The 142,544-nt window shown below is 52.3% G+C and overlaps 2 protein-coding genes and 1 long non-coding RNA gene across 6 annotated transcripts; 2 read left to right on the forward strand and 1 right to left on the reverse strand.

The window, feature by feature from the left end:
- The first annotated feature begins 1,246 nt into the window (after positions 1-1,246).
- On the forward strand, positions 1,247-6,080 carry LOC122463675. The gene is made up of 2 exons (XR_006287255.1): positions 1,247-1,611; positions 4,933-6,080. It is a non-coding gene; the product is annotated as an uncharacterized LOC122463675 (long non-coding RNA).
- A 1,206-nt stretch (positions 6,081-7,286) lies between these two features.
- On the forward strand, positions 7,287-15,775 carry TMEM160 (transmembrane protein 160). 2 transcript variants are annotated; one of them, XR_006287199.1, is made up of 4 exons: positions 7,287-7,505; positions 11,522-11,614; positions 14,818-15,624; positions 15,701-15,775. XR_006287199.1 is itself a non-coding variant. In XM_037884549.2 (3 exons), the coding sequence occupies exons 1-3, from the start codon at positions 7,340-7,342 to the stop codon at positions 15,072-15,074; spliced, it is 516 nt and encodes a 171-aa protein (XP_037740477.1). In that variant the 5' UTR covers positions 7,287-7,339; the 3' UTR covers positions 15,075-15,775. The 2 variants fall into 2 exon arrangements, 1 of the variants encoding a protein (XP_037740477.1); XM_037884549.2 differs by having other exon boundaries at positions 14,818-15,775.
- A 3,783-nt stretch (positions 15,776-19,558) lies between these two features.
- NPAS1 (neuronal PAS domain protein 1) lies at positions 19,559-119,269 on the reverse strand. 3 transcript variants are annotated; one of them, XM_037884658.2, is made up of 12 exons: positions 119,014-119,269; positions 95,807-95,979; positions 92,708-92,955; positions 69,159-69,232; positions 50,610-50,699; positions 41,597-41,789; positions 39,826-39,941; positions 38,883-39,079; positions 38,313-38,419; positions 34,325-34,472; positions 27,635-27,741; positions 19,559-23,789 (listed from the first exon to the last, which is right to left on the reverse strand). In XM_037884658.2, exons 2-12 carry the CDS (start codon positions 95,896-95,898, stop codon positions 22,525-22,527), a joined length of 2,637 nt encoding a protein of 878 aa, XP_037740586.1. In that variant the 5' UTR covers positions 95,899-95,979; positions 119,014-119,269; the 3' UTR covers positions 19,559-22,524. The 3 variants fall into 3 exon arrangements, with proteins under 3 accessions (XP_037740586.1, XP_043390479.1, XP_037740587.1); XM_043534544.1 differs by lacking the exon at positions 119,014-119,269 and adding an exon at positions 114,397-114,791; XM_037884659.2 differs by lacking the exon at positions 50,610-50,699.
- Between the last annotated feature and the right edge of the window lie 23,275 nt (positions 119,270-142,544).

Consider the following 142,544-nt stretch of genomic DNA (forward strand, 5'->3'; position numbering starts at 1 on the left):
TCCAGCCAGCTCGCCAGCCTAGGATCCCAGAACTGTACCATCTTGCCCTGGTCAGAAGCCTGACCACTGTATGTTTATTACCCAGTCTGCCCCTCCCTCAATGTGGAGAGGACAATGCACCAGCCCATGTTCCCTCTACACTTCAGACAACACACTGTTATTTGAGTGTTTGCTTACGTCCATTCTGAGTAGCTTTTGCACGGGCGGCAGCACGTCTAATAGGCAGGGGAAGACTAAGCGTGCCCAAACAGCCCCATGTGGCCCTGCCCACACTCCGCCCGAGGCCCCCCCCCGCCCCCTTGTGGCTACTTGGCTCCAGCCCACATAGGCTGCTCCTCTTCCAGGAAGGGAATTCTGATCTGAATGAGTGCTCCAAATCTATGCGCTTGGCTCTGCAGGCTGTAACCACTAGATCACATTGTAAGCCCAGGATTCCTGATTCCTATCCTGTCTCTTCACTCCAGGAAATAGTCATGTAAGCCACTGCTGAAGTGTATGCTATGTGCCCCTGTAGTGGATGGTCTACAGAGGCAAACCGCCTAATTATGTTACTAATTGAGGAGTGTTATCCACACAGCCAGTGGATGGAATCTGGCCCACCTGACCTATGTTTCCTATTCCTGTGTGGTGACTTCCATGAGTGGTGTTGAGAGCAACACTATCGTAACCCATATGCAAAAGAAGCCTGAATGAAAGTTTAAGTCTAGACAACTTTCAGTCTGATGTTTGCTAACTTTTGAGTGCTTGACTTCACAACCTTATTTTAATGCAGCTTTTATATGTAATCTTTATATAGAGGACTGGAATGGTCCACAGAAGCTCTACTTTGAGGCCTTTAGGAAGAGAGGGCTGCATTAGTCTCATTGGGAAAATTATCTCTGCAATGAATAGGGCTAGAAATGTAATTTTTTAAAATATGAAAGCAGGAGCTGAGTAGAGGACTAGTGATCACCCAGGACATTTTTTTAATTGCAAAAATTGCAGAATCCATGGCTAAAACGACAGCATGGCAAAAGAGCAGGGGGAAAAGTGTGTGTGTGTCTGGGGGAACCAAAAGCTGGAAAATGTCAGTAAAATATTTCATCCAGCTCTATTATTTAGACATCTGTTCCATTGGGAGTGAAGGAGTTAACAAGATTGACAGGCTCCACACTGGCAATGAACCATTAGAGAAAGCTGGTGGATCCTGTTGGCTCCGCCCCACTACACCTGCAGCCAATTTCAGGCATGGAGAGAGGAGATAAAAGGAGAGGATGGTGGACCTAGATCAGCTTAGGGCTAACCAGGACAGAGCTCCGTTTCTCTTGCTGGGAAAGTAGCCTGATTGCAGCCCTGAGCCAGCTAGTTTGCCTGCTAGATCAGCCCTCCTGAGAAGGCAACCACCAGAAGCACAGACTGGGAGACTAGCCCTGAATACAAGGCTGGGGCCCTACTGAAGGTTTGTAGGCTGATGCAGGTTTTGAGTTGGGTTTGGTTTTGTTCCAGATTACCTCTGAACCTCAGATGCAAGAAAAGAAGTAGGACTGGAGGGTGCTTTGGCTGTTGGGCCAAAATACCACTTTACTGGACCTCAGTTAGGACAGAGACATACCCGTGGAGCCTAGCAGCTGGGTGAGTTGGGCCCAGAAGGGCCACAAGAGAGAGTCACTCTATATGTTACAGCCTCCAACTTCCTCTGGGCATTAACAAATTAGGGAGCTAAATGACTGACAACTAGTATTTGCATCTATTGTCCAAACACCTCCGAATTAAACTTTGTATTTTACTGTATAAAAGATATTTTCCTCTAGTCTGACTTTGCTTTTTCTTTCCTCTTAGTGACAAATGAGGCAAAAAAGACAAATGAAGATATTTGCTGTAAAGCGTTAGCTATGGCTCTGTGTTACGTTACCCCTCCAATGACAATTGGGTTGTATACTCCCTGGGGATATCGCAAAAAAATGCTCTTGGACAGAATCCAAGGTAAATATCAGGAAGGGTGATGGAACAATGATTCACACTTCAATCCAAGTAGGGTGGATTCAGTGGCTTCTACTTACCTTGACCCTTTAAGTCTCCATCTATCTAGATATTATAGGTATTTAAATGATGCCCCTTACTGTCATATCTGAGCACCTCACAACACTCCTGTGAGGTAGGGATGTGCCATTTACCTCAGTTTATAGATGGTAAACTGAGGCAGTGACTTGCCTCATCACACAGGTAGTCTGTGGAAGAGCAGGGACCTGAAGCCAGGTCTCCCAAGTCCTAGACTAGTCCCCTAACCCTTGGGTCATCCTTCCTCTCCTACTGTGCACAAAATCCTAATGCAGCTAGGCTCCCTAGTTCAGAGAATGGATACCCCCTCAAAGCATTTGCAAAATCGGTCCCTCTACCTTGCATCCCACAGGGGAACTGGAGGTGATCTACTGTTTTTCTGGGCCCCTTTGCAGCTGCATTGGGGTTGTGCAGATCTCTTCCCAATTATCCCGATCCCAACGCACTAGCGACTCCTTCAACTGTTTCTGTTTAAGCATTTCTTGTGCTGCCTCAGCTTATTAATTCATCTATTTTGTATCCTCTTCTGCATGGTTTTCTTTATACCAGTTCGAAAAACGCCACAGGCCGACGATACTGGCTACATCTTTATAAACTTCGGTGCCTGGGAGTATGTTGGTAGTGACCATACTTGGGCAGGACTGGTCACCGCACTGTGTGATGTAATTGAAAAGAGAGATAGGATACTCATGAGTGTGTTTAGGGTGTTTGGGAGTGAAGTCAAAGTTGAGACCAAAGGATCACAAAAATGGGTTATGAAAACCTATATGAAGTGCACATTTTATTCTCCTTCTAATGTCTTGAGATCTCCAGCAGGGACACAATAGTTAATATCTTAATACCTACTGGGAGTGCAATTACTACCATATATGTCACAGGATTTGCCTTCCCTGTTCTGAAAAATTTAATCTTCACCCTAAAAGGCAAGCTGGAGAAAGAAATGAGCAGGGAAGATTTCAGTTCTCAGCTGGGCTTCATGCACAAAGTTAAAACAGAGGTTGAGGTCATTACCAAGTTCCTTCAGTTTATGGCCATCTATAAGCCAAAAGAGATCTGTGTGGTGCTAAAGGTCACTAACTTGGACATATGCACCCCAGACAAAGTGGTTGGTGTTCTGGATGCAATGAACGTCCTCCTCTCAGACAAGGATGCCCCATTCATCTCCATCTTGGCCGTTGATCCAAGTATCATCACAGAATGTATAGAAAAGTCACAAAACATGTGACATTTACTCCAAAAAATTACAAGGAGCAAAGGGGAATCAGAGAGAGAGCATAATAACAGTAAAAAGAAAAGGAGTACTTGTGGCACCTTAGAGACTAAGACATTTATTTGAGCATAATAACAGTGTGAATCACCAGGAAAAGAACCCAGCAGAAGACTCTGAAAGATCTGGCACTTGCAATGAACAAGAAATCCCCTCAGAAGCTTTTCAATATCTGAAAGAAATAGGCAATGAATACATGCCAGGAGATAATATCCAGATGAAAAGGATAGTCAATACTGTGATAAACGTTATGCTAATGATCAAAATGGGACTCCAGACTGAGGTGGAGGTAGAAAAATTTTTTGAGGTGTTGTTGGTTAATTGGGTCATTCTTGCTAACAACTGGCCTTGCCGTCTGAGTTGGATTTTGCTATGTGTGGAAGATAATCGGCAAAGGAATCTGCTTAGTGACACCAATGTTGGAAGCCAAAAAGATGCTAATCACTTATTGGACATTTATGATGAGAACTCTTTTGAGCTGAATACGATTAAAACAAAGATTGAAAAGCTTCTAGAACTTGATGGTGATCAGGAAATTTCTGAAAAGATCATGAAGACAGAGAAATTCACAGTTAAAAATGTTAAACAGTTTTCCAATCTCACTGTCAACTTGGATAGTTCCCTGAAAAGGCATCTGGAACTCATACAGAACATGAATGGCATGATATCAGATAAACTCAACCAAACAATTCCCCATGAACTCTGTGGTGAATGTCAGTGAAAAAGGTGTATGCAAACCTAGGCAATATTTATAAATATCCTCTTTTCTTCTTTTTGTCCATATAATAAATATAAAATGGTCCAAGTTATGTGAAAAATGCATAAAAAACCTGGAGATCGGAGTGTAGGCGCTACAACTGTAGAGCCGTGGGTTGATCTCTTCTGCTCAGCACAAAGATCTGATCCTGTGTGAGGAAAGGGACTTTTCACCATGAAATAATTCAAATAATATTGGAAAGAAGGCCTAGAAAATTATTTAATGCATTTATAATACCACAATTATTTGAACCATGATTAGTAAAAATCAATTTCCACATCTAAAATTTGTATAGATTTGATTATGAGCTGAAATTTAATTATCCAAAATTTCAGTTATATCCAAAGGTTTTGGATGCCTCTCCAGGACCTGGATAATTTCAAAACCATTTTATAATTTAAAAATTATTTAAATTTAAATTAATATTTAAAAAAAATTAAAAATGGGAAGTCATAAGCTTTTAATACTTCATCTGAATTGATGCTTGTAATGTGAAAATGTATACAAATTTGCAATTCTCCGTTTGTTAGAGGATCTTGGCAGATAAGTATAGTACATGTAATTCAAGATACAATAAAGCTTTACAGGCCTAATGCCTGGGTAAAACTTCTCATTTATTGGGCATACATTTATATACTGTATGTGTAAACAGTAATAGTTACCATGTCATGGAGGAGAGAAGGGGAATAAATAAGAAACAAAGTCAAACAAAGTATAAGGAAATCATTAGATTCTTCTGTTATTTCTTAATCCTAACCAGTGCTTAATGGTTAATCTTAACTTTTGGTTAATTGTTGGTGGGCATGATTCCGAAGAACTTAGTTGTTCGTTTTTCCCTGGGTAAATCAATGTGGTTTTTTTCTTTTTACAGATAAAGAAGGTGCTTAAAGGAAATGGTAGTACTGGAAATATTGAAATATATAAAGAGAACATAAAGTACAATCTGAATGGAAAGGCTCTAATATTCAGCAAAAAGGAGGAACTCTGAAAAATCACAGGCATGAATCTGGCACACTGGGCCAACTTCAACTGTCCTATTCCTCGGAGTTGGCCTGGAAACTGGTTTTTCCCCATTCATCTCTGCCCAGAGCTGCTCTCTCAGAGATCCTAATAGCATGGACATTAATTCTTCCCTCAGTTAAATGGACACAATTCCTGTTAAAGCTAAAGGGTACCAAAATGCAGAACTGAAACCAAAGCTTAGCTATAAAATGGGTTTAAAAAAAAACCCTTAAAACATGCTGGCATAGTGGGTGAAGAGCTACAGCATAGATTGGACCTCAGCGAATCCCTGAGATCACTCTAGCTCTCTGGGTCTGCTCAAATGGCAGATGTTTGAAACTAAACCTACAGCAAAATGAACATGTGCTAAAAAGACCTTGTTTTCCAAAACAGAGAAGACTTTCCTGACTGGACTGAATTTGAGAGGTTCTTTTTAAGTTTATGTGCACTTTGACTGGCTGACTCAGACTTCACCATCTCATAGGTTATAGTTTATCTCAAATCTTAGTTTCCATCTGTGACGTGGTTAGGGCCAAAGCTGCAGCTGGAGTGGGGCTGCAGTCGCGGTCAGGGCCAGGAGCAGAGTTGGGGGCAGAGCATGGCTGGGTGGCACTCCCTCCCCATGGCCTGTGGGTGCTGGCCTGGGCCTTGCTGCAGCCCACTAGGGGGTCTCACCCCACAGTTTGGGGACCACTGCATTAAATGCTGTGCTATTCTCTCACTAAACTCAACATTTCCAGAAAAGTGTAATTTGATGCAAGTTTCGTTGCCAAATACTCCTGTCTTGATTATAGTTCTGAGAAAACATTAGAAGTGAAAACAGATGAATAGGTTTCCCAGACCCTCACTATCTCCCCAAATCGTGTGCACCACAGGGATACTAAGTTTAGCAAGGATAAGGAGGACCTCCCTTGTTTGTAGAAATCCCTTATTAAAATACTGGCAAAGCATAAATGGTTCATATAGTTAGTACCATTTCACTAATTGCCTATAACATACTGTATCATTTTACTGTTTTGAACGTGATTTACTGCTGGAGACAAAATGTAGAAATGTTTTTTTTGCAAATCTAGTAATCTCATGCTGATCTCTTTAGTTAGAGACAAACTAAGACCTTCACTAAACAAGAATGACCCACAAACATTGACAAATGCTGTTGGATTTTACAAATCTTGACTACAAGAGTTTTTTGTGGGTACTGAAAATCTGTAGGCCGGTACTGGATGCTGTAGAAAGAAATTGTATGGCTGCTGTTGAATATTTGTGACTGGTCCTTTTAGTCTTTTCTCTCTCTCTCTCTTTGTTGTTGTTACTTAGTTCAGTAAACATACACCAGTTATCTTACAGCCTCAAGCCAGAGATTCTGTGCTTGGTGAAGGATATCGGAAATGGGGCCTTTCACATGCATTAAGGCAACGTTGTCTCTTTTGGCCTGGTCAGTTAGACAGCATTCAGAACCTTGCAGGGTTGTTTCCCTTAGGATGAGAAATCAATTATACGTATGTTCTCAGGGTAATCTTGTTTATTTGTGTTAAGTAGACAGTGGGGTGGTGAACTGATCTTTTGGCCCTTGAAATGTTTTCATGCTTTTTCATACTGGGAATCACTTCTTAAGACTGAGATCCTCCTGGAAACACCTCGCCTCCCAATTGTGCGCTATCCCTGGTTCCCTCCAACTGCCGCGGAACCTTCGCGGCCCAACATTCCACCCCAGCTCCCTCCCACCCCCGTGCCAGCGTTCCCGCCAACTGCCGCGGAACCTTCGGGGCCCAACATTCCACCCCAGCTCCCCCCCACCCCCAGTGCCAGCGTTCCCGCCAACTGCCGCGGAACCTTCGGGGCCCAACATTCCACCCCAGCTCCCTCCCACCCCCGTGCCAGCGTTCCCTCCAACTGCCGCGGAACCTTCGGGGCCCAACACTCCAGCACAGCTACCTCCCATTCCCGGCATGCAATGCGCCACCTGCTGGGGAGACTACAAATCCCAGCATGCAATTCTCCCCCAGAGCGACGGAGTCGCCGATTCCTCCCTCGTGAGGGTGGGGCTGCGAATCCCACGACGGACGGGCTGGGCAACCTATCCTACTGGGCTCCCGTCGGAAGGGCGCGTGGTTATTACGAGTGGCAGACTCGCTGACCTATCCCCCTGGGCTCCCGCCCCTTGAGGGGCGGTGCTTCTGTGAGTGACAGCCCGAACAGCCTATCCCCGTCGGCAACCCCTTCCCGTCGGGCCTCGGCGGCCTTGGCTGGGCGGCGGGTACCGGGTAGACTCCGCCATGGGCTGGTGGGTGCGGGCGGCCGGGCGCTTCCTGCGGGGCGCGGCCGGGCGCAGGCCCCCCCGGTGCAGCTCGAGCCGGGCCTCTGCCTCCCCCCCGCCGCCACCGCCTGTCTCGGAGCTGGACAAGGCGGACGCCTGGCTGCTCAGGAAGGCGCATGAGACGGGTCCGTGCGGGGAGGCCCGGCCGGGAGCGGCTGAGGGGCCTGTAGGGAGCGGGCGGGGCCCAGGGTGGGGGGAGGCGGGCTGTGTGGAAGGGGAGGGGGCCCCATGGTGGGGGGCTGTGGGGAGGGGGCCCCATGGTGGGGGGGCAGGGTAGGGGAAGGGGAGCTGTGTGGAATGGTGGGGAGCGGAAGGGGCCCAGGGTGGGGGGGAAGGGGGGCTGTGGGGAAGGGGCCCATGGTGGGGAGGAAGGGGGGCTGTGGGGAGAGGGGCCCATGGTGGGGAGGGGGAAGGGGGCTCAGGGTCGGGAGGGGGAAGGGGAGCTGTGTGGAAGGGACCTATGGTGGGGAGCGGGAAGGGGCCCATGGTGGGGGGGCAGGGTGGGGGGGAAGAGGGGCTCTGGGGAGAGGGCCCATGGTGGGGAGGGGGAAGGGGGCTCAGGGTCGGGAGGGGGAAGGGGAGCTGTGTGGAAGGGACCTATGGTGGGGAGCAGGAAGGGGCCCATGGTGGGGGGGCAGGGTGGGGGGGAAGGGGGGCTGTGGGGAGAGGGCCCATGGTGGGGAAGGGGGCTCAGGGTGGGGAGGGGGAAGGGGAAGGGGAGCTGTGTGGAAGGGACCTATGGTGGGGAGCGGGAAGGGGCCCGTGGAGGAAGGGGGGCGGGGAGGGGGGCTGTGTGGAATGGTGGGGAGCGGGAAGGGGGCTATGGGGAAGGGGGGCAGGGTGGGGAGGAAGGGGGGCTGTGGGGAGAGGGGCCCATGGTGGGGAGGGGGAAGGGGAGCTGTGTGGAAGGGACCTATGGTGGGGAGCGGGAAGGGGCCCATGGTGGGGGGGGCAGGGTGGGGGGGAAGAGGGGCTGTGGGGAGGGGGAAGGGACCCATGGTGCAGGGGCTGTGAGGAGGGGAGCTGGAGGGGAGGAGTGGCTATGGTTGGGGGTGGGGACCCGTGGTGGGGGTGCTGTAGGGGAGGTGTGCTCTGGTCGCAGGAGGAGGTCTGTGGTGGTGGGGCTGTTGGGTTGGAAGTGGAGTATGTGGGGGAGGAAGGAAGGGAGGGAGCCTTTAGGGAGGTTCTGGGGGGCTGTAGGGGAGTGGGGCCAGGGTGGGAGATAATGGGGACTGGGCATAAGGGGCTTTGTGGCAGCACAGCATGTGGGGATGGGGGCACGGGAGGGTCCGTGTACTGTGAGGGCAGGGTGGTGGAGGGGATGGCATGGGGTGGTAGCTGGTCCATTTTTGGGTATGATGTGGCCTGAGGCGTGGGGGCTGGGCTGCTGCCACCTGAGACACGAAGTGAAGTGGGGTGGGTGACACAGGGAACAGTGAGGCTTAAGGCTTGGTGTGGTGTATCGGGGTTCAGTTGGGGATGGTGTAACGTGTGGGGTGGTGAAGATGGGAAAGCACAGAGTTGCAGGTAGTCTGATGACAGGAATGGGGTAGGGAACTCTTGGGAATAGCATGGTGGGAGAGGCACGTAAGGGTTTGTGTGGGGAGATAGTGTATGGCACATTGCAGTGATAGGGTTGTCATAAGGGCTGGAAGGGCATAATGTGGTATTCTGACAAAGCATGTGGGTCAAGGTGGTGCAGCTGTATCTAGATGTGGATGCCCAACTAGGGTTGGTACCGTGTGATGGCATCTTGACACGGTGTCTTGTTTTGGTTAAAGTGAGAGGGTGTCACTGACCAGAGTGGATAAAAATCAATGATTTTTTTGATTTAAAGCTTTTGGGAGGCTTCTGTATAGATTATTTAGGTTAATCTTTCTATCTACCCAATGGGACTCAGTGCTCAGTCGAGAAGATACCATCAGAGATGCTTAGTTTTGCAGTTCTCAAACTGTGGATTTGTGTCTCCAGAGATAACATACTTGTTAACAGAAAAAATGTTTTAAAATAAATAAAATATAGAGGTGAGAAATAACAGACCTCAACCCTATTGTCCCTCTGCAAATTTGTGTTTCCAGTCACTCCCTTACCTCTCTCTAAAAGTGTAAAGTTTCAGAAAGTTCAGTGAATAGAAGATAGTTGTGGGCGGAATAGATCTGGACGAGGAGAAAAAGTCTGGAGATAAATGTGAGAAGGGAGGGACAGGCAGTAGAAACAAAAGGGAAACTGTTTGAGCAGCATATTCCAGAAGTCTTGAGGTCTTTCTGAGTGTAGCCTTCGTTGATTTGAGATCTGCCATACCATTCTCTCACTAGAAGAGAGAACCTATAATGGCAGCAGGCTGTAAAAGAGACCCAATTTGGGAATAAGAACCATTCAAGAAATATGTTTGCTGATGATGCTTTAAAGAAAGTCATACCAGTGAACTGGTGAAAGTCACTTAAGCACTTGGATTCAGAGACTGTTGAAGAGATAATCTCACTTTTAACAGCAGTAGCTTCTTCTGCCGGTGTAGAAAGAATATTTTCTTCCTTTGGACTAATTCATTCCAAATTGAGAAATTGTTTGGGACCTGAAAAAGCAGGAATGCTTGTTTTTCTTTTCCAGATTATGAACAAATAGGAAAATGAAGGTGAAGATGACTGAGTTAGCTGCAGAAGCCAATATTTTAAGTTTGTCATGTTGACCTGGCTGACAGAGTTGATTTAATTTTTAAAAAAATTTCATTTAACGATTTTAGTTAAACAATTTTAACAAAAACAAACCTGATTTTAAAAAATTTGAATGTTTAACTAAATTCAAAAATTCATATGCTTGTTTTGTTAAAATATATGTTTGCTGTTGAAGAAAAAAATCCAGACTACATAACGTTGTTTTAGTTAAATAAAACAATTTAAATGTGTCTGGTGATGTTCTCCTCCTAATACAGCATGGCAAGAAAATCCTCCAAATATTAATGATTAACCTGTTGAATTGGAGATAGTTCACCTCCCAGTGACTTCATAAATGTCTGTTTCAGTTACCTTTGGTAAATGAAATAACCAAACAATCATTCATTTTCTGAGATAGCTGTAAAACTAGTCTGAAAAGTTTTCAGAATAAATCACTTAAAACTGTAGAGTGTGTATGTTTTAAAAATGAAACCTACATCTATCTTTGAGTTGTGAAGAATATGTATTAAGGTCATAAGAACCAACAAGAACACACTTTTATATCTACATACGGTGTCACTTCACCTTCCCACTAAAATGCACAACTTGGGACAGGAAGTGAGAGAGAATCCCTTATCCACTACAGGGGAACTAAAGGAGCATAATGTAATTATCCCAGTTGGGCTGCTCCTCCTGACGCGTGTGGAATGCAGCTTAGGAATTCTAATTGGTACAGGTAGCCAGGACCCTGGTTCTATGTTTTATCTAAAAAAATAGCACATCCCGTCGCACCATGTTGAGCCATCTACCTCAGTAATGAGACAAAGAGGAGGGCAGTCATCATTCTGTCACCATTATTCCAGTGTACAGTTTCCCCTTAACCATGCTGTGGCATTTTGATCAGTACTGATTTGAAAGGAAGAGCCACCCCCCCACTGAATCATTGGTGCGTCCCGCAGCGCATGGGCTTGGAAACTTCACACCTGAGTGCTGTCCATACTAAACCCTGCTTAAACATTGCAACCCAAGATGATGCAGCTACCTGTTAACTTGATAGGGTGATAGACTGAAAAGGGAAAGTGGGTTTTGATGGGATGAAGCCAGAACTAGAGACCCAAGGGAGATTTTAACCTGTGTTAAAGATGAGCAGTAATCACGGTTGCCCTTCTCACCTAGGTCTGGTAGATTGTCTTTGAAAGATCTCTCTCTGGAGTTTCCTACGGGTGTGACAGGTTTGAGACACTACAGGACCATGTGGAGCTTGGATGCTGTGGAGTCCTGCAGTTGCTTGTGTTCCCATGTTCCACTATAAAAGGGATAAACATGCTATAGACAAAATCCCAAGGCTGTGAGAGTTAATCTTTTAAAGAATCTGCTTCCCAGACATAATGGTGCCTCATATCCTCTCTACCACAACAGGTAGCAGTAAAAACAAAATAACAAATGGCTGAAGAGGAGGAAACACTCGCTTTCTCCTGTTCTCTACTCAGGTTTCCTGTCCTGGTTTCGCAATGGCTTGCTGGCAACCGGCGTTGGAGTAATTTCTTATGTCCAGAGCGACATGGGACGAGAGGCAGCTTATGGTAAGTAACACACGCTATAGATGAGCAAAGGGGAGATTTGAACTGGACGCTGCACCAGTGAAAAGTATTATTGTCACCAGGTGAGTTAATCCACCACTGAAATGTTGATTTTTGTAACTAAGTTCAGTTCACTTATGCCCTATCAAACAATTGCTAAGCCCAGAGGTGGCCACATGTCAATTATGGGTGAAGCAATCCAGTCCAGTATGTAGAGAATTAGTAGATTTCATAAGACACTTTGAACCACATGGCTGTAGCAGCTGCTTTCTATACGTGTAAGATCAGGGAAGGTTTATGACCTGTGGTGTGCAGGTGGTTAGACGACCAGTGGTCCCTTTTGGCCTTAGAATCTATTAATCATTTTTTATAAAGCTCCTACAAATGTATTGTCTGTATAGATCTTTAGCCAATAGACTATAATGGCTTATATGATTATAATAGTCTATACAAGAAGTTAATAGGCATCTTGAAATTGCCTTAGTGCAATTTACATGCTAGATCATGATGGCTCCAGCACTGTAGTAATGGTCTGTAAAAGGCCTCTGAATAGTGGTGATAGAATGCATACAGGTCTACGCTGGGGGGGCGGGGGAGGGGGGTGTCGATCGATCTAAGATACGCAACTTCAGCTACGAGAATAGTGTAGCTGAAGTTGACATATCTTAAATCAACTTAGAATCACTTACTTCGCGTCCTTGCGGCGCGGGATTGACGGCCGCCGCTCCCCTGTCGACTCTGCTTCCGCCTCTCGCCATGGTGAAGTTCCAGAGTTGATGGCAGAGCGATCAGGGATCGATCTATCGCGTCTACACTAGATGCGATCGATCATTACCCGTCGATCCGGCGGGTAGTGTAGACATGGCCTCAGAGTCATGCATGGATCCAATGTCCAGCTTAGCCCATGAATCCCTGAGGAATGACTTTGAACAATTTACTTAACCCCGATATCACTTAATTTCTGAGTCTGTACAATGGTGAGAATACTCCCATTGTAATGCATTTTGAGAGAGCCATTGAAAAGATGTGGTAGGTATGGATCATACATACAGGCTGCAACTGCTGTGAGTTACTGAGATTGAACTCTTGGGTTATTGAATTTCTGTGTGTGTTTAACTCTGTGCTCCAGGAAAGCTGTTATGAAATGAGGAAGGCACTAGCAGATATGCTAAAATGGCAGCAAACTGACCTTTATGTCCTAGAAAGAAGTGAACTGTAATGTGTATAAATGTGCTGGACCCTAGACCTTAGAAAAGGATATGTAGCTGCCCCCAGATGAGCTTTAGAGGGTGATGTAAAATATGGGAGTGGGGGAAGATGAATGTGTAATACAGATGTCTGTAATAGGGTGACTGTGTGAAAGTAACTTCATTGTTCCTGTTGGGCTAGAATCTTGAAGTCTGGTGCACTCATTGGAGGAAAAAATACCAGATTTGATCTTTATATCAGAGGTCATCAATCTACCCATTTACAGAAATGGTGTTTCTCTTGTGAGGCAGTTATATTGCACACAAGGCCTACCATTTGGAGAAATTAAAGTCACTAGTTTTTATGGGACTTCTGCCACAGATTTGTCAGAGGCATGTGACTGCGTGACAAGATGCAGTGTTGATAGCCATGTGTGCTAGAAGGGTGGGGCTGCTGTCTGTGTAAAACATACACATTAGGATCACAACAAAAACTAGTGATGACCTTTTGACTCAAAGCCCTTTGCCAATGACATGGTGACCTTACCTAGCACTGTGATTTGAGGATCCCAAAGCATGGTACAAGCTCAGAACTACCTACTCTGTATGGCAGGTGTTATCTCTGTCAGGCCTCTTGAGATCTGTTCTTGGTTCTGCTGTAGACTTGCTGAATGAGATCTTGGGTAGGTCACTTCCCCTCTCATTGGCTGCTTGCCCATCTTCAAAATGGGGATAATAAAGTCTCCTCCCCTGAGGATTGAGAGACCTAATGTGTGTTTTCATAAAGCACTTGAGATCCTTTTTAAAGTGCTATACAACTTCAAAGTATTTGTGCTGGTCCTCTAATCTCGTCTTGCTTCATTTGTTCATTGATGCCACATGCTAGTATTTAGCCTCCTAATTCCCCATGAAGAAAGTAATGTGATGACTTAAATAGCTGACTGGGACATAGATGAATCAGCTAGGAGGAGGACTCTCGCTGCTTTCTTCTGCACACAGACTACAGGGGAGGGAGAGGAAATGCAAGAGAAATACATGACAGTCGTAAAGAATTTTGGTTGTGTGGTTATTTTAAAGCTCACCACAGTGTGGTGCAGTGGTTCTTCAAAACTGAAGAGAGAAGAATTGTCTTTGTAAGTTGATGCACATGTTATGACGAGTTGTGGGTTTATGGTTGAGCTGTGTCCAGCTGAAGAGTTCTTGACCTTTAAGACAGGAAGTTCAGGCCAACTTTTATCTCTTGTTCTGTTTTTAAAAATTGTCTTGGTCTGTTTTATTACAATGAAAGCCATTTGGGATTTTGATTTCTTGCAGTGTTTGCAACTCAGTTGCAGCCTGGGGCTAACACAGAGGAACTCTGTGGCAGAGTTGGGAAGAAAACCCATGAATCCTGGGGCCCAGTCATGTGCTTTAACCACCCTTCCTACCTCCCAAGAAACAACTCTTAATAACGTATACAAGATTATTTTCCTTAAACCCTAACTCAAAGTGGAGAAATCATAGGGAAGACTTTCTGGCATCACCTGCCCTGGCAGAATTGTTGCCTGCAGTGTTCTAGCACATCTTGCTTGACTTGTGTGGATGTGGATTTATTAAGACAACCCCCTAAGGAGTCTGGAACAATTTTATAACACAGTCAATCTATGTCTACGCTAGTCAGGGAAACCCTGCCAGCAACGGTCATGCACAATGCCTGTCGTAACTAGCATGGCCCTGATTCCATTATAAAGAGAGAGACTGGCCTAGAAGTTAGGGCACTAGGCTAGGACTTGGGAGACCTGAGTTAAATTCCCCGTTCTGCCACAGACTTCCTATATGACCTTGGCCAAGTCATTTATTCTCTGTGTTCCTTACCCCATCATACAGGTGGGGATCTTAGCACTTCCCTACTTTCCAGGGGTGTTAGGAGAATAAATACATTAAAGACTGTGAGCTGCTCAGATATTTCCCATAGATGGATGGTTTACCACGCTCTGCTCCAGATGCATAGATGGATTTCATTCTCTGTTTCTACTCTAGGTTTCTTCATTCTCGGCGGGATTTGCGTCTCTTATGGCAGCGCCTCCTACCTTGTCAGCCTCTTCCTCCTCCGCCGCACCATGATGCTTGCTTTCTCCACGGCCCTGCTGAACGGCACAGTGGTCACAACGGTGGCGCTGTTCTGGCTGTGTGCCATCTCCCTCTACATTGGTCGCCTTGAGGTTGAGATCATACAGGAGGACAGTAGTGATGAATGCCAGAACACAAAAAAGGATGATGGGAAGTCGGATGAGTGAAGACCAAGGTCCTGGGGAATTTTGCTGCTTTCATGATGGTCATTTAGAATGTTCTCCAGCACACTCAGTGGACCGAGTTTTAATGCAATAGATACAGCGCCCACAGGCTGTCCTGCTCACTGTGTCCAAGGGCACGAAGGAAGGGCAGCTTTATTTTAAATAAGACACTGCGTTGGCTGCTTTATATTTATTTAACATTTTCCAGATTGGCAGTGGGAATTAGCATTAGAAAAATTGGATCATCGAACAGAAATATGGCTGCAGGAGACCCTGCTGTGGTAGTAAATGAATTGGTGGGACGGCTTCCCAGCTGGGAGCTTGCGTTGCTGTCAAAATGGATTGATGCTTTTAAAGAGCTGGCTGTCCACTGGGATCCTGTGCTCCTGTCTCCCACAGACATCCCATGCCTATTCTGCCAGGTATGCAGAAGCTGGAAATTTTAAGCCAAATTCAGCTGATGTTCCCTAGAAATGTTGAATCGCAACAGTATCCCATGGAGCTCGATCCTGCTGCCCCGTCTTATGTTGTAAAGTTAGCATATCACATTGAGGTTACTCACTGCACCTCTTGAGCAGCTCGATCCTGCTGCCCCAGCTTACATTGTGAAGTTAGCATATCACATTGAGGTTACTCACTGTGCCTGTTGAGACCACTTTACATCCAGATCGGTTAATGTTTGTATTAAAAACATCAAAACAAAACTCCTCTCTTCCTGTGTCTGAATGAAATGTACACTCTGGGATTACTCTGCTTTCTCACTCTCCCCATATCCACTTGCAGAAAGGGCCTGGTTACGTTGTTATGCAGGTTAAATTTCCATTCATTTCCAGGAGTTTTGTTTCCATAAAGGCTTCAGGATCAGGCCCTCATGTGTTGCCCTTTCTCTGCTATTGCCTCGAGAGATGAACAGTTGTAGGGGTTTTTTTGTTTTGTTTTGTTTTTTTTCTCTTGAACTCCACAAGCACCTACCTGGGAAGCATAAGACTGGGAGTTAGGAGAGTACAGTTCCGGTCCTACCCTTGCTACTGCTTTGCTCAGGTCACTTATTGCTCTTTGCCTCAGTTTAGTTATCTCTAAAATGGAATATAATTGCCGCCTACTTGGGTATAAGGTTTGTAGAGCATATTTGAGATCCTCCAGTGGGAGGAGTTAAGGATCGGCAGAGTGTTTATTTTTGATCTGTAAAACGGTTTACTTAGTACAGTTTAGATGCTGCCCTTTTGACGTCTGGCAAGTTGTCATGGTGACTCATGGTGTTTGAAAGCTTGGCAGGGCCCTGGAGAAGGCCCTGTTTGCAGCCCTCCACACATCAATGGGTACATGTGGGTGGAAATGACTCTGTGGATAGCTAGAAGTAAGGCCACCTATCAGTGTGAGTAAAGGGAGGGAAATAGGATGCAGCCACAACCGGGTGAGGTTTCTAATTGGTTGCATCTGTTCCCCTCCCCCAGACATTGTTACTTTCATTTCTTCTAATAGTTTGTTTTCACTGGTCTGAACAATCGTTTGCCACGTTGTTCATTTGAAACATCAGGATTTTGTGACCTGGAGGCTTGATCCATCCTGCAAGGCAGGAAACAAAATCAAGGGCCTGGATCCTTGACAGTGGAGAATACACTTTGTACTTCCTTGCCCCATGGACTGCCTGTGTGTCAGATGTAACTTATACCAGCATTCAGAGTTATGCTGGCTGTCTGCAACTCCCAAGTGCTGATGTGCTAACAAAACATCAGATTGGGAAATCCTGGCCATGCCTTCTGCACCAACGGGGTGAGGTGTGGTGTAGGAACCTCTGTGCCAGTTCTGCCCTGTTGGATGTGTGTCTGCTAGGAGGCTCTCCAAGGGGGCTGGTTATGTTGGCTTTAGGGTCAGAATCTCCGGGCACTGCGATGCAATTATTTTCCCAACACAACACTAGGGATAGCAGCTTTTACAAAGTGCTCTAAAACCCCCAGCCAAAAAATGCAAAGGATGTGCAAATAATTAGGTGTGAGGCTTTTTGTAGTGTCCTGACATCCTTCCAACAAAATCCTGTTAGTTTGTAGGAATACCAGAGGACAATATTAGTCTGTGAATTAGGAAGTCTTGCAGTTGGTATCCTAGCACCTCCTGTGCGGGGAGTAAATACTAAGAGGATCTTATGGAATTATTCCAGCTTTACACTATTTGATAGAGCAGAATTTGGCCCCGTCTCTCGGCCTCCTGGAAATGATGCTCATGAAAGCTGGGTGATAAAGACACGTTGGCTATTTTTCAAACCAGAGGTGGCAACCCATTGATTTAAAGCTCTCTGGGCAATGCATAGTTCGCAGAGGCAACGTCCCCAGGGGTTGTGCACTGGAAATGACTCCGCTCCATGCATTAGTAATTGGTGTAAATGACCTTCAGAGCATTTGGCATTACGGGCTTCTGGAAGGTGAGGAGTTGAGCAGATGGAATGTGTTAAAAGCAGTTTTCGTAACTAATGCAAAACATACCTGGACCATTTTTCCCTGCTGCAGCCTCTGTGGTGTACTTAATCTGCTTTGCACTGCTGTAGCATCTCTCCTGAGGGTTTCAGTGTCTTGCTGATATCTCCATCTGACCTGCTGCTTTTGCCTGGCCTTTCTAATGACGATTAGCTCTCTTCCCTTTCTGAGGCGTCTGCCTTTTTTCCTTATTAGTTGTCCACCTATTTAAATTATACTGTAAACTTTTTGGGGCAGGGACTTGTCTGTTAAAGCACCATGCAGGCATGTTGTGTGTGTTGTGAATAAATCATATAGGACTGTCAGTCTGGCACACTTCACTAATAGCTGTTGTGAAAACTTTTTTCTCCAGTTTATAAACTCTGTCCTATTTCCCTATGGTATCTGCTGCTTCGCTTATTGGGCGAGCACCTTTTGAAATACCCAAGAGGTACAATGCCCAAGAGACTAGATGAGCCCTATAACTACCCTGGGCTTTGCAAACGCTGCCAGTCCTCATTATTTTGAAACAATTTCTACGAGAATCTTTCTGATAACCCTCTGATAGCTGCTTTCCATGATGGATGCAGCAGCTGGCCCAGTAAAGTTTGTAGACGTTTACATTAACTTATCACGTAAAATCTCTTCTTTTCCCTTTTGAGTTTGAGTGAAACACTGATGTACTTGAGCAAGATGAAGCAATGTCGGATGGTTATTCATGAAGCCTGGTCTAGTGCCTGGAGCAAGGGATTAAGTCAAGAATCCTCGGTTATGTTTTCAGCTCTGGGAAGGAGTGTGGCCTAGTGCTAAGTGTAAGGGATGGGTTTGCTTTGGTATTCCTGGGTTTTATCCGCTGCTCGGACACTAGCTGGGTCTGTGGCCAAGTCAGTTTCCTCATCTGAAAGGGAGAATATTTACCCAGATCTAAAGAAGAAAACTGCAGTCAAATATTGAAGCTTCTAAGCATATGATTGAATGTGAAACATTACTGACTAATAATTTTATTTCTTTTAAATGCCATGTATGCATGAAAGCTAATGACAAAGGAGGGTGTAAGCAGTAAGAGATGGAGCAAGAACGGAACAGAAAATGCAAAGAGCAGTGGAAGGGTCTCCTGCTCTCTTCCCTGGACCCAAAAATAAAAGCCCCCTCATGTAACTTACCTCAGAAGAGCTGCTGAGTCCAGGGCTATGGCTCTGAATGTCTTGTTTTAATGCATTGTCCAGCGGCATTTCCTGTGAGAGGGATTAAAGTAGGGACCATCCATCTGCCCAATTCCTGTCAGTCTGAAACCTTTCCAGGTATTCTTAAGCACAGCTTTGGAAAGTCTGACAGAGTGAGTTTTGCTGTCGTGAAAATCACTTCACTTCTTTAAATCTGCTAGCAAATAGCCATCAGATCCAGTCATCATTGAAAATACACTGGGTGCTTCTTCACAGATCGTGTGCTGTTGACTGACAGCTTCTGGGCCTCTGCTAGAGAGGCAGGGATAGACGTGTGTATGAATTCACTGGTACCAAACCGAAACCTACTCCCCAATTTAAGGCATGTTTGCAAGCGAATGGCCTGATTTTCAGAAGTGCCATGCACCCACAACTCCCATTGAGACTGGCAACAGTTGTGGCTGCCAGCACCTTTGACACTCAAATCCTTGGCTGTTCACTGGGTTTCCATCCCCCCCCCACCCCCCAAGCCCTGTGTCTTGCTGGGAGCTGTTCATACTGCTCACCTGACATGTTCTGCTGCTGTTCCGTGGCATTTCATTCGTTTCATGGTTTCTTCTCATGAAACCAAAAGGGGAGAAACAAGTTGATTCCTTTTTTTTTTTTTTTAATTTTATTTTCATTGAAATCCTGGACCGCAGAAAGCAGCCGCAATGACAACATCCAGTCAACGATGGAAGCTACCTTCATCGGACGAATGGGAATGGAAAAATTAAAAAAACACACAGAGATCCTTTAGCAAAAGTTACAGAAAAAGAACATGGCATATAAGCACTACTGGTTGGGGTTGGGTTTTGTTTAACAGAATTATACAAATCTCTCTCTTTTTTTTTTAATAAGTGCTAAAAGTCATGACATCGGTTTACCTTTTTAAGTGCAGCCAATGGAGTTCTCTTTGCATCCTTTTGTTCTCCTAGCTTGCGGGAACGAAGGGGTTCAGAGGTGGCTCTGGCACCCCCCTGAGGGCTTATTTTTGTTGGATCGTTCAGTTGAAGGGCTGTGTTTGCAGAGGGAGTGGGCGGATTGCTTGGAAGAGGCTCCATCATACAATGCCAGCCTTTCAAACTAGTCACTGGTTCAAATCCAGCCCAGCGTGACCGTGAACACTGCTCACTGGTGTGCGGTGATCTGGGAAATTAGTTGATCTTAATTTAGTTCCTAGTTGGCCCCACAGCAGTTCCCCCTCTTGGCAATCTCAGCGCAAAAGCCATGGATTGAACAGACCACAGAAATGGAACTTCTCCTCATCCCTAGTGGGTGGGCTTACCATGGCAGGGGTCAGTTGGCAGGGCTGTCATTCCAACAGCTCTAAATACACATCAAGGAATAAGGGACTACAGTAAATCAGTGTCGCCACCAATGACTTTGCTGAATGACAGCCCAGATCTATAAAGGCATTTAGGCACCTAAATCTCTGATTCGGGCAGCATCCCAATCCACAACCCCCCCACCCCTGCTTGGCGTAACTGGTTAGTTGCCTAAACTTGGTGCCTAAATCTTCCCTGGGTACCCAAGTTTCTGCCTCTGGGCATATGCACAATGCCTCATTCAAGGCATCTGGGTGTCTATCTCATGCCTAGGCCCTAGCATGATCTACACACCTGAGGAAGATAGGCGTTTGCTTGCGAGTCCTGAGCCGGTGGCCATGCTCCGAGCACACCTATGTGCTTGGGTCCTATTCAAATCTGGCCAGAGAAGAAGGGGATGCTGCCACTTTATAACTTTTAACTCGGTGGTCGGAGCACTCACCGGAGGTGTGGGAGACCAGGGTTCAATTCCCCTCTCTCCCAGATGGTGAGAGAGGATTTGAACGGGGGTCTCCCACCTTTCAGGTGTGCCCTAACCAATGGGATATTCTGATGTCAGGCTCTCAGATTCTCCTGTTGAAGTTGTTCCCCTTTGGATAAAGAAATAGAGGAATCAGGGGGACTGAACTGTGGGTGGAAGCCCTAACCACAGATGACCATCGTTTTTACACACTCTGGTCGAATGACCATTTAAGCGTTTATCGAGTATCTTAAGCAACATTTGACAGAGAGGTGAGTGCAAATGCTCTTGCTGTAGCTTAAAAGCAAATGCAATTTGCGGCTGTGTGGGCTGGATTTCAGCTGAGCACAGCTAGTGTTTGAAGCCACTGGAAGCTGGGGAGAGGGCTCACTCCCTCTTAGGAAAAAGGCCCTGCCATGAAAATGATGGTAATGAGAAGAACAGGAACTCTCCAGCCAAGCTGCTAGAGCAACCTGGAAACCCTTTTCTTTGCATCCAGCTTCCATTCATCCTTCCTTGAATAGGAGAAAAACACCCAGTGGAGTTGGGGGAGAAGCCTCTTTTTTTTTTTTTTTTAACCAATTCCCCCTCCTTCTAGGGAGGAATAAAAGGAAGTTTGCTGCTGGCATAGAGCAGGGTAGCAGAAGGCCTGGCTGAAGAACATAAGAACGGCTGTACTGGGTCAGACCAAAGGTCCGTCAGACCAAAGGTCCTGTCTTCCGACAGCAGCCAGCGCCAGGTGTCCCAGAGGAAAGGAACAGAAGAGGCAATCACCAACTGATCCATCCCCTGTCGCCCACTCCCAAAGATCAAAGCACTCTCTTTATTTTGTTGTTAATCTGCAAGGAAAAGCACTTAAGCATAGTTAGCCCTTACAGAGCGCTGGGCCAAACTGCTCGGTGGTCAGAAAACAGGCATTAGTGGCCAATTAGTCTGACCTGCAGCTATATGTGGCTGGGACACGACTGAAACTTACAAGCCGAAGAGGCCAACAGGGCTGGGAGGGGTAGGAGAAGCAGCCACCTGGAGCTGGTAAGATAAAGAGGAGGTGATGAGGGATGGGCGCATTGTCTTACACATTAAAGCAGCTATGGAGAGGGTGTAAGTCACCTCATTTTGCCTTCCCTGCTGATCAGAATAAGCAACTCACTTTGCTACTCATGCCCTCCCTGCTGCATTTACCCCACAGATTTCTAAGGAAGCTGCATCCATTTGCTCCAATTTACATTGCTCTCTCGGTGTCTTGGCTTCCCCAAACCCTGTTCTGCTCTCAGTTACCATGGAATCACTCCAGATTTTACCCCCGTGTAACAGAAGAGGAACAGAATCTGGCCCCCAGTTTCAACAATGGGGATGATATTCAGCTCCATAATAAGTGTCTGGCAGTAAGGATTGATTAACGTTTATACAGCATTTTGAAGCTGGAAAAGTACGAGGGGCCAGATCCTCTACTGCTGTAAATCAGCCTTGCTCCATTTTTTGATGGAAATCGGGCCACGTCATGAGTGCAAAGCGTCCTTTCTTCCCATGCACCATTATGCAATAATGGGAGAAAAGGCAAAGAGGGGAAGGAAGCTCCTCCTGCTTTTAAAGATATAAATCAGGAAGTGGGGGAGGGGTGAGCTGATGCTTGCTGTGATTCTGGCTCTTCCACAAAGGGTAGCTGATTTTTAAAAAGTGCAGATTCTGTTCTCTGGTGTAAATCTGGAGTAACTCATGGACCTGCTTTTGATTTACACCAGCGTAATGGGAGCATCTGGCCCAGAAGGATAAAGCTATGAAGCAGGGAGCAGAATACTGATTTGTGCTGTGATTTAGTTGTGGGGCGGGGGAATGAGACACGAGGATTGATTCCAGAATAAAGATTTTTCCCTGCTGAAACATCCAGCAGCTCCTGTGGTCGCGAGCCCCCGAGATGAGTTTCAAAGGAGCACGGACTTCAGCGCAGAGCTCAGTGCAGAGTCAGTTCGGGGTGGCGTATCTAACGAGACGCCTTCAGGGCAGCTGCTTGGCTTAGTCCTCTTTGCGCTCTGCGGCTGACAGGCTGTGGATGCCGCCGCTGGCCATGGAGAAGGGCAGCGTAGAGAACAAGGATTCGGCGGCTGTGAAGACGCCCCCCGCGGCGCCCGAAATCTGCGCCAAACCGGTGGCGCTGGCTGAGTTCCCGAACGGCGCCACCATGTTGAGCCGCTGGATGTGGTGGTACATGAGTTCCATGGAGGCCTTGGACTCCACGCTGCCGATGTCCATGAGGTTGATTGCATGGGAGGCAGGCAGCACATTGCCTGGCACAGCCAGGGTCACGTCAGCTGGGGCGTATCGGATAGTGCTGGTGGTGTAGAGGCTCTGGGAGCCGGTGGTGCTGGCGATGCCGTGGTGCCCGCCGAGCTGGTGCACCAGCGGGAGGACCACGTTCCCCGCGTGGAACCGCTGGAGCGCCTCCATCTCGCCAGGATAGACCAGGGGGGCGAAGGGCGTCGACGTGGCCCTTTCCTCGCACGGTGAGCCCGAGAGCGGGGGGGAGAGCGTTTCAGCTGAGGGGGCCGGCAGCATAGCCCGGGGAGATGTGCTGAAGGGGGCCTTGGCCAGGCCTCCGCTGCTGTCCATCTCGGGAGGGGTGAGGACTGAGTCCGGGATGGAGACGTACAAGTGGGAAGTGGCTTGCCTCAGAATGGGCTTCTCCAGGCTAAGTGCTTTGCTCACAGTGTAGGGGGGTCCCTCGTGGAGGGCATCCCGGGCAGAGGGGTAGGTCCACAGGGCGGCCTTGTCGTACTTGGGAGCCTGGCTCTGCTCTGTCTTAATGCTAAGCGCTGTGCTGGTTTTCAGTGGGTAGCTCCTCTGGGTCTGGATGACGGAGGCGAACTCCGATGTGCAAGGCTGGCTCGGCCCCGCGTTCCTCCCTGCCGCCATATTGTACCCGTTCACCCTCCTCTCCAGCGCCACCGGCTGGGGCGGGAGATCAGGTTCCTCCTCGCTGCCGCTGTCTGACTCCTCAGTGCTGACGAGCGAGGCCTCCCGGGGGGGGCTCTCCGGCTGGAACTCCAGCTTGATCCGTTTGCTCCGGGGACCCCTGCGCCTGCTCTCGGCGTCGCTCACCCCAGCGCCTTCCGACACGTCCTCATCCTTGTAGCTCATTTCCGGGCTGCTGGCATCGTTCTCCGCCATGGAGCAACGGGCTCCATCATCCGGGGTGCTCCGGGAGTAACCTTTGGCCAAGGCCCCAGCCGCTTTGGGCAGAAACTGGTTCCCCTGCTTCTGTTCCGGCCCATGGTCGCTCTCTGGAAGGGAAGAAGAGAAGGTGATTTAGGAGCAGCCTACTCAGCAAGCGATCTGGACGGAGGTTGTTAAACTCCACCTAGCTGCTTTCTGCCAGCAGGCGATGGGTTTATTTTATCTAACAAAATATTTTTCCAGCGAGACACCTAATGGGAGGTTACATCCCATTTTATAGCTGCTTCCTACCTGCAGAGCAGCTAATGATCACAACCTCAGGGCATGCACAAACCGGCGATGCAAATTCAACGCGGCATGTTTCCTCTTAGACTGTCCCCCTCCTGCCAGGTTGGATCTGATTCTCAGCCTTATGGCCAAAGAGGAGAGGAAAAAGATTAGCTCCCTTAATAAGTTTGTGCTTTTCTTCCATCCGAATATTACAACTCCGGTTCAGCGCCACAGTGCTGACCACCTCTGCTATACCGACGGAGAAACCAAGATGCTGAGCAGCGCCCGAGGTCACACTGTACCAGAACCAGGAATCAAGCCCGGGCAACACAATGCACAGGGCTGTGCGCTAGTCACTAGCCCAACCTGCCTGTCTCCAGGGTTCTCTGTAGCTTCAGTGCAATAGGATTCCTTCATGCTTTGGGCTGGTTAAGGGTCCAAATTTGGATCCTCTCTATAGGGCAATACATTGGAAATGGGGAAATGCTGTTTGGGTCCCATCTATTCCATTCGTCACCAAGGGCCAGTGCTGGTTTCTTCCCTACATGTAGAGCTGGTCAGAAAATGGATATTTTCCATGGATTTTTTTTAAATTAAAAACAGCTAGATTTGGAAGGATTCGTTTTTTGTCGGTAAATGCTTATTTCACCATTTTCACATGCAAACCAATGAAATAATATTTCCATTGATAATAATAGAAATGTACAGATAGGCAAAGTAAGAAAAATGCTACCAGGGAATTTATTAGTTTGATTTAAGGCTCCTTAGCATATTTTGACAATGGGGTTTAACAGACATAACGCTTTAATTTCATTGTCTCCTGTCAATAAATAGTTGTCTGACACCCCGTAGTTTCTCGCAATGTTGAAAATTTAAATTGATAAATTTTAAAAATGCTTAAAATAAACATTAATAGGGGTTGAAATGATAAAACTTGAATTCTGCCAAGCCTAAAAACAACACAGTACATTATTTTGTCTAAGTTTTCTACAGCACATTTCATTTTTTTCCCCATCAGATTTGAACACCAAAAAAATTTCATCTGGAAAAAAAAATCTATTTGGAAATGCTGCCACTGTGCATCATAGGAATTGTACTTTGAGTGCCTCCTGCTTCTACTCTCTATTGGCCAGGCTCTCTGTTGGATGACATTTCCCACGATGCCTCAGGGTCTTGCCTCTTGCAGAAGGGAGGTTGTGCACCATGGGAGTCCTTAGCTGTGGGGCATCATGGGAGATGTGGTCTGGTCAGGGATCCCAGCCCATACAGGAGAATGGGGACACAAGACAACCAAACTACAACTCCCATGAGGCTCTGTGGTAGCATATCCAAATCAAAATACTTCCGGTTTTGGATGAACTAGTTTGTTTTTCCGATGCAAAATGTAAGTTTTCCACAGGACACAGACACTCAGCGTGAAAAATCTGGTTTCCACAAAAACCCAATTTTTCATCTGAAAACTGTTTTGACGGGAAACTTTCGACCAATTTAATACTATCTTCTGGTGCAGTCACACCCTGCCACTAGGCCGTGGGCCAACCTTCTACTCGGTCATTGTAGCTCTGCCTGCTCTGGATTTCGCATATGTAACCAGGCTTTGCAGGTTGCTGTTTGAAGTAAGATGCACAGGGTTCCGTACTCACATTAACTACAGTAACGCATGGGGAGGGAGAGAGGCTGGGCTGGATTGGAGAGATGGTTAGGTTGGGGTGTGTCTATGGTCAGCTTTTAAGGAAGCAACAGTAGGTGCTGACTAACACGGTCTCGACTGGTTCCCCGTGCTCCCCCATTCATCTGTCCCCGTCTGATGTCTCCTGTCTTATAGTGGGACCGTCAGCTCTTTGGGGCTGTCTTTGTACAGCACCTAACACAGTGGGGCCCTGGCATGTGACTGGGGCTACCATAATACACCTAATCGCAATCAGCTAGCACAATGGGGTTCTCGTCTCTGGCTGGGGCTCCTAGGCCCTACCGTCATACACCTAAGAATAATACTGGAGGATTTTAGCAACTGGTGAGCGTGAAAGGCAAGAGTTGGGTATCTTTCAAGTAGGCCAGCCGGAGGGGGGTCCTTGGTGGTTGCTGGGAGAGTGGTGATGACCGAGTAGGACCCTGGCAGACCGTACATTGGCACAGGCGTAGGGGTCTGATACACTGACCTGGCTTCCAGCGCACCATGAGGAGGAGGGTGCATGGAATTCATTATGACTAGGGCAAACCTGATGTTTCCCCCAGCTTTAGCCCTGTGATCCTTTGGGGCTCCAGACAGCCTACCACGACGCTGTCAGATTTGAAAGCTAGAAGTGCGGGCTGAGAAGAGGTAGTTAGAAAGGGATAGTGGGAGCCAGGTCTCCTGGGTTCTGGTCTCTCCTGTGGGGACAATAGATCCTTATGTCCCAGGAGGTTGCATTAATTAATGCCTGTAAAGAGCTTTGAGATCCTCAAATGAAAAGCAGTTGAGAGGGGTGAAGTATGCTCCTGTGCTGTGCATGCTGCGATCTGGGAGGTTGTCAAAGGGAGCCTGGCAAGAGACGAACGCTAATGCTGAGTGTTTGTGAGGGGCAGGAATTTACCTGCAGATCCAAAGTTTCTACCGTCCCTGGAATCCGCCTCCCCGACACACACACGATCTGACCCTCTAGCAAAGGGCTGCCACACTATGCTATCTCAGAGCATGACCCTATGATATAATTTATCATATGCCAAGAGAGGTTAATTAAGATGAGGCTGTGTCTGGAGTGAAATTAACGATGCTTTGCCCTGCTGTGGCATCCTTCTCCGGAGGATCTTAAAGCACCTTACAAGCATTCAGTCAAAAAGCCCCATGATACTTGCCCCCGCAATGGGTAGGAGAGATGACGTATTTCACCCCTCCCTGAAATGCAGCTACCTCTGGGGTGGGGTGCAGCGGCCTGTTAAAAGCCATAGAACAGGCAAGGAAGCAAACATGAACCCCGCGTGTATTTGAAATTGCAGAAGGATTAAGGGAAACTGACAGTTCTTGCCCAAACTGGAATTTGGCCAGGACACAGGGGGTTAACGTGTGTGAATCACTGGAGCTCTGCGGCAGTCAGAGCTTGGCTGATTTATGCCAGCTGAGGAGATGCCCTCAGGTTGCTGATGAAAATGATCCTTAATGATCATGAAGTCAGGGCTTCCTTTTTGCCCCTTATCTGCAAGCCCAAATCTCCCACAACCACAGCGGGATGCCCTCTGGGGTCATGACTTAGAAGAAGGGAGAGCACTCCTTTTTGAATAGCTCCCCACCCCCTGCATGACTGTACCTCCCAGAGCCGCAATGGGGCTAGAAATGGCTTAGAAAAAAGAGCCCCCCCCCCCTCCCCCCGCTCACCTAGAGAGATGGGGCTGGGACTGCCAGTCTGGGGCATTCATAGATTGTAAGGCCTGAAGGGACCACTGTGATCATCTAGGGTGACCTCCCTGTGTGACACAGGCCAGAGAACTCCCCTGAGTTAATTCCTTCATGGTGGGTATATTGGCAAAGCCAAAGCTAAAATACCCATCACAGCGCAGCAGTGAGCTGGAGGCCTGATATACTGGAGCACTGGCTCCGGCAGCAGCCACCGATCAGGGCATCGGTAACCTATGATCCCAGGAATGAGGCAGGTGCTACCAGAACATCCTGTCGCTGGCTCGGCAGCAATCTGGCCAGGGCTTTTACCTTTGAAGTCGGGTTCCAAGTCGGACACGTCGGAGGCATCGGTCTGTCGGGCTGGAATCCCAGGCAGCTGGAAGATGTCCAGGGCCGTGTTCTTACACTCGGGTTTGCTAAAAGGGTTTGGCAAAAGTAAATCAGAGAAACAACAGATCAGGTTGTTCCCTCCATGGATGGGATTTCTGTAGCAGAAGCTTAGGTGCCATGGGAGGCAGTATGGGCTAGTGATTAGAGCAGAGAACTAAGAGCCAAGACTCCTGGATTTGAATTCAAGGTCTGGAAGGGCAGTGGTTAGAGCACAGTGGGATGATTGGGACACCTGGGTTCTATCCCCAGCTCTGGGAGCAGAGTGTGGTCTAGTGGTTAGAGCAGAGAGGGGCTGGGAGTCAGGACTCCTGGGTTCTATTTCACTTCGGAAGTGAATTCAGCTAAATCGAATTAAGTCCATTTTAATTCTGGATAAGAGCATCCACAGAGGGGTTTAGTTCAGTTCAACTAATCCATTTTAAAAGTGAATTCAGACTAAACTTTCCTGAAACTATGTCTACACTAGAAACTGCACAGCGGTACACCTGTAGTAAATCCTCCTTGCCAAGAGGCGGTAGCTGGAAGAAGTCTTCCATCAATCTAGCGCTTTGGGTTTGGGTCAACTTAACTGTGTCTCTCGGGGTGTGAATTTTTCACATTCCTGAGTGATGTAGCTGAGTCGATCTAACCGTCTAGTGTAGACCAGCTCTGAGTGTCTCTGTACAGACAAGCCCGTAGGCACCTAGGAGATTTAGGTGCCCATGGGTTTAGGCGCCACCTTTGAAAATGTCAGCGGCATCTAAAGGGTGGACTTAGGTGTCTAAGTAACTTGCCAGGGTCACAGGCAGTTTGTGAGGGAGCTGAGAATTTAACCTAGGTCTCCTGTGGCCCAGTCTAGTACTCCTATCCCCCAAGCCGTCCTAGAAAGGGCCTCCCAAAGGAGACAGAGCAGTGTGTGCTGATCCTTGGTAGACTGCTAAGCCTGCTGGGAGGCCATGGAATTAAACCAACTGAGCCCTAACAAAGGAACCGAAGAAGGAAAACTTGATTTCAAGCTGACACAGCCAGCCACCTGCAGGCTGGTCTCTGCAAAACAACTCCACGAGGGCTATCGCCTTATTGTCCAAGAACAAACAAGGACAGATTGGAAATCGCAAGCTCTCTCTTTTAGAAAACAGCCAGCTTTGGGGTTTCATTGTTTATGGACGGGCAGAGTTGGATCCGATTCAAATGAGCCGTCCCCTGCAAACGGCTCTGCCAGAGCTCGGAGCGGGGAGGAAGGGGAAAAGCACCGGGCCAAGTTCTCCCCTGGTGTAACACCCATAGCGTCACGGTGCAGCAGTGTAACTCCCTTGAGGTAGATTGTGCTACACCAGGAGTGATATTGGCCCACACTCGTCCACGCCTGTATCAGCTTGACTCCAAGGATCCCAAAGCACTTTCTTAACAATAATTATGGCAGAAGCCCTACAAGGTAGCCATGACAACCCCCCATCATCTTACAGAAGGTGAAACAGGACACACACTATTCTAAGCATTAGGCTTCCCCTCGCTTTAAGCTGAGAGACGAACCCAGGAGTCCTGGTCCCCTTCTCTAGCCACTTCCTGCTATAGAGAACTAATCACTGGGTTGCACTGTCCTCCCAGGGTTAGCCATAGAACCCAGGAGTCCTGAGTCCCCCAGACCCTCTCTGTAAATCACAGTCCCATCCCATATAACAATATAGAGAGTAACCACTAGCCGGTCTTCCTTCCAATCTAGCCCAGCCAGGGCGCATGACTGGGGAGGCTGGCAGAGGCTAGCGATAGGGAGCGCCCCTGAGAGTGACCTGCTGACAGTGGGCTCGGTCTGGGTTGGGATGGGGAGGGTCCCCCTTGCCGCCCCTCATCATTCATCACGTGCTGCTTCCCAGAGAAAAGAAAGTAAATAAGTTTCCATTCCGGCAAGGCTGAGAGAAAGTTAATTAGTCTCTGTAATTACAGCACTAATTAACTAAAATACTAATCACCCTGACAAATCATACACTGGTATCTGTAATTACTTACAGGATTAGCATAATAATAGCTCCTTTTGCTTTAGCGGGGGAAAAAAAACAGCCATTAATAACCATCTGTTGTAGTCATTCATATATTAATTTATTTTAGATATAAAAAAAAAAAAACCCCTCTCCTCGCCAGAGAAAGTGTGTCATTCTGGAGTCGCTTTAATGGTGCAGGTGGGGGAGACACTCCAGACTAGTGGCGATTTTTTGCAGTGCCACACCCACCCTGCGATGTTTGCTCAGAGCCGTTCTCTGACGCTACGGAGGCCAGTGACCAAAATTCATAGACTCCAAAGCCAGAAGGGACCATTGTGATCATCTAGTCCAGGGGTTCTCAAACTGGGGGTTGGGACCCCCTCAGGGGGTCATGAGGTTATTACATGGGGGGTTGCGAGCGATCAGCCTCCACCCCAAACCCCGCTTTGCCTCCAGCATTTAGAATGGTGTTAAATATATAAAATAGTGTTTAATTGATAAGGGGGGATGTCGCACTCAGAGGTTTGCTATGTGAAAGGGGTCACCAATACAAAAGTTTGAGAACCACTGATCTAGTCTGACCCCCGATGCATAACCCAGGCCAGAGAACAGCCCCCAAATCATTCCTAGGGCAGTGCTTTTTAAAAAACATCCCGTCTTGATTTAAAAATGGTCCCTGATGGAGAATCCACCCCGACCCGGGGTGAGTTGTTCGGCTGGTTAATTGCTTTCGCTGTTAAAAATGTACATCTTCTTTTGCGCCTGAAAGTGGTCTAGCTTCAAGGTCAGGGGCCACATCCGGGTGCCTCTCGGCGCTGGAGGGACAGCCGCCTTGTGCAGTGAAATGGCACGCCAAGCTAAGCTGAGGGGCGGGCACCGATGAAGGGATATTTACGGCCAGATCCATTGCTTGGGCCTGGTGCAAAGGCCCAGGTGTCACAGCAGCCAGGGCACTAGACTGTGGCTGTATCCACACGCCAGCGGGGAGTGCTGATCAAGGTCGCACACTAAAAACAGCAGTGTGGTTGGAGCAGTTTGGGCAGTCGAGCAGGCTTGTACGAGGGTGGCTGGCCCACCCCACTGCCTGAGCCACCCTGGCTCTGCTGCTGTTTGGACTGAGCTGGCTCGTGTCTGCCCACCCGTGCGGGGAATCACAGAATCATAGAATACCAGGGTTGGAAGGGACCTCAGGAGGTATCTAGTCCAACCCCCTGCTCAAAGCAGGACCTAGTCCCCAACTAAATCATCCCAGCCAGGGCTTTGTCAAGCCTGACCTTAAAAACCTCTAAGGAAGGCGATTCCACCACCTCCCTAGGGAACCCATTCCAGTGCTTCACCACCCTCCTAGTGAAAAAGTTTTTCCTAATATCCAGCCTCCCCCACTGCAACTTTAGACCATTACTCCTCGTTCTGCCGTCTGCCACCACTGAGAACTGTCTAGATCCATCCTCTTTGGAACCCCCTGTATCCACTGTACCCCCTGTAGGTAGTAGAAAGCAGCTATCAAATCCCCCCTCATTCTTCTCTTCCGCAGACTAAATAATCCCAGTTCCCTCAGCCTCTCCTCATAAGTCATGTGTTCCAGTCCCCTAATCATTTCTGTTGCCCTCCGCTGGACTCTTTCCAATTTTTCCACATCCTTCTTGTAGTGTGGGGCCCCAAACTGAATAGAGGGGAATGATCATGTCCCTCGATCTGCTGGCAATGCTCCTACTTATACAGCCCAAAATGCCATTGGCCTTCTTCCAGCTGCTCTGTAGACATACTGTGTCAGGAGACCTAGGTTCGACTCCTAGCTCTGCAGGGTGAGCCTGGACAAGTCACTTCGTATCCTGGATCCTCCCACAGAAATCAGTGGAAATTAGGTCCCCTAAATGCCTTTGAGGATCTGGGGCTTGCCTCTGTTTCCCCCCCCCCCCCACTATCTTTTACTGTGGGTTTGTGAAGCTCTCAGCACAGGTTAGGGGCTCTGGGTGGGGAATGGGGTCTAGTGTTTAGAGCAGAGGGGGCTGGGAGCCAGGACTCCTGGATTCTAGTCCCAATGCAGGGAGGGGAGTGGTATCTAGTGGTTAGAGCAGGGAGGCTGGGCGCCAGGACTCCTGGGTTCTGTTCCCAACTCAGGGAGAGGAGTGGTGTCTAGTGGTTAGAACAGAAGGGAGTTGGGAGTCAGGACTCTTGGGTTCTAGTCCCAGGTCAAGGAGGGGAGTGATATCTAGTGGTTAGAGCAGAGGGGTCTGGGAATCAGGACTCCAGGGTTCCATGTCCTTCTCTGTTGTGGCATGGCACATGTCATTTCCTCTCCCTGTGCCTCCATTTCCCCGTGTGACCTCAACCAGGGATTCTAAGTGCTACTATAGACGACTGTATTTAGGCACCCGACTCCTTTGATTTCAATGCGAGTTAGACTCCGAAACACCTTTGAGGGCTTCTGTTCCTGTACCTGGGCAAACCGTTGCCTGGAATACATGAGCACGGGGCCCAGCAGAGACGCACAGCTCTGTGTGTGTCTATCAGAGCAGGACTGTGGGCGATGCAGATTTCCCCCTGCAGCCCTAGCAGGGAGGTGGACAATACAGATGGAAATGGCAGCTACCTGCTGGTCTCAGATCACATTTCCCAGGGTGTCTTCCACACTCTGCAGCTATAGAGAAATATTTTCTCAACAAATTACAGCCCTGCTGGAATGGGATGGGGGGCAAAGGAGGTTTTCAATCAGGTTTGCTGCTTCTCTCAACATTTAATAGTCTGTGCAGCTAAAACAGGCTGGAGCTGGATCCTTGTCTACCAGGAACTGCTGCGATGAAGAGTATTAATCACTAAAACACTTACAAAGCGATCAGCCAGCCTGGCTGGATCTGATGGGCAAAGCACTAGACTAGGAGGCAGGACTCCTGGGTTCCGTTCCCAGCTTGAGGCGGGAGCATAGTCTAGAGATTAGAGCAAGGGTGAGGGGAGTGTGGTTAGAGCAGCGAGGGGGGCCTGTGGGGCAGAACTCCTGGGTTCTATTCCCAACTCTGCCACAGTATGACTGTGGGCAAGTCACCACGCGACTCTGTGCCTCAGTTTACAATGAGGCTAGTAAATACTGTCCCCATTTCCATGGGGACTGGGAGGATAGGTCATTTACTGCCTATAGGGACCATCTCCTCCTATGTGTTTACAGAGCACCCAGCAATGTTCCCTCTAATTTTTTCCATCCATGTGGGGAATAAATGTTACGTGCACTGAGGTATGTGCGGATTTGCACCACCAGGAGAAACAAAAAAACCTAGAGACAATATATATTTTTAAAAAGTTAAATAGGGATAATTACTCTAGCCAGGACAGGTTAGGCATTTTAGAACTCCCTACTCAAAGAATTAAATGTAAGTGTAAGAGAAATACAAATGATGAAATGCATAGGCCAGTCAAAACACTAAAATAACACACTTTGAAAGAATAAAATTACAGAGAATATATGTGCATTGCAGGAAGTACCAAGAAGTACCAACAACAACAATAATACAAGTATGGGTTGGGAGGTGAGTGTGACACAGAGACAGTGTGTGCGTGACACAGTGTGTGCGACACAGTGTGTGTGTGTGTGTGTGACACAGAGACTATGTTTGTGTGTGTGTGCATGACTGTGTGTGACACAGATTGTGACACAGAGACAGTGCGTGTGTGTGCGCATGACACAGAGACAGTATGTATGACAGTGCGTGTGTGTGTGTGACACAGAGACAGTGTGTGTGTGACACAGACACAATATGTGTGAGACGGTGTGTGACACAGACAGTGTGTGTGTGTGTGTGTGTGTGTGTGTGTGTGAAACACAGAGACAGCATGAGTGCTGGCTGCTGGGAAAGTTTCTGAGATGCCCTGCGCTGTCTCTTTAAGACACTCATTGAAAGCTCTCCTGCTCTGTCCTGAGCCCTGGTGTCTCCACTCCTCCATTCTGCGGAGATGGGGGTACATGGGCAGGGGGAGGGGGAGAGAGAGAGAGAGTGTGTGTGTGTGTGTGTGTGTGTGTAACAGACAGACAGATACTGTGTGAGCTGCTGCTGGAGAAATCTCAGAAACAGTGCACTGTCTCTTTAAGAAAGGCACTCAGCCACTCACCCTTCTCCACAGTAGCTCCGAGTTCTGAGTCCAGCTGTGTCCCCTCCGCCCTGCTCTACGGAGATGGGGTACAGGGGCTGGGGGGGAGGCGGATACCCTGACACCAGCACCCCCCCGCACAGCCAGCAGGATGGTCCCGGGAGCAGCTGCAGGACGGAGCAGCACGTGGAAGGAGGGGCACCTGGCTGTGCGGCATTTAATCTCTCCTGCCCAGCGCAGCTTACAGGGAACACAGCCCCGCACTGATCCTGATTGGCTGCTCCCATAATCCAAACATTAGTTCATCACACAGTGCTTTGGGATCCTCTGACAGCCTGAGCACACAGCATTGCCCTCTCCTGGATGAACTCAGAACAGCTCACCTGGGTGTCCTAGACCCTACAAAGTCAGCAGTGAATGGGGATTGCCCCGGAGCTCAGTGGGTGGCAGCTGCCTGAGCTTTTGGAGCAGGAGGGTCTGCGAATCTGTCCCTGTGGCCACAGCATGTGGAACAGCAACGCCCCTCTTCGGTAGCTTGCTGATTTGTTACAACACAACCATGTGCTCTCACCTGAGGATGTAATTGACCCAGACCATATTCTTCTCGCTGGGGTTCTTGATATTGACCGAGATGGTGGCACACGACTGAATCCACACAAAGCCCCCGTTCTTCTGCAGCCAGCGGTAATATCGGGTCACGACCTGGCCTTTTTTCAACACTAATTGAAAAAGAAGTTTGTCAGCTGAAGGCTGCCAGGCCCCATCCCTTCCCCTCTATCATGAGCACAGCGAGCCAAGAAAGGGGCTCCCCCCCCCCCCCCGCCACAATCCCAGGAAAGGTATAGTCCCACTTATCACAGCCACGGCTTCTTAAAGGTTTATCCAGCTTGTCATCATCTCAGATGTCTCTGTGGCCCCTTTCATCTCTCTCCAGTGCTGATGTCCCCATTTCAAGCTGGAGGTTGATCAACTGGAGAGGGGTCAGAGAAGAGTCACGAGAATGATAAAAAGGATTGGAAAACCTGCCTGATAGTGAGATTCTCCAGGAGCTCAATCTGTGTAGGTTAACAAAGAGAAGGTCAAAGGGTTACTTGATCCCAGCCTATCAGTAACCATACGGGGAAAAATATGTGATCATGGACTCTTCAGTCTAGCAGAGGAATGACTAACACAATCCAATGGCTGGAAGTGGAAGCTAGACAAATTCAGACTGGAAATAAGGTGTCAGTTTTTAACAGTGAGAGTAATTAACCATTGGTGCGATTGACCAAGGGCCGTGGTGGATTCCCCATCACTGGCAAGTGTTCAGTGAAGATTGGATGTTTTTTATATAAGAGATCTGCGCTAGTTCAAACCAGAATTAATTCAGGGCATTCCTATGGCCCGTGTTAGACAGGAGGTCAGAGTAGACGACCAAATATGTTAAGGGCTGTTATAAAGAGGATGATGATCACTTGCTCTCCATGTGCACTGGAGACAGGACAAGACATAATGGGCTTAATCTGCAGTGAGGGAGATTTAGGTGAGATATCAGGACAAACGTTCGAACTCTCGGGGGAGTTAAGCTCTGGGACAGGTGTCCAAGGGAGGTTGTGGACTCCCCGTCGTTGGAGGTTTTTAAGACCAGACTGTCAGGGCTGGTCTAAGGTTACTTGGTCCTGCCTCAGTGCAGGGGGCTGGACGTGATGACCTCTTGAGGTCCCTTCCAGCCCGACATTTCTATGATCACAGTGGTCCCTTCTGGCTTTTGAAGCTATCTGACTCCACAGTACATGCCGGGGCCCGGCTCAAAGGTTTGACAGGTTAAGGGCTAGTTATGATTAATAACAGATTGCACCTTTCATCCAAAGCAGCTTTCATGCTGCATATAAAGGCCCGAGTCCAGCTGCTCCCTCTCTGAGGTGGGATGTGGCAGCTGTTTGAACATCTGCCCTGCAGTTTAGGCCAGGAAGTGTAGAAAGAATCCTGCGTCCAGTTGAAACTGGAGCGGGAGGGGAGTGGTTTAGGGAGCAGGAATTTAATCTCCAGGGTTGGGATCTCACCTGGACAAGCAGGGGTTAAATGCTCGGATTCTGACAGGGATGTTCGGAGAATCTTTAATGATCACAAGGGGTCAGGATCCAATTTGAAAGGTGGCAACGCCACCAGCAAGGCCAGCCCTGACTGCAAAGGGAGAGCACCCCCTAGTGCCATGTTGGGGTCAGCACTGACTCAGAGTAGAGAGCGCCCCCTGCTGTGTCACTCATGGCAGCCCCAGCAGCACAGCGCCCCCTAGCATCACACTGGGGCAATGGGGTCAGCGCTCTTTAAAGTTATCAACCACTTCCTACAACACTTTCCTACAGCACTGCACAGGGCATTGAGGTCAGCATCAAGTGAGAGCAGCATGCTCCCTAACTTGCCATGAGCACTATTCCCTGTAGCGTCCTGAGTGATCCTGAGAGGGCACCCATCCAAGAACTGAGCAAACCCAACACTCCTTAGCTTAGTAGGATTGTTATCAGCCCACCTGCCCAGGGGCATAACCATTGCCTTCTAGTGCATCGTTCAGACACACCACACGGATCAAATCCATCCCTGGAGACAAGGGGTTGCAATATTCCCCTAGGTCTCTTGCACCCCCTTGCTGATTCACAGCCCATTCCTGGGCGCCTGCTTGGACTTCTCCAAAGCCAGATCAGCATTGGGTAAGGAACTATCAACCCCTAGTTTAACATGGCACACGTTACATGGATTAAAAGCTGGCTAATTGATAGATCTCAAAATGTCATTGTAAACAGGAAACCCTCATCCAACAGATGTCTTTCCAGTGAGGTCCCACAGGGATCAGTTCTTGGCCCTACACTATTTCACATTTTTATCACTGACCTGGAAGAAAACATGAAAATCACCACTGAAATGACACAAAAATTGGTGGAGTGGTAAATAACGAAGAGGCCAAGTCGCTGATACAGAGCGATCTGGATCACTTGGTAAACGGGGCATCAGCAAACACTATGCGTTTTAACATGGCTAAATGTCAATGGATACACCTGGGAACAAAGACTGTTGGCCATCCTTACAGGATAGGGGAGTCTAGCCTTTGGAAGGAGTGGCTCCGAAAAACATTTGGATAATCAGCTGAACATGCAGTCGCAGTGCGACACTGGGGCCAAAAGATCTAATGCGAACCTGGGATGTATAAAAAAGGGGCATCTCAGATAGGAGCAGAGAGGTTATCTTATGTCTGTGTTTGGCACCGGTGCGTCTGCTTCTGGAATCCTGTGTCCAGTTCTGGGGCCCACAATTCAAGAAGGAGGCTGATAAATTGGAGAGGGATCAAAGAAGATCCAAGAAAATGATTAAAAGATTCGAAAACCTGCCGTATAGTGATAAGACTCAAGGAGCTAAAGCTATTTAACTTAACAAAGAGAAGGTGAAGGGGTGACTTGATTCCAGCCTATCAGTATCTACCTGGGGGCTCTTCAGTCCGGCAGAGGAAGGTCTAACATGATCCAATGGCTGGAAATTGAAGCTAGACACATTCAGACTGAAAATACGGTGTCAAGTTTTAAATGAGTACTTAGCCATTGGGACAGTTTGCAGTTTACGAAGACCCTCGAGGCTCAGCAAGACTTGCTGGGGATTCAGCACATCAGGTCTGCTGGGGAAAGGACAGGTCTGATGGCAGCTCTTGCTGGACAGACAGTGCCACACGCCCACCTGGAGGAAATCTAGCTATGGACAGAGTGCATGCAGCACGGCTGGCCCCGTCGCCAGGGAGAGCACCCCACGCAGGAGGGACAATCAGGGAGGCAGGAACAGAACCCCTCTCAAAGCAAACCTGACATAGCTAGAGTTCAACAAGCAGCCACAGAGACAACTTGGTCTTTGGAGCTGCTCCCGACACTGGAGAGAAGCAGCTTAGACCCGGATCGGGGCAGGCAGCTTTACCCAAGCAGAACAAAAAGACGCAAATGACAAAGAGGTAGAGGGCAGGGGCGTCTCCTGCAGAGGCAGTGACGGGGGAGGAGAATCCATTGGCAGAGACAATTCAGCAAGTATCCCAGGAGAGGATGGGGACACAACTTTCCTTTGCCCTAGGAACCCGGCGGCATCCTGCACGCAGGCACAACTTGCTGTGTGTCACGGTAGCACTAACTGAGAGCAGGGCACCATGTTGTGCTAGGGGCTGGACCCACACACTCAGAGAGAGACAGTCCCCACCCCGAAAAGCTGACAGTCGAAACAGACCAAGGAAGGATGAGTAACCTCATTGTACAGATGGCGGAAACTGAGGCACCGAGATTTTTTTTTAAGTGACGCATGGTAGGGGATCTGTGGCACGTCTGGGACACGAAGGCTGGTCTCCTGGGTGCCCAGTGCCTCATTCCCACAGCACTTCCTGCCTCCAGCTGATGAATTTTGCAAGCTAGGAAATCCAGCAGAGAGCCCTGCCTGCTGGGTTCTGAAACGTCCCTTTATATGCCTATCTCCACCGACATGGCATGGACCCTTCACCCCAAAGAGAGGAAGAGCTGGGGCAAACCAGAGCAGGGGACCGTAACTAGGATGCTTACAGTCCAGGTGGCTCTGCCGGATTCCTTCCACATCCTCACCATGGATAAACTGGTAACAGCTTTTCCCTACCAGCTCCGAGGGGCATAGGTCCATATAATCGCTGATCCTGTGGGCGGAGGAGAGGCAGGGAGTTATAAAGGCAGGGAGAAGCAGAGAGGGATGGGAAAGGGTGGACCAGCTGAACGCCACTGTCCCCCGTCCCGGCATAGAGACTGGCTAGGAAGGGGTGGCGACCTGGCATGCACCAGGATGCTATTGGATGGTAGGGGCCAGATCCCGAGTGTGGGTAAACTGGCCCCATCAACACCAATGGGGCGACGGTGGCTTCACACCAGTTGGGGCCTGAAATGGAACAGATCCCTTGTAGCGGGGCGAGAGAGAATCCCAGCATACAAGGCTGTATCAGGTATTAACCTGAGGCCAAAATAAAAGGCAGAGGCCAACTTTATCTCTGACACCACTGCAATGACTCTAGATTTACCCCCGGGTGGCCGTGCGCAGAATCTGGCCCTAGCACCACTGACACCAGCCGAGTCACTCCGGACCCAGCCCCCTGCCCCTGAACCCACCTGCTCTCGCAGTACACGATCTGCAGGTCCATGTTGACCCGGAACACAAACATGTGGCACTCGATGCGCACCTCGCTGAGCGTGGAAGGCGGCAACGTGTGGGCCAGGGCCACCAGCCCCAGGACTCGGCTGAGGACCGAATGGGCGTGGGAGAAGGACGGCAGGCGGGGGCGGAGACGGCCAGTGACGTGAATCACCTGTGTGTGGTGGTGGGGAGCGGGGGGTTGGAGAGAAAGAGAGAGAGTTGTGTATGGGCGGGGAACATTTATCCACTGAGACAGCATCCCCGTGCCGTACCACTGACCGAGAGTCTGGGCCCCTAACGCCAAGGCCGTGCCGGGAATGAGTCAAAGGGAGCTAGGGGTCAGAGAGCGGGATATGGGCAGTCATGCCTAGTGGTTAGAGCAGGAGTCAGCCAATCAGGCAACCTACTCCAGACCAGCTGCCCTCGGGACCGGCTCTGCTGCAGGCCTTGATTCCTGACACAAGGTGCCTCCTGCTCGTGCCGATCCAGCGGCCACGGACTCCTGGATCCCTTTGAACTTTTGCTCCATTGCAGAGCTGCCGGCCACGGGGAGGGAAGGGGAGAGAAGGAAAGGCTGGCACCAACCATTCACAGCTTGGACCCTGGGCAGCAGAGCACAGCCTCAGCTGGGAGGAAGCGTCAGGGGCAGGGCCTGCAGGGAGGTCTGAACAGGAGAAAATGACCCAGGCTCAGTAGAGGTGATTAGCTAGCGGGGAAGGAGGGAGGCTTTGGGCATTTGCATTGCAATTGATCAATCAGGTCTTTGGGAACAAGGAGCTCAGATCTGACCACCCCCACACCATCAGCCTCAGTGGGAAGACACTGGGGACGAGGTGTGTGCCCCCCCCCCAACACAAGGGTTTTGGCATTTAAGGCCACTCACTACATGCAGGAGATCACTCCCTCAGGCCCCTTTACCTTGTAGCCAGAAGTCTTCACGTGCAGCCCTCTCTTGGTCAGGGTGGATTTCATACGGACGAAGAAGGATCGTTCCAGGGCGTCATGCTTGGGGGGCGCGTGGGAGCCGGCAGGATCTGAGACAGACACGGGGCGATCAGCGTCATGGTTCAGACACCCAGCCCCCCACACAGCGCGAGGGGGGCATGGCCATCCACCCAGGGCTCCGGCGGATCACCATGAGGGGCGTGGCCTTTGTCACAGCGAGGCTGGCCCTCAAATAACTGAGGGAGGCTGGCCCTGGAGGCATGAGGCCTGAATCAAAAAGCAGGTGGCTTCCTGTGAGGATCAGGGAGGAGTCTGTTTTCCTGCTGGGGCAGGGGCTGGGTCATCTTGTACGACCTCTCAGGCGTCACTCCTGCAACCCACTCATCCCGCGCTCCCTTGTGCCCCACCTCGGTGTGGCACTTGCCCCTGGCCCCCACCCATCCCGATGACTGTCATCCACCCCACAAGGGGAGAGGCCCCAGCGTAAACCACTCCGCTGCTACATCTCTCTCCCAGCCCCCAGCCTTGGTCACCTCCTGGTTCTTATGCTGAGGACTCTTTGGTTTAACTGGCCCCATCGGATCATCTCCCCGATCTCGAAATAATCCACCAAGCCCCCAAACCCACACATGCCCAACCCCGTGGGAACAGATCCCTTCGAAACCCAATTCCGCCAGCCCCCGCCAGGACCCCTGTATGCAAACACCTGCCAATCTATTGCAATTTTGGAGCAGCAGTTTTGCTAAGACCATGCGCCCCTCAGCTCTGTGGCTTGCAATTCCCTACCCCCTTAAGAACGGCACCCATCCCCAGCAGAACCCCCTCCCCCGCAGGAACACACGTCTCTCCCCCCAACACCTGCACCGATCTGCACTCCCCCAGCAATGCAGAGGACGGGCCGCTGTCTGCTTTCCGTCTAGGGAGGCAGAGCGCGCTCCAGGCTGAGCTTTATATCTCATTCTCTTTTACGCTCCTGCTTCGTATAAATCTTTTAAAGGTTCCCCAGATAAAAGCCAAGCAGACGGATATCAAATGAGATGGAAGGCGACTGAAGATTGCCTTTCATTTCTCGCCACCCACCAGTCTCCTGGATGCCGGCTCCCCCGCAAGACCCTGGTGGTTGTGGGTGTGCAGGGCAGGGACTGGGGGGGACGGACACCGATAACCCCTGGGTGAAGGCGGGGGGCGGGGGCCAGGTGAGACTGAGGGAATAAGCAGCCAGCACAGAGTCTGGTCTCCTACCCTCCCCGGGGAAGCAGCTCACACATGAAGGTGACAAAGGGCTGGGAAATCCAAGGCTCAGGGAGCGGAGTGTGGGGAGGACAAAAGGAGGGGAAAGGGGTTGGGAAGCGAGAGAGAGAGAAGAGGAAAAGAAAGGAGGAAGAGAGAGGAAAGGGGAGAGAGGGACTGGGGAAAGGAGAAAGGAAGAGGGGGGAGGCAAAGGGAGAGAGGCTGGGGATTCCAGTGGTTAGAGCAGAGAGGGCAGGGTGTCAGGACTCCCGGGTTCCACCCCATGCTCTGGGACAGGAGCGGGGTCTAGTGGTTAGGGCAGGGTGGACTGAGAATCAGGACTCCTGGGTTCTATTCCTGGTGGGATGGGAGTGTGGTGTAGTGGTTAGAGCAGGGGGGACTAGGCATTTGGGACTGCCAGGTTCTTGTCGCAGCTCTGGGGCAGAGGCAGAGGGTTGGGGGTAGGGGATGGGTCCACAAGCTGTTTCCGGCCAAGCAAGAGAAGCTGCTTTACCGGGCTCAGAGGCCTCGTTCAGGGAGGAGGAGCAGGAGGAGGAAGAGCTGGCCCCAGTGAGGCCTGGAGGTTTCTGGCTCTCTGGCAGGGAGCCGACAGCATCGAAAGGCAGCTTGAGCCCCAGTTGCTCGGCGACCTCAGGGTGATCTCCAGGATGGATGTAGTCAAAGACGCTGCTGCCCGTCAGCTCCACCTAAAAGGCAACAGAGACGGGTGGGGGGAGTCAGAGCTGGGCTCCCCTGTTTGGGGAGAGAGAGAAGCTAGCTGGGGCCATTCCCCTCCGGGATCCCAGCATCTGGGACCACCCCCTCGCAGGACTCATGCCCGATGCACCTAACACCAAGCCAGCTGACAGACCCAACCAGCCCTTGGCCGTCACCTGGCGCCTCCCCTCCCCACCTTTCTAAGCCAGGCCCTGGTGCCGCCCTTCCAGACAGCCATCAGAGAGGAGCGAGATCAGATTGTCTCTTTGTTCTGTGTCTGTACAGCCCCTAGCACAATGGTGGCCTGGTCCATGACCGCGGCTCCTAGGCACTACCACTATCTGAATAACTAATAATGGGATCCAGCCGCAGGGGCGAGGGAGGAGGGTGAACCCCAGCAAGGTCCCCTCGATCAGAACATGCTATTGTGTCACAGGCAGGCTTCTCCTCCCCTGGGCTGAGCGCTGGAAGGCTTGCCAGGGATGTGATTAAAAGCCCCAGCTAGCTGACTTGGAGACAGCCCCCCCCCGCACCCCCCAAGAGGGGGCAAATAACCTAACTAGTTAGCACAGTTGCCACCTTTCACATGGTGAATAAGCACCCCCGACTTCCACAATAAGCCAAAAATCAAGCTCATCCTATTTCAAAACAAGCCACTCCCTAAGCACCCCAACACTCTATGTGACTAGATCCCCCCCCCGCAGCGTGCAGTCTGGGACTGTGGTGGGCCCGCTGTGCACCCCCTGACTCGCTCCCCTCCTTGCCCCTGCTTGCTGGGAGCCGATCCAAAAAAAGAAGAAGCCACAAGCTACAAGCCAAAAACTAGCCAACCAGCAACTCACAAGCCAATTAAGCCAAAAACAAGCCCAATTTCGGCATTTTTCCCGTGGGTTTGGCACGTCTGCTAGTTAGCTGATGGAGCGTGATACATTTCTGCCTGGGCTGATCAGATGGGCTGGCCTGGCCTGCGATGGCCGGGACGGGACCCGATGCTCCAGGAGATCCTGTGTTACCTAGGCGTGGATTGCTCAACACCCACGGGGGGGGAGGGGGGGTGCCCCCTTGGCGAGGGCACAAGCCCAGCAGGGCATGGACCAGGTGCCCCCTTGTGAGGCGAGAATGCCAAGCAGCAATGCCTCAGTGGTCCCAGAGAGACACAGCTGCCTGCCCCCTCTCCTGTCAACCAGGCCTCGCTCTCACCGATCACACAGGGCTGAGCCTCGGCTAATGCAATAAACCTCTGGACGGAGAGCCTGTTCTAAAAGCCCCCCTCCCCGCCGCCCCCCAGACACGCGCCCACTGCCCCAGCCGGAGCGAGGTCAGCCGGCGTGACCTCCGAGCCGCCTGCAAAGGAAGGGGCAGCGTCCTCATCACCGTGCCAGCCTGCCCGGGGGCAGCGGCGTCCCGTTGGAATACTTAAGGTCAGCGCTTCGGGTTAACGTTTCCCACCACATAATGAAGAGGGAGGATCAATAAATAATCATGCCAAGCTATTTTCTTCGCCTCCAGGGTTCAGGGGCTTTCCGAAGGGCTGAGCCTCATCAAAAGCGGAAAGGAGCAAGCCCAGGCTTCCAAGGCGGCGGCTGGAGATGGGCTAAGGACCAACGCTGCATAGGAGACCACCACCACCCTCGGGAACGGTGTGCTACACATGGGGGGGCGAGCCCACAGGCATCATGCCCTAGTAGGATAGAACAGGGTGGGGGGGAAACAGGACTCATGGGCTGGGCTAGGGGCTGCCTTTGTGTTCGTACCGCACCTAGCGCAATGGGGTCTTAGCCTGTGACTGAGGCTCCCAAGTGCTACCGCAATACACCTAATCCCACTAAAATGTACAGCGCCTAGCACAATGGGGGGGTCTTAGTCTATGACTGGGGCTTCTGGGCATGACCATAATACACCTAATAGCAATAAAAACATATGGTGCCCAGCATAATGGGGATCTTAGTCCATGACTGGGGTTCCTAGCCACTACCGTAATATATCTAATAGCAAAAAAACACGTACCGCACCTAGCACAATGTCATCTTAGTCCACAACCATGGCTTCTAGGCACTACCATGTTCTAAAATCTCATAATATTCTCCACGCTGGGAGGAGAGTGGGTCTAGTGGTTACAGCAGGGACGCCGGACACCTGGGTTCCGTCCCCAGCTCTGGGAGGGGAGTGTGCTCTAGTGGCTACAGGAGGTCACAGTGAGCTGGGATTCCTGGGTTCTGCCATGGATTTGGAGAAGGGAAGCCGGTGCATGTCACGTTGTCACTGCGTGCCTCAGTTTACCCTGAAATAGGGAAGGATAATAACTTGCCCGGGGGGGAGGGTCACAAGGATTAATTAACATCTATGAAGGGCAAAGGCTAGGCATCCTGAGCCAGTGACCATGGCTGCAGCTGGCCCCTTTGCCGTTTTGCCCCCAAGATCTCAAAGCACTTGAAGAATTCAGTCTCACGCCACCTTCGTGCCTGCAGGGAAGGGCAGGAGAGAGATCGCCGTGGTCACAGTTCCTCATCGGAGGCGCCCAGACGCCACTGGGATGGGAGCCATAGAAGAGCCTAGAGAGCGGCACGCCTAGGGGCAGCAGCCTGCTCCCGTTTTCACACTCAGGGGAGGTGAGGTGCAGGGACTCAGCCAAGGGCTCCAGGGCCTGTGTGTTAGCCACTAGCCCATGCTGTCTCCCCAGCTGGCAGCACAAGGCCTGACTACTGCAAACCCAGAGGCTTCTGCCAGCTAAAGGGGATTGGGCACAGGGCAGATGAGGAGGGGTTTATCTTTCCAGCTGGGGGCACGGGGAGAGCGTGGAGGGGAAAGAAAGAAAGGGCTGAAGACAAAGAGATCTTTCCACGGGGGAGATGGGGGGGGAGAGCAAGGGGAGCTGGACAGTGTGTGTGTTGGGGGGAGGGATGAGAGATGCCCCTCCATGAATGAGGCTGGATAATACAGCACTGGGATGAGGTCCCAGCAGCCCCGATCCAATTCCTTGCCTCAGAGCCATAAGGCACGCCCCCCCCCGGCCCCGAAAGCCTGCGGCAAGGTCCTCTCCATCAGCACTGACTGTGGTATCAAAGGCTGCCTTCTCCTTGCCTGGGGTTGGCTCCAGGTCTGCAGTGCTCGCTGGGGATGCATTAAAAGCGCCTGCGATCTGACTCAGGCACAGAGGCCCTGAGGAACCCTCAGCGAAACCCTGACATGTGCGGCTTAAACTATGCCCCAGCCAGGTTCCTTGGTGCCCTCCATGCATGGGCCAGAGACTCTCAAAGTACTTAACCCTCTTTCACTGAGCGGGGAAGGCACCTAAGGCTATGCAGTGAGTCAGTGGCAGAATCAGGCATGGAAAATCCCTGGAGTCCTGACTCCCTGCCCCCTACTTTAACCACCAGACCCCACTTCCTTCCCAGAACCAGGAGCAGAATGCAAGAGTCCTGTTGTATGACCTGGGGAAAGTCCCTTCCCTGCTCCATGCCTCAGTTTCCCCTCCTACCCTTTGGGCTGTGACCTTTTCAGGGCAGGGACTGTCTCACGCTGTGTCTATGCAGCACCCGGCACAATGGGGTCCTGATCTCAGCTGGGGTCTGTGCAGCACCATCACAACGGAGCCCTGAGCTCAGTCGGGGGCCTCTGGGCACTATCTTAATACAACTAATTATGTGTCCTCACTGTCAGTCCCCTAAACAAGGCTTTGCACCACACTCCCTCTTAGAGACAGGAGAGCCCAGGAGTCCTGCTGCCCTAACCAGTGGGCAACACTCCCCTTCTTGCAGTGGGAATAGAACCCAGGAGTCCTGACTCCCAGTCTCCCTCATGCCTGCTCTAACCATTAGGCCAGGTACAGAGCATCATGCATAATTCCCTTGTCATCTCTTCTATTTCTAATGCATACTGTATTCAAAGATCCCAAAACATCTGACAGACTGGGATGGGAATCAAATCACCCACCACTGGGGTGGAGTGTGGCAGCTGTTTATACAGGCATCGCTCACCCAGCACTGACATGCAGCCACCTCTGGGGTGGGGTGTGGCAGCTGTTTATACAGGCATCGCTCACCCAGCACTGACATGCAGCCACCTCTGGGGTGGGGTGTGGCAGCTGTTTATACAGGCATCGCTCACCCAGCACTGACATGCAGCCACATGGCAACTGCAACACCAATAACTGCATGACAGCCAAGACGAGACGAAGAGCCCAGTGTCCAGGTGGTGGTTGCTCACCGAGGCAGAATCCCACCACAGGGGCTTTCCCCCGCACACAGGTGCCCAGCTGTGCTAAACTCACCTCCAGCAGGAGCTGCCAGGGACATGGCCGGAGCTCCTCACCCGGGAGAGGAGGCGCTATCCCTGCACAGGGAACTGCTGCAAGATGCTGTCTCCTGTACCCTGGCCAGGAGCTACAATGGGTAGGTGGGTCTCCCCAACCCAGGTGCCCCCTGTTTCCCCCACCCCCATGGAGAGGGAGTGTTCCAGGGGAGACTGGGAGGAGGCCCACTGTCATGGACAGGGCAAAGCTCCTGGATCATCGGTGGCTGAGTAGGGGCCCAGGTGCGGGAGAGGCAGCAGAGGGAGAACATACTTGGGGATCTCTGGGGTTCGTTTCTCCCATGCCCCATGCACTGGACCCCAGCACGGATGGGAACAGCCCCCGGTCCCCTTGCGCGTGGCCCCTCCTGTGGTGAAGCGATCCTGGGAGAGCAGCAAATGCAATTTTAGTAGCTACTAACGAGGCAGAGCTGGCACCATGCAACCGGTCAGCTCGCCATGGCCCCCACCGTCCTTTTCCTGCAATGAGCCCCCAGCAGAACCCAGTGATGGAGCTGGGTTCTCTTGCCCGCTCCGGGATGGAAGTGAAATCTAGTGGTTAGAGTGGGGCGGGGGGTTGCTGACAGTCAGGACCGCCCGGGTTCTGTGCCCAACTCTGGGGCAGGAGTGGGGTCTCGTGGTTAGAGCAGAGGGGGGGAGAGCTGGGTTCTGTGCCCAACTCCAGAGGGTTGGGGGGAGTGTCTAGTGGTGAGAGCAAAGGGGGCTGGGCGTAAGGCTTCCTGGTTTTATTTCCAAGTCACAGCGGGGACTGTTGTCTAGTTGGTAGAACAGGAGGGACTGGCAGCCAGGACTCACAGCACCTGTAATGGTGAGAGACGAGAGAGAACTAAAGGCAAGGTGCCTGGGTCCTGTCCCTGTATGACCTTGGGTGATCGCCCCACCCCGTGCCTCAGTTTCCCCATCAGGGGCTGTTTCAACAGCTGCAATCCCTTCCTCCCCCTGACACTGAACCAAGTTAGGTTTGCTGCATCCGGGCTGGGGACTGAGCGCTCCCCGCATACTAAGGCCGGGAGGGATGTACTCTCCGGAGACCAGCAGAATGCAGTAAGTCGGGCCGGACACCGGTCTGACGGGCTCTGTCTGACAGGAGCTATTGTTCCAAAGCACAAGAAAAGAAAAGAGCTGAAGAACATCTTTGAAGTTTCTCTGTTCTTCATCTTGACAACAAGAGAACAATGGGAAAGGCACAGAGCTGGTGGGGAGGCGCCAGGGGGCAGCGGTGGGAGCCTGCAGCCCGCCCGATCGATAGATTGATCCTTTCCTTTGCTCAGCACAGGGCTCTGAGCCCAGGCTGTGCCTTTCAACTCCACGTTTCCCCTACAGCGATTAGAACGGAAAGGGAAAGAAAAACGGAGGTACGGAACACCTGCTGCATTATGGAAGGGAGGGTGAGACAGCGTGGGACCAGGGCTGAGGTGTTTGGGCTGCGCGTGGGTTGGGGGACTGGGAAGGGGGGTTGGCTTTCCAGATACTCGGCTCCAGTTGGGGTTAATGGTCAGACGTCACCGTTAAGATCTCAAAGCGCATCATGGGTATTTAACCACACAGCCAACCCGCCCAGTTATCCCATTTTATAGGAGAGGAAACTGAGGCACGCAGAAGGGGTGTCCGAGGTGTCAGCACTGGGGATAGAATCCAGGAGTTTTGACTCTCAGTTCCCCCCACTTCCCCCAGTCAAACCATTAGATCCCCACTTCCCCTCCTAGAGCTGGGATGAGAACCCAGGAGTCCTGGCTCATTTGCTGGGCTGCCCTGATGGCTCAGGGTCGACAGAGAATAGTCACAGCACAGTCCACCCCAGTCATGCTCCTGATCCATCCCCCATGGGCCCTGGGGGGCAGAAAATAGGTACAGTTCAGTGCGCTCCGGCCATGCCCCCAATCCACGCCCTACACCAGGGGGCTGGGCGCAGGGTCCTTCCACCAACCGGAGCGGCCCCCCCTGCACCACGTGGAACTCCACCACATTAAGGCCCCTTGACGCTGACCGAGCAGCCTGAGTTCACGCCGCTCATCTGGGGCAGTGCGGGGAACTGAACCCAGATCTGAGCCCCTGCCCCTTCCCCTGCAGGGCAACCTGAGAGATCAAAGTAACCGACCGATCTGAAGCATTTTCGACGCGCACGCGCGTGTGTCTCCCTGCTGGAGGGGGTGGGCCCTGCTCTCTGTGTGTGTGGCTCTTCTGCCCTTTGCTGGAAGGACTGAGCCGTGTGTGTGTGTGTGTGTGTGTACACTTGAAGTCCATCACTGAGAATTCACCAGGGCATTTACACAAAGGTGGCTCAGTTCAGTGCCCCTCTGCCCGGGTGCTCCCCTCCTCCCCCCGACGCACACCAGCCGTAGTCACTCCAGCCTTTAACGCAATCACCAGTCATAAGGCAACACGTGTAAGAGAGCCCTCATTTGTTGCCGAGATAATTACTGCTATTAATTATTCATGCTGCGAGGGCCAAGAGACGCAGCGACAGACAAGGAGAAGGGCAGGTGGCCCAAATGTTTTCTAGTGCAGGTGAAACTCAGCTAAGACAAAGCCCCGGTGTTTGCTAAGGATCCGCGCAAGGCTGTTACCATGCGTGTCCTGGCTTTGCTGGGGACGTGGTGGGGGGAAATCCTGCCTCTTTTGTGCAAAGAGACTTGGTGCTAAAATGGCATCTGCGTGGCGGAGGGCCCGGGTGGGTCGGGGGGGTGTCCTGGATGAGCCCTAAGCCCTCCAAGAGCTGATTTGCATCGTGTGGTCTGTCTCCATTGGGTTCATAGAGGGGACAGATCAAGGTGCCAGGGCGGAGTGAGTATTATCAGGTTTGGCCAGGGATAGAAGGGGGGTCTGCTTCTGGCTGCTAGGCCAGGGTCAGAGCTTGGGGAAGATCCTTACCCCTGAACGCAGAGATGGGGCTGAACCACCATGGAACTGGGACATCTGGACCTGAACATGTGCCGGGTCTAAACAGTGTAGGTTGTGCCCATCCCTGCCCAAAAGGCTTTGGGCCTGATGCTGAGTTATTCCATCTCTGTACTTGGGGACAAGGGTAGGGGGAGGTGGCTTTAAGCCCCCTTTGTGCTCCCCATATTCTGTGCCTGGCCCCCAGTGTCACCTAGAGCAGCTTCAGGGCTGCTCTAACTCATGTTCTGCTCCCCATGGACCCTGGGGGACAGAGAATAGCCAAAGCGCAGTGCACTCCAGCCACACCCCTGATCCACCCCCTACGGGACCTGGGGGGGCAGAGAAGAACCACAGGGCAATGCACTCCAGCCATGTCCCCGATCTGCCCCACGGGGGGGCTGTTTCGACAAAACAGAAATATTTTGCAAAATCATATAAAAAAACACCCGTGAAAAGTTTTGATTTTTCCTATAGAAACTGACTTGTCATTTCAAAAATTGCTTTTTTATATATATACATATAATCAAAATGAAATGCTTTGATTGGCCCAATGTGAAAGTTGGGTGGGAAGGAGGAATTTCATTTCATGAAAAATTTCAAAATTTTGGCTTTTCCTCCCGATGAGGGATGAGAAAAAAATAAACAGAAACCTCAACATTTCTCCCAGTGCAGAAAATCAACTTTCCAACCCGCTGTAGTTCCCATCAGATACTCAGACTGGTGACATGCCCCAAGGATCCCTCTGCAGGGTCGGGGAACAGGAGACGTCTGATTGCCCTGGAGGAAACCCCTCTACACCTAGGCCTCCCCTGGCTCTGACCAGTGGGAGCCCATTAGCACATCCAGCCCCCAATACAATTCAGACCTTACGCTAGTCTGACTACTCAGCACTTTCCAGCTGCAGATCTCAACGTATGTTTCAAAGGAGGTTGGTATCATTATCCCCATTTCACAGATGGGGAGACTGAGGCATAGAGCAGCCCACAGTCACCGAGAAAGTCAGCAGAAGAGTTCTGTCTCCACTACCACCTGCCCCACCACTAGACTCCACTCCCTTTTCAGCCCCAGGAATAGAACCCAGAAGTCCTGGCTATCAGCCCCAGGAATAGTACCCAGGAGTCCTGGCTATCAGGCCCAGGAATAGAACCCAGGAGTCCCGGCCACTAATCCTGTGCTCTAACCCCAACCGCAGGAATAGAACCCAGGAGTCCTGACTCCAAGCCCTGTGCTCTAACCACTAGCCCCAGGAATAGAACCCAGGGGTCCTGACTCCCAGCCCTGTGCTCTAACCACTAGACCACCTCGATCCTGTCTGTTTCCATTAGACAGTCACAATCTGGATCTTGCTCTCACTGAAGTCAACGAGAGATTTGCCATTGGCCTCAACGGGAGCCGGGTTGCTGAGCGTAACACTGTTGCTCAGCGGTGAACTGGGAGGCATCTTTCCAGCCACTGATGCACCGGGCCCGGCAGGTCGTCGCCTTGTGATTCTCACTGCAGCCCACCGGGTCACGTTGCTCATGCATTTTAAGCCGACGCACGGTCTGGCCACCTGATTGGAATTTATTTCCAGCGCGTATCCATTATTCATGTTAGTACACAGCTCGCATCGCTCCTACCTGCGAGAGCCCGAGGTAAATAGACACCGTCTCGGAGATGTAAAGAAACTTCCCCTCTTGGTTTAGTGCAAACACAAACCCGTCCAGAGACTGAGAAGAGAAGAGAGAGACAGAGAGAGAACACATTTACTATGCAGCTCACTCGGGCCGGGCACCGGCAGGACCAATGCTATCGGTGCCGATGGGATTAGCTCGCCCTCGCAATGGCTTTCTTCTACACGCTCTGTGCCCCAGCGAAGTGACTCGATTTCCAGAGCTGGCCATCGCCTGCCTGGCTTTGCAAAGACGACAACTCAATTCCGGAGGGGGGGGAAGCGGGGACAGTGGATGGGAAAGCCAAGCTGGGACCAAAGCCCCCGCCGAAAGCTGCAGCTTGGGAAATCTAACGGCGATCTCCTGTCTGTCTGTGTCCACCTGGTGTCACCCGTCTTACACTTAGAACTGACTTTTTGTTCCATATTTGTACAGCGCCTGGCACAATGGGATCCTGGCCCATAATTGGGGCTCCTAGGTGCTACCGTAATACACCTAATAGCAATACAAATGTACAGTGCTTGGCACAATGGGGTCCTGGACTCTGACTGGGGTGCCTAGGTGCTACCGTAATACACCTAATAGCAATACAAATGTACAGTGCTTGGCACAATGGGGTCCTGGACTCTGACTGGGTCGCCTAGATGCTACCGTAATACACCTAATAGGAAGAAAAGTGTACAATGTCTAGCACCATAGGGTGGGGGTGTGTGGGGGGAGGGGCTGGTCTGTGGCTGGAGCACCTACGTGCTACTATAATACACCTAATCAATAATAATCCCAATGGTTTGATCCTTTCACAGTGCTATGGGAGGCCCCAGGTGCCCTGTCCCATCTCCAAGCGCCCACCGGGGCCCGGGCCCAAAAGGGGATCTCGGCCTACCTTCCACAGACCATCATCAGACCATTGTGCAGGGGCGATGAAACGTTCTGCACTGCCAGCCCCAGAGGCTGACAGCAGCTATGTGCCCACTGGGTGGCTGCAGGGCAGGACCCGGACACACCCTGCTTGCTACCCCATATGCCTCACTCTGATCAGCACAGCTGAGCCGAGCTCCGGCCTCCCTTCTGACCTGGCCAGCTGTTGCTCATTTCACATCATCCATTAGTGGCCACACCTTTGGGTTCCCATCGCCTTGGCTTAGCTTTAACCACCCGGTCCAAGGCTGCACAGCCCCTTAGCCAGCCCCCCTGAGCCTTCAAATGCAGCTGTTTAAATAAGGCCACGTCTGGCCGGATGTGTGGGTAGGGAGGGGTCCATGAGACGAACCTCCTCCAGCAGCTGCCTGCCAGCATCCCAGGTGCTGAGCCCACTGGCTGGTTTCAGGAGTGAGGGTGAACTGTGCGGGCAGGCCCCAGGGGTCTTCAGCCTCAGCCCCGAAGGTGTCTGAGATGCTGAGCCGTGACCTGGTGGCATGCCCCTCCCCCCTTCCCCCCCCCAGCTGCTCAGGGGAAAGAGGAATAATGGGCTGGCTTTCAGATGAGATGCAAATTTATATCCCACTGCAATTTATGCAAGAGACAGGAAGGTTATCGTCAGTGTCCTGGCCAAATTCCAGCCCGGTTGATTGTATCTCACCACTTTAAATTCCCCTCTCAGTGGGTGCAGGATTGCTCTTCATGGCCTGCCCTAGACTGGCAAGCAGCCACAGCCCCTGCGCCCCTCCCCACAAGCGGCTGCCTCTGGGCAAGGGATTCCTGTTTAAACAGCTGCTGCGCTCCACCCCAGAGGTGGCCCCATCTCAACACTGTGTGAGTGATCCCTGTATAAACGTCTGCCATGCTGCACCCCAGAGGTGGTTGCATCTCAGCACTGGATGAGACATCTTTGTACCAATAGCCCCCACTGCCCCACGCGAGAGGCAGCCCTAGCTCAATATCAGGTGAGGGGCCCCTGTATAAACATCTGCCACATTCTACCCCAGAGGCAGCTAAGTTAAGGTGCACTGCAGGGAGTCACACTCAGGAAAGCAAAGCCTGGCATTTCAGCACCAGATGATAGTACCCTTTATAAACAGCTGCCGTACCCCACCCCAGAGACAGCTGCATTTCAGTGTAGGGTGAGGTGATCACAGTCTGTTAAGGGGCTTGGGGTCCTTAAACCACCCTCCCCGACCTGGATTTATTAGACTGACTACTGGGCCCATTTGTGATGGCCTGAGCCAGGATTTACCCCGCTGAACATGACACCCCGCAGCACTCCTGAATTGCGTTTGCAAAAGGAGTCAAGATGCCTCTAAGGACCAAACTCCACCCTGGTGTAACTCAATGGCATTACACCTGCTTATGCCATGGCTGGATTGCACAGTGGAGCACTGCCCCCAGTCAGCTGAATGCAGTGTTAACTCTGCTGCCCAATGACGTTCCCCCCAACATTGTTAACGCTTTCAGTGCTGGATGCCTGAGGAGGAACAGCCATCACGCTGAGGAATTCCCCCCCCGCCGCCCGGAGGGAAGGGGTCGGCACCCCATAGATTAAGAAGACCCACATAGCTAGAGTGCACAATACTCTGATGAGCACAGTGTGAGCGCAGGATTCCCAGCTGGGCCACCAGGGGCCACTGGACAGCCCAGACAGGCTTGCCTGGCTGTATTTCGTGCAGTTGGCTTCAAACTTGGGTGATTTTCGGTGGCAGATTTCTTTACCTCCCACCCGCAACCCCAAGCTGCGGCTGGCCTTGATTTCCTGGTCTAGTGAACTGAGCACAGGATTGGGAGCCAGGACTCCTGGGTTCTCTTGCCAGCTCTGGGAAGGGAGTTGGGGGCTGGTGGGTTAGAGAAGGGCGGGATAGGAGTTAGGACTCCTGGGTTTTATTCCCAGCTGTTGGGAGGGGAGTGGGGTCTAATGGCTGAGGGGGTGGGGGGGGGGTGGGCTGGGAGTCAGGACTCCTGGGTTCTATTTCAGGCTCAGGGAATGGAATGGGGTCTTGTGATTACAGCAGGGTGGGCTAGGAGTTAGGTCTCCTGGGTCCTGGTCCCAGCTGTTGAGAAGGATGCTGTCGCGAGTATTTAGAGCAGGATAGGCTGGGAGCCAGGACGCTTGGGGTCAATTCCAAACCCTGCCCCTGCCCTTGCATGGGACCTTGAGGTGAGTCACTCCACCACCTTGCAAGCAGGGATAAGGACACTGGCCCTGCCACTTTGCAAAGCTCTTCCAGAGCCAGAGCTGCAAAGCCTTAGGAGGAGCCAGGCTCAGCACCGCTCGGAGGGCCCCGCAGACCGACCAGAGGGTGGCGGGGACGCAAGGCGAGCTCCGGTCTCTGATATAGGCAGTGCGTGCGTGTGGATCCAAGGAACAGGAACAATTGTTCTGAATGCCGCCTGAATACATTTGTGCAGCACAATCCCCCCACCCACCCTGTTATGGAGAGACATGATAATAATGGGAGATGAATGCCACTGACAGTCACGTTAACATTCAGCCGCGTTAATTACCACTGCCAGACAAAATTGCTTTTTTATCAAGTGGTTGCGATGAGCCACTCGCAGGTCAACAGTAATTAAACACTTGACACCCTTTTGGGGGGGGAACGGGGTGGCTTTCATGTGATGGGGAATTGATGTGTGTGGGGGGGGAACGACCCCCCCAACAGATTATTCTTATGTCAAGTTTATTACAGGTGAGGGAGGGGAAGGAGTTAAACATGAAAACTACCAGCCCCTCCTGACACCGACAAGGTTTTCAACATGATGGACTAGAATCCAGCCTGTTCTGGGATGGCCCAGAGAGAGTTCGGTGCCTGGCTCCGGGAGGGGAATGGGTTAGCGCAGGGGGGCTAGAAATCAGTCTCCTACTATAAGGTGAGTGCACAACTGATTGGAAAACTGAGAGTAATTATCAATGGTTCACAATCAAGCTGGAAGGGCAAATCGAGTGGGGTCCCGTAAGGATCTGTCCTGTGTCTGGTTCTAGTTAATATCTTCATCAGTGATTTGGATAACAGCATAGAAAGTACACTTAAGAACATAAGAACGGCTGTACTGGGTCAGAACAATGGCCCATCTAGCCCAGTCTCCTGTCTTCCGACAGCAACCAATGCCAGATGCCCCAGAGGGAATGAACAGACCAGGGAATCATCAAGCGATCCATCCCCTGTCGCCCATTCCCAGCTTCCGGCAAACAGAGGCCAGGGACACTTATAAAGTTTGCGGACGATACCAAGCTGGGAGGGGTTGCGAGCACTTTGGAGGGCTGGATTAGAATTCAAAATGATCAACTGGAGAAATGGACTGAAATAAAGAGGCTGAATTTCAATAAGAACAAATGCAAAGTACGCCACATAGAAAGGATCTGGGAGTTAGAGTGGATCACAAACGAAATATGAGTCAACGGTGTAACGCCGTTGCAAAGAAAAAAGAATCTCATTCTGGGCTGTATTAGCAGGCGTGTTGTAAGCAAGACACGAGAAGTGATTCTTCCGCTCTACTCTACGCTGATAAGGCCTCCGCTGGTGTCTTGTGTCCAGTTCTGGGCACCACACTTTGGGAAAGATGTGGACCAATCGGAGAAAGTCCAGAGAGAGCAACAAAAATGACTAAAGGCCTAGAAAACATGAGCTATGAGGGAAGATTGAAAAAATTGAGTTTGTTGGAGAAGAGAAGACTGAAAGGGGACATGATAAGAATTTTCAAGTACATAAAAGGTTGTTACAAGGAGGAGGGAGAAAAATTGTTCTTAACCTCTGAAGACAGGACAAGAAGCGATGGGCTTAAATTGTGGCCAGGGAGATTTAGGTTGGACATTAGGAAAAACTTCCTAACTGTCAAGCTAGTTAAGCTCGGGAACAAATCACCCAAAGGTATTGTGGAATCTCCACCATTGGAGGCTTTTAAGAACAGGTGAGACAAACCCCTGTCGGGGATGGTCTAGATAATATTTAGTCCTGCCTCAGTGCAGGGGACTGGACAATTGAGGTCCCTTCCAGTCCTACATTTCTAATGCTTTCTGTGACTTCTGGGGTCTATGGCCAGCTCTGGGAGGGGAGGACGGTCTAGTGATTAGAGCAGGGGAGGAGGTGGGGCTGGGAGTCAGGACTCCTCGGGAGAGGAAGGCAGTAGTGACCAGTCGACACGGCCGCATATGTCGGATGTTCTGGGAGTCAGCCCAAGGAGCCACTGCAACTGGGATTCCCTGGTGGCCCTGGGGAGAGAGATCCGTGCCTGCCGAGGTTGGTGCCCTGTCTCTTCCACAGGTGGTGGGGGGCACAGAGTGGTGGGGGCCGGGCTGTTCCTTACTTTGTTAGCCTGTGAGCGTGGCTTCCCCATGGGCAGCCCTCAGGTAGAGGGGGAGGAGGGTTGGAAGAGGGGAAATTGGCAGGTAGGGAAGGAGTATGGAAGGGAAAGGAGAAGAACCTACCCAGTACCCCCTTTCCCAGTCCAGCAGAGCCCGTCTCTCTCGAGCCAGCTCTGGGATGGAGACCCTGCACTGCAGAGAGAGATGGGTCTGAGCTGGAGTGGATTTGGGGCACCTCAGGCTTTGTTCAAGGGGATGGGGTGGGGGGAGAGATTCGCAGAGTCTGCCTCCGGCTCCAGATTTTCTAGAACTTCGCCATCTGGAGGTTGCACTTGGCCCCGGCTACGCGTGATCTCTGGGCCGCAGCAGGGTTCTCAGTTTGGTTGGTTGGTCTAATTAGGCCACCTCACAGAGGCGAGGCTGTTTTGGGGGGCTGTGGAATCTCAGCTGCCATTTAAAAGACTTGTTAAGTCTCTAGGTCTTACGCAGAGAAAACCTTGAGCATCATGAACTGAGGGCGCCACGTCTGCTGCCAACGGGCTCTGAGAGAAAGGCAAACTGACCTCCTGTAACTCCGTGGCATGTTAACTCTGAAACCTAGCAATGGCATGTCACGTCTCAATGTTAACTCTTTAATTGCTGCTCAAAGCCGGATGCGCTATTCCAGAGCTGGGAAGGGAACCCAGGCGTCCTGACTGCCCGCGCCGCTGCTCTAACCCATGCCCCTCCCAGAGCTGGGCACAGAACCCTCTCTGGGCCACCCCAGAACAGATTGTGGATTCTATTCCATTGTGTTTAAAACCTTTCCAGTGTTGGGAGGGGATAGTAACTTTCACATTTAACTCCTTCTCCTCCCTCACCGGGACAATCTACTGTAAATGGCACCTGAATTTGTCGTCTTGAGTGGGCGGGGCTTGCTTTGTGGGTGTGGCTTGTGAGAATGACTCACTCCCCTCCCAGTTTGACCCCACACTGCCTAAACATCTGGGCAGGGATCTCTTTATTCCTCACAGTGGCATGCTCCCCCGTTACAAATACCCTGGGAGCGCTATGGGCTGATGGCTACAGCACTGCGCTGAGAAGGGGGGAGCTGGGTACTATTCTTGGTGCTGCCACTGGCCCAGTGGGAGGGCTTGTCTTTTTCCAGCTCTGTGCCTCAGTTTCCCCAACTGTAAATGGGGCTACTGCCCTGCTTTGTAAAGCTTTGAGATCCACCGATTAAAAAACACTATATAAGAGCTATAAATTATATTTCCACCCAGCTCTGTGGATAGAACCCAAGAGTCCTGACTCCCGGCCCCTCCTGCTCTAACCACTAGACCCCACTCCTCTCCTCCATGAGCTGGGATCTATTTCATGGAGGAAGTATAGCTCCTATATAACTACTGTATATGGCATTATAATGAATTCTTACTGAATGCCCTTTGAAAGCTAATGGCTTAAATCAGAGACTCCCCACCTGGGGTCGTGCACCCCAGGGTGTGGGTGGGGTGGAGGTCACAAGCAGGTTTCCAGGGGTCACACCCATCCCCTCCCTTTCTGAATGGGGAGACGCAAGGGGCTCCTGAATATCCTGGTGGGGAGGATCCCGGTACGATTTCCCCGTTGTAACACTGGACGGGACAGCCCTTAGGAGCAGATTGGGAACCACGGGGTTAAATTAAAGGGGGTGGGGTGGGGGCAGAGGGAGGAATTATTACAACCGATGAACCAGGCAGCATCAGGCTATTCCACTGCAAGTCACCCTGAGATCTGGGGTCCCCCCCCCACAGCAGCCCCCTTCCCCCACCCAGCCTCAGACAAGTCCACCTGATTCCCTGCAAAGCAGCTGCCAAGCTAAACCCACCCCTTTCCTTACAGCCCCCTCGCCCCCCCCCCAGCCCATAATGCAATTACTTGGAATGAAGCTGCATTAGTCCCGGGGTGAGCGCTGGGTACCAGGAAGGCAGCAGGTGCCCGGGACGTGGCGGGGGCTGCTGGGGAGCAAATGCAGTTTGCAGGGGCCTGGCCGAGCCGCGCAATCACATTACATCCCTGCCCCTCGGCACGGCGCCGGCTCACAAGCCGGTAACTCAATAACGCGGCTGCTCACCTCGGCGCTGGGTGCACAACACCTGTCCCGAGCCCCTGGCGGACCTCCCTGATTCGGGGGGGGGACGCAGGCACCAGGGGCTGAGCTGAGCAACAGAAGCGGCTTTTGCTCTGTCTGCTCCATGTGGCTATTGGGGGGAGGCTGGGAGTCAGGACTCCTGGGTTCTATTCCCAGCTCTGGGAGAGGAGTGGGGCTTAGGGAGTGAGCAGGAGTCAGGACTCCTGGTTCTATTCCCAGCTTGGGGAGGGGAGCAGGGGGGGTCAGGACTCTGGGGTTCTATTCCCAGCTCTGGGACAGGGGTGGGTCAGGACTCCGGGGTTGTATTCCCAGCTCGGGGAGGGGAGTGGTGGGGGGTCAGGATTCTGGGGTTCTATTCCCAGCTCTGGGAGGGGACTAGGGCCTAATGGTTGGCAGGGTGGTTGGGTGGGAGTCAGGACTCCTGGGTTCTATTCTCAGCTTTGCCACTGATGTGCTGAGGAAAAATAACTTCATACCTTTGCCCCGGTGAGGGGCTGCACGAGTTAATGAGACAGCTTCCCCTTGAGCCGTCCCTTCCTTTGCCAGCCCAGAGAGGAACTGAAGCTGAGCAATATGGCAGGAAAGATGGTCCCAAAAGAGGAATTGGCACAGGCATGGGCCGGAGCCCCGCCAGGGCCATGAGCAGCATGCTAGAGAGCCGATCTCAAGGGAGGAGACCAGGGGAGCAGGGCTAGACGCAGGCTGCGAGAACAGCTGAGCATTCGCTAGACACACGTTGGGGGCGGGTGGAAACCCCAGGGAGGGAGATGAGCTAGTGAAGCTAACGGACAACGTTGGCCCAAGAAGAAATGACCAGGAATCAGTTGTGGCTGGAGATTAGGAGAAAGTTTCTAACCGTCAGAGAAGGGAGAGTCTGGAACAGCCTCCCAACAGGAGCAGCGGGGGCCAAACAACCAAAGATGATCTGACGAGGGAGGACTGGATCCATGACCCTATGTCCATCCTATGCGTCATCTCCCAAACACCCCTGTGGCTGCCGAAAGGTGCTGTGATTATTTCTACTTCAAACAGGATGATTTTCGAGGGGGAGATTCACAGGCTGGAGGGTCCCACGGGGAAGGAACCGGCTCCATCTCTATGCCAGAAACACGGGACTCGCCCGGTTTGGATCAGAGTCGAGACCCATCAAGCCCGGTAGCCCGTCTTGGACAGCACCCGGCACCAGATGCTGCAGAGGAAGGTGTAAGAAGCCTGCCAGGGACAGATGTGGGATACACTTTCCCCACACCCTGAAGGGTAACCCTAACTGCTTCCCAATGCCAGTGGGCGCCCTGGGATCAGGCAGTGAGGTCAGCTGGGCCGACCAAATTCAGAGTACCCCTGCTCCCCTATGTCATGATCTGTATCTACAGGGGTTGTGTAAGGTATCCCTGGAAAACCAGGGACACACTGACCATTAATATTCCTGCACGGGGTGTGTATGGGAAACACCCAAAGCCCTATACAAATGCGAAGGAAATATTCGGCTAAAATATGTTTGGCCCAGACAAGCCTGGGGAGTGGGGAACGAGGAAAGGCCCACGCCTCCATCCAGGTGCCATCGCAGCTCAGGGGCCATGCGTGGGCATATCGGAGGCTGCAGGGACAGATCGCTTTGCATTGCAGAAAGCATCAGCGGGGGGAAAAAGAGCCTGGAACCTTCCCCATGAGAGCCATGGCACCTTTCCCCATGGCTGGGACCCTGGTCTGGGAGAAGTCTCTGGACTCTAAAAGAGAGGGGCAAAGAACCCCTAGGTAAGACTTGGTGGAGACCCTAGGCACCTTGCTGTAGGAGGTGTGGTAAGAATCTTACCTTGAACCACCCCAGACCCATAGGGTTGGAAGGGACTGTAAGGGTCATCTAGTCCAGTGGTTCTCAACCTTTCCAGCCTACTGTCCCCCTTTCAGGAGTCTGATTTGTCTGGCGTATCCCCAAGTTTCACCTCCCTTAAAAACGACTTGCTGACAAAATCAGACCTAAAAAGGCAAAAGTGTCCCAGCCACACTGTTACTGACAAATGGCCGACTTCCTCATTTTTTCCATCTAATTATGAAATAAATCGATTGGAATATTAATATTGTACTTACATTTCAGTGGATAGTCTACGGAGCGGTATAAACGAGTCATCGTCTGTATGGAATTTTAGCTTGTACTGACTTTGATAGCGCTTTTTATGTAGCCTGTTTGGAAAACAAGGCAAATCTCTCGGAGTTGATGTACCCCCTCCCTGGAAGACCCCAGTAGCACGTGGGCCCCTAGTTGAGAACCACTGAGCTAGTCTAACCCCCTGCCAAGACGCAGGATTTGTTGCATCTACCAACAAAGCCCTTTCAAGTCACTTCTATTTGCTTTTGTGCCCGTTTCCGATGGTATCCCTTACACCTGAACTCACTTAAAACCTCTCTCTTTTCCATTACAGAAACTTGGCTGTTTATTCTAATTTATTATCTGATTTATTCTAAATCAACCTTTTATTTTGAATCAACCCCGTGCTGGGTTTGGGGTTGGGAAGTCAGGACTGGGGTGGTGTGCTGGGGTCACCAAGGCTGGTGGAGCCCAGGCTGTGGCTGGGGGGTGTCAAGCAGGCTGCTGGAGCCAGGGCTGCCCAACCCTCAGCCCATGGTTGCAGTCAAGCTGGGATCTAGAGCAGCTGAACGTCCCAAGGCAGTCGGGGCGACTGGACCGGCAGTGACAACTTCTCGCTGGTCTGGGTTGGCCCCCAAAACGTGACAGGCTGAGGCTCGGGTGATCTAGGATCTAGTCCCGGCTCAGCCGCTAGCCTGCTGGCAAGTCGCTTCCCCTCTCTGTGCCCCAGTTTCCCCATCATAGAATGGAGATGAGAATACTGACGGCCTTTCCTAAAACGCTCTGCGATCCACGCGTGAGGACAGCTAGGGCTGTCTTATTGTTAATCTCCTTTCCACCATTTCCGTTAGCACGACCGAGTCTAACCCTTGCGACAGCAGGGTCAGAGCGGCCCTTGTGGCGCCCCTGACTTGATGGATCTTACACCAGGAATGGAGCGTCCGTGCTCTTTTTATCCCTTCCTTTCTGCTGCCTGGGGCCCTCATCGGAAGCCGTTGGTGGGGAGCTAAGGAACCCACCTGACTCCGAATTAACCCGACAGGTGGTGAGGGTTTTCTTCCTTTTGCTCTTAAATTCTCAGTCCAAATGGGCTTTGAGTGTCCATTGGCCTGAGCGGGAATGCGAGCAAACTGCAGGCCTGGGACCAGGGCAGAGCATCCTCCGGCAGGAAAGGTTCCCATCCCCCACCCCATCCGATTGCTCCGGAGCTCAGGGGAGAAATTCTCCGTCGTTCTCAAGGGTGGTTTCGGGGAGAGGGGGGGCTTTTGAAAGATGCAGACCCATGGCATATTGACTCTCCTCTGCAGTTCGTGTTCTCTTTAGCTCGCTCGGTGGGTCCGAGTGGGGCAGCCGACACCCCGGCAATCGAACCAGAACTGGGTCCCTGAACTAAAGCAGAAGCTGCTACAACTTGAGCTAGAATCAGGAACACCTCACTGGGGTCTGCAACAGACTCAGGCCCTCTGCAGATGGCAGCGGGATACTGACTAGGGATGGAAGAGAGATGGAATTGGAGCCGGTGGGTTAGATGAGCACAGATGCGGCCGGAGGGTTGTGCACGGATTGAGCCTTTAAGGCTTCGTCTTGGCTAGGAAACCTGGCTGCATTTAGATCAGGCTGAGAAAGCACAGACCACAGCAGCCCAATCTAAACTCAGCTGCTTGTCCTAGGCAAGACAAAGCCACCCGTGCCCCGATGCATGATCAGTCGAGGCCTGATTCCCCACTGAGCTACGCCTCACGCGGTCATTTGCGCCTGGGCTAAATCTTACCAGCTCAGAATGGGGGTGAGGTTCACGGGGGCTGCGCGACGCGCAGGGTGAGGGAGGATCGGCCCTTCCGTGCAAACATGCTCGTGTCAACGTGGCTCAGTCCCCAGGCGCTGGCTTTAAGTGGGAAGGAAGCAGGACTGGGGGGATAAATCCCAGCAGGAGTGCGGGTGCGTTTCCTTCAGAGATCGGACGATCACGCTCGTTTCTTCCTGGGAAATCTGCACGCTAAGAACCTGCGAGAGCCTGTCCAAATCAATAAGGCACCTGCAGAGCAGAGATGGCAGCCTCCTTCTCAGAGTCAGCCCCGGGGTCAGAGGCTGTCGAGCCGCGACCGCTCTCCTCGTGACAGCTGGAGATCAAATCCAGAGGCTCAATGGCATCGCCTGGGTGACGGGCAGTAATTGCTGGAGGGGAGCGGCTCTGCAGGCTGTGGATAAATGCCGGCGGTGCCTTTCATTTCGCCTGCATCGGATTGGCGGCTAACAGGGCGGGTTGCTAGGGTTGTGTCAGGCCAGCACTGCAATGCAGCTACCTCTAGGGTGAGGCACAGCTGCAGCGTATACAGGGATCGATCAGTCAGTGCCGAAATGCAGCCACCTCTGGGGTGGAACCCAGCCGCTGTTTAATTGCTGCACAGCAGTGACACACAGCAGGATACGGACTAGGGATGGGAATGATCCACATCGATGGAGGGATTTCCTCTTTCACCAGGAAGATGGGATCTGGCGCGAGCTGATCAAACCCGTGGCCAGGAAGGGACGCCCTCTCCAATTTCAAAGCTCGGCCCCAAATTTCATTGCTGCCTTTTGCACCATTTTCAGGATCAGCCCCATTTTAGTGCCCCCTCCGCCCCCCGTGAAATGCCCCACAATGGCCTTTGGGTGCTAAGAATTGGGATGTGCAGGATCAGATTCCTTAAAGGGCCCCACCCATTCGGGGATGTCTCCAGCAGCTGGCTGTGGCATGCCAGCCGTATGGCCCGTCCTGGAGCTTGGCAAAGAATGGATATTTTGGTTCACGGGCAAGTCTGAAAACTGGGAGGTTGGGGGCGGGGGGGGAAGAATTCTGACGGGACTGAAAACTAAATTTTCAAAAACTTTCAGCAACTAGAAAAGTCGGGGGGGTGGGAGGAGGGGAATGGTTTCGGGGTCAAATGAAACTTTTCAATAAAAGTAACTGGCTGTAAAACTTTCCTGCCCCTGTTTGTGGAGATGGACCAGCTGCTTTAGAAAGCAGGTAGGCAAGGAGCTCAGGGCATCTCCAGTTTCAGCTTATAATCTTTTGCCAGAGAGAACAATACCCAAGGCAGACTGCACATAGCTGGGGCCAGGAAGGGACACCCTGCCTGATCTGAAGTTCGGCCCCGATTTCCATGCTGCCTGTCGGGGTGTTTTCAGGATTAGCTCCATTTTAATTCCCTCCCACCCCGGCCTGGGTCCCTGAAATGCCAGGTCTCTGTTTTCTTTTCCTTCCCTCTCTACCTATCGTATCTATCGACTTTGACCACTCTTAAACGTTTTCAGGCGGCTTGGAAGGCAATTCTGAATAAAAAGTCATTTCAAAGCAAAAAAAAATCAAACCATTTTGGTTTTTTTTACATGTCGAAACGAAGCATTTCCATTTTTTCTGATTTCTTTTTACGTTTTTTGTTTTGTTTTGTTTTTTTTTTAAGTTTTGCAGCCAAAACAATTTGCTGAAACAACCCAAATGCGCAAAATTTTGGTTCTGGGGTCACCTAGACTGCATTTTTTGCTGGAAAAAAGTTTCGGGTGAAATTTTTCACCCAACTGTGGTAAGCTCAGGACCATGGAGTTTTCATTATCTAGAGAGATGGATTTATTTATTTTTAATTAAATGGAAGCTTAGACTGCAGCACACAATTCTGCAGCCACAAAATGCAAATGAGCCTGCCTACAAGATCAGAATCTAAGGCGTCCCACAGCATCCCAGGGCCCCAGTCTCTTATATGTAGGGCCCGACCAAATCCACCATCCATCAGGGTCAATTTCACGGTCATAGGATTTAAAAAAATAGTAAATTTCATGATTTCAGCTATTTAAATCTGAAATTTCACGGTGTTGTAATTGTAGGGGTCCTGACCCAAAAGGGAGTTGCAGGAGGGGGGGAGTCACAAGGTTATTTTAGGGGGGTCACGGTATGGCCACCCTTACTTCTGCGCTGCCGTCAGAGCTGGGCAACTGGAGCGCGGTGGCTGCTGGCCGGGAGCCCAGCTCTGAAGGCAGAGTTACTTCTGGGCTGCTGCTGGTGGCAAGGGTGGCCTGGGATGGTGTTGCCACCCTTACTTCTGCGCTGCTGTTTGCGGGGCGCTGCCTTCAGAACTGGGCTCCCGGCCAGCAGCCACCGCGCTCCAGTTGCCCAGCTCTGACGGCAGCGCAGAAGTAAGGGTGGCATACCGTGATCCCGCTAAAATAACCTTGTGACCGCCCCTGCAAGTCCCTCGGTCAGGACCCCCAATTTGAGAAACACTGGTCTCCCCCGTGAAATCTGATCTTTACCCTATACTCTACAGATTTCACGGGAGGAGACCAAATTTCACAGTCTGACACGCGTTTTTCATGGCCATGAATTTGGCAGGGCCCTACTTACGTGCATAGCTGCTTCCTCCTCTGTAATAGGCAATACTTAGTTGTGGCTCTTCAGAAATTTGAAAAACAGCATCAGCCCCGTAACTAGGCTTGGCAGAATTGGATTCTTCTTTTTCTGTAATTTTGATGGGTCGTATCGATGTTTATTTTGAAGCATGTTTTCGGATATTTATCGATTTAAAGGCTCACGGTTGCGCAAAATTACGGGTTTGAAGCCTCTCTTTCAAGATTTTTATCCATTTAAACTTTCACAGTCCCAGGAAATTGTGTGGGGGCGACAGACAACGGGGGTGAGGGGTCAGACAATAATTATTGAATGACAGTAGAGGCTGAGATTCAAAAGTTAAAGCTTTAGAACGGTTAAAACACAAACTGTCCACGTCACGTGTCAAAATAGACAAAGTTAATACCCTTAACTCCAGCTCTCATGAGTTCTCAAGCAGTATTTTCCTTACGCCGCCTATCTGTACATTCCAGTTGTCATCGACGGAAATGACGTTTCCTCGCTTTGGTTTGTGTGCCTGCACGCACGCGCGCTGTGAAATGAACGGTTCCCGACATTTACTGATAAAAGTCAAATCCTTCCAAGCTTAACCTTAACTAAGCAGGTTTTTTTCCCTTCAGATCATGAGTATCAGGGCAAGACCTGCGAGGAGACGTAGTGCTGGATGTGGGACGGTGCTTTGAGGGGTGAGCGATCAGGGTGCTTGGATATTTCAGGGATGGCAGATCTTGAGAGTAAGGTTCTCAGAAGATCTTGTGCTTAAGAGATTAGGACTCAAGAGACACTGGGTTTCTACCCTGGCTCTGGCTGACTTTGGGTACATCGCTTAATCACTCTGTGCCTCAGTTTCCCTCTCAGTAAACTGGAGGTAATGATCCTCTCTTTGTTTATTTGGACTGGGAGCTCACTGATTCCAAGGGCAGATGGGACCACTGTGATCGTCTAGACTAGCTGCCTTTATAGCCTGGGCCAGAGAACTGCCCCGAAATCATTCCAGAGCAGCTCTGTTAGAAAAACATCCCATCCTGATCTACGAATCGTCAGCGATGGCGAGTCCACCACGACCCTGGGTAAGTTGTTCCAGTGGTTAATGACTCTCACCGTTAAAAATATACGCCTTATTTCCAGTCTGAATTTGTCTAGCTTCAGCGTCCAGCCACTGATCATGTTAGACCTGCCTCTGCTAGGCTGATGAGCCCATTATTCAATATTTGTTCCCCACGTAGGTACTGATAGACTGGGATCAAGTCACCCCTTAACCTTCTCTTTGTTAAGCGAAATAGATCGAGCTCCTTGCGTCTCTCACTATAAGGGATCTTTTCTAATCCTTTAATCATTCTCATGGCTCTTCTCTGCACCCTCTCCAATCTATCAGTGTCCTTCTTGAACTGTGGGCCCCAGAGCTGGACACAGGATCCCAGCAGTGGCAGCAGCAGTGCCAAATACGGAGGGAAAAGCACCTCTCTGCTCCTGCTTGAGATTTCCCTGCTTCTGCATGAGCCCTTTTGGCCACAGCGCTGCACGGGGAGCTCATGTTCAGCTGATTATCCATCATCCCCGCCCCTCAAAAAACCCCTTTTTCAGAGTCACTGCCGGTGCTACCGTAACGGCAACATTCCGCGTTATTCTGGGGTCTGAGGCGGGTTTGCTGCGTGACGCCTCCTGCCTGCACCCAGCGAAAGTTTGATGGTGGCTGCCTCAGAAATTCTACTTCACCGTTCCTGCCTTTTCCATCTTTGGGGGCTTGGGAATCCCTTGCCCCAGCAGGACAGCGCCCCTGCGTTGCCAGGCCTCTCCGGGGACTCACTGGCGTCACTGCAACTAAAACTGGGGGCGAGGGTGGCAGCAACGTGCTGGGGGCTGCACAGACCCACAAGATCTTGCCGTAGACACAGGGATAGGAAAGAGCATAGCCATGGACCAGGATCAGCACGCAGGTCTGCGGGCTCACAGTCTGGTGTCCTGTTCTCCAGACTAAGCTGCATCTCCTCTTTATGCACTTGTATGCGTTAGTGGTGACCTCCCAGCTCCTCCGGACATTCAGAGCAATCTGCTGACTAATGCAAATACTCAGGAAGCTCGCCTTCACCCCAGGGGCAATATAATTCCTGCTGGCCTGGGCAGGGGGAGAATCCCCAGTGCCCAAAGGTGGCAGCAAAATGCCCTAACTGCTAGGCCCATGGATGGCTGTGACGGCATCTCTAACATTTGTATCTGACTGTGAACTCCCCCAAACTGCTTGGCTCGGGTGGTTTGTACAGGACCATTTAGGGTGGTTTGTAGATCCCCCCCCAGTTTGATTCGGGCACAGCTCTCATTTGAACACATAAAACCAAATTAAAACTGCTCCCACTCTCTAGCCCCCATGGCCATGTCATGCAACAGACACTTAGAATGGTATCCTGCCGACGGGACGAAAGGTGCAGACAGCCAGGGATTGCTCACCCAGCGCTGAGATGCAGCCACCTCCGGGGTGGGGCACCACAAGAGGGATTGCTCACCCAGTGTCAAAATGCAGCCACCTCTGGCGTAGGGCACGCAGCTGTTTATACAGTGATTGTTCACCCAGCACTGAGATGCAGCCACCTCTGGGGTGGGGCACCGCAAGAGGGATTGCTCACCCAGTGCCGAAATGCAGCTGCCTCTGGGATGGGATTCAGGGGCTGTTTATACAGGGATTGCTCATGCCGTGCTGAAATGCAGCCACCTCCGGGGTGGGGCTCAGGGGCTGTTTATACAGGGATTGCTCACCCAGCACTGAAAGGCAGCTGCTTCTGGGGTGGAACATAGCTGTTGGTGGACAGCTGCACAGTAAAATGATGCAGCAGTTTTAGGGGAGAAAGTATCCTGCTTCTGTTTGAAACAGCAGGAGTATTTAAGGAGGAAAAGTGCCATTACCCAGGATGGGATCAATATCCCAAATCCCACGGAAAGTGCCATGGGGATCTCTGACAACCCTACAAGCAGCCAGGCCTTCAGTTTTGCATCTCCTGGACATCTCCAGCAGCACAGCACCCCCTCGCACCACATGGCGTCATCGCTAACTCAGAGGGGAAGAGCGCCTCCTACCCCACTCCCTGCAGCACAGCGCCCCCTAGTGGGCCAGTGCGAACTGAGAATGGGAGAGCAAGACTCCTACAGAGCCCCCCTCCATCCCACTCCCTGCAGTACAGCACCCCCTATGGCCCCATTAGTGTCAGCCCTGCCTCTGATGGAAAAGCACCATCTCCCCGTTCGCAGTACCTCGGGGTTGTCTGACTTGTCACCAACCCAAGTACTGGGCCAGCCTCATCCTGCACACCTTGGGAGTTCAAAGCCGACACCGGGCAAGGGGCGATGGGGGCTGACACGTTAAAGGCATGGGCCAGTCCCTTTGGATTTGGAGGGGGCCACAGCGCAGGCTGGGCTTGATTCCACACTGGTGCACGGAGAGAGCTAAAGGCCACCCGATGGGAATGCCGGGGGGAGGGACAGCTCAGTGGTTTGGGCGTTGGCCTGCTAAACCCAGGGTTGTGAGTTCAATCCTTGAGGGGGTCATTTAGGGATCTGGGGCAAAAATTGGGGCTTGGTCCTGCTTTGAGCAGGGGGTTGGACTAGATGAGTGAGGTCCCTTCCAAACCTGATATTCTATGATTCACGACACAAAGCAGGCCACGCAGAATGGGGCCCCCCCACGGAGCAAAGCAATGGGGAATCGGGACCCAACAGAGCCACCCCAGGAAATTGCTTTGCCAGGGCTCCAGGCACCCCTCTGCCCCGTGTCCGTCACTGACCTGGGTGGGTGGCGGAGGGGAAGGGGAGTGGTCTGGTTAAAATATTACCTTATGCCACTTCTGACAATTAGGCAGCAGCCAGGAGGCCGCTGTTATGAGAGCTCTCCAGCGATAATTAGCCTGATCCATCGGGCTCAGCCACGCTTGCCCTGAAATGTCAGGGCTCCGAGCTGCAAGGGAAGGGGCTGGGCAGCCGCAGGGCAGCACCGGGAGCAGAGACCGTGAACCCGCCGCCTCCCCCCCGCCTCCTCTGGGTGACCTGTAGAGCCTACCGCCAAAACAGGCCGCCCTTCCCTAGGCCTGGGGTGGGCAGGGGAGACAGAGAGGCCAGGCTGGCCCAATCCAGTGAATGGAAAGCGTCCCATTGGCTTCAGGGGGCATCGGTTCAGGCCCATAGCCTGGGGAAATTGGGAGCAACTGGACCAGGTTCTGTGTTACATCCAGTGCCCATGGGGGCGGATCGGGGGTGTGGCCAGGGTGCACTGTGCTGTGGCTATTCTCTGCCCCCCCAGAGCCCACAGGGGGCGGATCGGGGGCATGGCTGGAGCACACTGAGCTGTGGCTATTCTCTGCCCCCCAGGGCCCATACGGGGACCGGGTCTCTCACCAGCCAAGGAGGAGAGGGAACTGGGAGGGGAGAGAATGGGGGGGGATGCGCACGCTGCTTTTAACAGAAGAGGGGCCCTGTTCCCCCCCCAATGCTTTAACCCCTTCTGGAGAGACAGGGAGTTTTCCTGAGCTCCTAGACCCCCCACCCCAACTATGCACCACCCCAACCGCCATGGGGTTTGCCCCCCTTTCTGATAGACACACACCATTGTCCCATTCCCCCGCCCCCTCCCCAGCATTCCCCATTAGCCAGGCAATGCTCAGTTCATCTCTCTCCCCAGGTTGGGCTCTGCATCCCCTTTAACCAGGGAAGCCGGGACTCACCTGCAAAATGTGTCCTCCCAGATGCTGTTCAAAGAGCTTGGTCAGCAGAGCTGCCATGTTCCTCCTGCCAGGACCTGCAGAGAGGAATGCAAGCGGTTAGAGCCAGCCCCCAGCTGTATGGCGCCTTCTCCCCCTAGCCCGTGGGTGCAGGCCGCAGGGGGTACTCTGGCATTATGGGTGTGATCGTGAGGGACTGGGCCACACTGGTTCCATGCCTGATGGAACCAGTAGCCTCCAGCTCCCTCCTCTCGGCTGAGTCACTCTCCCCACCCCACCCCATGCCTCAGTTTCCCAGTAAAATGGGGATGGTAGAGAATACGTCCCTTACTCCCCAGGAGCGCAGGGACTTTGTGAGTCAGTGACAGAACTTTGCCTGTCTTTAGCAGCTGCAATCAGAGGAGCTCAAAGCATTTTGTAAACGTGACTGATTTAGGCCTCAGACACCTGCATGCCCGGGGGCTGGCAGGTAAACCCCCATGTGAAGGATGGAGGAAACCAAGGTCCAGAAGTTGCTTAAGGCACCGAGTGAGTCAAAGGAAGAAGCTGGAACAGAACCCAGGAGCTCTGGCTCCCAATTCCCTGCTTTAACCATTAAGCCCCATGCCCCCCTCCCAGTGTTGGGAATAAACCCGAGGAGCTGACTCCCAGCACCCTTCCAACCATTAGGTCCTGCTCCCCTCCCAGAGCCAGGAACAGAACCCAGGAGTCCTGGCTTCCAGCCCCCCTGCTCTAACCACTAGACACCACTCCCCTCCCAGAGCCAGGGATAGAACCCAGGAGTCCTGCCTCCCAGGCCCCCTGCTCTAACCATCCGACACCACTTCCCTCCCAGAGCTGGGGATAGAACCCAGGAGTCCTGATTCTCAGCCCCCCCATGCTCTAACCACTAGACCCCACCCGCTACCCAGTGGGAATTTTCCAAACCATCCTTGGCTTTGAGCGATACCCCAGTGGCTGATAGTGCTGCATTAGATCGGATCTGCCATGGGGGCGTAGAGCAGGATGGGGTGGGGGGATGCAGACTGAGACTAGACCGTGATGTGGCTCAGGGGGGCACAGCAGGAATCTCTGGTGCGGGACTGATCAATGAGCTGAGGAGGGCGAGGAGCTGGGATGAGGACAGGGAGGACGTAGACGGCAGTACAGCCCCTGAGCCAGCACCCTCCGGCCTGACATCCCTGCTGCAGCTGGAGACAGGGGGAGAATCAGGGTCTCCTGGGCCTCCCAGAGTCTCAGCTGTTCTCACTTCGGGGCCAGGCAACTTGCTGAAACCAAGGCAGGGTCACGGTGAGTTATTTATGTTCCGCCTCCACCTGGAGGCCCAAAACACTTGGGAGCGTGGAAGCTGTAGCCCCTCAAGCAAGGAGAAATGAAATGAACGAAGGGGGCGGGAGGGTTCTTCCCCAGCCCCGGTAACGGCTCTGAGCACATAGCCTGAAATAAGCATTGTCCACGCCGTGAACGTCAATCTCCCGCAGGCAGAGTTAATGCGAGTTATAACTCAAGTGCCATCCACACACAAGACACTGGTCACTCAAGGGCAGTGCTGCTTTTAAAGCTGGCTGCCCTGCCGGGGGAGGATGGGGGGGCAGAAGTGACATCTCCACTTAGCCCAGCGCACCAGCTGCTAACACGACCCCTCTGTGCTGTGTTTTTTTGGCCAGGTGGCTGCTCTCACCTGAGCTAGGCTCAACTCTGTAGATAACTCGAGTTAACTCTGCAGCAAAGTCGTTGCCTAACGACTCTCACCGGTGTTACTGGGTCAGCTCCAACACAGTTACTCCTGATTTACACCTGGATCAGGGCGAAGGGAATCAGCTCCCTTGACTCCAATGGAGTTACTTCTGATTTACAAAGGGGTGGGCAAGAAGCGAGGGATTGTATCTACCAGGGATCAGAGAAAAAAGTTTCCCTGAAGTCCAGTGAAATGTATAAGGCAGTGTCTGTTTCCTAGAGGTTTGGGGGGCGGGGGGATCTTATAGAGACAGGGTCTCATCCTGCATCTTAAACCACACACACACACACACACACACACACACGGCTTGGTGAAGGAGGATTTGCACATCACACAAGCCAGAGAGACCTCACTGCACTGGGGAGAGGGAGAGAATTTGCCATTGTCCTTTGAACATTCCAGGCGGATGGCAGTGGAATACTTATCAGCTCTGCATTCACAGCTCCCCCAAAAGCCTGAAAGGTTCACAGGACCTGAGCTTAACCTTTCTTTCAGGCTTTTCTCATTGCTACACAGAGCCCTGGCTCACAGCAGCTGAAGGCAAAGATCCCTGGCTCCTGGGGTCCACGGAGGAGCTGGAAGGGGTGGGGGGGCAGGAACAGAACTGTTCAAGGCAACACGGAGCGAGGCGGCTGCGGGTGCAGGGAAGGTGGCCGCCTCCAGGTTGAAGGCAGTGGTTCCCCATGGGTTTGCCCCAAGAGCTGGCCGAAAATTTTTTTTGCCAGAACTGTTTTCCGTCAGAAAACACAGTTTTGTTGAATCCGAAAAGGGTCGATTTTGATGAAATTTTTACTCGGAAAAAAACGTTAAAATAAATCAGTTCAACTTTCTTGCTTTGATTCATTTGGTTTCGACTTCTACGGCCTGTGGAAATCTTCATTTTGTTATATTGATACATGATATTTAATATCATATTTTATAGAGTATCCTTACATTTATAAAATAATGCTTCGAGGTTGTGAAAAGGAAACGTTCGCAGGCTTCCAAGAATGAATTCTTTGGGAATTTTCAATCCACGTGACATTCTCAAAATTTCAACGCTTCGTTCCAATTCAGGACGAAAATGAGTTTCCCAGTGTCAGATTTCCCCACAGGAGGCAAATTCCATTTTCTGATCAGCTCCCTGCTTCACCACCTTTCTCCGCTGTCTCCCCACATGGGACAAACATGTCTCTTGACCCCGTTATGCCCCGCTGATGGACTGGACCTTTTCATGAAAAAAAACCCCAATTTTTTTTCAATGAAACTGGAACCAAATCATTAAGAGTAAAATTGGCTGTGTGTTGACTTTCCCGTTTATATATTTTCTTTCTTTTCTTTTTTCCTTTCCTCCATCTCCCCTCAGCCCTCCACTCTCTTTCTCTCTGGGGCATGCACACTCTCTTTCCTTCTTTCTCTTTCTAAATTGGCTGAAATCAAACTCAGGAGTAGCTGGGCAGGAGTCTCTGGCCCGGGTTATTCAGGAGGTCAGACTAGATAATGGTCACAGTGGTCCTTTTCTGGTCTTAAAAAATCTGTGCGTTTATAGGGGGCGGAAATCACTAAATTTTTAAAAGCTAATCAAAATTGAGTCTGTTCTGAACTGTCTGAAAAGAAAAGAGTTTTGACATTTCAAGAGGAATTGGCTTTCTTTTTTCAACCTGCTCTATTCCCTGCCCTCCCCGGCTCTGTTCCATAAGCCATGTGGTGTGAGTACAAGAACCTACTCCTCTGCTGCTCCAACTTTCATGTATCCTTCTGCCTCATTGTCTGCCCCCTTTGTCCAAACCTGGAAGCATCACCTCCATCCTCACCCCCAAACCCCTTTCCCATACACTTTCATTTCCCCATTGTCCTCTGTTACCGTAAAACTCTCGCTAATACGAGGAGGATCTTTCCTCTCCTCAAAGAATTAAGCACAGAACGACAGTGCTGCTTTATAAAACAAAAGGGAACAGCTGTGAGACGCTGAAGCAAGTCACTCCCCCGCCTTGTGCCTCAGTTTCCCCATCTGTAATAATAATTCCCCTACTTCCTACAGGGATCAGGAAGGTAGTTCCGGTTTGTAAATTGCTTTGAGATCCTCCACAGGTGCCAGATAAATGCAAAATGATCACTTAATAGTAACACTTTCCTCTCCTACGTGGATGCTTGATCTGAAAGCACTTTACAAAGGTGGTCAATATCAGAGCTGGGTGAATAACAGATTTTTTGATTCATTGGCAATTCCGAAAAGTCTAAAAAAAATGGTTTTGGGTTGGACCAAAACCAAAACTTCTAGACACATCTGGCAAATGGAAAAGTTGAAAAAAAACCCTCCTCTTTGGGGTCAAATCAGAGATTTGGTTCTGACAAAATCAAAATGTCTTGTTTTGATTTGACTATTTTTTAGTTTAAAAAAATCAAATCAAATCAAAGGAAACTTTGAAATATGAAGTTTTTGCAAACCGGGGGGAAAAAAAATCACAGTGAAATGAACCCGTTTGAGTCTTTTGGAGTTTTTTGTTTTTCCTAAATCAACAATTTATCGAAATCAGAACGAAGTCACAGAACATTTTGGTGTCGCTGAATCGGCATTTTTGGGCCATGAACCTTTCACCTGAAAAACGTCACCCAGCTGTCGTCTGTATTGTTCTCCTCATTTTACAGCAGGGAAAAGTGAGACACAGAGCGAGGAAATAACTCACCCTAGGTCACCCAGCAGCCCCTGACAGAGCTGGGAATAGTACCTAACTCTCCCACACCAGCGCTCTATCTGCCTCCCTATGCCATTGCAAAACCAATTCGGCAGGGTACCCAGCAGTCCAGATTAAATAGTGTGACGGTTTATTATATGTATTGTGGTAGTGCCTAGGAGCCCATCATGGGCTTGGACAGGGTGACCAGACAGCAAGGGTAAAAAATCGGGACGGGGGCGGGGGGCAATAGGTGCCTATATAAGAAAAAGCCCCCAAAATCGGGACTGTCCCTATAAAATCAGGACGTCTGGTCACCCTAGGCCTGGACCTCATTGTGCCAGCCACGGTACATATTTTTTGCTATTAGGTGTATTATGGTACCACCTAGGAGCCCCAGGACTCCATTATGCTGGCCTTCATGGACCAGGACCCTATGTGCTCAGGGCTGTACGTTTCTATTGTTATTAGGTGTGTTACGGTAGAACCTAGGAAACTGTCAATGACCAGGACCTTATTGTGCTAGCAGCTGTACATTTTTATGATATTAGGAGTATTACAGTAGTGCCTGGGAACCTGTTACTGACCAGTACCCCATTGCGCCAGGTGCTGTACATTTTCATTGCTATTAGATGTATTATGGTAGAATCCCCAGTTACGGAGGAGGACCCCACTGGGCCAGGCATTGTATATTTTTATTGCTATTAGAAGTATTACGGTACCACCGAGGAGCCCCAGTCCTGGACCAGGCCCCTAATGCGCTAGGCGCTGTACAGACACAGAACAAAAAGCCAGGCCCTGCCCCAAGGAGCTGACAGTCAAAATAAGGTGCCTAACGTCTAGCCGTGAGAGTTTGCAACTGATACTTGTCCAGAGCCAAGTCTCACCATGCGCAGACACCGGCCATGGGCAGTCAGCAAGGGACTGACAGTGAGTTTAAAAAGGACCGGGGCCCAGGAAAATCAGCCCCATGGATCTCAAGGCCCAAATGGGCATGGCTGGAGGCAGGCTGAAAGGCTCTTCTCCCCACACCTTGTTAGCCCTCAAGGGGCGAGGCGTGTGGAGGGTTCCATAAAACTTGCAGTGCACTAAACTGGGATTCAGAAAACCTGGCTTCTGTTCATAGAGTTCAAGGCCAGAAGGGACCAAGAGCTCTCCTAGTGTGTGTGACCACCGGTACATCGCAGGCCGCCAACCCCTCCCAGCAGCCGCACGCTAACCCCAACAACCGAAAATCCACCACAGCCCACAGGAGACGAGACTGTCGCATGTTACAGGCGGAGAACAGGAGGGACCGAGGGCCCCCTGCCATGGCATGGAAATGGTTAACTGAGATCTACCCAGGTAATCGGGGAAGAGACCTGCACCCCATACTGCAGAGGAAGGCGCAAAACCCCTCAGGGTCCCTGCCAATCTGACCTGGCTGGTGGATTCCTTCCCGACCCCACACATGGTGATCAGTTCAACCCGGAGCACATGAGCAAGAACCAGCCAGCCAAGCACTAGAGAGAGAGAGAACGCTCGGTGCCACCACAGAGCCCTGGCCCACCCCGTCCACTACTCCATCTCCAGCCATGGCCATCTCCAATGCTTCAGTGGAAGGCAATAAAAAGAAAGTCTCCCAGAATGCATTGCAAGGGGGAAAACCCTTCCTGACCCCTGCATGCAGCCAGCTGGAGCCCTGAAGCATGCGCTTTAGGAACATAAGAGAGAAACTAGAAGTGAGCCCTGACCCCTACAATCACAAGAGCCCCACCATACCGTCCCACTCAGAAATTTGTCCAGCTCCCTTAAAACTAATTAAATTGCTTGCCCCAAAACTCCTGTTGGGAGGCTGTACTGGTGTAGCATCCCAGTCAAACTATAGCCGCAAAGGACTCCTAGTGTGAATGCAGTTTACACCAGCAACACTGAGCTTTTACTGGTAAAACTTATTCCATCCCCCTAGAGTTAGACAAGCTGTACTAGACCCCACTCCCCTCCCAGAGCCATGACAAGAACCCAAGAGTTCCGACTTCCAGCCCCTCCTGCCGCTCTATCCACTAAACACCACTCCCCTCCCAGAGCTGGGAATAGAACCCAGGCGTCCGGACTCCCAGCCCCCCTGCTCTATACCAGTCAAAGCTCAGCTTTGCCAGCATACTAGGGGTTTCTGCCAGCCCAGCTATGATGCTCAGAAATCTCTTCTCATCAGACCCTCTGGCCAACCCAGCTACGTTGCAGTGTAGTGTAGACATGGCCTTATCCTGCTCTAGCTATTCTCCGCCCGTACAGAAATAGCCACGCCGATACAGCCACCCCAAAGGGTTTAGTCCTAAGGAGGACTAAACCCGTAACCGTTTAAGCAACACAACTTTCTCCTACCGAAATGCCCACCCTAAGACAGTGGCAGACGTGGGGATGGAACCCAGGCACCCAGAGCGCTAACCACTAGCCCAGACCATCTCAGGAAGCAGCTGATCTCCTTTATTAACTGCGCAGTCATTTACACGCATGCAAAATGCTCCCGTTTCGAAGCAGACATGGAATTAACCTCTAGGACCAGCACTTAACAGATGCCCTGCAGGGCTGGGGGAGAGAAGGGGGTGGGGGCAGAGAGAGTAAGTCTTTTCTTCCCAGGACCCTACTTTGGAGGAGAAATATTATTTTACAAAGAATTAAACAAAAAAATATATAATAATAATAAAATAGCTGCGGCACCATGCAGCAGCTAAGATGGCATTTATAATCGCTCCCTCTGTTATCTGTATGAATTTACTTGTAACTAACAAACACAGAGCTCCCTTGACAGACACGCCGAACAATGCAAACTCCACTAATTGCCGCAATTTTCTCTGTCATTTTCTTTAATTCCTTCATTTCGCCTCTCTTGAAATAACCCCGCAGGTCAGACCGAATGCTCCTATAATTAAAAGCATTTAATGTAGGAATTAGAAAGCTGCTAGGCTGGGAGGGGGGGAAGGAGGGGGAGACATATATATATATGAAAAATACCTTCTTCATTTTTTAATACTTTGAAAGTTGCCAACTCTTAAAGTAACAAAGCACCTAATAACAACCCCTGCTGTTCGTCTCAGATTCAATGGCTCCTTGGTCTGTTAAGACAGGTTCAGAGGGAGGAAAGGGGAGCCAAAGTCTTATACTATGTTTGTAGCATCCATTTCCGTTCAGCAGAAACTTTAAGTTGCAGAGGAGAGTGCTAGGTAGTGGTTAGAGCAGGGCCTCTGGGTCACTGATCTCAGGGTATCCGGACTCCTGGGTTCTATGCTGTAGCTCTGGGAGGATGGTGGTTAGAGCAAGGAGACTGGGAGTCAGGACTCCTGGGTTCTATTCCAGGTGCTAGGATGGAGCTGGGAGTTCATGCTGGGTTTTGTCCTATGGCTCTGGGAGGGAAGTTGGGTCTAGAGGTTAGAGCCGGGGGGTGCAGTCAGAACTCCTTAGGACTTATTCTGTGGTTCTGGGAGCATAGGGGGTCTAAGGACAGGAGAGGGGACTGGGAGTCAGGACTCCTGGGTTCTATCCCTGGGGTGGAGATGGGAGACAGGATTCCTGGGTTCAGTCCTCCGGCTCTCAGAGAGAGTGTGGTCCAGTGGGTGGCTGGGAGTCAGGATTCCCAAGTTCTGTGTGCAGCTCTGTCCCTGACTTGCTCTGTGACCTTTGCCAAGTCACGACTTCATGCCTCAGTTTCCCCTGGGGCAACAGGGGCTGCGAGAATGAGAGAATGTTTGCAACGCATCTTTAGAAGCTGCCTCATAATAACAAGCCCTTCTGTGGCAGCCTCCTGCCAGGAGACAGCTCCCTGCTTTGCCAGTCAGACAGATTATTACAGTGGTCCCTTTGGCCCTGGACACTCTGACAGCATTAAGGAACTAAGCGTCTCCTGAATGGAGAAATAACCTGCCCCAGCCCCAGGAGATGCTGCAAGACATCAGCCTGGCAGGAATGCCTCCATGTGATTACATCAGCCAGCAGGTCTCCCTTATTATGTGTATTACGGTAGCACCTAGAGGCCCAAACTTCATAGACAGTCTCTGCCCCAAAGAGTGTACATTATAGTCTAAAAGGCATAAAAGACAAAGGGGCGGACAACTGAGGCACAACGAGGGGAAGTGACTTGCCCAGTTGGCACAGCTGGGAACAGAACCCAGGTCTGGTGGCTTTTAGGCTAGGCCAGGCCCCTCACCACTAGCCCACACTGCCTCTCGCTTGGCAGGGTAGCCCCTCTTTCTCTATCCGGGTGCCTGTATATGCTCCCTGCCCCTCTAATATCTGCACACTGCCCAGTCATTAACGAGCCGTTCATCACAGCCCCCCGGAAGCAACGGCAGGGGCATAAGCACTGTCATACCAAGGGGGAAACTGAGGCAGAGAGCGCTCACGGGACAGAAGTTTGGAAGCACTTGGCATGCTGGGTGCAGAGCCCTGTTGATAGTCTGGCCCTGATGGTAGGCACTGGGCACCTGAGAAAATCTTGGTGACGTGACGGGCCCAAGGTCACAGAGGGAGTCTGTAGCAGAGACAAGAACGGAACCCCAGTGCCGGCCCAGCAGCCTTAAATACTAGCCCATCCGTCCTTCCCAAACCCCCGCTGCCTCATTCTCTTCACCCACTTCCTTTCCTGTCCCTTCCCAGCCCACACTGCTCTCACCACTCAGTCATACTCCCCTCCCACAGCTGGGAGGAGAACCCAGGAGTCCTGACTCCCAGGCCTCTAGTCACCAACCAACACTCCCCTCTAACCTGCCCCGGGCGATTTCCCCACAGGTGTGTCATTGCCAGTTCCAAGGTGCAGGGCGGGCCGGCAGGTGAGCGAGAGGCCAGTTCCTGCCCTGACACAGAAACACGGCCCGTGGGTTGCCCCAAACAGCCCGGTGCCTGCCAGGACCTGGGGGGCTTGTCTGTCACTGGATCCCGGAGCGCTGGCAACTACCCTTCCTATTGAGCACCAGAGTAGAGACGCCAGCAGGAGGGAGCGGTGGGTGGCCCGGAAGACTGGGCACAGCCAGCATAGCAGCAGGGCGAGCTCCCCCCACACGCTTCCAGGTCTGATGGGGGCATTCCCATTCCATGGCTCACCCAGCCCACGGCCTCCGGGCTGGTGGTTTCTGGAGGTAGCGGACCCCAGGTAGGAGGAGTTCAGCCAGCAGCTGTTTGCATCAGAACATCCTGGCTGACGTTCACCCGCCAGGCTCCAGCCCCAGGGCTCCGTGTTGCCAAGTGCCAGCCCTTTAATTCTGGGCAGCGCCTATACCAGACCCTGCAGCCCTCTCTCCTCCCGAGCAGGAGGGTGTCACTGCTTTAGCCCAGTTGCCACCCCACCGATTTAGCCATGGCCTCGATTTCTAGCCACCATTAGGGCATGATCCTTCACTGCCGCCCAAGCCCCTAGTACGATCCCTTGCACCGGCATGCAAAGTTAGTGTAAAATGCATGAGGCCTGGGGTCAGAGCCTCACACTGCCGAAACACAAAGGGAGGAGGGGATCGGTGCAGTCGCCTTGCACGACCGCTTGGCGCTGGTGAAGCAGGAGAATCAGGCCCTGGGCGTCAGAGGGGAGCAGCCTTCAGCACAAGCCATTGCGGGGTGGGGGGAGTGGGGAGGTTTGGGGAGCATGCCCCCCTGCACTTGCAATCCAGTCCGCCCGCTGGATTCAGGTCTTTGAGGGGATAAATATACCCAGCTTCTCCTGCCCTTCTGTGGGGACTCGCCCGACAGCACTGCTGGCTCCCCGCCCTACCCCGCTGGAGGGTAAGGGCTTGGAACGTACATCCTCCGATCCTGGGCCCGGATTCAGCGCTGGGCTCTGGCCCCTTTTATGTCATGGGGCTGGAAAGCGGGCGGCTCCCCCTAGCTGGGAATTCTGAGGGGGGTCCTGGGACGGTGAACTAAGATGGAGTCGGGTCACTGTGAGAAAAGGGCGCATTGGAGCCCGAAGGCTCAGAGTCACCGAGAGCACGCGGCCTGCCCTTGTGTGGGTCCTTGGGGTTACCCCCCAGTGGCTGTTTGAAGGCTGGGGTATAGCACAGAGCCTGTAAATCCGTGACCGTTCCTCTGGCAGTGTGGGCTGGACACCGTCCCCGCCCCCCACAGCAGCCCCCTGCACTCTGGGCTGCCCCATGGGAAGTTAAGGCAGGGCCACCTTCCCCCGACACCTCCCCCTGCCAAGGGAAGGCGCTCAGTCTCCATGCCCCAGTCTGGCTTTGGTCCCTGCTCTACAGTGGCCAAGGAAAGGGCTAGTGTCACCCCAGCTCCGAGCCCGCCTTGTGCATCAGAGCCAGCAGCCCTAGGGTTAATTCTATCAGCTGGATGTACAGCGCCCAGAGAAACTGGACCAACCAGGGGACAGGGTGGGGTGGGGAAATCAAGCTAACGAGGCCGAGTTCCAACAGCGATCTCTGCCCTTGGCTGTGCAAGGATCTGAATATCTGGCCCTCTGGCTAACGAGGGGTTTAATCGCTGAGATTAGAATCAATTCCTTGCTGAAGTTCTGTGCTGTGGCAGGGGAAGAGAGCCAGAAGGGAGCCGCTGCCAGGTCTGAGCTGGGGCCGGTCCTGTCTTCGTCTGACCAGTCACTGCCCCAACCTCAGACCCCAGTTAGAGCAGGTGAAGGGGTGTTAGGACTTCTGGGTTCTCTAACCAGCTCTGGGAGCGGAGGGGTGGTTAGAGCAGGGGATTTGCGAGCTAGGACTCCTGGGTTCTATTCCCAGTTCTAAGAAGGGAGTGGTGTCTAGTGGTTAGAGATGGGGGGGCTCAGAGTCAGGCTCCTGGATCTTGGAAGGGAGTGATGCCTAATAATATAAGCAGCGTGAACCGGGGTCAGGACTCCTGGGTTCTATCCCAGCTCTGGGAGAGGAGCAGTGTCTAGTGGTTAGCACAGCGGTGGCTGGGACTCAAGACATCATGGGTTCTATCCCCAACTCTTCTGCTAACTTAGCGTGACCTTGGGCAAAACACAAAACAACAGTGAAATCACAGCACCACCGCTCCATGCCTCGGTTTCCCCCTCTAAATGTTACTGCAGTGAGGAGGGGAAGCAGAGGTCATAGGCAGGAAAGACTGGGCTGTAAAACCAAATCAGTGGAGCAACTCAACCAAGGGAAGGCAAAGAGCTATGTTTCGGTCACCACCAAAATGATACTAAACCTTACTCCGTCCACATAGCCAGGGGCAGGGAGCAGTGCCCTCTGGGTACTACCATAACCCAGATCACAAGGAGATTCCCCTCGCCAGAAGGGATGCTTAGAAGAAGGCCCCAGGCCGGTCACCCAGCCAGACGGTGCTGGGCTCATTGTGAATTTTTCGGTTCCTTGGCCATTCCAAAAAAATCATTTCTGACTGAAAGAAACATTCTCTTCAACCCGAAACAAAACACTCGGTTTAAAAAAAAAAAAAATTGGAAGGAAATTTCCAAACAAAAAGTCATTTTGAACCGAAAACCCAAAACATTTGCCCTGTTTCGGATACTTTTCAACACGCCATATTCAGCGAAACCAACACGCATTGACAAAATGTTTCAGTGCCCCAAATCTGGGGTTTTCACTAAAAGAATGCAACCAGCTCTTAGGGCTCGTCTAGACGAGGAGTTAGCGCGCGTCAAACTTGGATGTGACTCCGCTGCGCACAAAAAGTTGTCTGGTGTGCTTTGATCTATTCCGCTTTGACACAGGAGTACGGCATTGCACACTACAGAAATTTTAGTCTGCCGTAGCGGGGTCCACCCAGACGGAGCGTGCAGCAGGCTAGTTCGCTGTAGAGTCACGCCCCAGCTTGCTGGGCACCAACTCTTCGTCTAGACAAACCCAAAGTCTGATCTACATAACCCATGCCAGAGAGCCTCCCTCCCCCACAGGTGGTCCTGCATCCAGCCCATATCTGGTGGTGGAGCTAGAAGAGCATAGCTTTTGAAAATAAAAAGATACCAAGACTGAGATAGATTTTCCCTAAGGGGAGGCTCTCAGCTTCCCTTTTTGAGCTTGCGCTCCCCTGACATAGAATTTGGGGTTTGGGCTTTAAAGTTGGTTTGCTTTGTTGGTTTCACCCCAGCCCTAATCTCTAGGAAACTAGAAAAGCCCACGCACATGTGCATGCCCAACACGCTCTCTCCTGAGCTGAGACTTCTCTTTAAAAGGCACCTCACTTCCTCCCTCCCCCCGCCACCTTCACAAAAAGACTCCTTCCTTTTCAAGCCAGCACTGCTGAATAATTGAGCAGGATATTCTACTCGGCATGAAAGAGGCAGGACTCAGTTCCCGCTGCCCGTGTTACAACAAGCTCTCTGGACCCCTCCGGGGGCACCAAGCCACCAACACACCTCTCCCCTCCTTTGACCCCACTTTGAAGTGGGAAGTGGAAATTTCTGAATCTTGGGCACGGGACGCCAGCCCCAGATACTCAGAGCCTGCAGCTTTACCATCACACCGTGAGGTTCTGATGGTCTCTGAACGGGCTGGTGGTCCAGTGAAACAGACGGACGGACCAAACCTCGTACATAGAAAATTAATCATACACCAGGACAGGTCATCAACTCCGCAACTCGCCTGATTTGAACCATGATATTTGGTGGGGGGGGTTGTTTTTTTGTTTTTCAGCCCCCCGCTGCAGGAGTTGGTGATTGCCTAAAAATCACAGCTTCTGCTTCAAGAGCCTCAGGGTGGCTTGGGGCAAGGCTTTTCGTTACATTCTGTGTCTGTCCAAAGCCCAGCACGGGGGGCTCCTGCTCCACGATGCAGCACATAGGTGCTACCATAATACACCTAATAGAAATAAAATGTACAGCACCTAGCACAATGGGACCTGGGCCATGATGACTGCAATGTCTACGTGCTACTGTAATACATCTAATAGCAATAAAAATATCCAGTGCCTTCCAGCAGAATGGGGTCCTGGGCCATAACTGGGGTTCCTAAGTGCTGCCATAATACACCTAATAGCAATAAAAATGCACAGCATCTAGCATAATGGGGGCTTGGTCCATGACTGGGCTCCTAGGTGCTACCATAATACACCTAATAGCAATAAAAATGTACAGCACCTGACACAGTGGGGTTCATGAGTGGGGCTCCTAAATGCAACCATAATACAAATACATAATAATAATGCCACTTCTACCTTCAAATTAATCAAGGGATTGCTGGGGAGGTGTGTGTACATGTTGGTCTGAAGATATGGCAAATGCAAACCCTGATCATTTTCCTTGTACGCTGAATCCCATTCCCTACCCTTGCTCCTGTCTGTCTGTTTCCACTGAAAGCCCTTCTGTGCAGGGTCTGTCCTACGGATCAGTACAGTACCTGAGCCCCCTAAACACAGAGGATAACCCCAAGCTCTTATAGTGCGCTTTTCACTAGCAGATCTCAAAGCACTTTACAAAGGAGGCCAGCAACATTATCCCCATTTTATAGACAGGGAAACTGAAGCCTGGGGCAGTGAAGTGACTTGCCCAAGGTCAGCATCTCAGTGGCAGAGCTGGAAATAAACCCCAGGTCTCACAAGCCTGAACTCCCCAGCTGGGGTATCACAGATTGGACCCTGTCTTGGGCTGCCGACGAAGCAGGTCGCTTCTCCTTCAAAGCAGAGTTCGGGGCTTGTAAAAAGCCGCCAGATCCACCAGTCCCTCTGTCTGTGGCATGGGTAAGACCGATGCTGGAATCCAGTCCTGGTGTCCACGTTTTTAAAAGGCTGTGGAAAAATGCCAGGGAGGGACAGAGCTCAAAACAACAAGAGGATCCAAAGGCAACTTGATTATAGTGTCTCTGTAGCTTCACAGCGAACGAATCCCAGGTACTCATGGGATCTGCAATCTAGCAGAGAAAGGCAGAGCAAGAACCAATGGCTGGAAGCTAAAGCCAGGCAAATTCAAACGAGAAAAAAGACCCCTAATTTTAACAGTGAGGATGGTTATCCATAGGAACTAACACCCAAGGGAAGTGGGGGGGTTCTCCGTCTCTTGATGGCTCCAGATCCAGACCAGCTGCCTTTCTGGAATATGCTTTAGTCCGACCCAAGCTACTGGGCTCACTGCAAAGTTCACTGGGTGAAACTCTGTGGCTTGTGTTATGCCGGAGGTCAGACGAGACGATCTAATGATCCCTTCAATAGCCTTAAAATTGACGTATCCATAGAGCGGATCCAGCATTTGGGCGGCAGCGTTCCAGCGTCTTTTGATTTCATTGGGATTTGGAGATGGCACGCTGGGCTGCAGGGGCGAGAATGCAGGCCCGGCTCTGTGACCCTTTTAATCCCGGGTTTCTGTCCAGACTAAGGACCCGCAGCTGGCCTGCTTACCTGCTCACTTAACACCCGGCAGTCTCACGAGCGTGGCTGGGCCCATTTCAGCCGCCTGGCTGGCCCAGCAGCCCGACTGGCTGAGGGGACTAGCAGACCCGCTCTTGAGATCAGCAGCACCAGCAGGCTGCTCAAAGCATTCGCCCACGCCTCACTCAGCCTTGCCCGTCATGGCTCACTCCAGTTCTGACCCACGGCTCTGATCCCTGACTTTGGCTCTGACCCAGGCCTCTGACCCCTGGTTCCCGACTCCCAGCTGCAACCCTGGCTCTGACTCCTGCCGGCACCATGAGGCCTGACTCCGGCTCCATCCACTAGGCGTGACTGCCCATGCCCCGGTCCTTAACAATTTCACTGCTGAATCTACCGGTCAAGGGGGCCAGCTGATGCCAACCACGGTGGCAGACTTCACTGTCCTGCTGAGAACCCCCTCAAATTCACTTCACTCAGGCCATCAAAACAGCCACAGCTCTCAGCAACAGACTGACCCTGTTGCAAACTAGCTGGGCCCCTCCCCATGTCGCCGCCAATCTCCTGAGCCAGCCAGCCCCCTATTCAGGGTGCAGCTGTTGAACAATACGAGATATTTTTATCCATTGAATGCTTCGATCCACTCAGCCAGCCGTGCATTCAGAGCACGAGGATCACGCCTCCCGGCTCCATAGGCAAGAGGACCAGAAAATCTGCCTCAGGAAACTTGGCCTGGTTAGTTTATTCAAGAGAAGGCAACTTGATTGCGGGTCACAAGCACCTACGCCCGGAGATTTCTGACAACGGAGGGCTCTTAATTGAGCGGACAAAGGCAGAAGAAGAACTCATGAATGCGGGTTGAAGCTGGCCAAATGCAGACTAGAAACAGGGGTGAACATTTTAATGGAGTAATTACTGGAACAAATGCCCCAGGGTTGGCGTGGCTGCTCCTTCACTCGGCGTCTTTCCAGCGAGAGCAGGAGGTCTGGGCTGGATGCAGGGATCACTGGGTTACGCAGGTCAGACTACGTGATCAGAATGGTCCCTTCTGCCTTAGCCTCTACAGGGCTGATTATCATTTACGCTGTGGGGTGAGCGTCGTTTATGGCCGCTTTAAGGTCCCAATAACACGGCCAGAGTGCTGAAAGGGGCCTTTGAATCAGGCTCTGGAGAGATGAATTGAACCATCATGCCTTAGCATCGTCTCCTGCTTTGCCAAAGCATCGTCTGACTGTCTTCACGCTCCCTTCCCTTCCTCAAGGACTGGTCCACCCAAATGAAACTCTTGGGGGCAAGTTTAGATTGCTGTCCAGGCTCACCAGCTGTGACCACTTCTCTGCTCTAAGCTCTGGGAGTGTGTGTGTGTGTGTGTGGGGGGGGGTCTGGCTGAACCCCCAAGATTCATGGCAAGCCAAACTCGGGGCTTTGATTCCAAACTCTCTTCTGTCGTTATTTGCCCAGCTCTGCTCAAAGCGCTGAGGTCACTGAATGCACAGGCCCTTCCAGCCACCAAGCCCGTGAGCCCTTTGTAGGTCTCCTGCACACAACCCCCCTTCCCAGGGTTGAAGATCCAGCTATCTTTCCCCCCACCACGGGGTGCGGATCGACTTTCTGTAGCGTGACACCAGCTCTTGTGAGCTGCTGTAGCCAACTCATGCCAGTGCCCACCCTCCGCCAACCATCTTATCTCGCATACACCCGTCACGCTATGAAGTTGGCAAGTTCTTAGCGGGGAGACATCCAAGTTAAAACACAGGGAGCAGGGCAAGTGATCCAATAGAATCCACTTTCTTTTCCAAGCCAGCGCTGACCCCAGAGCCCCAGAATGGAGCTAGGGGCGCTGTGCTACCAGCAGAGGGGTGAGGGCTCAGCAGGGGGCGCTCTCCCCTTGCAGCAGACTCAATTCTCCGGTGCAGCCCTAGGGGGCACTGTGCTGGAGGGAGTGGGCGCAGCAGGGGGTGCTCCCCCATTGCAGTCAGAGCTGACCCCAATGTCCCAGTGCAGCCCTAGGGGACACTGTACTGCCAGATGGGGGCTCAGGAGGGAGTGCTCTCCCCTGGCAGCCAGCACTGACTCCAATGCTGCAGCATGGGTCTGGGTAGCCAAAGATGCTGTCTTTGGGATCAGGTATAAAACCAAGGCCCACAGTCCATTTGCAAGAGCCCCAGGATCATGCCCAAAGGGCAGTTCTGCCTCCCTGTTTCTCTCCCAGACAGTCCTTCTTGTCCTGAATTGCCACGTGCCCAGCTGTTAAAAACAGCTCCTTGCCTTCCACACTCCACCCCAGCGGCAAATGCCTTCCAGCAGGGAGCAGCGAGACCTCCGTCTAGAAGAAGGGCTGCTTTGGGAGAATCCCAGCCCGAAAGCCAATCCAGCTGCTCCCCACCCGCCAGGGGACGCACTGGTGAATCCGCACCCGGCTCTCTGCTCCTTGGCTGCACAGGAATCCCACCGTGCAAACCCTGCCTGGCCAATTATCCCGTTGCTCTAATTGAAAAGAAGATTCACAGATGTGTAGCCCACTGCGCCGTCCCCCCGGCTTCCTTCTCATGCACAATAACACCATTAAAGCGAAGAATTCGGCCACTGTGGCCCCCCCCCCCGACTCGCCATCACTCCTAGACAAATTCCATATGCCTGCATTAACCCTTCGCAGCCCAACGCTCGTTCGTTCCGCTACAAGGCTGGAGGAAATTTAGCACAGCTGATGGTGGGATCCAAGTCAGAGCACAAACGGGGGGATGCTTAGATTTGATCTCTCCCTGCCCGTCTGGAACCTGGTTCCCAGTCCTCTGCTCTAACCATTAGACTACACTCCCCTCCCAGAGCCAGGGATAGAACCATGCCACCCAACTATAATCTCCCCCAGAGGTTGCATAGGACTCAGGAGTCCTGACTCCCAGTGCCTCGTTGCTCTAGCTACTGTCATCCGTCCCAGAAATTAATTCTTGGTTGAACTAAACACGTTCTTTTATAAACACATCCCATCTTGATTTTAAAACCGCCAGGGATGGGGAATCCACCACAATCCTTGGGAAGGAGTAAATTTTTAACAGTGAGAGTAATTAATCACTGGAAATATTTACCCAGGATTCTCCATCACTAGCAATTTTTAATTCAAGGTGGGATGTGTTTCTAAAGGATTGGCTTTAGGAATTATTGTGGGGAAGTTCTCTGGCCTGGGTTATGCAGGGGTCAGACCAGATGATCACAGCAGTCCCTTCCGGCCTTGGATCTAGAAACGTGGGGGCAGCTTTATCCAAAATCTGCAATTCTGGGGTTCGTACCCCTTCCTCTGAAGCATCTGGCACAGACCACTGTCCGAGACGGGAAACCAGGCTAGATGGGCCTCAGCTCTGATCCAGCCTGGTAGTTCACATGTTCCTAACTCAGCACAAATAAAGGCATTCAATCCCCTGCTCCAGCACAGATTGCTCGTGTGACCTTGGATAAGTCACTTTGCCGCTCCGTGCCTCAGTTTCCCCATCTGTACATTGGGATAATAGCTCTGCCCTGCCTCCCAGAGGCGCTGTGAGGTTGAAGAATGAGAGGTGCTCAGATGCTGTGGTGAGGTGACGGGGGCTGTTTAACGTAGACGGACACAATCTCTGTCCTACCGCCTCCTCAGCCACTTTCAATAAATAAATTATTCACCCTCTTCTGCTAAACAGTACAACACAGAGCTCTCCGCATCGCTGCATTTCAGCAGACCATTGGTGTTTTACAAGTACATGCAAGTCACCACGCTAACTACATCGTGACCACTCAGAATGTCAAGGCTGGACTAGCACTCAGATCTCACGGCTTCAGAAGCCCAGACCCTGCCACTTCAACTAAAGGAGAATCACCATTAGCTGTTAGGAGTATAGGGGGTCTATGACACACAGGTGAGCAGTTCTGATCCCATGCAGCAGAGGGCATCGGTGCATGCACAGACAAGAGCCAGTCATGTTTTACCCAGGGGCCAATGCTTTCCAAAGTGACTAATCATTTTGGGGGCCTTGCTTTTAAGGGGTCTCAAGCTGTGTACCTAGAAGGGGCTGATTTTCAGAGTGCGAGTGATCAGCATTTTCTGAAAATCAGGGCTCCCCCCCCCCCCCACACAGACTTTTAAAAGCATCTTCTCAAAATCTCTAGCCAGGTCTGAAAATCTTGGCCCGTGAAATCTGACTCCTCATCTAGTGGTTAAAGCAAAGGACACCTCTCCACCCTCCCCCAGATCTGAGACCAGAACCCTGCAATCCCGACACCAAGGCCCCCACTGCTCTAAACCCACTAGACCCTACTCCCCTCCCAGATGTCAGAGCAGAGCCTCAGAGCCCTGACTCCCAGCACCCACCAAAACAACGGAAGTTGGTCTTGGAGCCAGCAGGCCCCTTTTCAAACCTCAGAGATCCATCCCCAAAACTGGCAGCATCTTGCTGGATTTTTCTTTCCAGAATTCAGCTCAGCTTTGGGTGGCTGGATGACTCAGGGAAATCAGACTGCCTTTGCTGTCAAATTAGGAGCAATTTGAGCAATTGGGCTCTCTGCAGATGTTTAATAAACTGCTGATTATTAATCAATGTGACCTTAATATTTTCCCTGGTTAAGCCTGGAAGACTTTTGCTGTCAGCATAAATGCCGCTAATTTCACTAATGCAATTGATTAGGAAATTGGCCCCGGGTCAAAGATGCTAATTAGCACTAGAAATGGTTCGGGTCAACAGCTTTATTTGAGAATGGGGAGGGGGATGCATTACTTTAGGACCAGAGCAATTGCCAAATCCAGGGTCCTGTGAGATGATTCGGTGCCTGTAGGAGGAAGGAAATTGAGCCCAGGCAGGTGTGGGAAGAGATGCGGAGTTATGTTATAACCCTTGTGGATCTCTCACTCAAACACAGAGACATCACTACACCCAGGAGCGGTGACAAGGGCCCAGATCCTGCATGGTATTTACATGCCTGACTTCCTTCAGTAGCTAAACACCTTTGATGACCTAGAACCATGATTTCTATCAGCCATCTCCCCTAGTCCCACTAAGGGCAGCTGAATTTCCCTCCTCATCTTTGAGGATACAAGTGTCAAGAACCCAGGTGATGCTGTTACGGCAACCCCAAAAGGGATCAGGAATAACTCCCCTACCCCAGCCGGTGGAATGTGGGAAGCAGCAGCAACTGCCTGCCCTCTCTGCACAGGCTCAGAAATGGACTGAGAGCAGTAAAGGGGCATTTTAAGGCAGTGTTGCCTAGTGGGCGGGTTGCTGGCCTGAGAGTCAGGATGGGGTCCTATTTCCATCTCTGCCAGGGTAAAATCTCTCCTAGAGCTGGTGGTGAGATATCAAAAGGTTTTCCCGTCCCAAATCAGGAAGAAAAGTCGAAACCTCAAAAATTTTCATGAACTGAAAAATAAAATAAAATAAAATAAAATATTTGAGTTGGGGTCCATTGAACTATTTCCTTTTGATTTCAGGCATTAAAAAAATAAAAATTATTCTGATTTTGCTGAACTGTCTAAACAAAAAGTAGTTATGAACTAGAAAATCAGAAAAATCAGAAAATCATTCTGAAAATATGTCAAAACAAAAACACGGACAATTTGGAAATCCCCCCGCCCCAAACATTTTTCAAGTAGAAAAGTCTGTCTAAAATTTCCTGAGGAAATGTTACCTTTTGACCAACCGGTATTTTCCAACAAAAATGTGTTTTAGCTGAAAGATTCCCAGCTGGCTGTGGTCGCATCCTGTGTGCCTCAGTTTCCCCAAACATTAGAGCCAAAATACTGCCTTCGAAGAAGGCTTTGAAATCCACGGATGAAAGGTGCTGTATAAGGATTATTACTGTACAGAGTCATATCAGTGTGCCAGTCCAACAAAAGGAAGTTTGGGTACCAGAACGGCGTCTCAGCATGACTCGACCCCTAGGTCACCTGTATTCTAATGGAACAAGCGCTGCTCAGAGTCAGGACTCCTGGGTTCTAACCCCGACTCATTGCGTGACCCCGTGCCTCAGGATTATCTATCAGGAACAACGACAGCGCTCCGATCTGCTCCCCAGCTCACACGGTGTCAGGAAATCGGGATTATTTTGTTTGTTGTTTTCAAAGTAACGTTCACCAGGATATTTGAATGTGCAAGGGTATTTCCTACTGCAAAGGTGGGGGTCCAGTCATAACACGCAGGGCACTTTTGAGGCAAGAAAGGGCTCAAATATAGGCTTACCCCCTAAATGACAGCCTGCAGGAAAAGCTTTGCAGTTACCGCTTGGCACCTGGCGTGCTTTGCAGGTGGAAGCCAAGAGGCAGGTTAGGATCCTCACTTTAGAGCTAGCGTAACCTTGTCCAAGGTCATGCAGTGTCAGAATTGAGACTAGAACCCAGGAGTCCTGGTTCCCAGGCCCCCACCCTTCTCTAAACCCTTGCTCACACCCTCTCTCCCAGCGATCCTGACTCATACTCCTCCCTACCCCCTGGCTCTAACCCCTAAACCATACTGCCCTCCCAGAAACAGAACCCAGGAGTCCTGACTCCTCCTCCCCCCACTCTAACCCCTTGTCACGGGGCGGGACTCACCCCTGCGGCACCTCCTGCTGGTCTCTCAGGGAATTAGCTCTTCCAGCCTCTGGAGCACCCTCTACAGGCCGGTGTCCTGCTTGCCGCTGGCCCCTGCGTCCCTCCCGGACCCCGGTGCCCCTTTTAGCCAGGGTGCTGCCCCCTGGCAAGTACCCCCACAGTCTCTGGGTCTCCCCTCCCCGGCGAACCCCCACCCACTATCCCCACCTCGCCTCAGTCTTTGGCTACTGCCAGACACCACTGAGCCCCCGCACACTGGGGCGGACTGCAGCGTATAAGCCAATCATCACAGGCAAGGGGGGTTTGGACCTGTTGCCTCTGCCTACCCGTGGGCTGCCCCCTGCAACCCCAGGACCCTTTTTGGCTTTCCACTAGGCCTGCAGCCTGGGGGGTTTCCAGGCCAGAGCTCCCCAGCTCCCTTGGCCTTCCCCCAGCCCAGCGCCACCTCAGGTACCCTGGTACGCTCCCCAGCAGCCAGGCCCATCTCCCTCCACGGCTAGAGGAGACTCTGTGTTCCTGGCCCACGGCTCTCTGATAAGGGCCAGCTGGGCCCTGATTGGGGCATGGCCCCCGTTGAGCCTGCTTCCCCCAATCAGCCCGGGAACTGCTTGCTCCCAGCCACAGCCCCACCCCAGGGCTGATTTCAAGCCCTTCAGGGCAGGAGCGGGTGACCACCCCGCTACACTTCTCCATCATACTTCCCTCCCAAACACAGCAAAAGAACCCAGGCATCCTAGTCCTCCTCATCCCCTGGCTCTAGCCCCTAAACTCCCAGAAACAGAAGCCAGGAATCCTGATCCCCCCACTCACAACCCCTAGGCCCCACTCCCCATCATGGCACCTCCTTTCCCCCCCTGCCTAAGACCCAGCTGCAATGATATCAAAAGCAGATCGAGTTCTCAGGCATCCTCTTGCCAAGCTCGTCATTATCATAATTCCTCTGCCAACAGATTTTGGCTCCGCGCGCCAAAGGAGACGCAAACTAAGCCGGCTGTGTGTCGGAATCCGTCTACGCGTGAATGTCCCGGGGGTGGTGGTGCGGGAGGGATGGACAGCACGGGGCTGGTCTCCCCAGCTCCCCTGGAACAATAGGCAGATGTTTATCCCTATTTCAGGGAACACATGTTATTTGCCTGATAACTATCCCGCGGGTAATGACAGTAATCAGAAATCGCTGGAAGCCTGTATTCTTCCAAGGCAGTTAATTTGCTTAATTACACACTTGGAAGCTGCATTATTTAAATGGTGATTTATTGCGTGGCTAATCAATGCTATTTTCTGTGCGCTCTGGGTATGAGGGAGCGCACACATGTGTCGGAATGGAGCAGCCGATGCCCCTTCGAAAGGACAAGGGCAGGGAGAGCTGGGAGAGTAGGGGGGGAATGGAGGAGTCACAATGCCCTCACTGGACACACATCAGGAACCCCCAGGAGCTGGCCAAATTTGCTGTGGCTGGTCCACACGCAGGATAAGAGTCTACTGCTGCTAGCAGCTAATGAAGGGACTCTTCTAAGGTAATATTTCAGAGCCAGCGACTAGGGCACCAGACTGAGATCTGGATTCTATTGCTGGCTCGACGGTGGACTTGCTGTCTGACTATGGGCAAACCTGGGCCTCTGGTTTCCCCTCCTGGCCGTGGCCGGTCTTGTCTATTTAGTTTATAAGCTCTCTGGGGCAGAAAGCCGAGGGGAAGAATGGCCACAGCTGGGGCGCTAGCCAAGCCCTGAATTCAATTCTTCCTTCTTGTACGGCCTCGCTTGAGTCGACGTAGGCCCAGATCCTTAATCACCTCACTCCCCTGATTGCAAATATGGGGCAGAGCCGATGGGGCGGGGAGAGGCCCAACTGATTGAGGGGCAGATGTGCAGGGGAGAACTTCTGCAGCAGGGCCTGAGAATCAGCTTAATAAAAGAGTGAGCCCTGGCACCAGTAATGGTCACCGGTGCACCAGGGGATGGGCAGGGGGTGTTAAACAAAAGACAGACAAGAAACCCCCCATTATTATTTTGAAAGATAATATTAATAATCTCATGGGCTCGGGGCTGGCTAATCTCATGATATTTTGAGGTCCGAGCTGTGATTTTCACACCTTTAGGGTTGGTCATGCTAGGTCAACAGCCCTGCCTTGCCCCACGGGGGGTTGTGTGGGGGTCAGATACCACGGTGATGGGGGGGGTCAGTGTAAATACCTCCCTAGATAGACGAGACAGTAAATGGAGTATAATCCCTCTTTGCTTCATGATCCATGGGTTTTTTTTTTTTCCAGCATTGACCACTAAGGGGGGGTTCTTGCAGGTGGATGCAGTGAGGGGAGCCCCGATTTCTTCTGCTTCCCCCCCCGGCTTTTGGCTCTTACCTTTGCCGGCGGGGCCGGGCGGGGGGCTCCCTTCGGCCCGCAGCCCCCACGGGGGCTCACCATGGCTGGCGAAGTCGCGCATCTTGAGGTAACTGATGGTGAGGCGGACGATGGAGGCTTTGTCCAGCTGGCTGGTGATGGCGCCAGGCAGGGGCAGCATCTTGGCCAGCTCGTAGAACTCGAAATTCTCCTTGCCGCGCCGGGAGCGGGCGGCATTGCGGGACTTCTCCTTCCGCAGGGCCTGCAGACTGCGGGGAGGGGGAGCACACACAGACCGGGGTTAGAGAGTGCGAGGGTTTGTGGGTGGGGGGCTGCTCCCCACCCACCATCTTCCCGACTCAACCAGGCAACACTGGTCCCCCCGCAGCCACCAGACAGGGCCCCCGCCTCCCAAGCCCCCCCGCCCACCTCACGTGCAGCTACCCAGCCTGCCCCCACAATGCAATGCTGCTTCGGAACATTTTCCATTGTGGGTGGAGACACAATGAATTTCCCCCCCCTGATTTTTCGGAAGGGCCCAGACTGCTTGGTGCCCAGTAGCCAGAACGTGGGAAAGAGGCTGTGCCTTCCAGGATGTGTGCGGAGGGCTAGAGGAGCTAAATCGGCAGGGCCTCTGGGGAGCGCAGAAGGGATACATGAGGAATTTACTGGCCCATGGGATGCTCAGAGGGTCTGACACTAGAGGGGAGAACAGAGACCCAGCACCCCGAAGGCTCAGTCCCCTCATTCTCATTTGCTAGCACCCAGGCACTGGAGCGGAAATCCACCCTTACGTCTGGCTCTGGACAGGACATCGTGGCAAGGGGGTCTGAGAGTGGGCTGGTCCTGCTGCTTCCCAGACTGCGTCTGCTCTATGGACTCCAGACCCCCGGCCTGACAACCCGGCCCCACAAAACAAATTAAAAAAAAATATCCCTCGCTTTTTTTTCTTTAAATCACAATTTTTAAAATAGTGCATCTGGTACCTCCAGCACTGAACTCCTCCAGATTCATGGATTTCCCAACCTCCCTTTAAAGACATCCCCCTTTTACAGATGGGGAAACTGAGGCCCGGGGCAGCCTAAGCAACCCGCCCAAGGGGCAGTGAATTGAACTTTGGTCACCTGGAGCCCTCCTCATTAGGCCCCCCCTTCCATCCACAGCCAAAGAGGGAACGTATTCTCTGAAGCACCAAGGGTGCATCTATACTGCAAAAAAACAACCCCATGGCACTGAGCCTCCAAGCCCACAACTGACTCAGGTTCAAGCTTCAGGGCTTCAAATAGCAGTGTAGATGTTCCTGCATGAGCCAGAGCCTGGGCTCTGAAACCCAGAAAACGGGGTGGGTCTCAGAATCTGGACTCAGGCCGAGTGGGAATGTCTACACTGCTGTTTTAAGCCCCGTAGCGTGAGCACAAGCTAGCTGAGAGTCACCACAGGGGTATCTCTGCCACCACACAGCCCGCTGCAGAGCTGAGCAAATAATGGGTTTTGCAGTTCAGGCACCGAACCGAAAAATTGAATAAAATTTTTAAAAATCTGGTTTGATTCCACTGAAACAAATGGTTTCTTTTTTTTAAAATTTTGTGTTGAACCAAAAACTTATTTAAAAATTCATTCCAAATCAATCAAAACATTTCAGGTCAATCCAAAACAAAAAAAATTTTTTTGGGGGGGGAGGTGTTAAATTAATTTCAAAACAATTAAAACTTTTTGGTCAAAACAAAAGATTTTTTGCAATAAAATCGCCTTTTTTCCTCCGCTGAAGCTATTTGCCGAGCGCGCCCCGAATTAATGGATCATTTCGGAGCACAGAGAGCTGCGTTTCTCCAGGAAAAGTCTGTTGAAAAATGTTCCCTCTGCTCTAGACACAAGCACTGTTGCAGCTGGCAGGCCTGGCTGGGGGGGATCCCTAAATGGAAGGGGCTCCTGCTGTGGGGCTGGTGGCATCAGACGAGGGATCCCAGGAGCGGGTGGGGCACTCGCTGGCACATTTCCAGTGTGTCCCATGAGGCAATTCTGGCCGTGAGTCGTCCCGGGAGCTGCCGCGACGTGTTTGTCTAACGTCAAGTCTAGACTCACAGAACGGCTAATAACCACGGAAAGCTCTGGGTCCTCTCCCCGTGAGGACACAACCCTCAGTGACGGCTCCCCACGGACACCGTGGAAAACTCTCTACACACTTGGCTGCTGGCCAGCTCAGCCTCCAGCTGGGAGCCCTGCCGGTGGCCGAATGGAGGGGTCGGCATTTGTGTGGGATGTGTCAGCCCCAGGGTTTCCCCCTTCAGAGATTTGGGGGGTGGGGGAGAAGACCCTTAAAACCGGCAGAGCGACAGTTCGGTTCGGTGCCCGATGTTCGGAGGCTGGTCCCTGCTACCCCAGGATGAGAGACTGTCAGCAAGCGGGCCTGGGGAAATCCTCACCATCGGGAGTGGCTGGAAGAGCAAAGGGTTCAGCAGGGGGCTAGAAGGCAGGACTCCAGGGTCCCATTGCCAACTCAGGGGGAAAGCGTATAGTGAGTTGAGCAAGAAGGGTTTGAGGTCAGGACCCCTGGGGTCTATTTCCAGCTCTGGAAGGAGAGTGGGGTCTAGCGGTTAGAGTAGGCGGGACTGAGGGCCAGGACTCCTGGGTTCTATTCCCAGATCTGGGAGGAGAGTGGGATCTAGTGGTTACTCCAGGGGGCGGGGGCTGGGAGCCAGGACTCCTGGGTTCTATTCCCAGTTCGGGGGAAGTGGTGTTTCGTGGTGAAAGCAGGGACTCCTGGGTTCTAGTCCCAGCTCTGGGAAGGGAGTGGGATCTAGTGGTTAGAGGAGGCAGGACTGAGAGCCAGAACTCCTGGGTTCTAGTCCCAGCTCTGGGAGGGGAGTGGAATCTAATGGGGGCGGGGGGGACTGGGAGCCAGGACTTCTGGGTTCTCGTCCCAGGCTCTGCACTAACTTGCTGAGTGACATTGGGCAGTTACGTCTCATTGGGCCTCAGTTTCCCTCAAGGACAACACCATCTCTGCGGGGGAGGGGAGGGTTGTCTGGCTTTATTAACCCATGCCTGTACAGTGTTTCCAGACACGCAGGTGGAAGGGGCTATGTATGTGCAAAGAATCCATCCTCTTCAGCATCTTACCAGGGCACTGGCTGATTCTTAACCAACAGTCCTTGCAAGAAGTCCCATTCTACGCTAACGCACTTCACCTCATTGCCGAACGGGGCTGCCATCTTTACTCGGGGCACTGTGCTCCAGATCGGCTGACTTCAGGCAGTCTCTGAGCGGCTGCCTCTGGAGAAGGGCCAGGCCTCCTACAAGAACAAGAGGCGAGAGAGGGTCAGTTTTCTTCCCCCCACCAGGGAGCCAACATACAGACAGAGGAAGCTCCTGTTGCTGAAGACCCATCTGCTGTTGCCAAGGGCTACAGGATGATGAAGAAGAGGAGAGACTAGGGTTATCTCTGTGGGAGACAGTATGGCCTAGCGGATAGAGCATAGACCTGGGACATGGGAGACCAGGGTTCTAGTCCCAGCTCTGCAGAGTGACCCTGGGGAAGTCCCTTTCTGTGCCTCAGTTTCCCAGGCCTGTATCGGGAGAATAAGCCACCCCTTGTGAAGTTTATGGGGCAGGGACTGTCTCTCACTTGGTAACACACACCAGAGACATGTAACCCAGCTATAGCTACACCAGCACGGCAGAGTGCTCCTGCTTTGCCAGGATAGCTGCATCTACGCTGGGGACACCGGCACTACTGTGGGTCAGAGATCCCAGTTCATCATGCTGACAGATGTCTGCTATGCAGACGTGGTCTTTGCTCAAGCAGAGGCTGGGTCCCCAGAGCAGGAGCTGCCCACGGGCACATGGCCTAGATAACAGTGGATCACTTGCTGGGAGGGCGTAGGGCATAAGCTAAGATTGCAGGGGTATCCTTCAAGGATAAGCGATGGAGACAGGCACAATCTCTCCTTAGGATAAATGGGAGAGACCACCAGGCTCGCTGGACCTCTCGCCTCTTTGTGAGACCAGAGCAACACCCCCATCTTTGACTCTGGGGACCTCTCAATGCTGGTACAGACCAACACATTCACTTATTTGTCTGCATCGTACAGGGAACAGCTGCCAGAGAGGTTAATAATCTTAGATTACTAATATTACAGTAACACCTGAAATCAGAGCTCCATTGTGCTGGCCGCTGCTCAGACACACAGCAACCGAGATCGGGGCCCCGTCGGGCCGGGCGCCGCCCAGACACGCAGTGACCGAGATCGGGGCCCCCGTCGGGCCGGGCGCCGCCCAGACACGCAGTGACCGAGATCGGGGCCCCGTCGGGCCGGGCGCCGCCCAGACACGCAGCGACCGAGATCGGGGCCCCCGTCGGGCCGGGCGCCGCCCAGACACGCAGCGACCGAGATCGGGGCCCCCGTCGGGCCGGGCGCCGCCCAGACACGCAGCGACCGAGATCGGGGCCCCGTCGGGCCAGGCGCCGCCCAGACACGCAGCGACCGAGATCGGGGCCCCCGTCGGGCCGGGCGCCGCCCAGACACGCAGCGACCGAGATCGGGGCCCCGTCGGGCCGGGCGCGGCCCAGACACACAGTGACCGAGATCGGGGCCCCGTCGCGCCGGGCGCGGCCCAGACACACAGTGACCGAGATCGGGGCCCCGTCGGGCCGGGCGCCGCCCAGACACACAGTGACCGAGATCGGGGCCCCGTCGCGTCGGGCGCCGCCCAGACACGCAGTGACCGAGATCGGGGCCCCCGTCGGGCCGGGCGCCGCCCAGACACGCAGTGACCAAGATCGGGGCCCCGTCGGGCCGGGCGCCGCCCAGACACGCAGCGACCGAGATCGGGGCCCCCGTCGGGCCGGGCGCCGCCCAGACACGCAGCGACCGAGATCGGGGCCCCCGTCGGGCCGGGCGCCGCCCAGACACGCAGCGACCGAGATCGGGGCCCCGTCGGGCCAGGCGCCGCCCAGACACGCAGCGACCGAGATCGGGGCCCCCGTCGGGCCGGGCGCCGCCCAGACACGCAGCGACCGAGATCGGGGCCCCGTCGGGCCGGGCGCGGCCCAGACACACAGTGACCGAGATCGGGGCCCCGTCGCGCCGGGCGCGGCCCAGACACACAGTGACCGAGATCGGGGCCCCGTCGGGCCGGGCGCCGCCCAGACACACAGTGACCGAGATCGGGGCCCCGTCGCGTCGGGCGCCGCCCAGACACGCAGTGACCGAGATCGGGGCCCCCGTCGGGCCGGGCGCCGCCCAGACACGCAGTGACCGAGATCGGGCCCAGTCGGGCCGGGCGCCGCCCAGACACGCAGTGACCGAGATCGGGGCCCCCGTCGGGCCGGGCGCCGCCCAGACACGCAGCGACCGAGATCGGGGCCCCGCCGGGCCAGGCGCCGCCCAGATGCACAGCGACCGAGATCGGGGGCCCCCGTCGGGCCGGGCGCCACCCAGACACAGACCCTGCCCCAAAGGGCTCACAGTCTAAATACACAAAGGGCACAGAGGGGGAAAGGGATAAGATCAGCGGCCGAGCTGGGATGAGAACCCAGGTGTCCAAATTCCCACTCCAGTGCGCGATCCTAGACCATCACTCAGCTCTCCCCTAGTTCTTCCTCTGCTGCAGTAGGGGGGAGCAGTATGTGTACGTGTGTGTGTGTGGGGGGGGGGGGGTGTTATGTTCTCCAGTTCTTTGCTCCCATGGGAGTGCCCGGCAGCATGCCCCCTGCTGGTGGCGTTGCCCCATGCATGCTGCCCACTCCGCTTTTTTAATTGCGCTCAACAGGATAGAATCTCACAACCACAGGGTCAGAAGGGATCGCAAGGGACCTCTAGTCTAACCCCCTGCCAAGGTGCAGGATTTGCTGGGTCCAAACCACCCAAGACAGACGGCTCCAGCCTCCTTTCGAAAACCGCCAGGGAAGGAGCTTCCACGACCCCCCGAGGCCTCCGTTCCATTGTCCTACTGCTCGTACAGCGAGGGAGTTTTTCCTGAGATTTAATCTGCATCTGCTGGGCTGTCGTTTGAACCCACTGCCCCTTGTCCTGCCCTCTGTGGGAAGGGAGAACGACTTTTCTCCAGCTTTCTTAGGGCAGCTTTCCAAGTATCTGAAGACCACTACCGTGTCCCCCTTTCCTCTCCTCTTTTCCCAGCTAACCATACCCAGCTCCTTCAGCCTTTGCTCATGCGGCTTGTGTTCCACCCTCTGATCATCTTTGTCGCTTGCCTCTGGATCCTTTCCAGTTTCTCTACATCCTTCCTATACAACGGACACAGGTCTCCAGGTGAGGCCCAGCCGGCGCCGAGCAGAGCGGTACTGTCACCTCCCAGGACTTGCAGGAGGTATTAATGCAACCCAAAATTGCATTTGCTTTTTTGGCCACAGCATCGCATTGCTGACTCACGTTGGGGCTGGGATCCACCACACCCAGCTCCTTCTCAGCCGTGCTGCTGCCAAGCCGGTTACCCCCCATTCTGCATTTGTGCATCTGGTTTTTCTTCCCTAACTGAAGCACCTTCCATTTGTCTGTGTTGAATTTCATTGTGTTGTCTATAGCCCAGTTCTCCAATTTATCAAGATCCCTCTGAATCTTCGCTCTGTCCTCCAAAGCGTTGGCAACCCCACCCCCCCGCCCCGCCAGCTTTGTGTCACCTGCAAATATGATCAGTCTCCTCTCTCTTCCTACCTCCAGGCCATTAATAAAGATGTTAAACAACACCGGACCCAGAACAGATCCCTGGGGAGCCTCACTCGAGACCTCTCTCCAATCCGACATCGTTCCATTGATAGTTACTCTTTGTTTGCAGCTGTTTAACCAGTTACGTATCCACTTAATGGTAGTTCTGCCGAGCCGCATCTCTCCAGCGTAGTTATCAGAATGTCACGTGGGACTGTGTCAAAAGCCTGGCTGAAGTCCAGGTATAGGATGTCCACCGCATTCCCCCATCCACCAGACCAGTTATGCTGTCAAAGAAGGGAATCACGCTGGTTTGGCAGGATTTGTTCTTGGCAAATCCGTGTTGGCTGCTAGTGATCGCCCCTTCAGTCTCCAGGCATTCGCCAGTGGAATGGTTTATACCTGGCTCCAGTAGCTTCCAGGTATCGAAGCCAGGCTGACTGGTCTATAGCTCCCCGGCTCCCCCTTTGTAAAGAAGGGCTCCACGCTGGCCCTTCTCCAGTCTTCCGGGACCTGTCGCCCAGGTGTTTGTAAGTATTATCGCCAGTGGCTCCGAGATTTCTTCAGCTAATTCTTGCAGTAGCCTGGGTGAAGAGCATCCGGCCCTGCTGATTTGACTTCATTCAGATTGGTCAGAAGATCTGTGACGTGTTCTTTACTTATCCCGACCTGCCTCCCGTCCCCTTCGTCGTCTGTGGTAACTTCGCTAGTCGTCCGGTCACGTGTTACAGACTGAGGCGAGGTAGGCATTGAGCAGCTCTGCGTTCCTACCATCTTCCGTTCCCAGCTCACCTTCTCCAGGAGCCCACACTGTCCGTGATCTTTCTTTTTCATCTGACTTATTTGAAGAACCCCGTCCTGTTGTCTCTAACCTTCCTTGCCAGCCGTAACTCATTCCTTGCCTGGGCTCTCCTGATTTTGCCCTGATACGCTCGCGCTATTCCCATGTATGCTTCCTCGGTGCCGGGCCCCTCCTTCCATTCCCTGAATGTATCCCGTTGGGTTTTTAGATCGCTAAAACGTGCCTTGTGCAGCCACATTGGCCTCCTGTGGCTTTTTTTAAATCTTTCCTCTGCGTCAGAATAGCTTGATTTTGAGCACCTGGCATTACACCTTTGAGGAACCGCCACCCCCTTCGACTCCTTTTCTTCCCAATTGGTCTGTCCATGGGACCTCGCCTGCTTTTTCTCGGAGTCAGTTGCAATCCACCTTTCTCAAGTCCAGGGTCCTTGTTTTGCAGTTCTCGTGTCCTCCTTCCTGTAGGTCAGCGGTGGCCAACCTGTGGCTCCGGCGCCCCATGCGGCTCTTCAGAGGTTAAGATGCGGCTCCTTGTACAGGCCCCGACTCCGGGGCTGGAGCTACTGGCGCCAAATTTCCAATGCGCCAGGGGGTGCTCACTGCTCAGCCCCCGGCTCCGCCACAGGCCCTGCCCCCACTGCACCCCTTCCCGCCCCCTCCCCTGAGCCAGCCGTGCCCTCGCTCCTCCCCCTGCACCCCAGAGCCTCCTGCAGGCCACGAACCAGCTGATCAGGAGGTGCAGGGAGAGAGGGGGAAGCTGATGGGGGCTGCTGACATATTACTGTGGCTCTTTGGCAATGTACACGGGTAAATTCTGGCTCCTTCTCAGGCTCAGCTTGGCCACCCCTGCTGTAGGAGCTTGAATTCGATCAGATCCTGAGCACTTCCTCCCAAGTTCCCGACCACCTTCGCCTTCCCAACAAATTCATCCCGGTTGGTCAAGACCAGATCCAAAATGGATGACCCCTGAGTTTTTTTCTCGACCTTCTGAATCCATCCCCTACCAGCGCTAAGAATTTGCGGGATGGATTATGTTTGGCTGTCACAGTCTTCCAACAGACACCAGGGATCCCTCAGCCTGGGGCCACGGACGGGAACTCCCAGCGTGGGTGCTTGTCACCACTGACCTCCTCCTCGGGCCCCCACCCAGGAGTAACCTGGGGGGAAAGGGGGCATTACAGGGTGACGTTGCCATGGCAGCCCCAGGAAAGGTCAGGGGTGTGGGTAGCAACAGCCACCTGCCGCTCTCTCTGTATGGGATCAGAAAGGGGGGCCCAGCGAAAAAGGGCAATTTAATACCTAGGGGAGAGGTAACATTGCCCAGTGGGTAGAGCACTCTGCTGGGACTCCGGAGACCTGGGTTCTAGCCCTATGTGGCGTTGAGTATCACAGCCCTGCTCCCTGCCTCAGTTTCCCCTCCCACCTTTTGGCAATGTAAACAGTGAGCCCTTCAGGGCAGGGGCTGTTTCTCACTCTGCATCTGGGCAGCATCCGGCCTGAGGGGCTCCCAGTTTTCACTGGGGCCTCCACCATAACAACAATAAGGGATACAGAGGGGCTAAGGCCAGACACCCCCCAGAAGTAACCTGGACATGGGGGAAGTTACAGGCCTTGCTCCCAGAGAGCTGACAAGCCGCTTGAGCATACGCACAGAAGAGGAAGGGTACCAGGGACAGAAAAAACGAACGGAATCTGACTCATTAAGGGTGTCATTAAGGCTTAATTTAAAAAACAAAAATCTGATCAACTGCCACTTACTTGGTATAACTGAGACACAGATCCTGTATAGACGTACACACACGCCCTGGCACTGGGCGTGCCAGGGAGTCATACCAGTATAGCTATAGTGTCTGGTAAATTACCCATATATCCTAGGAACTTATATGGTGCCCATCACTACAGTATCTGAGCACCTCATAATCTTTAATGGATTTATCCTCATAACAGCCCTGCAGGGCATGGCAAGGCTGTTATCCCAATTTTAAAGATGGGGAAACTGAGGCACGGAACGCCTAAATGACTTGCTCAAGGTCACACAGGAAGTCAGTGGCAGAGCAGAGAATAGAATGCAAGTCTCCCAACGCCTAGGCTCGAGTCTTAACCACTGGGCCAACCTGCCCTCTTGTAGCCAAGCCTTTCGACAATCATAGAGCTGACTTTCCGCCTCCCCAACCCTTGCGGGAACGTGGGCTGTGGTTAAAGCCCAGAGCTGCATATGCGGGCTCCTGGTTTCTAACCCCAGCCCTGGACAGGACCCTTGCCCTCTCTGTGCCTCAGTTTCTCCCCCATGAGAAAAACGCTCACCTCCTCTCAGGGTGGGTGGGCGCATAATTAATGGCCTCAACCGCACCTCAGGAGCTGGGGCATAGGCCTCCCCACCGGCGAAGAGAACCGCTGACATCAGTTTGCACAAGGGGTCCCTGCTCTAGCTCAGCCCGATTCTGTGTCTGCAAAGGGCTTTCAGAGCCACTGGCCGGCAGGGAGGGTAAAGGGTTAAAAAGGCACCATGATGCCCAGGGAGACACGAGCTCAGCTGCTGCAGCCTCAACCCAAAGGCTGCCAGTGGCGAGACCAAGGGGGGTCCAGCAAGGGAATGAACCCTGAGCTGAGGGATCGGATTCGGGCCGGGACCGTCTTTCTGTTCTGTGTCTGTACGGCCCCTCCGCCTAGGCGCTACCCCAATACACCTAATAGCAATAAAAACATACAACCCCTCACACAAGAGGACCACCTAGGCGTTACCCTAATACACCTAACAGCAATAAAAACATACAACCCCTCACACAAGGGGACCGCCTAGGCGCTACCCTAATACACCTAACAGCAATAAAAACATACAGCCCCTTGCACAAGGGGAGCGCCTAGGCGCTACCCTAATACATCTAATAGCAATAAAAACATACAGCCCCTTGCACAAGGGGAGCGCCTAGGCGCTACCCTAATACATCTAATAGCAATAAAAAGATACAGCCCCTTGCACAAGGGGAGCGCCTAGGCACTACTGTAATACACCTAATAGCAATACAAATGTGCAGCACCTGGCAAAATGGGGGCCTGGTCCGTGACTCGGGCTCCTCAGCGCTACCGTAATACATCAAATGCACAGTGACTAGCATGGACACCAGCAAACACCACAGCTCCTGCTGGGGAGATGCACATGAGCCGGATGGGAGGGAGGGAACTGCGGGAGGGATCAAGAGGGGGACGAGAGCTTGAACAGCCCACCTCCCCCATGCACACAATCCACAGAGTCAGAACAAGGCTGCGTGGCCGCAAGCACTATCCACTGCTGCTGGGAGTGCTCCGGGGTTCGAGGTTGAACGGTGAGTCAGTGGCAGAATCCAGCAGTCCTGGCTCTCCCCCCCCCCCACTCTAACCACTAGACCCCACTCTCCTTCAGGGCTGGGGATAGAACCCAGGAGTCCTGGCTCCCAGCCCCCCCTGCTCTAACCACTAGAACCCACCCCCCTCCCAGAGCTGGGGATAGAACCCAGGAGTCCTGACTCCCAGTCCCCCCTGCTCTAACCACCAGACCCCACTCCCCTCCCAGAGCTAGGAAGGGGGCACTCAGGATACAGAGGGTTGTAGTGAGCTGTCTCCCCTCTTTTTCTGCCCCGCCCAGCCACCTTGCCGAGGTGCGAATTCCCTGTGGGCACCTCACCATTTTCTACATCCAACCCGCTGCGTGAGCCAGTGAGCCCGCGGCCCTGGAGCGGGGGACAGGGCCGTCCAATGCAGAGCCAGGGCAGCCCCGTGGTATCGCTCCGGGCCGGCCCCACCATCCTCACACAGATGTAAATGCTGCGGCAGCAGCTCCCCCTGCCTCCTCCCAGCCACCCCCTCTAGGGCAGCAGCTGAGAGGAAGCTGCCCCATCTCCGCAGCGCTGGCAGAAGGGGGCAAGGACTGCCATAAGCAGCTCAGGGCCTTTTCTTTGCCTCCTCCCCTTAAACCAGATGCCCCAGATGGAAAGGTCTGAGTTGACTCACTGCCCTCCCCCACCCCGCCAGGGCACATCCCAGCTTGGCCAGGGTATCCCATGAAGAGACATTCACCCCCCCGCAGTGCTTCTCAGCTCCCCCTGCTCTTGGCTTTGGGCCACCCTCCCAGCCCCTGATGCTCACCAAGAATCCAGGTCGCACCCGACCCCGCTGTGAGCAGCGCCTCCTGCCAGGCTGCTGGTCCTGGCGGCTTGTCTGCCACACGCACCCGCAAGTGTCCAACTGTTTCGGGTGTATCTTGGGATCTCAAAGCACTTCATAAAAATGGGTCCAGGATTACTGCGCTTGTTTTACAGGCAGGGAAACTGAGGCGCTGTGGGACGTGAATCGCCCTCTTGATAGTGAATCAGTGCAGTGCTCAGAACAACCCGGCAGCAGTCCTCCTGACTTGTAAGCCCATTGATTTAATCTACTAGTCCCCACTCTCCTCCCAGAATCAGGGACAGAACCCAGGAGTCCTGACTCCCAGCCCTTCCCTCCTCCCCCACACCCCCCGTCCCTGCCCACATGCACACACCACAGAGTCGCTCTCTCTCTAACCCTAAGCTCATGTGCCTTCTTTAGATAACCTGAGATGGGGGGAGGTGCATAAAATTAACTTGGTATGTTAATTTCACATTTTACACTCTAGGCACACGCAGGGCCCATCTGGATTTTGATCATTTATGAGAAATTACAAAATTACACTTTAAAAAAGGAACATTTCAGAGCCTGAGTGGGTCTGAGCTGGTTTCCTTCCCCCACAAGCAGGAACTCCCGATCAGCACACCCCCAAACTGGCAGGAACATTGGGGATGTGCTGATCTGGAGGATGTGAGGATCCAGATGCTGTCACTGGCCCTTCACCTCCCAGGCTGACCCAGACCGCAGGTTCCACACACTCCTGAATAGTATCAGCCCAGTTCTCCATCCCCCTGCACCTTGTGCCGCCACGGGCACCCATGCAAACTGGGGAGGTGGCGTTTCTCCCACCCACTTTGCACTGGTGTATGGTACATGCAAGATCCTCATCATCACAAATTGCTCGTTCCTCCTCTCCATAGTATGGCTCCTAACGACGCCTCCCCATCTTTACTGTGATACCTGAGTGCCTCGCCATCTTTCACGGAGGTACCCTCGCAGCCCCTCTGTGAGACAGGGAAGTGCAGATGGGGAAGTGAGAAGTACGTCAGCAGTGTAATTCCCAGCTCAAGCAGACATACCCGCGCCAGCTCTGATCGAGCTAGTGTGCTAAAAATAGCACGGTCACTGCGGTGGCGTGGCTGGCAGGGGAGACTAGCTGCCCTGAGAATCTAACCTGGGTTTCAGAAAGGATTGTACTTGGGGCTCACGGCTATACTTAGCGCGCTAACTCGATCAGAGCTAGCCCGGGTACGGCTACACCTCCAGCTTCCGCGTACACATATACAGACAGACTAAGGGATTGTCTACACAGGCAAATTGACCAGAATAGCGCGCTTCCAAAGAGGAGTAATTATTATTTTATTGTTACTAGGTGTATTACGGTAGCACCTAGGAACCCCAGTCCTGGACCAAGAGCCCGTTGTGCCAAGCACTGTACAAACACTGAACAAAAGAGACGGTTGGTTTTGTTTTGATAATTCCCTGCAAATTTTTTTTTGACAACAATCGACACATTCTGTCCAAAGGTTCTGGTCGAATCAGCACTTCCCAGTAGCAGAATGCTGTACAACCAGCTCCAGTCCGTACCGACCCCCCTGAGACAGCAATATCTCTAGCAGCAAGGCGGACCCTTTTGGCAAAGGTCAAGGTGCGGCTGGAACCCCAACCCCAGATTCAGCCTTCGGGGTCCCAGCCAGCCACACCAACACCACGGAACACATCCAAGCTGACAGCAGGAAACAGACAGAGCTGAGATAAGCTCCAGCGCCCTTGGGGCACATTCAGAGAATCATAGAATATCAGGGTTGGAAGGGACCTCAGGAGGTATCTAGTCCAACCCCCTGCTCAAAGCAGGACCAATCCCCAACTAAATCATCCCAGCCAGGGCTTTGTCAAGCCTGACCTTAAAAACCTCTAAGGAAGGAGATTCCACCACCTCCCTAGGTAACCCATTCTAGTGCTTCACCACCCTCCTAGTGAAAAAGTTTTTCCTAATATCCAACCTAAACCTCCCCCTCTGCAACTTGAAACCATTGCTCCTCGTTCTGTCATCTGCCACCACTGAGAACAGTCTAGATCCATCCTCTTTGGAACCCCCTTTCAGGTAGTTGAAAGCAGCTATCAAATCCCCCCTCATTCTTCTCTTCTGCAGACTAAACAATCCCAGTTCCCTCAGCGTCTCCTCATAAGTCATGTGGTCCAGTCCCCTAATCATTTTTGTTGCCCTCCGCTGGACGTTTTCCAATTTTTCCACATCCTTCTTGTAGTGTGGGGCCCAAAACTGGACGCAATACTCCAGATGAGGCCTCACCAATGTCGAATAGAGGGGAACAATCACGTCCCTCGATCTGCTGGCAATGCCCCTACTTATACATCCCAAAATGCTGTTGGCCTTCTTGGCAACAAGGGCACACTGTTGACTCATATCCAGCTTCTCGGCCACCGTAACCCCTAGGTCCTTTTCTGCAGAACTGCTGCCGAGCCACTTGGCTACGTTGCAGTGACTGTTACAGCAAGTGGGGACTGAGAGTTAGGACTAGAGAAACAGAGCGAGATTTCTGGCCATCTCAGTGCACTCAGGTTCCAGACAGGACTCAGGGAGATAAAGTTGGTCCCAATTTATACCCAGAGCAGCCCTATTATTAATAATAATTATTTGTATAACCACAGCATCTAGAAGCCTTAATCAGAGATCAGGACTCTATTGCACCATGCACTATGCATACTAATTGCTATTAGGTGTATTACGGTAGCCCCTTGGCGCCCCCAGTCATGGAGCAGGACCCCATTGTGCCATGCATACTAATTGCTATTAGGTGTATTATGGTAACACCTGAGAGCCCTTGCCTTGGAGCAGGACCCCACTGTGTACATTTTAACACCGTTAGGTGTATTATGGTAACACCTAGGCACCCGAGTGATGGACCAAGCCGTCATGCCAGGGGCTGTACAAACACAGAACACAAAGGCAGTCCCTGCCCAGAAGACTTCCTTCCAGTCAGGCTTTGTCCATACAGAAAGGTGGTCGCACCTTAACCGCCCCAGTCTGGACAATAAGAGGACCAGAAGAATACCTCCATGCTAACCAGCCGAGTAATAAAGGCTGTTAGAGGCAAAAGCATCCTTTAAAATCTGGAATTCAAATCCTACCAAGGATAAAGGAAGGAACACAAACTCCAGCAGGGTAAGTGTTAAAGGATAATAAAGCAGGCCAAGAAAGAATTTGAGAAGAAACTTGCTAAAGACACAAAAACTGTCCAAATTTTTTTTTTTTTTTTTTTTTAAGTACATCAGAAGCAGGAAGCCTGCCCAACAATCAAGAGGGGCCACCGGACAACGGAGGTGCTAAAGGAGCACTCAGAGAAGACACGGCCATTGCAGAGAAGCTAAATGAATTCTTTGCATCCGTCTTCACTGCAGAGCATGTGGGGGAGAGACCCACATCAGAGCTATTCTTTTTGGATGACAAATAAGAACATAAGAATGGCCATACTGGGTCAGCCCAACAGTCCAGGATCCTGTCTTCCAACAGTGGCCAGTGACAGATGCTTCAGTGGGAATGAACAGAACAGGGGAATTATCAAGTGATCCATCCCGTCCCGGCTTATGGCAGTCAGAGGTTTAGGGACCGACCGTATGGGATACCATCACACACTGATATGTCAGTCGAAGAGGTTTTAAAACAAATTCACAAATTAAACAGCAATAAGTCACCAGGACCAGATGGGATTCACCCAAGAGTTCTGAAGAAACTCAACTACAAAACTGCAGAATTCCTATCTGTAGTACGTAACCTATCACTGAAATCAGCCTCTGTACCAGATGACTGGTGGAGAGCTAATGTAATGCTGATTTTTTTAAAAAAGGCACCAGAGGTGATCCTAACTTCAGTACTGGGCAAACTGTTAGAAGCTATACTAAAGAACAGAATTCTCAGACACATAGACAAACACAATTTGTTGGGGAAGAATCAACACGGCTTTTGTAAAGGGAAATCATGTCTCACCAATCTACTAGAATTCTTTGAGGGGGGTCAACAAACATGTGGACAAGGGTAATCCAGTCCACATAATGTACTTGTACTTTCAGAAAGCCTTTGACAAGGCCCCTCACCAAATGCTCTTAAGCAAAGTAAGCAGTCATGGGATAAGAAGGGAAGGTTCTCTCATGAATCAGTAACCAGTTAAAAGACACAAAACAAAGGGTAGCAATAAATGGTCAGTTTTCACAATGGAGAGTTAACAGTGGGGTCCCCCCCAGAATCTGTTCTGGGCCTCGTACTGTTTAACTTATTCATTAATGATCTGGAAAAGAGGGTGAACAGTGAGGTGGCAAAGTTTGCAGATGACACAAAATTATTCAAGATAGTTAAATCCAAAGCTGACTGCAAAGAGTTAAAAATGGATCTCACATAACAGGGTGACAGGGTAACAAAATGGCAGATGAAATTCAACACTGATAAGTGCAAAGTAATGCACTCTGGAAAAAAATAATCCCAACTATACATATATAATGATGGGGTCTAAATCAGCTGTTACCACTCAAGAAAGATCTTGGAGTCATCCTGGCTAGTTCTCTGAAAACATCTGTTCAAGGCACGAAAGAGACAACTAAGGGGGGGATATGATAGAGGTCTATAAAATCATAAATGGTGTGGGAAAAATGACTATAGAAGTGTTATTTACCCTTTCCCAGAATACAAAAAACCGGGGGCACCCAAGGAAATTAATAGGCAGCAGGTTTCATACAAATAAGAGGACATATTTTTTCACACACTGCACAATTAACCTGTGGAACTCATTGCCATGGGATGTTACAATGGGCAAAAGTATAAAGAACTTTCTGCTTGACACTGAAGCAATTTGATGTGATGGCTACTATGCTCAATCCTACCCGAATTTGCATTTTTACACAGTTCAGCATTAGCAAGTGCGGAAGTTACAGACTGGTTGGAGACTGAAACTCAGGACTCTTCTTTCTTAAGAGTTTGTCTCATGCATACACACCCCAGCTCACCCTTTCATTAGCAGCTGATGATGCTGGAATTTTGATGAATGCTTTCCCCCCTGAAAAATGTAGATTTAAGTGCTACAAACCGAAAATGCGGGAAAGGGTCGGTTTTGATGAATTTCCCATCTTGAAAAAAAGTTGGACAATTTTGGAACTTTTTTCAAGCACGCCATTTTGACATTTTCTGAACAAAAAGTTTCAGGTTTTCATTTTGAAATGTAACTTAATTGACACTGTTCCAGAACATTCAAGAAGGACGGTTGTGATGGTCTGGATACGCGTCAGGAGTGGACACAGATAGGATACCACACGTGATGATACTAATCAGAGTGTAAGGAACCAGAAATAGAGGAAGACCAAGGATGCATCGTCATGGAGTGAGAGGGAGTCAGGGCCCTGCACTCCGCACTTCCTGAGATTCACCATGACTCTCAGCCAGCCAATCAAACAGAAGGTTTATTAGACGACAGGAACATGGTCTAAAACAGAACTTGTAGGTACAGAAAACAGGACCCCTCAGTCAGGTCCATCTTGGAGGTTCTGGGCCTCCCCGCATCTCCCCAGCGAGCTCCAAACTGAAAACTCCCTCTAGCCCTGCCTCTGGCCTTTGGCTCTTTCCCAGGTAAGGAGGCCACCTGGTCTCTTTGTTCTCTAACACCTTCAGTTGGCACCTTGCAGGGGAGGGGCCCAGGCTATCAGGTGCCAGGAGACAGGGTGTTGGCCATTCTCTTCTGCACACCCCTGCCCTCTAGGGCTCTGCAACAATCACACACCCTTATCCAATCACCTAGATACTTAAGAAATGCACAGGGGAAATTGAGGCGCCCACACAGTATTCAGAGAAAACATTAAGAACATTCCCACTTCGTCACAGCATTGGATAGAGATGGCGAAGAATGACACAGAACAAAGAGGTTTAAAGATAAACAAAGCTATAAAGCTGGTACTATGAGGAGAGATTAATAAGGCTGGCGACTTTTCAGCTTGGAAAAGAGACGACTAAGGGGGGATATGATAGAGGTCTATAAAATCATGACTGGTGTGGAGAAAGTAAATAAGGAAGTGTTATTTACTCCTTCTCATGACACAAGAACTAGGGGTCACCAAATGAAATTAATAGGCAGAAGGTTTAAAACAAACAAAAGGAAGTATTTTTTCACACAACGGTCAACCTATGGAACTCCTTGCCAGAGGATGTTGTGAAGGCCAAGACTATAACAGCGTTCAAGAAAGAACTAGATACATTCATGGAGGATAGGTCCATCAATGGCTATTAGCCAGGGTGGGCAGGGCTGGTGTCCTAGCCTCTGTTTGCCAGAAGCTGGGAATGGGCCGACGGGGGATGGATCACTTGTTCTGGTCATTCCCTCTGAAGCATCTGGCATTGGCCATGGTCAGAAGACAGGTTACTGGGCTACATGGACCTTTGGTCTGACCCAGCCTGGTCGTTCTTACGTACAAGACAAAGTGATTGAAAGACTTTATTCGGCCCCATTGTCACTGTTAAACTGATCGATGGGACTCAAAGACAAAGGAGAGAGAGACACACACACAAAAAAGGCAAAAATTGGAACAAAATATTTCAGTAACCCAAACTGAAATTTTTTTTGTTTTGCGTTGTGGAAATTTTTGAGATTTTGACTTTTTGTCCCAATTGAGGATTAATTTTTTATTTTTATTTTTTTATTTTTCTTTTGAAATCTAGAAAATTCTCAGGAGATGGGAAAACCGTTTCCCACCTAGCCTCAATTAGCTTTGACCCAAACGGTCAAAGGGCATGTACCTGCCCAGACAAAATGCTGAAACCAGCTTAAATAATCCTGAGATTTAAAATAAATAAAGAAATAAGAACATAAGAAAGGCCAGATTGGGTCAGACCAAAGGTCCATCTAGCCCGGTGTCCTGTCTCCCGACAGTGGCCAGTGCCAGGTGCCCCAGAGGGAATGAACAGGTCAGGGAATCATCAAGTGATCCATCCCCTGTTGTCATTCCCAGCTTCTGGCAAACAGAGGCCAGGGACACCATCCCTGCCCATCCTGGCTAATAGCCCCTGGTGGATCTATCACTCCATGAAATTATCCAGTTCTTTTTTGAATAAATACAGGGTTCTTTTTATTTTCCTTCTGGGTTTTGAGCCTTTAGGAATTATGTTTTCAAAATCTTCTCTGATGCCCTAAGGGCTAGAAACATGCTTCTTTTTCTAAATGAAAGAAGAGATTCTCACGTAATGGCGTGATTTCAGGAGCTGGGATTTTAAGAGGGAGAGAGCAGCAGCAAAATATCAGATTCATCAGCAAGAAAGATACCATTGTCGTACAAACTTCCTTGGCAGCGTAACTGACCAGGTGTTGGGGCTGCACCTTTAAGAACTGAGAACCCAGTTCTTCCAGGGACCGAGCACCTTCAAGGCCCGTTCTGGAAGGGATTGAGAGGTCAGAGTGGTGGACACAACTCAACAAGAGCCCCCAGTGTGATGCTGGGGCGAAAAGGGCCAATGCGATCTTTGGATGTTTAAACAGGGAAGTAGTGAGTAGAAGCGGGGACGTGATTTTCCCTCTGCGTACAGGCTGGATGAGACCGATACTGGATACTGCAGTCAGCTCCGGTGACCGATCCGAGGGATGGAGAAAAGGTCTGATCGCAAGAGTCTGACAGAACTCAATCTCTTTAATTTATCAAAGGGAAGATTGAGAGGTGGCTTGATTATAGCGTATCAGCACCTTCATGGGGAGACAATCCCAGGTACTAAAGGGCTCTACAATCTAGCGGAGGAAGGCAGAACAAAAACTAGTGCCTGGAAGCTGAAGCCAGACAAATTCAGGTTAGAAATAAGGCTCATGCATTTAACAAGGAGGGCAGGTGGAACTAACTCCCAAGAGAAGAGGTGGATTTTCCATCTTTCGCTGGCTTTAGATGAAGACAGGGTGTGTTTCTGGAAGAGAAACATTAGTCTGACACAAGTGACCGGGCTCAAAACATGGGTAACTGGACCCGGCGGGGGGGAGGGAGACAAAGAACCTAACTAGTTTGAAGACAGGGCTTCATAAATTCATGAACAGGATTATACGATGGGGTTGCCCGTGACTGTACTTGATGACCCAGGAGGTCTCTTCCAGTCCTATGTAGCTATGACTTCTCTGGCCTGGGGTATTTAGAATCATAGAATCATAGACTTTAAGGTCAGAAGGGACCATTATGATAGTCTAGTCTGACCTCCTGCACAATGCAAGCCATGGAATCTCACCCACCAACTCCTGTAACAAACCCCTAGCTTATGTCTGAGCTACTGAAGTCCTCAAATCGTGGGTTAAAAAGACTTCAAGGTGCAGAGAATCCTCCAGCAAGTGATCCGTGCCCCACGGGGCAGAAGAAGGCAAAAAACCCCTAGGAAGTCACAGTAGATGGACTTCTGGCCTTAAACTCTATGAATCTACAGGAGGCATCCTGCATCTGGGCAGAACTGGGACTTATAGATGAGCTGCCAATCACAAGAGCTTCACTTCCTGTTACCTGGAAAGCACTGCCGATGATCGCCAGCAGGACCCTGCTGCAAGCTGCAATCTGAAATCCATGGTGCCGGTGCTGCTAATACTCTAAGGAGCTGTGTGAACTCTTGGCCGCTTTTTGCTACAGGCCCCCGGAGTTAAAAAACAAACAGACACCACGAAACGGGACTGCTCAGAAACAGGATATTTGGCTAAGAGTTTTGCAGCCGTGGATCCTGAAAGCTGAAGGCCAGAAGTCACTCTGAAAGGCGCTGCCCCCTGTGAAATGCCCACATCTTATAAGCCACCAACTCCCCGTCATCAGCTTTACAGGCAGGCTCAGCGGAGAGACCAAAGAGGAGATGGAGCTTCCTTTATGGGGCAGAGTCAAGGGAAGAGGGGTATGTGAGGTTTTCCCAGCCTGTACCCGCTCTGAGAATCAGGAAAGAGAATCTACCCTTCGAGCCCCCAATGCAGCACCTTTCCCCAGGTTTTTTTTTAATTACTACTTTGCCTTGATACAGAGGGCTCCGATTCTCCCATCAGCCTACGCCTTCGTGCATTTACACCAGTGCAAAGCGAGGGCATTTTGTACGCACTTTGCACTAGCATAAGCACGGGGCAGAGCGATGGACAGATAGGGACTGTGCAAACCATCAGATGCCCTAGGATGCAGAGGGAAGCTTGAATAGCACCTGGCAGAGGTTATTCTCTATCACCACGGTGTGGGCACTTCAATAAAAAAATCACGCCTCAGATGCATGAATGAAACAGCCTGTTATCTTCACACACAAACCTTTCCCATCCAACGTGTCTCCCACAGCCCCAAGTTTGTTGCAAGGAGAAAAAAATTTTTAAAAAAACAACAAAAAAGACTCTGATAACAACAAGGCAAGAAGCTAGAAGCGTTGGAGAGAGATCTTTCTAAAAGCCCCTAATTGCAAAAATATTAGCATAAACTATGACATGAATTTAGCTCAATTACTGCAGGCTCCCGAGCGGGAGTTATAATTAAAATCCACAGCATTCAGTACAAACCTGCAGAGGTTAAGAAGAGTTCTTTTCCAAGTCCGGGGAACTCAAAATCTCTATTTTCCCATCAGAAATACCACAGGACATGTTTCCATTCGGTAAAGCAATAGATCTTTTGCACAAATTATTTTCAGGAGTACTTTCCCCAAACAGCAGGGAAGAGAGACAATATTTTTCCTTTTTTTTTTTATCGTCATCTGCTACGAAGTTAAACCAAAGCTAGTTCTGGGTTACCAAGACTCTCTTCAATCTGTTTGTAACAATGCCTAGGGACCACACATCTGATTAACTAATTAATATTAGGGTGGTATCTATAGACCCCCAATCATAATAAATGGAAGCTTAGGTCAGGAAGGACTTTTAAAAACATGCTGAAGTGTTGGGATTAAAAAGTGGGTGAACTAGAACATTTAAATGGCTTTGAGATTGTTCCTCATTTAAATTAAACACAAATTTGTTCGTTTGTTTTTTATCTTGCAGGTAACACAAACATAACAAACAGCTTCTGGGCATCTGAGCACCGGTTGCAGAATGGAAAACTGACCGATCTGCGTCCACTGCCACAAACTCATGTAAAGATAAAATGTCCAAACTGCACCTTGGAAAAATCTGGCCTCACGTGTCCACAGCAGATTCATTCCCAGACAGCATCTGCTGCTGCCAATCGCGCCTGCCAGGCCTGCATGCGCCCCTCTGCCACCCTGGTGCGAGTCAGACCCAGCCGCCACATCTGCCTCTGCGTTTGGGGCTCGTCTCCTGGTGCCCTTGCCACCAGCCTGCGGATCTCTCTCCAGCACGAAGCACGCCTCCCTCCAGGCCTGGGTGCTTGGATGCAGAAGACAGCAAGGTTTGGGAGAGGTGCTTTGCTTTCCCCCAGCATAACACCAGCCTCCACCCGCCCGCAGCCACAGACCTACTCTGGCCCACGTCCCCGCCACACGCACACATGCATACCGATCCGAACGCACGCCCCACCGCACTCGCACCCTCTCGCACATACCAATCCAAGCCCACACCTCTCACGCATATCAAATTGAGCTCATCAATAGGAAGGCTGCTTTGTGCATACCAATGCCAGCCTGCCACTTGCAACACAGGCCCCAGGCGGACGCTGGAGGGGGGCTTGGGGCGATCAGTTCCATCTTTTAAACTCTCGGACTCGGGGTTTTTTCCCCCGGCGGGGAGCAGGGGTTGATATTTGCCCATCAGCTTGTTGTTTGGTGGCTGGAGGGTTTGCAGACGGCGCAGGGCGACGGATGAGCATTAGGAAAAACTAGGTGCAAAATCTGAGACCACGGAGCCATCCCCACGAGCCACGTTCCACCCTGGGAGTTCGCAGCCCCATAGATGAGACCTCATGGGAGAACTTGGGACGGGGAGGGAGTAAGGGAGGGTGGCAGAGGCGGGATCAAAAAATGTACTCCCTTGACTCAAACTGGGCAGCAGAGAAGGGGCCCCTCTGATGCAATTAGGTCCCAACTATTAAAGCGAAACTCAAAGACCTTTAATAAAGATTCCCCAGGACAGTCAGTCTGCGATGTCCCCTTGGGGATCTACACCAGACCACTCCAATCTGGTACACCAACTTAGCTGGATCTGCCTTCCACAGACAGCAGAGCTCCTGGGTCCCCTTGGAATCCTTCCTCCCAGGCCCTGGGGATTTTTCTAGCAGCCAGCAGCAAAACTGCGTACCCTGTGCTCCATCCTCCATTTCCAGCCCCACTCTGCCTCCTGCAGCATCACCGGCAGCAAAGATGTTGCCCACAGACTCACAGCTGATCTTTCTAGGGCTGTTGCATGAAACTGAATAGACCCCGGCCGGCTCCCACATTGCTGCATTATCTTATGCCCTCAGATCCACTCCCCCAACCACCCCCATTGACACTTGAGCTCAAGGAGAATCTCCCCAAGCTCTCAGCAGTACAGGGGCTATGACCCACGGCCGAGCTGTGTTATATACGCATGCTAGCTGAGTCATTGCCACAAACGTGCAGGTCACATCCATAGCAACTCCCCCTCTGAGGATCTCCAAGCACTTGACACACAGCAGCAAAGCCGCACAGCCACCCTACGGGGTTAGGTGGGCATCCATGCTTCGCAACTCAGGAAACAGGAACAGACCAACTGACTGGCCCAAGGTGCCGCAGCGATTCCAGTGACAGAATCTAGAACAGAACCCAGGAGTCCTGACTCCCAGCCCCCCACTGCTGTAAGCCCCCACGCCCCTCCCAGAGCTGGGAACAGAACCCAAGAGTCCTGACTCCCAGACCCCACTATTCTAACCACTAGACCCCACTCCTTTCCCAAAGCCTCCTTCTCTATTCCTCTCAGCTCTAGCTGTCCTCCTGGGCCTCTCACCTCTTTTGGGTAATAAGGGAGGGGTCCATTTTCAAACGCAAAAAAGGCAACCAAGTGCCAAACTCCCAGTGACTTTCAGAGGCATCAGACACTGAACAGGGGAAAATCTCCCTGGAAATTCACATCTGGGTGGGGAGGGAAGTGCCCTGGACTTTCAAGAGGGCTGTAGAGGAGGGTGGTAGCTGTTGGGCATTTGATCAGGACTAGCAGGTGGTGGGGCAGGGGCAGGGGCAGGGGTAGTGAGTGGGGGAGCCCAGATTAAGGTCTGGAGATTAGATTGTAGAGACCAGCCCTGGGATGGACTTGGTAGAATCCAGCAGGTCTTCCCCAGTTCTAGGACAGACAAGCCCCAGGCACAGCCAGGCACATTCTCTGGTTCCTTCTCTCAACCCCAACTCAGCTCTCTGTCCATTTACCACGGCTGGGAGCGGCAGCTGGACAAACTCAGACAGGAACTAAGGTGCACGTTTGTAACAGGGAAGGGAGATTAACGCAAGGAACAGCCCCCCTCGGGACAGGGTGGATTCTCTGCTGCTCCGAGTCTACACCGAGATGGGACGTCTCTTTCTAAATGCTCTGCTCGAGCTCCCCCCCGGATCTGGGCTGGAGGCAAGGATCGCCGGGCGAGATTCCCTGGCCTGTGCGATGCAGGAGGTCAGATCAGAACGGTCCCTTCCAGCACAGAACAGTCAGATCTCGACCCTTCCTTTCCAGAGGCAGGAAGAGCCAAAGCTGAGAAACCCAGCAACCCATGTGCTGTCCGGAAAGCAGACGAAGGCACCCCACAGTTATCCCACCACAGGTCCCTCTGAGGCTGGGGAGACTCCAGATTCCGGGAGCAAGCGCTGATGCTCTGCCAACCCCAGAGTGTCAAACTCTAGCAAAGCCCTGGAGAAGAGGGGAGATGATCCTGAACTGCCCCCCAGGGCATGAGTTCTGGGATCCACCTAGGAGAGCTCCCCTCACCCCCCATTCACCCTACATCTCTTCTCACCCCCTGCACTCCAATGGGACTACATCACAGCCTCACTCGCTCCCAGCCACGGGGGGCCGCCCTCCCTCCACAGCCCGACAGTCCCACTCCTTAGACAGACTGGGAGGGATCAGCGGCAGAGAACCCAGGAGTTCTGGCTCAGTCTCTCTCCACCATCTGCCCCAGACGGGCTAGGGAAGGAGGGTGCGAGTCCGGGGAATGGGATGGATGCCGTGGAGGATGAGGTTTGTGGCTATAATGGCTGAGCTCAGGCTGCTCTCTGGCCGGCTCTGCACTCCCGGTGAGGTAGAGGGGCCCGGAGCTCAGAGAGCAGGGCTGGGGCTCTGGGCTAAGACCCTCGCTGTCTCCGAGCCCCACCCCACACACACACACCCCAAGCACAATGCTCACTCACTAGACCCCTTGCTCTGGATCTTTGCTCCCACAATGGATCCAGCCTAGCACAGAGGGAGAATGGGGGATTCACATTCAAAGCCCAAAACAGTCCTGCTCCCCCTGCCCCCCCACATCCATTGCCAGGTGGGGAGGAGAAGATGCCAACCCAGCAGCCAATGGGGCAGAGCTGGGCTCTCCCCCAACATCTAGGGGGAGAAGTGGGTGGGTAGGGGAGGAAGTTTCCCAGATCAACAACTGCATATCAGTGCTGATTGGGGGAGGGGGGGCACTTTTTACACCCCACAGGATGTGCCTGAGCAGATTTCTTTGCAGGGGCTCTGTTGCCCCCTCCCTCCCAGGGCAGCTGGGGTGGAGGGTTTTATGGTATGAGAGTGCATGGGATGGAGACAGACGTGGGTGCACGGATGGGAGCAAAGGGAGGTTTAGATGCTAGGGCGAGGCCAGGTCCATTTCATGCAAATATCCTGACCCAGAGCCCCCTCCTGTGCAGCTAAAGTTAGGGGACCCACAGGTTAGGGCATCCCCCCACCCCATTGCTGTCAATTCCATGTTCTCTGGAACCAGGGAGGAGCAGCCCCTCACCAGCCCTTGACAGACCCCCCTGCACCTACACACATAGCCCCTCCATGGCCCCCATGCACCCCAACATAGGTGCATCCCTACCTGGCTCCCCCAGCAGATATGAACCCCATAGCACCCTCTGCCTACATATTCAGCCCCCAGATCCCCCCACTCATGCACTCCCTAGACCCCCTCATCCACACACCCACTGCCCCCCACACACAGCCCCCAGCCCTCTCTCTATGCAGACCCCCTCAACTCTCATACACCCAATACCCCATCATCCATGCGACACCCCACAACCCCAGCTATGCACCCCTGGCCCCCATTCAGCTCCCTACACCCCCTTTTATCCAGACCCCACTCATTCCCATACCCCCAGATAACAACATTCCAGCCATGCAACCCCCAGCCAAGCCCCTGCCCCCAACAGCGTCCTGCATCCCTTCTCTCCAGACCCTGAGTCCCGGGCACCCTCAGCCCCATGCCCACCACACCGAGCCCATGCACTCCTTCTATCCAGCCCCCCAACCCCATGCAACCTGCCCCACATACTCACCCCCTGCACCCCTTCTTTCAGCCCCCAACCCCATGCACCCCTTCTATCCAGCCCCCCAACCCCATGCAACCTGCCCCACATACTCACCCCCTGCACCCCTTCTATCCAGCCCCCCAACCCCATGCAACCTGCCCCACATACTCACCCCCTGCACCCCTTCTATCCAGCCCCCCAACCCCATGCAACCTGCCCCACATACTCAGCCCCCTGCACCCCTTCTATCCAGCCCCCCAACCCCATGCAACCTGCCCTACATACTCACCCCCCTGCACCCCTTCTCTCCAGCCCCCCACTCACTCACTCAGCGCCCCCCCCCCCCCCCGAGGGGCAGAAGGCGGGGGAGTTACCCGGCTGGCATGGCAGGATCCCAGGGCAAAGGGGCAGGTGCCCGGGCCGCTGTAGCTGCTGCTGCGGGCGGCTCCTTTCCTTCCCGCGGGGGGGTGACCATCCGCCGTGGCCTCGGGGCGCTGGGGGCAGCAGCCGGCAGGCGCCTCCATAGACCCCCCCCACCCCGCACGGCCGCCCGCCCCCGGCGCCGCGCTCCCTGGGGCTGCCCCGGCTGCACGGAGGGCGCCCGGCGGGTCCCGGCTCCTCTCCGGCGGGCTCCGCGCACCCCGCGCTCCCCAGCCCGGCCGCCCCGCCTTTCCGATGGTGATTAGCGGACATTGTGAGCGGCGGGGCGGGGGGCCGGGGGAGGGGATTCCGCGGGAGCCGCCGGCACACCCCACTGCATACTGATGCTGCCAGCGCCGGGCGGGCTGAGTGGCTGGGACTGGAGAGAGGGGTGCCCCCCCCCCAGAACGGCACCCCCCAAAAAAAAACCCACCCTGAGCAGCACCCCCAACAAGGGCTCACACTGGGACCCACCCCCCAGCACCGATGCAGAGGCAGGATCCCTCAACCCCGCAGCAGCACCCCCCAAAACACCCCCAGCCACGATGGGACTCCCCCTTCCCAGCAAGAGTCCACACCGAGGGTCCCCCGCCCAGAGCAGCACCCCTCAAAGACCCATGAGCCACGCTCCCCCCAGCCCTGATCGCCACCCCCAGCAAGCTCCCCCACAGCAAAGATTCCCCTCCCAGAGCAGCCCCCCCCCCACCAGCCAGCAAAAGACCCCCAACCCCAAAAGCCACCCCCAGTAAGGACTCACACTAGGATACACCCCCATCCCACCCCAAGAAGCACCCCTCTGCCCAGAACAGCACCCCTCAACGATCCCTGAGCTGCACCCCCAGCCCCAAACTGCCACCCCCAGGAAGGACACACAACAGGGACCTCCTCCCGGGGAGCGGGACCCCCACCCATCATCCTCCCCAGCAAGGACTCACACTGGGACCTTTCCCCAGAGCAGCACCCCCTCTCAAGGATGTACACCAAGGATATCCCATCCCAACCCCAATCGCCACCCCCAGCAAGGACTCACACTGGGATCCTCCCGTCCTGAGCAGCACCCCCATCATCCCCATCCAGGATGCACACGGGCACCCCAGCACCACCTCTCACCAAAGACACCCCTGTCCCAGCACAGCAACCCCCACCCCCAGCAAAGATGCAGAGCAGGGACCTTCCCCAAAGAACCACCCTCAGACCACGCTGGGATCACCCCATCACCCTCAGCAGGGATACACCCCAGGGAATTCCCCACAGCACCACCCCCAGCTCACACTGGGCCCCCTCCCACAGCAACACACCCCAGCAGCGCCCTCCGTCACCCCCAGCAAGGATGCACCCCAAGGATCCAGAGCAGCACCCCTCAAAGACCCCTCCCAGAACATCACCCCCAGCAAGGATGCTCCCCAGGGGCACCCCCACCTTAGCAGCACCCCACTCTGCTCTCCCCACCTCCACTGCAACACTACTAACCCCCTCCCCGCCCCCCCCCCTCCAAAACACAAGACACCCACACCCTGCTGCAGCCAGAAGCCTCCGGTCCAATGCTCCCTCCCTTCCACTCCCAACCCTGCAGCAAGGCGGCCCATAGCACCACCACTAGCCTCACGCCCCAGCAAATTACACCCCCACCCCCACCCCAACATAGCCCAGTCTCCCAGCAAAGCTCTGGATAGCCACAACCAGCTCTCGTCCCTCTCCACCTGCAGCAGAATCTGGCTGGAGGAGCCCTGGAGATGGGCGAAGGTGGGAAGGAGCGCATCTACCAGCTGGAGCTCAGGTACGAGGGCAGGGGCTCTGCACAGCAGCAAGGCATACTTGCAGAGGTGCGAATTGACCCATCAGACAGGAAATAAGGCAGGAATTTTTAACAAGGAGCGTAATTAAGCACTGGAACTATTCACCAGGGGTCGTGGTGGATTCTGCATCACTGTTTTTAAATCAAGAGGGGTTTGAGTTGGAAGTGCTACAGTTGTCCTGAAATAGCTCTTGAAAAATAGTTAAGAACAGCCAGACTGGGTGAGGGCAATGGTCCATCCAGCCCAGTGTCTTGTCTTCCGACAGTGGCCAATGCCAGGTGCCCCAGAGGGAATAAACAGAACAGGTCATCATCAAGCGATCCACCCCGTCGCCCATTCCCAGCTTCCGGCAAACAGAGGCTAGGGACACTTCAGAACATGGGTTTGCATCCCTGCCCATCCTGGAAGTCCAATGTGCATTACTTTGCATTTATCAACACTGAATTTCATCTCCCATTCTGCTGCCCAGTCACCCAGTTTTGTGAGGTCCCTTTGTAACTCTTTGCAGTCTACTTTTGACTTAATCTTGAGTAGTTTTGTATCTGCAAATTTTGCCATCTCACTGTTTACCTGGTTTTCCAGTTATATTATTCCAGAATAGCTAGTCTGATCAATCTTCCCATGTAAACAAGCTCTTAGATAAAGTCTGAGGTTTTCAAGAGCAACATGAATATTAAAATTACACAGGGTCATGGTGGGTTCTCCATCCCTAACCATTTTTAAATCAAGATGGAATGTTTTTCTAAAAGATCTGCTCCAGTTTGATGGCTTGTGTTATACAGGGGGTCAGACTATCACAGTGGTCCCTTCGGGCCTTGGAATCTATGAAAATCAGCTCCCAAATTATGAGCAGGCTGTATCTGAGAAACCCCTTGAGCAAATGACACCAAATTTGTCCCCGAGTCTACCCCTGCCCCTGTTGCAACATACCAGTTTTAATGATAACCTCAATATGCACCTAATTTTGGAGCATGTCGAAAATTAAGAATAGCTCACGCTGGGAATTCCTTGATCACAGAACCCCGTATTTGCCCCCTCAAGCTTCCCTCCAACCCCTGTTCTGTTTTACCAACATTCAAGGTAATCTCACGATGCACATGGGATTTTAGAGCACTTTAAAAATTAAAAGAAGCTCATATATGTGGGGTGGGGTATATATTGGGAACCATTTAATTAAATGATCCCCAATTTGCACCACTAATTTCTAGCTCAGCCCCTCTCATGACACATCAAGTTTCAAGACACTCTCCATATGCATGTGTATTTTAGCACCCTTTGATTATTAAAATTAGCTCTTTATTGGGGCGGAGGGCTATATCCGAGGATCCCCTGACCAAATGACCCCAAGTTGTATCACTTGCTACCCCTTACACACCAATCATGATAGCATGGCAGGATTTCCATTTTAACACAAGTGAAAGGTCTGAAAATATTCTGTCCTTCGGGTTAGACGCATCACTTTTAAATGCTCGTTGTAGTTTGTGCACTGCTTGATTTTTCTGAAATGGTGTGTGGAGGGAAATATCACTTGAGATTTGTTATGACTGTCATAGAATCATAGAATATCAGGGTTGGAAGGGACCTCAGGAGGTATCTAGTCCAACCCCCTGCTCAAAGCAGGACCAATCCCCAACTAAATCATCCCAGCCAGGGCTTTGTCAAGCCTGACCTTAAAAACCTCTAAGGAAAGAGATTCTACCACCTCCCTAGGTAACGCATTCCAGTGTTTCACCACCCTCCTCCTAGTGAAAAAGTTTTTCCTAATATTCAACCTAAACCTCCCCCACTGCAACTTGAGACCATTACTCCTTTTTCTGTCATCAGCCACCACTGAGAACAGTCTAGATCCACCCTCTTTGGAACCCCCTTTCAGGTGGTGGAAAGCAGCTATCAAATCCCCCCCCATTCTTCTCTTCCGCAGACTAAACAATCCCAGTTCCCTCAGCCTCTCCTCATAAGTCATGTGGTCCAGTCCCCAATCATTTTTGTTGCCCTCCGCTGGACGTTTTCCAATTTTTCCACATCCTTCTTGTAGTGTGGGGCCCAAAACTGGACACAGTAGTCCAGATGAGGCCTCACCAACGTTGAATAGAAGGGAACGATCACGTCCCTCGATCTGCTGGCAATGCCCCTACGTATACATCCCAAAATGCCATTGGCCTTCTTGGCAACAAGGGCACACTGTTGTCTGGAACTAACATTTCCTAGTGTTTGACATTGTCTTCAGACCCCCTTTTCCAAGGAACTCTCTCACTTTGAGGGGTGAAATTAATAAGTGTGAGCCCCTGGATTGTGCAGATTGGGCAGGTGAATGACGGTAGAAAGTTGAAATTTGTTTCCCATGTTTATTTTGTTCACTGATGAGTGTCACAGCTACTTGCTTTTCTTTGATCACATGCAGTCCCATTCTTAGGGGGTGAGCATCACGTGTAAGGGTAGGTAAGCACTGGAACAAATTACCTAGGGAGGTTGTGGAATCTCCATCACTGGAGGTTTTTAAGAACAGGTGAAACAAACACCTGTCAGGGATGGTTTAGATAATATTTAGTCCTGCCTCAGTGTATGGGACTGGACTAGATGACCTATTAAGGTCCCTTCCATTCCTACCTTTCTATGATTCTTCTCTCTCTCTGGCGCAATGACTGCTCCACTGTGGGTGAATACATTTCGGCCAGAGGCAAAGAGAGAGAATGAATGAATGACTCTGTAGCCCTGGTGGGTCAGAGACCTAGGGTCCAGTCCCCCTGCTCCCATCACTCTTTCATTAGATATCCACAGTAGGATAGCTTCAACAGGAGAGACTGAGGAGCCCTACACTCAGATCAGAATCTCTCAGAGCTCAGTGATTCAAGAACTTTCCTGAGAGGTGGGACATAGGCTTTTACTTTTCCCCAGGGATGGGTCTTAAGTCAGAGCATCTAGAATAATTGTTGCTCTTGCTGGAGATGCACCAAAAGGACTGAATGCTCTCATGATACTTGACTTTTTTTTTTTTTTTTTTAAGACCTGAGCTCCTGGAGTCATGTGATTAGCTGAAAATCTCAGATCTCTCTCTTTTTTTAAATAGCAAGTTACAGAGGAACATTGGAAAACGTGACCCCTAATGGCTTCGACATCAGAAGGGGAATAAAGAGACCCCATCATGGATTTTCTTTTAAGATTTCACAATTTTTAAGCCACTCATGAGTTTTTGGGACCTGATTCAGACTTAGAGCTGGGCCAAGGTGTTCCAGTGGAACAGTTTTCCATCCAAAATGCTGATTCAATGAAACCAAAATGTTTTGTGGGAATGTATTGATTTCACCAAAATCTGATGAAAAATTATCAAACGCTTGGTTATCACTTCAACTTTTATATTACATAATCTAAACAAGGCAAAATACAGCACTTCCACTGTTTCCGTGAACTGACAAACCAAACAAGATGTCAGTTCAGGTCTCTCAAAATAAAACGTTTGGATCATTTCAACAAGTTCTGTTTCGATTTCAACCTTTTCTTTTGTAACCCTTCGTAGTTTGATTTCAAAACAAAAATCCATTTTGAGCCGAAAATGTTGAAAGTGACAAAACTTTTTACAAACATTTGCCACCATTTTTTCAAGGTGGGAAATTGGTCAGAACAGACCCTTTCCCTCAAATAGTTTGTATTTTGACTGTTGACCAATAAATGCTGTAGGGGCAAGGCTGCGGAAGATTGGCGAGGAGCTAAGTGGTGGACTGAGTACGTAACTGGAGGTAAGCGGCGGATGCAGGCAGTTTCAATGAACTTTGTCCGACAGACCCTGCCAAAAGACAGTGTAGCCTAGCTCAGCATATTTTTGCCTGTAAACGCGTCAGTTTATGTAATAAGCATAAATTGTACATTTAAGAATGTAGCCAGCTGTTGACCCCATGTAACCCCGCGATAAGCGCGGAGAATATAGCACCGCAGAGGACTCCCCCCCGGCGGAGTCCTGCCTGGTCAGCTGTCCCGAACGGCCAGAGTCCCCTGCAGCCCCTCCACGCGTCCTAGGGGCTCCCCGCGCAGATTGGAGCGCAAGTTCTTCCTTCCTTCAGTAAAGCATAGTTTACTATTCTTAGGCCTGAGTGTCCTCCTCTCGCTGGTGTCTCCCCCCCAGCCCTTGCGGGCACAATTGGCGTCACGAACAGGATACTAGCGGAGGGATGCCTCTTTGGGGAAGGAAGAATAAGGGGGAAAGAGAGAGCCGCACCCGCGGGTGGCCCTCCACGGGACGGTGGACACCGGTGACTCGCAAGCTGGCGGGGTTGCTTGCCCCCGCCGCATGGCTGGAGCTAGAGCAGGAGCCGGGAGTTACCCCAGTTAGGCTGGAGGAACTGATATCCAAGCTCCGGCTGGACAAAGTAGGACCCGCGGAGCGAAAAGCGGCGGGGGACCCGGGATGGGTCTCCCTGACCGCGTGGTGGACAAGGCACTGCTGGTTCAGCACCAGAGGATAGGAAGATTAGAGGCTGATTTGCAGCAAGCAAACGAGGCCCGCTCACTAACCCAAGAAGTCATCACTGGTACAGCTGAACGGGCCGATTGGTTACAGCACCGCTGCGCAGTTATGGCGGCTCGCATTGCGAACCGCCAGCGGCGAAAGGGAGGATAGCAAGACGTGTGTCCCCTTGCCGTAACGCGCACTGGTACGCAAAAGCGACTGGGATCCAGAGACCTGGGATGGGGACATTTGGGAGACGAGCGAGGACTAGTCCCCGGGGAGGGGGACGGCGGGAAGGCGGGACTGTACCCACAACTGCGGCCCGTTGTTGAGACACGATACGAGGGACCGCACGGGGAGAACGATCAAATGGTAGGAAGGGATTTTATCCGGGAATATAAATCCTCCGAGATACAGGATTTTGTGCAGCATTTCAAGCAGCGTCCCAAGAAGTCGCTGCTGGCCTGGCTGCTATGGCTGTGGGACAATGGAGCGGATGTGATTACCCTTACCCGCGCTGAGCTAGGCAGGATGGGCTCGCTCACCACAGACCCCCTCCTTCGTAGGAGTCTCAAGATAGGGGCCAACTCGGAGGCGAATTATCCGTATCCCTCCCTCATAGCATGGTTGACCATGGCTGTCAAAACCATCTGGAGTTCGCCCGCAGACATGGATGATGGGTTGGAACAGTGGGCCTCCATCCCAGAGGGGGTTAGCCAGCTCCGGCAGCTGGGCATGCTCACCGGCATCTTTGCTGAGCATTTCGAAGGGCCTGATGTCGTGGAGCTGACCCATACCATCCACACCCGACTTCTGCGGAAACCCCCCCCCCCCCCACACACACACACCTCAAGGCGATGATCCCGCCGATGGTTGGGGGGGGCCGTAGGGGGATGCGGTGCAGCTCATGATGCAATTAACGGAAATTGACAGTATGACGAAAACCACAAAGCCAGGGCAGGTGAATGTGAAGCAAAAGGAGAGGGTTAGCCGCAATATTATGTTTAAAGACCTACTGAGAGCAGGGATTCCCCTGGGGGAAGTGGATGGGAAAACCAATGCTGAGCTGTTAAAACGCTGGTTACAGCTTAAGCCGGAACAGCATACCAAGGAGAGGGTAGGGGCCCCGAAAACAAGGTAGATGGCACCCCCCAGCGGCCCCAACCGTCTACCCCACCAGCAGACTATGTCGAATGGAAGCTGCCCGCCCAGCATTGACGGGGTGGTGGGTCCCCCTCGCCCCCCACCCTGGAGGTAAGGTGCTATGTAGTGGGGGACCACCGCCCTTATGTCCCAGTAGAGATCTACTGGCCTAATGGGGGGCGACAACGAGTAATGGCCCTTGTGGTCACAGGAGCAGAGGTGACTATATTGCATAGCACCCCGCCCTGTCGGGGCCGGCCGGTAACGGTGAGCGGCCTCGCAGGGGCGGATGTTCAGGCCGCACCGATGCAGTTACGGCTGGCCATCGGGAAGGCCCCCCCCCCATTACGAGTCACCATTTTAATCGCCCCCATTCGTGAATATATATTGGGTATAGACCTCCTCCGAGGGCAGACCATAGATACCCAGTGGGGATCCTTTTCCTTTCGGCACCCACTGTATGTCCGAGCGGTTGTAACCATGCTGCGGGGGCATCCGCGGTGGGACCCCGTGGTGCTTCCAACCCCCACCACGGTGGTCAACACCAAACAGTATCGGATACCTGGTGGGCATGAGGAAATAACCGCTACCGTTAAAGGTCTGCTCCAGATGGACGTCGTTCGCCCCGCCATGAGCGCATTCAACAGCCCAATCTAGCCAGTCCATAAAAAGGACGGAAGCTGGCGCATGACAGCAGACTACCACAACCTGAATAGGGTCACCCCAATCCTGACAGCGGCAGTTCCCGACATGGTCTCCATCATGGAGCGCCTCGCAACGCTGGTAGGGCAGTGGCATGTCGTGGTGGACTTGGCAAATGCCTTCTTCTCCCTTGCTATTGCCCCACAGAGCCAGGGTCAATTTGCCTTTACGTGGGAGGATCGGCCGTACACGTTCACTGTGATGCCACAGGGCTCCAAGCGTAGCCTTACCATCTGCCACCAGTTGGTTAGTCGAGACCTGGAGCAGGTGACTCTTCTGGAGGGAGCGGTACTAGAGCACTATCTTGATGATGTCCTGCTGAGCGGGCCCCATGAGGCGGCACTCTCCGAGGCCAAGAACAATGTGTTGCAGGTTCTGGCAGCCAGCGGACGGGCTGTCAACCCTAGTAAAATCCAGGGGCCCAGCCAGGAGGTGACCTTCTTGGGAATACTTTGGTCGGGGCCTCAACGCAAGATCCCACAAAAAGCCATCGAAACAATTACCCACTTCCCAGAGCCCACTAGCGTAAGCCAAGCCCAAACTTTCCTGGGCCTCCTTGGGTACTGGCGCACATTTATTCCCCATCTAGGGTACATCTTGCAGCCCATACAAGCAGTAGTCCGGAAGAAAGCCACGTTTAGTTGGGGGGCCAAGCAGCATGCCGCATTCCAGCAGGCTAAAGAGACGCTCAGCCAGCCTGCAGTGCTGAGCCCAGACAGACGAGGCACCCCCTTCGAACGCGAGGTACCGGTGGTTGACCATGTGGCCTCGTGGGGGCTGTGGCCGCAAGCTGTGTCTCGAAAGCAGCCCGTAGGGTATCGGTCGCCATCCCTGTGAGGCGAGGCTGAGCGTTATACGCCCCTTGAATAGCAGCTGCTTGCAGTAGTGTGGGCCCTGCAGCAAACCGAGCCTGTAAAGGTGCGTACCCCGCTTCCGATTATGGGTTGGGTCCGGGACGAAAGCCCGCTCACATGGACTGGGGTAGCCCAGACTCAGACCCTATGGAAGCGGAAACACTCCCTGCAGCTGCGTACGCAAATGACCCAGGCAAGCATCACCGATGCGCACGCGCGGCTTTTGAGTGCTGTCACCTTCCAGGAACTGCCCTCCGGGGGCCAGCACACTTATGCCCCCCCGGTCGAAGTGCCTCAACCCCCCTGTATGGAGGCCCCTCCCTATGCTTCCTTAACCGAACAACAACGAGAGGTCTCATGGTTTACTGATGGATCGGCCTCGTACAGGGGGGCAGAACGGTGGTGGCGAGGGGCCGCATATAATCCCTGCCTTGAGGAAATACTGTTCAAAACTGGTCCTGGCCTGTCTAGCCAGTGGGCTGAGCTACGGGCAGCCTTCATGACCATCTCAGAGAACCCAGGGCCCCTTTATCTGTATACGGATAGCTGAGCAGCCTACAAAGGCATGACGCAGTGGATGACCGTCTGGCATGCGGCTGGCTGGAAGGTGCATGACAAACCCCTTTGGGGTTACGACATGTGGCCTGCCTTTTGGGATGCCTGTAGCCAGAGGCCCGCTGCTGTTCGTCATGTAGACGCCCACCTGACAAGGGAATCAGAGGAGGCCCGGTTTGAGAGAGAGGTAGATGACATAGTCACAGTATATGTAGTAGCTGCCCCCGGCCTGGCCGAATGGATACATCAAAAGAGTGGTCATCTAGGAGGGGAAAAAGCAATGCAATGGGCCACCGATCGTGGCTCGCAGACCATGATCGGAGCGCAGCGGGATGCCCGTCCGCACTGCCCACAGTGCACCAGGCTATAAAAGCAGAAAAGGGGTACCTGAAGCGAGGTCAGAAACCTGGGGAAGTATGGCAGGTGGACTACATTGGCCCGCTGCCTGAAAGTCAGCGACATAAATACGCGCTAACTGCAGTAGACACACATTCAGGTCTGCTCTTTGCATACCCGTGTGCAAGCGCCACACGGGAGCAGACTATAAAGGGGTTGGAAGAACTCACCCACTACTACGGATCCCCCCTCGCGGTGCAAAGTGACCAGGGAACCAATTTTACGGGAATGGAAGTAAGAGAATGGGCTAGGGGACGGCGGATTGCGTGGGTGTTCCACATGGCATACCATCAGCAGGGCGCCGGGCTCATCGAACGCATGAACGGCTTGCTTAAAGACCAGTTACGCAAACTATCTCCCACTGAGTCCCTGGCCGGGTGGAGCCGTAATCTCCGCCAGGCCATGGCTGCGCTCAGTGACCGCCCTCTGTACGGCTCCACCCCGTACGATAGATTCAAGGGGGAGGTCATCGAGCGGCCTCCCCATTCGGGCCACCCCGGGAAGCGCTGGTCTCAATCTGCGGGTCCCTCAAGAGGGCCTCACTCTACAGCCCAATAGCCGGAACCTTGTAAGTACTGGCTTAGCCATAGGGCTCCCACAAGGCTATTATGGGGGCGCACTGCCCCACGCAGCAGTCTGGCCCTTAAGGACATAAATGTTGCAGCGGGAGTAATCAACGCTGACTATACCGGGGAGGTTAAGGTGCTGTTGGTTCACAATGGCCCGTAGGCAGTAACCCTCCCCCAAGGCGAACATATTGCACGGTTGATTTGCAAGCGCATTGGGTTGCCTGATGTCCAGGAGGAGGGAGGGTTCGGCTAGACTGGATGTGCAGTTTGGGTCCACGACCCCACCAAACATAACCCGCTCGAAGGGGAAATCCTAGCTGAGGGTCCCGGGGACACTCACCTCGTACTGCTAAAAGGGGAAGCCGCCGCAATTTATGTACGCTCTAAGCATCTTTCTTCCAGGCAACCATAACCGCTGCACTGCAGTTTGGGTGGGTCCGTGGAGCGTCCTGGTCGCGCCACCCGAAGGCTGACACCGGCGATGGCCCTACGGCGTGTTCTCTATGGAATAATCCTCTAACTGATTTTAGCTGCAATAGGTGCCCAAGCCACATAGTACCACAACTCGGCCGTCCAGTGGATGCAATCGGTGGCACCAGCAGGTAACAAGTCGCAAGTAACAAGTTGGTACTGCGCACATGCCCCCCAAGTGGCAAGCGCCAGCATTCCATGGGCCGCAGTGCCTGTGGAATGAATTCTGGGCCCTTACCGACACCACTTTTCTCACTAAGTATAAGGAAACGCCCCCTTACCGGCGCCAAGGGACACCGGTAGTGATACTGGGGGACGCGTATTGGTGTGTTCAGTGGCCTTCGGCGATGGATGCCGCTCGTCCCGCCGGAAAACTTCCCCTTTCCTCGTGCGCAGTGATAGCAGAATACCTGCCAGACACCGGGCAGTTTAACGTTACTGCTGGCCCACCGGAAATGCACGGTGAGTGAATGGCCGGAGAGGCGTGGGTCTCGAGCGACAATTGCTCCGGTTCCTCTGAAACCGATTTGACTTATACCAATGGCACCACCCTCAGCCATCGGTGCTGGGGTGAGTGGGGGCTACATACCCGTGGTTTTCTGTATTCCTACAATTGTGCCCCTCAGCACAATTAGGCGCGGGCAAACCCTGCGTGCACAGTACTGGTCTCAGTGTGACCAAAGCTCCGACAGTTGGTGTCGCAATGCCTCAGATAGCACATGGCTCCCCACAGCAGGATTGCCAGGGCTGTACTGGCTATGTGGCCGCTGGGCATATAAAACCCTACCGAACCAACGGTGCGGACAGTGCAGGGTGGGACAGCTCCTCCCCTATACGTATGGAATGCAAAGCATGCCTGCTCACGCAGGGCATAATTACATATCGGTGGCACGTCCGCGACGGAGCCCAAATCCCATTGCGCAGAGACCCACGGGCTTCCCTCAGTTTGTCCGCGCTTTCCTCCCCTGGCTGCGGTGGCCGAACCGGAGCGGGCTATTGTAAATATTTCAGTCACATTAGAGATTATAGAGAATACCGCCATAGATGCAATCCAAGCCCTGCAATTAGAAGTAGCTTCTTTGTCGCAAGTTGTATTACAGAATCGTATGGCGTTGGACTACTTATTAGCCGCTCAAGGCGGCATTTCTGCCTTGATTAATGGAAGTTGTTGATTTTACTCAAATCAGGATAAGCGCATCGAGACTGATGTTCATAATACGATGGACCACTTGATGTGGGCTCTGAGGCTTCTGTATGGGGTGACCCTTGGCGGTGGCTAACCTCCTGGCTTCCGGATCTCAGCGCTTGGGGGAGACGCATCGGGCTTCTGCTATTGATTGGACGACTGGGCTTTGTATGTGTGTTTGTCATTCTTCAATGCTGCGTGAATTGCTCCTCCGCCCTCCTGGCCCGACTGGCAATCCCCAAACCAGTGCGCACGCTCGAAGTCCACTGGTGGCAGTAACTAATACACCTCAGTCCGCCAAGGGGTGGAGTGTAGGGGCAAGATTGTGGAAGATTGGCGAGGAGCTAAGTGGTGGACTGAGTACGTAACTGGAGGTAAGCGGCGGATGCAGGCAGTTTCAACGAACTTTGTCCGACAGACCCTGCCAAAAGACAGTGTAGCCTAGCTCAGCATATTTTTGCCTGTAAACGAGTCAGTTTATGTAATAAGCATAAATCGTACATATAAGAATGTAGCCAGCTGTTGATCCCATGTAACCCCGAGATAAGTGCGGAGAATATAGCACCGCAGAGGACTCCCCCCTGTCGGAGTCCTGCCTGGTCAGCTGTCCCGAACGGCCAGAGTCCCCTGCAGCCCCGCCGCGTGTCCTAGGGGCTCCCCGTGCAGATTGGAGCGCAAGTTCTTCCTTCCTTTCTTCAATAAAGCATAGTTTACTATTCTTAGGCCCGAGTGTCCTCCTTTCGCTGGTATCTCCCCCCCCCAGCCCTTGCGGGCACAAATGCTATCATATTTATATATAGTCATATTAATAATATCTATTATCCTCACCATCTGTATATTAGCGTGCATTATGCACAAATAGCATTAAGCCCAATTATTATAGCAGTCAGAGCGCCTAAACTGACCTATATCTTTACTATAATCCTGTTCACTTATGCTAAGTATCCCAGAACACCTTGCATTTTACTGAAGCAAGCGTTGGGCTTATACAGATAGGAAAACCATCAGGATCAGGACATCGGAGTGTTTTACCAGAACAATAGAAGGCAGGGAGTTACTCTCACAGGCTAGTATTGGAATGTCCAACAGGAAAAGGACAAGATATAAGTGTTCTACCCTGTCACAAATCTAGGAGACATTCTTGTCAACTGCTGGAAATGGCCCACCTTGATTATCACAACAAAAGGTCCCCCCTCCCCCCCCCACCACTCTCCTGCTGGTAATAGCTCACCTTACGTGATCACTCATACAGTGTGTATGGTAACACCCATTGTTTCATGTTCTCTATGTATATAAATCTCCCCACTGAATTTTCCACTGAATGCATCCGATGAAGCGAGCTGTAGCTCACGAAAGCTTATGCTCAAATAAATGTGTTAGTCTCCAAGGTGCCACAAGTCCTCCTTTTCTTTTTGCAGATACAGACTAACACGGCTGCTACTCTGAAACCTATGAGATGCCTTCACACTGCTGGGTTCCTGGAACGCATGTGTTCAGAACAAAGAGAGAAGGGGCACAGCATGGTACCAGAAAATCAAGGTAAAAAGCAGATTGGAAAAATCTAGTTTCAGATGATGTACACTGTACCTTTTACTTCTACACAGGCAGGGTATAAGAAGATAGCTTCTAGAGGCGTAAATTTGGAGCACACCTTCTGCATAAGGTGAACATAACAAGGCTGCACGAGACAACAATACATATAAAATTATGATAATAGAATCCCAACCGCACACATAAAACGATGGGGTCTAAATTGGCTGTTACCAGGCACTCCAGAAAGATCTTGTGGATCATTGTAGATAGTTCTCTGAAAACATCCACTCAATGTGCAGCGGCCGTCAAAGAAGGGAACAAAATGTTGGGAATCATAAAGAAAGAGAGAGATAAGAAGACAGAAAATATCATGTTGCCTCTATATAAATCCATGGTACGCCCACATCTTGAATACTGCGTGCAGAGGTGGTCGCCCCATCTCCAAGGAGATATATTGGAATTGGAAAAGGTTCAGAAAAGGGCAAGAAAAATGATTAGGGGGATGGAACGGCTTCCGTATGAGGAGAGATTAATAAGGCTGGCGACTTTTCAGCTTGGAAAAGAGACGACTAAGGGGGGATATGACAGAGGTCTATAGAATCGTGACCGGTGTGGAGAAAGTAAATAAGGAAATGCATTTTACTCCTTCTAGTAACACAAGAACTAGGGGTCTCCACATGAAATTAATAGGCAGCAGGTTTAAAACAAATAAAAGGAAGTGTTTCTTCACACAACGCACAACCACTCTAACTCCCAGATCCTTCCTACATGGCGTACTTTGCATTTGTCCTTATTGAATTTCAGCCTCTTTATTTCAGACCATTTCTCCAGTTGATCATTTTGAATTCTAATCCAGCCCTCCAAAGCGCTCGCAACCCCTCCCAGCTTGGTATCGTCCGCAAACTTTATAAGTGTCCCTGGCCTCTGTTTGCCAGAAGCTGGGAATGGGCGACGGGATGGATCACTTGATGATTCCCTGGTCTGTTCATTCCCTCTGGGGCACCTGGCATTGGTCGCTGTCGGAAGACAGGACGCTGGGCTAGACGGACCTTTGGTCTGACCCAGTCTGGCCGCTCTTATGTTCTAACTTCTTGGAGACTGGTATCACCTAGAACCTTTTCCCTGTACTTCATTATTGGCTTCTAGCAATAAACCTGACTGACAGCAGTTGGTCGGTCTCCTGAGTCAATTTCATTACAGACCAAAGTGTGGTCAAGCAATTGACTATACAACTGATTAGCATGATGCATCAGCATTGTGGGGAGAGAAGGGAGGGGTAAAAAAAAAAAAACCGCTTTTGCTGAAACATTCCCAACCAGCTGTAGTTTCCCACACAAGAGTTTTCCAGGAATTTCCTCTCACGGGAAGTTGACTTTCCATTCAGTTTGGGGTGAAAGGTAATGTCGAGATGTCGGGGCACCAGAAATTCCGAGTTCTGACTAGCTTTGCTCAAGTTTTTTGAATGCTTGGGGCTAGCAGGCATGGGTTGCCCGCTGTAAATGGGAATCCCTGAGGAGGTCTGCAGTGCCACACTCCTGCGTCACCACGCATATGTCCTCATCCACCGTATCCCTGAAAGCCGGCAGGAGAGAAGGAGGAGAGACTGGGGGTGCCCCAAAGAGAGGTGCGGGAGGTTCTCCCTGGCACTGGGTGTGGCCCTGTATGACTAGTTCCAGGGCACTCAGGAGAAGGGGGTATCAGAGGCAGGGCTGATTGCTAGAGGCTGGGATCATGCTTCTCTCTTCGGTCATAGGAAAAATTGGGTTTGGCTCATCCACTGCTCTCTGAGGCTTGGCACAGGGAAAGCTGGGCAGGAGGAGGGTGGGGAGGGGTACGCGGAGCAGCCCTCACTGCCTTGTATCAGTCTCCATTTAACACTGTTACACCGCCACATCAAAGCACACCAGCCAGGCAACTTGGCAGCCCAGGCCAGCCAGGCGACTGGAAGGTCTTCTCCGAACGGGGCGTGGCCTGACATACTTCGACTGTCAGCTCCTTAGAGCAGGCAGCATCCTTTTGTTCTGTGTTTGTACAGCACCGAGTGCCATGGGGTCCTGGTCCATGAACGGGCGCCTAGGTGCTACCGTAATATGCCTAATAGCAACCAAAACGTACAGCGACTGGCACCACAGGGTCCTGGTCCATGACGGGGGCTCCTACACACTACTGTAATACACCTAAGAGAAATAAATGGGAGGAGAGGGTCCCCTCTGGAAAAGAACAACAACTAGAATGTTTGGAACATGAGATTCCCGCCTGCCCTCCAGTGTAAATTTCTAGTAACAAAATAATCCTCCAGACATTTTTCAAGTGACAAATTTAGATATTCTCCCTGGGAATTTTCTGAACAAAACAAATAGTTTCGTTTAGTTTCTAATCAACATTTGGAAACAAAATGGAAACATTTTATTTCACCATCCAAATGTCATTTCAGGGTTTTTTTTTTTTAAATCAAAACATTTCATTTTTAAAAAGATTTTGGCGTATTTCCCTCCACCTCCTTTTTTGGCCTTTGGGGGGGGGCAGGGAAAGGTAAGAGATATGGATCTGTTTTAAGCAGTAAAAAAAAAAATACGATCTCTTCCCCCATTTTTACTGTTCCCCCAACTTTTGCCAGTTGTAAAAAACAGCAACAAAGTGCGAGAAGTGGGGAGAAAACCCCAATATTAAGGAGCAAATCAGTTTTACTTTTTTTTCCCCCTCCTGCAATTTTCCAAAAGGAAGCATTTAAAAGAAAACAATCATCAAATATTTCTCTAAACTAAAAATTCCAGGAAAAAATATAAAAAGTTTCCTTGAAAAGGGTGGGTTGACTGAACGCTCTTTTCCAACGGAAAAAGATCTCACCAGCAATTGCACAGCTAATGCAGAGATCTTACTCAGCTGTAGAGCTCAAAGCGCTTTACAAAGGAGGTCAGAGTCATTTTCCCATTGTCCAAATGGGAAATCACACAGAGGGGCTGCCCAAAGTCACCCAGCAGAGACTGGAACCCCAGTCTCCCAAGTCTCACTCCAGTGCTCTAACCACTAGGTTACACCACCTCCCTTATAAAGAGCCGACAGAGGATGGCCTGATCCATTTCACCAAGCCCAATCACTTCCATTAGTTCTCCGCCACTAGCTGGTAACCAGACGTGCCGGTACCTGATGCACTGTGGGGCAGCAGCAGGCCAACGTTGCACCCGTTCAGTTACCTTGGTGGTGGAATGCATTCACACCAGTACTACAAGGCTGGAACTGGCATCAATGGGTGGCTGGAGAAAGTTTGGCAGCCCTCCCTCCCCCCCAAAAAAACCTGATAATCAGCCCCCTTTAAAAGCCACCTTAAGTCGGGCAGCCCAAGAAGTGCAGTCACTCCGGGGACATTCCTGGCGCTGATCCAAGGCACGCCTAGACCCAGCCCACTTAGACCCACAAACTCTCCCCTTTCTGCTCCAGGACAGGAGACTGATTTGCTGTGTCCCCCTCACCCGAAGTGCTGCCATGGGCCAGGCTCGTTCTGGCGCCCCCTTGCATTGAGGCATAGATCTGGGAAATCACTCGCTTCTCTCGTGTTACCCCATTTGGATCTGAGCAGTTTGCCAATATTCAGGGCTGTTGCCATCAGAAGGAGAAATTGAGGGTGGAGCCAGTTATCTCTGATGCAATCCTGCCTATTTACAAAGTCTTGTTTCCCTGAACACAGCAGGAATCAAACGGCAAGAGCCTATTTCTTGGCTCGCAGTTCCAAGCCTCATTCTAGCCAGCGCTCAGCCCAGAAACTCTCTAACTCAGTTTTTTCCTCAGGGCCACATTAGCAGTGCTTCCATAGCGGGGTCTGGTGCTTCCTTCTCTCTCTGCTTCTTTCACTCACACACACACACCCTCCACAAAACAATAGCAAGCAACACCCCTTCCATCCACAAGTGCCTTTGTTTTGGGTGGAAGCTGCTATTGTTTCCACAAAGGAGCTTAATTGTTTCTAACATTTATCCCAAATGAAAGGCAGTGGTTACACCTACTGGCTTCAGCAAGGTTTAACCCAACCCATAATACTCCCAACCCCTCTCCTCAGGAGAAGACAGGTCAATAGAAGGCATGTGCCTGGGGGGGGGGGGGGGTGTGGATGGGCAAAGCCCAATCAGTCCAGGGAGAAGCTCAAACTGAAAGAGCCTTTGCAGCAGTATAAAGCATCTGGGTGTGGATTGCTTAGCTGAGCAGTTGCAGACTGAAAATTAATTAGCATGGTAATTTCCTCTGTGGCCCCTAATAGCCCAGGCTCGGTCTTGTAACTAATTGTAAGCAGCCTCCCAGTGACCAATTAGTTTCACTGGAGAAATCCTCTTCCCCCCCCAACCCCCGCGCATCAGACAGGTCCATTCACTTCTCTCACTGTCAGGAAGCACTGAGCCAATTGGAGAATCCTGGGGGCCGGGGGAGCAGGAGCAATTTCCCACCTTTAGGATGTATTTGGTGGGCAGCAAAAGTGCCAAAGCAGGTATCAAGGAGGAATTAATGACACGAGTCTGCTAGCGGGCCTATCCTGCCAAGAAATGGTGAAGTGGGCTGTGCTCAGCTATGAGGGAGGGGCTCACTAGGTGAGGAAAGACCTAGGGTGTGAGCTGAGCAGCCCGAAGGGAGGAATCCTAGGGGCAGACAAGTTCTGGAGGGGGAGCCACCTGCTCATGTTAAGGTTACAGATGAGGGGGAACCAGCAGAATTAGGCTGTGTGAGCAGCAAGGTGGCCTCCCATGTGCAGATAACTTGGCACCCAAGGGACATATCTTAAAACAAGCTCGGCTCACTGAGGCTATGGATACATTGCAGCATCAGGGATCGAACACGCAACCTCCCTCCCATGACCCAAGCCCCTACTGCTTAAGCTAACGGGGTCGTGTCCAATGGCAGACTGGTATGATCTCACTCCAAGCCATGGACCTGCTGGGCCTTTTCCCACCTCTGGCTCCCCCCACTAAACGTCTGCCAGCATCAGCCCAGCCGGGAGCCTGACGGAGCCATCAGCATATGTAGGACGGAGACCTGAATGCCAAGGCATGCCTAGGCAAGGATTCCCCCCAGGGACCTGGGCAAAGCCCACCAGCATGGGGGTCAATATGCACCCAATACTAGTACACCATGCCTCTGTCTCCCTCCAGTGGCTGGCTCATAGGAGAATAGCCTACTATTGCTGCTGCCCCGCAAGATCCTGGAGCTCCTTTTCCTTCATGTATCAAGCCTACTTCACCCACCCTAACCTACAAGGGAGGGGGAAAGATATGCTCAGTCGTCTCCCTTCTATGGGTGGGCCCCACAGCATCACCTCTGGGGCTAGAATACAGAGCCACTCGTCACCCTTGTGATGCCCCATAAAGCACTCATGGGCCCTCGTTAGCTATTCACTCCGCCCCGACTATTTATTTATAATACCAAACTGCTCGACGCAGAGGCTGCCTGTTTTGGAAGAAGAATCTATATGGTACTGGGGCATGCCCCATATTCCCACCACATCCAAGCCACTTTGATGCCTTTATCCTCACATCAGAACACCCCCATTTTACAGATGGGGCACTGAGTCACAGAGCGAGGCAGTAACTCACCCAAGATCACAGAGAGAGTTGGTGGACGAGCCCATGTCTCCAGAGGACCAGGTTAGCACCCCTAACCACTGGGCCATTCTTCCTCTCCAACAGCAGAGCCGCTGTGGGTAAATAGATCCCACCCTCCCACCCACCTCCAGCTCACTGCAACCTTCCCACTGCTTAGCCGGCACTGGAAAACCACCAGGCCCAGATTCTGATCCCGAGCACACCCCGCCCAGTGGGCAGCTCCTGCTCTGACTCTCAGCCCGGGGCGGGGATCAGGACAGGAACCGGTTCTGGGATGCTGGGTCAGATCTGAGCCCAGCTGGCCAGCGCGCCCACCCCTCCGCCCTTGGCAGCATCTGCCTCCCTTGCTCAGAAATTAGGAGGGAGAAAGACAAGAAGGAATGACCGAAAGAAAGAAAAAGAGAGGCAGCAAACACGCAGCGTTGCCTTTGTCTGTGCGGCAGTAATTGGGCCTGACAGATGCAAATAAAAATTGACGGCAAACACATCTTCCCCGCGCGCCTGATTGACAGCAAACACATTATTAATGCAGAGAGATTAGCACATAATGGACATCTGTCAGCTGTAATGACCAAGGTGGGCCCGGCGTGTCACCGCACGCAGTGATTGACACACGGCGCCGCGCAGACGCACACGGGGACGTGGGCAGGAGCCGCCAATAGGCGAGCAGGAGGCTCGGGGGCAGCGTTAGCGAGGTCATGCAGCTGGCACTGTGCCCCCTCGGGCACCGAGACCACAGCAGCTAAGACAAGCCTGGGAGCCCAGTCCCAGCTCTGTCCGTGACTCACCCAGGGACCTTGACTCACTTTCTGCCTCAGTTTCCCCACCTGCCCAATGGGGGCAGAGGCTACAGGCCTGCATAGCACTGATCAGGTTCACAGCTTATTAGGTGCTAGGGGCTGGCTGATCCAGGGCCCAGTGGCTCCGAGTTCAGCCCCTACAGCCACAGGGAGCAACACAGCTGCTGCAGGGGTTTGGTGGGGGAGGAAGGCTTGTGCGCGTCCCACCTGCCATACAGGGGCCTATTTGCAGGTCCTATCCCCCAGCAACACACCTGGGGCAGGGGCGCTTACGGGGATGGCATCTAACCCTTGTTTTGCTGGGACGAAAGGTCAGGGCTCCCCAGCACATCCCTGTGTGCCCCTTGGCCATCCACATGGAGCTTTCCCTAACGGTTTCCCCTCCCCCTGCTTTATGTCCTGCCTGCCCACTCTCCTCCTCCCCAGAGGTGGCTGCATTTCAGCACATACAAGGCTAGAGGGGGGGCAAGCAGGGACAGAAGCGGCTAATAGCCCCACCACTGCACCATTTCCCTCTTTCCTGCTCCGCCACCGGCACAGGGCTGGATCTATGAGAACTCTCCCATACCAGGACACACAGGCAACCGCCTGCCCCCACTGAATCCAGCCCAGCTCTTGCAGTGATACGGGGAGAGCCGCAGGCCGAAGCTGGGACAGGCTGCGGAGCCTGGCAGTGGTGGGAGGAAAGTCCTGGGGTGTTGCCACCCCCACCCCGGTGTCAGCAGGGGCATTGGGCTCACATGGAAATGGAGCATCTGGAGGGGGCAGGGTGGGGGGGAGCTCCCCTGCCCACACCACCTGCAGGGACCAGGCCTAACCTTGACCTCTGACTCAGGCAGGCAGCCCGGTGACTCCGCGGGGCGGTGGCTGTCAGTCACGCAGCCTCCAGTCCTTGTCCGGGGCTCCCCGCGGGCTGCGACATGCCTGACACGCCAGCTGCCAGCCGCTGACACATGCCTGACCCCGTTAACCCCTGCGCCGATCCACCCACCATTAACCCCCAGGCCACCAGGCCCCTGCTGCCCCGTGCCCATCCACCCACCATTAACCCCCACGCCGCCAGGCCCCTGCTGCCCCGTGCCCATCCACCCACCATTAACCCCCACGCCGCCAGGGCCCTGCCGCCCCGTGCCCATCCATCCACCCACCCACCCACCATTAACCCCCACACCGCCAGGGCCTTGCCGCCCCGTGCCCATCCATCCAGCCACCCACCATTAACCCCCACGCCGCCAGGGCCCTGCCGCCCCGTGCCCATCCATCCAGCCACCCACCATTAACCCCCACTCCACCAGGGCCCTGCCGCCCCGTGCCCATCCACCCACCCACCATTAACCCCCACGCCGCCAGGGCCCTGCCGCCCCGTGCCCATCCATCCACCCACCCACCATTAACCCCCTGCGCCACCAGGACCCAATACTGACACAAAGTCACTTGCCACTTTTTAACCGTCTCACTGCCGTGGTCCACAACTCCCCACTCCCAACCTCACAGCCAACATTCTCCATGGGCAGTATGTATATTACAGTAGCCACTGGGAGGCCCCATTTGAGATCAGACCCCCATCATGCTGGGCGCTGCACAGACACACAGTTACTGAGATCGGGGCCCCGTCAGGCTGGGCGCTGCACAGACACACAGTTACTGAGATCGGGGCCCCGTCAGGCTGGGCGCTGCACAGACAACACAGTGACAGAGGTCAGGGCCCTGTCGTGCCAGGTGCTGCCCAGACACACAGTGACCAAGATCAGGCCCCATCATGCTGGGCGCTGCCCACACACAGTGAGAGACAATCCTTTTGCTAAAGAGTCTGCAATCTAGACAGACAAAGGGGGAAGGGGAAACTGAGGCACAGAAAAGGGAAATAATTTGTCCAGGGTTAGTGGCAGAGCCCGAAACAGAACTCAGGTCTCCCCAATCCCAGAACCAGCTGATTGCAAGTCTTGGCCTTTAGGCTTTGAGACCAGCACTCTGCGCAAGAGGTGACCGTCTCGTAACCCTGTGAAACTGCAGCCAGGCTGGGGAGGCAGAATGCAGCTATCTGGGTGGGGACACCGCAGTTAATGGGCCTGTTTTTGGGGAGGTGGTGGGGCGGAGGGGAGTACCAGGAGATTGTGACAGGAGTGTGAATAACTAGGTCTTCCAAGTCAGGTGTCATCTTAAGGATGCACCCATCATCTGTCTGCAGCTACCGAGATACAGGGATAGATAAGGAAGAGCCCAAGGAAAGCATGGTGGGGGAGACAGCACCTGCCGCAGGAGATGCTAAGGAGAAGCATGGCCAAGATCTTCAAAAGGAAGGTGCTTAAAGTGGCCTGAGAAACGGGGAGGGAGGGGGTGTCTTGCATAATCTGGAAGAAGGCAAGACAGAGCTTGAAGTGCACCCCTCGGCGACCTGGCACAATTTATAAGGGTCTTTTTTGGGCTGGGTCTGCACCAAAACACTGGGGAAGAGGCCCAAATGGAGACCACTTAAAGAAGGGGGGGGCTCTGCACAGGCCCCTTTTGGAGCCTGAGATTGCGTGCCCCAAAAATCCCTGTCGCTTCTGAACGCTCTTGTCCCCTGTATCCAAAAGGGGCTGTTAAACCTCCCAGCGTGGGCCCAGGATCTCAACACCGGGCATGGCCAGAGAGACGCCCATCGAGAGCAGAATGCAACTCGCCACCCCAGTCACCCAGCCCCTCCCCCCACTCCCCTTCATCATCTCCAGCCCCCCGGATCTCCCCATTGGGCCCAGAATGTGCAGCCACCCAGTAAAGCAGTGCACCCTAGGTCTGCTAGTTACAAGGTTCCCTCTCTTCCCAGCCAAACTCTCCCATCGGCCGCTGCCCCATCCCACCATGGCCCCCCTGGGGATTACTGCACCCAGTGGGCTGAGCCCGGAGCGGAGGGGTGCTAGTCCAGCTCGGCTGTGCAGCATTGGAGCCAGTCACTACCCCTCTGTGGGCCTTGGGTAATATCCTGCGATGGCGAGGGAGTTCCTTACAGTGCTTTGAGATCCTACAGGCGGCTGCCAGGGTGGGCGAAGAAGGGTTGGTACCTTTGGATCATGGTGGATGGTGCTGCTGATTTGTTTCAGCATACTCCTGTGAACCCCAGTGCAGGGTTATTAGCTTTCCTGGTCACGGTGTTCTCCATCACCCTGCTTTACAATACAGAGGACAGGAAGGGCTGTTCTGCCCCCTGGTGGAGGCTGTGTGGGAAAAACATTCAATTTCGGGCACCTTCCCAGCCAAGCTATTCAGTGTATTTACGGTAGTGCGGAGAGGGCTCCCTGCAAAACTGAGATCAGGTCCCCATTGTGGCAGGGTCTGCAGACAGAAAGTCCCTGGCCTGAATAGATCAGATGGACAAAGGATGGAGGAGAAAGTTGAGGCACAGAGTGGGAACGGGGCTGGCCCAAGGTCACCTGGCAGGCTGGAACCAGAACCCAGACCTCCTGAGTGCCAATCC

This window comes from Chelonia mydas, chromosome 23, assembly GCF_015237465.2.
Source record: "Chelonia mydas isolate rCheMyd1 chromosome 23, rCheMyd1.pri.v2, whole genome shotgun sequence".
NCBI lineage: Eukaryota > Metazoa > Chordata > Testudines > Cheloniidae > Chelonia > Chelonia mydas.

Coding starts and splice junctions, on each gene's coding strand:
- TMEM160 (XM_037884549.2), top strand. CDS start 7,340: ATGGGCTGGTGGGTGCGGGCGGCCGGGCGCTTCCTGCGGGGCGCGGCC. Junction 7,506..11,521: donor CAGGAAGGCGCATGAGACGG/GTCCGTGCGGGG, acceptor TTCTCTACTCAG/GTTTCCTGTCCTGGTTTCGC. Junction 11,615..14,817: donor GGGACGAGAGGCAGCTTATG/GTAAGTAACACA, acceptor TTTCTACTCTAG/GTTTCTTCATTCTCGGCGGG.
- NPAS1 (XM_037884658.2), bottom strand. CDS start 95,898: ATGGCAGCCCCGTTCGGCAATGAGGTGAAGTGCGTTAGCGTAGAATGG. Junction 69,233..92,707: donor GCCCGGCCCCGCCGGCAAAG/GTAAGAGCCAAA, acceptor TCCTCTCTGCAG/GTCCTGGCAGGAGGAACATG. Junction 23,790..27,634: donor CTTGGAACCCGACTTCAAAG/GTAAAAGCCCTG, acceptor CTTCCCTTCCAG/AGAGCGACCATGGGCCGGAA.